Here is a 144,179-nt window from a genome sequence, read left to right on the forward strand (position 1 = left end):
GGCGCCTTTGGCTAACCTGAGACCTTTTGTCAGTCAATCAGGCGTCTTTGGCTGTCCTGAGACCTTTCGTAAAGTTTGTCATTCGATTAGGAGACCTTGGATAACCCGAGACCCTTGGCCTATCGAGCTCTCCTACTGCCTGTTTCCGCTCAAATATACTTCGGATGACGAAACACTCCTCGGTTGGGTGTCCCAATCTTTGGTGATAATGACAGTAGTTAGTTGAACCCTTGTCCATTTTGTTGATGTCTACCGTGGCTGGGGGTAATTGAATTTCATCCTCAGCGATCCATTGATTTAAGAGCTTGATTATTTGGTCTTTACTGCATGGAAGGGGAGGTGGCTCATCATCTCGCCTTCCTCTTCCTTGATTTCTGTCATATCCTTGTGGTCGATTCCAACTTTCCTCCTTAGCACTGTATTTCCCATAGGATGAAGTTCTTGACACGACACTTATCCTAGTACGCCAGTTGGACTCCACGAGCACATCTTCTATGCAGTCAGCGATCCTATCAGCTGCTTCTTCTAGTTCTACAAAGGTCTGGAACTTGAAGTTGATCAAATTTCCCTTGAAATCCGGATTCATCCCTCGTACGCAAATTTCTACAAAATCCCTTCATTGATGTCTTCATGGCAATCCAGGGTTAAGCGTCTAAATCGCGAGATGTATTTTCCTATGTCTTCTCCGATTTGCTGCCCGCTCTTACTTAAATTTATTGCAGTAATTTTCCTTTTAGCCGAATGAAATTTTCCGAGGAAGAGTGTAGACATGGTCTTCCAGGAGTCAACGCTTTATTCCTTCAGGTTATCATACCAAGAGAATGTCGTTCCCGTAAGTGACTTCGGGAATTCTTTTAAACACAATTTTTCATCATTGGACCTATCATTCATAGCTGACAAGAATCGGCTGAGATGTTCCCGCGCATTTCCTTGCCCTTCATTTGTTTTTAATTTTGGGGAAATGTAGTTTTCTGGATACGAGTAAGCCTGGATGTGTGCGGGGTATAGGATACTCACGCGACAAAGGCCATCTTGCTTTACCACGTGGTAGTTCTGCTCCAAATACTCGGCAATCCTATCTTCCGACATTGCTGCTGTTCTGTTGGCCTGGTGTTCCTCTCTTCTCGCCTCTTCTGGGGTGCTTTTTCCTGCTTCGACCGCCTGGGCTATCCAATTTTCCAATTCTTGTCTCCTCCGGGAGCGCTGCTTCAGTTCTGCTTGCATGTACTGAAATTCAGGTGATGTTGGCTCCTTTGGTTGAGCCGCGCGCTTCACCGGTTGCTTGACGACACTTAGGATCGGTGTTTCCTCCTTGCTGTCGTCATCCTCTAAAGTTACTTGGTCAAGGTTAATGGGTCGGTTGACCATTTGCTCTCCTATAGCGCTTGGATTGACGCTTCCCACGTTCTTCATTTATGAGCTAAGCACGAACCTCCGGGTGTGGTCTCCAAATGTTAATACCCAAATTTCAGTTTAGGTCCTACCCGTCCTAGTTGCCTCACATGACTTCATTATACCAATTTTGGTAAGAGAGAGTCCCTTTCCATTGTACCCTGTCCTTTCTTTTATAGGATTTCCCAAAAGCCCTTCATTTTGTGACATCATGCCATGTGTCCTAATACTTCTTAATTACTTTTAATGTCACTCCTTAAGCTAAACCCTTTCTTCTTTGTTAATTCCTTCTTAGTCCCTCAATCCTTCTGGGCCTTTTCCATCTAGACTTGGGCTTAGTCCCCAAGTCTCCATGCCTTGACCCTAGTTTGTTACCACTCTTAAGGGTACCCTTAACCAGTTAAGGGGAGTATTTGTCATGTATCAACATTAGTCCCCTGACTATTGGATTATTTATCAAATAATCTAATAGTCAAATCTTCTCTCGCTCCTCTTGATGCCATGCATCATCGTAGGTAGGGAGGTTGTCGAAGCATTTATGATTGCTTCCCTTTATATAGTAATACCGCGCTGCGCATTCAGTCATTTTTCAGCTCAGTCTTCTTCCTTTATAGTTATATCGTTTGTGCTCATGGCTCACTCTCTTCATGGATACGCGCTGACTTTGGCGCCGGTCCCCGCATTAGTCTCGATGTTTAAGAAGTTGGAACTAACACGCTTGTTGTCAGTTAAGGCAGAGATAGAGGCGCTATGTGAACACAAGACGACCATTAGATCTACAACGCGCTCTCAGTTCATGGAATGCTTTGAAGCTCGACAGTTCGCCGATGCGACTGGTCGATTGACATCTGCAATTGAGAATATAAGTGAGGACAGAGTCGATTGTGGTTATGACTGCATTTGTGTAACTGAAATAGTAATGGTTTGTATTTGTGTTTGTTGTTGGTATTTGTTCCTGCATTCAAGTAGGTGAAAGCTGGTGGTGGTGGATGGGAGTTACGGATGGAGGATAATGGTATGCGTGGGAATTATTGAAACATGAAAGAAGATGATGATGTGGTTATGTTTGCAGAACATGTTATGCAGTCGTGAAAATGGATGCATAACCTGTTATGCATCTACAAAATTTGTTGCATAACTTGTTATGCAGTCCAGAAAACGGTTGCATAACACATTATGCAATAACTTTTTTGTTACTATTGAAATCAACAAAAACAAAGACTGCATAACTTGTCATGCACCTACAGTAATATCTGCATAACATGTTATGCAGTCATGAAAATGGATGCATAACATGTTATGCAGTCATGAAAATGGATGCATAACATGTTATGCAGTCATGAAAATGGATGCATAACCTGTTATGCGTCTGAAAATTTGGCTACATAATGCATTATGCATCGAGAAAATAGATGCATAACCTGATATGCATCCGTAAATATGGATGCATACTGCATTATGCATCAATTTTTTTTATGTACGCACTAAAATCAACCAAAACAATGGTTACATAACTTTTTTATAGATGCATAACTTTGTTATCCAAATGCATAATTTGTTATGCAGTGGAGAAAATGGTTGCATAATTTGTTATGCGTCTGCAGAATGTGTTATGCATCTTTTTTGGTGGCTGCATAATGGTTATGTATCAAGTTTTTGAAAATTTTGCCTAAAATGATGATCACCTCCGACTTTTTCGTGAAAAACAAAAATTTGATATTCTTGTTTGTACTCGTTGCGCAGCTCTCTTAAAAAGATTTCCAACGATATAAAATTTGTAACATTCCAAGGCGCGGATTTTTAGATATGTTATATCCAAGTTGCGTTGCCAATTATACCCTTGATGCATAACCTGTCATGCGGATGCATAATACATCATGCATACATTTTTAAGAATTTCATATAATTATGGGTGTCACGGAAATAATTATGGGTGTCACGGTACCCAAAATTAATTGTGGGCTTGACAATGAGAATATTATTTTTTTTTGGGTCTCCCCCTAATTTCCCCTTTACTGTTTAGTCCAGAAAACCCGATCCAGGCTACTGGCTAGTCCAGCGCCAAAAAATATTTACTCCATAGTCCAAAAAAGTTTTGAAAAGAATAAATTTACTCTACTAACCCTAATATATAACATTACATATAATAATACATATGTAGTATACTTGTATACTAGTAGTAATTAGTAGTAACTAGTATGTAGTATGTAGTAATAACATATGTAGTATGTAATATACTAGTAGTAACTAGTACGTAGTAATAATATATGTAGTAACTAGTATACTAGTAGTAACTAGTATACTAGTAGTAATATGTTATGTATTGATACTACACATTGATATGTAGTATGTTATGTATTGATACTACATATTGATATGTAGTATGTATGATATGTAGTATGTTATATATTGATACTACATATTGATATGTAGTATGTTATATATTGATATGTAGTATAGTATACTAGTAGTATATATACTAGTAGTATACTAGTAGTAATTAATAGTAACTAATATGTAGTATGTAGTAATAACATATGTAGTATGTAATATACTAGTAGTAACTAGTATGTAATATGTAGTAATAACATATGTAGTATGTAGTATACTAGTAGTAATATGTTATGTAGTGATACTACATATTGACATGTAGTATGTTATATATTGATATGTAATATGTTTGATATGTAGTATGTTATATATTGATACTACATATTGATATGTAGTATGTTATGTATTGATACTACATATCAAAAAAAAATTTGTTATGTATTGATATTACATATTTTACTACTAGTACTAGTTACTACTAGTTTACTAGTATACTATACTATAGTAGTATACTAGTATACTAGTTTAGTATAGTAAAGTAGTTACATAATTTACTAGTAACAATAAGATATTTTTGTTACTACTAGTACAGTACATATTAATATGTAGTATCACCTATTGATATTACTAGTATGTAACATACTACTAGTAACATTTACATGTGTTGATACTAATTAGACCTGGAAGGGTGTTTTAAGAATTTAAAAATACACTTTATAGTCTCCACGAAGTTTTTGGACTAGAGAGTAAATCTTTTCCACGGGTGGACTAGCCTAACTGGGTCTGCTAGAACTGGACTAGCCAGTAATTCCTACATAAATCAATGTGATATTAGCCCAAATAATTCTTAGCTCATGATTTGTCAAAAAAGTTTAAAAAACCTCTTGATCTATCAACTTATTTTTCCATTTGTCACCGATAAACCATACATTTTTTTCTTCAATCGCGTCTTGCCAATTTATCTAGGATGTTATAAGGAAAACCAAGTTCACCACAAATTATGTAGTTTATTCAAACGAATTTGTCCCGGCCTAGCCTTACCCTCGGAAGATTTCTGGATCCGTCCCGTCTTTTAGAAAAGATTCGAATAGACATCGTGCACGTAATTATTGATCCATCTTTAAAAATATCTTCAAATCGGTATTTTTAATTTTCTCCAATAACTCAACCAACGCCAACTCCTTGCCAATTTTGTTTTTTTTCTATTCCCATTCTAACCAACTATGTTCTCTTAAGAAAAAGATCTCGAAAATTCTGTTCCATCATTTCTGGAAAAAAGTTAGTATCAATTTTCAATTTAGCTTATGTTTTAAGTTAAAATGGAAAATGATAGCAACTCATTTATAAAGCTGAGGTGGTATAAATAGTTAGAGAGAGCTCAGTTCATTTGTAATAAATGATAGTGATTGTAAATACTTTGTTAGATCATATATGCCGCATCTGTGTCACTTGGCATAAAAAAAATGAACATACAGCAAATTGTGCCACTTTCACATATAGTGTATTGTATTCTGCAAAAATCATATATATACCAAAATAAGAAAGAAAATCGGCTTAATAGAAATGCTTAGCACATGCAGGTTCAACTTTTGTTGACAAATTTAAGATTTTTGCAAAGTACACTGTCACCTGACCCATGACACCACTTATCATATACAAGGCCACACAAGTTACGTCCACTCTGAGATCCCAAGTTTATCTATAACACAGTGTTACTGAGAGTTTTATTCGGTCGGAAACACCTCCTTAACACCCGACTGTCAGCATCTTGAGAATATGAATCAACAAAAATGAAAAGGGTGTTAATGGCACCGTAAGAACACCATAATAGACTACTCTCGTTTCAAAATAATATGTTGGTTTTATGTGTAAATTGTACATGAAACCAACCTATTATTTTCAAACGGAAGAATAATAATTATTGAGAATATGAACCGTCCGCCACCTTTGTTTATTTTGTTGAATAATGTTATCTCCCAGAGTGTAGGATCTAGACTTGGAAGCTAAATTAGTTGACCAACTTACCTACATGATAATTGTGAGTGTTAGACGTGTGAACCTACATTTCTACTGATACGATTTAATCAATGAATTGACATAAAGAAAGATAGATTGAGTGCAGGACAATGCTGAGTATATATACTCATTCTCTATTCTCTCGACACCAATCTCACACGTGCTCGGCACACACACTGCACATTAATAAATGACACACTCACACACACTGCTATTAACCTCCCTCAATCTCAAGTGGTCTGTAAAAGACAACATGAGATTGCACTGATAAATGACACACTCACGCACAAAAACCATCACACATTCTCTATTTATAATAGACAGGGGAACGGCAGGGAGAAGTATGAATTACAGTTGGTGTAGAATGTTCAGTTGGAGGAGGCAGTATTGATGGAGAAACACACAAACCAGCACACACATTCTCTAGCTATTAGTGAGATGTATTACCTGGTTTGGAGAAACCCGGTTAAAAATCTTGACCCTTTAGTATAATTGTTTGATCTCCCGTTAGAGATCTACCTGAAGATATTGTACCCTCACCAATTGTTTCATTGCACATGACAAAACCAAAAAGGAAGACACAAAGAGATAAAAATCCATGAATCGTTTGTTGTATCCGTTCCATCTTTTCACACACAATAATCAGCAGGCAAAGCCAGAATAATCAGCAGGATCTAGTTAGCAATTCGGCGAATAATTCGCGAATTATTACGTGTTGATCGTTCCCGTCTAATTCGGCCGTCCAATTGCAATCCCGACTCCTGTACGCGCATTTTATCAGGTTACCGAGTTAATCGCGATTTTCACGTTCCGAACGTGGGGTCGGCGTATTAAATCGGCCCACTATGCTACCGTGAAACGCTGCTATTGGGCTTTTTAATAGCATGTTGGAGGATCGAACAGGGGATCGAAACAGTTGACATCTTGCTCCCACACTCGCACTTACATACACTGAACCAGCGATCCTTTGACGCTAAATTTATATATGTTTTAGATATCTACATTTTTATACACAAATCTCATTTTCTCCGCCATATTTAATCTTTTCTTCGTGTTAGTACATGCGGAGTTTTGTGTACCGAACTCATATCTCTATAACGAATTATACATGTACGTATGCCGTTCTGTATTAGTGTCATATCACGTACTGTTGACCAGATTCTTGACCGAATTTAACTTTTGAAAATCCGTATAATACCCGTACGTATCTCGTTCCGAACGTCTCCCGTATCCCGAATTGCTAACTAGGAGCATGACAAAACCAAAGTACTTTTTTTGAACCCACAATTGGGGGATATGAAAATTAATTGGGGGATATGAATTACTTTTCCCAACCATTACTTTTCCCAACCAATAGTGTCTGCTAAGGGGTGTATTCGGGGGTAAAAATACTAAAATACCTTTTCCTCAAAATAAAAATCAAAAAACTTAAAATCAAAAGAGAAAATCATATCCCTTATTTCCATCTCCACTTCTTATTGATCTCTTTTAGGGTTAAAGCTTTGAAACTCAAATGTTCTCATTTCCTTTCAAATTCTAAATTTTCCCCACTCCCTTTCAAATTCTCTTCTCCTTCTCTGCCGGCTCCTCACTTTAAAAACGATTTATTTTTTTGCACATTCGGAAGTGATCAAGACCACGCCGGAAGTGATGAAGACCATGTCGGAAATGATGAAGGCCATGCCGGAAGTGATGAAGATCACGCCAGAAGTGATGAAGACCATGTCGGAAATGATGAAGGCCATGCCGGAAGTGATGAAGACCACGTCGTAAGTGATGAAGTACATGTCGGAAATGATGAAGGCCATGCCGGAAGTGATGAAGACCATGCCGTAAATATATTTTCTTACATCGCCGAAAGTGATGAAGATCATGCCGGAATTGATGAATTCAATGCCGGAACTAAATGTCGGCATATGCTCGATATATATCTATCAATATCGGTAGTCAAGTGAAAAAAAAATCCATTTTCTGGATACTTTTCATCATGTGCCGGTATAAAAATTTAAGCAACATACTATCCCGACATGTTCGAGAATTAACTGATTGTGCCGGAAGTGGACTGATTAAAAAAAAAGGTTTTGAAGATCAAACCAGAAAAACCTTCGTATATTAGGAAGAGGGATTAAAGGTACACCTTCGTATATTAGTCTCTCCCACTTCATCTAGCAGCTATATTAAAGCATCTCCAAGAGAAGATGTAAAAAATTATATGTGGATTTGAACTCTTAGAATTATCGGGTCTAAACATAGAGTAAATATATGACCTCAAATCTAAAAAAACTATTTCCAACGGTGAGAATTTGAACTCTTAGAATTAAAAGAAAATTAGTTAAAAACATGACGTGGAGGTGCAACCGGAGGTGTAGATAACACTTTCTTGAACACCTTCATATTTAGTAATTGGTCCCTGCTAACTTGTAGGACCCTACTGTTGGAGATGGATTTATATCAAGCGGGGGTCTAAAATCCTATGTGTCACTTAAAATAAATAAATCTACCCTCTGTTGGAGGCTCTTAAGGGATGTCAAATTTTAGACGGAGTTTCAATAGCGAATAGGGATTCTAGACTCAGTCAAAAATTGCAGACTAGTATGGAATTTCTTAAATTGAAGTTTTATTTAAAATGGGCTTTGGAGGCATTTGGCGTGCTTGAATACAAAATTGCTTATCCTATTCAAAATTTTCGGTTCTTATGAATAATACTACTCATGTTTTTTATTTTTATTTTTTGTAGTGAGAAAAGTATATGACAAGGTGATCCTCTTTCTCCTTTTCTCCTTCTCATTGTTGGAGAGTTTTTGAGTCGTATGTTGTGTAAAGTACAAGAAGTTGGTAAAAATATCGGGTTTCTCGGTTAAAGAAGGAGGGAACTGAAGTTATTTTATTCTCTTATATGGCGATAATACCATTGATTTTTTTGATACGAAACGTGATCAAGTAGATTCTCTTTGGTATTTGTTTCTTTATTTTGAGCTAATTTAGTGCCTTCAATTCAACTTTGTCAAAAGTTGCTTGACTAGAGTAGCCCTCGTTGAAGACTTTGATGAATTTTATGTTGGGGGCGTAAAGGTCAAATTTCCCAAGTATTTATCTCGGTTTTCCTTTGGGTGATAAAGTTAGTGGCTCATAAAAATAGGAGAAGATAATTGAGTCATGTTCTTCGAGACTCTCATCTTGGAATGGGAGAACGATATCAAGAAGAGGTAAGTTGACTCTTGCCAAAAGTGTTTTGACTATTTTTCCCATTTATTATTTATAAATCTTTCTTGCACCGTGCTCCATCAAAATTAAGATTGATAAAATAGTAAAAAAAATTCTTTAGGACGCGGATTCTTACAAAAAAAATCATAATATCAGGCGATCTACAGTAGTAAAATCTAAAGAAGGGGGCGGTCCTGGACTCCGAGAATATAAGTTCATGAATTCCGCCGTTCTCAAAAAGTGATGGTGGAGATTTGGAAGAGAAATAAAATGCTTTTTAGAGAATATTAATTATGGAAAAATTTGGAGAATCAACATCTGGTTGGGAAACTCTTCAAGGGAAAGGCCAAAAGGGTATAATTTGTGGCACAATATCTATATTGAGCCAGAGGATTTTAACAAAGATGTGAAATGAAATTGGATTCTGAGAAGATCTTTGGATTAGATTAGGTGTGGGAAATGAAATTAGATTCTGGGAAGATCTTTGGACGGTGGATAGAAACAAAACTCTAAATTATGGATGGTGGATAGAAACAAAACAGTTGATGCTTATACGGTTAAGTGTGAGTTTCATTCTCTTTGTGACCAAGGCGATATTAGCATCCCAAGTGAGATTATTTGGAGTCGATATTCCGTACAAAGTAAATTTTGATAATGTAACTGTCACAATCTATGTTGATTGTCTAACAGAAAGACATTATATTGATCCCTATTTGAATCGGTTCAATCAATATAAACAACATTTTCCTATAAATGTTTTGTTACCAATTTCAAAATTTTCTTCGTTTCATGAATAGTCTTCTTCGTGCGTTTCTCATTTACGCAACGAAAAAAGAAGAAGATTACTTTGAGTTTTTTTTCTTTCATGGATAGACTTTTACCTACATTTCTAATTCTAATGAAAAAAAGATTTCTTTGAATTTCTTTTAGTGGATGATGTTTTGCCTACATTTTATATTTACATGAGAAAAAATGTTACTTTGAATTAACCCTATCAATGTGCATGATATAGGTCGATGTCATTGTCGTACAGTGGCAAAGTCATTAATTATCCCAAAATCAGTCATTATTTTATTTTCATTCTCTAGTTTTAAACCAATTTTCCAACATCGAGAGCAAACGTAAAAATTTGCTTTTATCCCAAAATCGGTGGATATGGACCTCCGCATGAACCACTTATGTGCCGAGGTTGAAAAACACCAGACACGGTCGACCATCATGTATCCCATATTTACGGTTCGTGATTCATCCACTCTTTAGTTTACATCTTTAAATCCATACTCATTCTCAGGCCGAGTATGGATTCACATTCATTAATTCATACATGATTCAAGAATGAGTATGATTTCACATTCATTCTCAATTCAAGCATACATCATGCTGTTCTCATTCTCTGGTCCAGTATGTCATAAGAATGTCAATGGTGGGTCAATGTTTATATCGACGTTTGTAGCATAAAAAATCAACAAAAAAAATGATTATATGCTCAAAACCACAATGGGTCTATATGAATCTTCGCATCCGTTGATTTTGAGTTGGTAATCTTCAACCATGAAGAACTTCAAGAATAATCGGTCGTTCATGTCGACATTTCCTGATTGTTCTTGAACCCGAAAAGTTTAAAAAATTGTCCTAAAAGTGTTTGATTCGAATTGAAAATTAGTTTGATAATACGAGAAGGATTTCTAATTTTGAGAGAAATGAAAATACACTAAAAGTGTTAGAGTTAGGATTAGGTATTGATAGAGGGTAATTTGTAGTTTCATCCTTTTTTTAGTCACCCCATATCCCCTTCTTTAGGTTGGGGAAAAAATGATGGACCTCAAATAAAACAAGTTGTCCTCAAACTAGCCAGGTTCATTTGTAATCAATAACTAGATTTTGTGTCCGTGCTACGCACCGGGCATCTTTCTTTTAACCATATAGTATGGGCGTGTGATGTGGCTTCGCCTCATCCCATCGTGTATTTTTGATTTTGTGTTAAATTTGTGATTGGGTATGGCTCGGCTACGCCTAGCCCCGTCCCTTAGTATTTTTGATTTGGTTTGGCTCGGCTTCGCCTCGCCCCGTCGTTTATTTTTGAGTTGGACAACATTAGCCTGCTGATAATGGTGGAGCTGAAAGACAGGGTTTACATACATAGTTACAACATGTAGGCAAATTAGTGAATATGACAACATTTGCTCGAGCAGCCTCATCTTCTCTACTTAAGTTGATCCTTCGTGCATTGCATGCTTTGTCTTCCTGGATGTATCATGATTTTAACTCTATTGCTGTTATATACAATAAAACATATAGGCAAATTAGTGATGATTAACTAATTATTAGCTAAGACATTTCAACCATACAAAAACATAAAATTGCTACCCTTAATTTCTTGGCCAAGACTCGTTATGTAATTCTGAATAATAGAACGCTCGATACACTAGTGACTGCCGGATCATTAAGTGACCAAAAATGATATATATGACGCCGGAATCATGGAATATTTTAGCCTACTCAAATAAGAATACCATCTGTGGGAGTCGAACCGCACATCTACATGGTTGAAAACCACGTGCTCTTCCATTTGAGCTAAGATAGCAAGTAATCAATATAGAAGAAAAAGAATTTAAATAAAAGATTGTTACCTGAGCTAGTATTTGATATGTGATGTTCAAAATGGAAAGCTACGACAGTTATAGACAAACACCTAAGCAATTCCTAAGCAAGTGCATACCAACTCAAAATTGTACCTCAAGAATAGACTTCCCATTCTCACGTAGTTACAAAATAGATGAACGGAAATACTAAACTCTACGTCTGCCTCAACATCCACGTCGTATGAGGCCATGATGATTTCCAAATTCATGTATCATGGTTTCCCATTATTCTTGAGTCAGATGATGCACTAGAAAGTGATTGAATTCCTAAAATTCATTTACTTCCTCCCTATAACAGATGTAATCTTTCTGCCCTCTCAAAACAGCAAGAGGAGGCCTTGTAACCATTTCCAAATGATTTTGGCTTAACAAATGGAGAACTTAGCTGCACATGAAGAAACAAATACGATGGATTGAAACTCGTTCCATTGAAGGCAAAGAAAACACGGAAATGCAAGTTAGAATAAATGGTATAACCATCTAATAGAAGACATCCAGCCATGGATACTTACGCCACACGGACGATGAGAAATGTACATTTCTTTGGATCATCATGTGCATTTCAGATGCAATCCATCCACGTATACTTGCGCCACGCGGAAATGCAAGTTAGATCAGATGCTACCTTCACTAAGCAACTTTCAAAACAGAATGGACCCAAATTTTTCCCCAGGTTAGAGAAAAAAATTGACGGTTATATCTTTGACACAGAATTAGGTATAGTTTAGCCAAATAAACGCACATGTTGAGGATTAAAAGTTAAATGAAGATTGAGTAACATCAAGATCGCTCAACCATTACGACAAATTTGCTAAGTCATTAAGAAGACATTGACAATACCATATGGAAAAAATCAAGTGCTAATTCAACACTAACTAATTCTATTTTGTCACGAAACTTCAAAATCATAAAAGGTACATCTAAGCCATTTTTCAAAAACTTAAGAAATATAGAATAACGCACAATTAAGTACCGATCAATCTTACCTTCATCTCTTCCTATAAAGATCTGAATCCATCGCTGATAGGGTATCGCTAATCGCTTCAATTTCCTAGTTGTAGCTACTGAGGCATTAACGATTCTTGTCTACAACACAAACATTAAGAAGACATTGAAAATACCATATGGAAAAATGAAATGCTAATTCAACACTAACTAATTCTATTTTGTCAAGAAACTTCAGAGTCATAAAAGGTACATCTAAGCCATTTTTCAAAAACTTAAGAAATATAGAATAACGCACAATTAAGTACCGATCAATCTTACCTTCATCTCCTCCTATAAAGATCTGAATCCATCGTTGATAGGGTAAAGCTATTCGCTTCAATTTCCTAGTTGTAGCTACTGAGGCATTAACGATTCTTGTCTACAACACAAACACAAATTAACTCAATACAACAAACAATCAATCTTTAATCTTAGGATATAGTTTCAAACAGTAAAACGGGAAAGTTAAACATATATTACAACCTAAAATGGATATTACTAAGAAAATCATAAACTATATCTCTGTGGATTTCTATGAAACATAGGCATACATCTGGATGCAACTTACACATCCCAATCGATAGAAAAATAATCAACCCCAATTTTTTTAGCCTTAAAGAAATGAGAATACTGGTTGCAGGTTCTATATTATCTATGTAGTGGCAATTCTTGCCTCCAATATCTACAGCATAAAACAATTACTTCTCGTGCCTAATCATCATATATTTCTTATAATTAGTGAAATTAAACTTTGTGTTGATTAATTATTGAAGATGTCACTGATATCTTGTCAGTCAACAAAAAACTAATGGAAATTTTAATTGCAAGAAAGTGGTCGATCAACGATAAAGGTCCTGGTATGGAACAAAAATGTTGAACAATACTCAAGTTTGAAATGATATTGAACACCAATGATTAAGAGCAATTAATTCATAATCATTTACTCAATGGTCAGGTTGTCATTATACTGTTGTAGGATACACAATGAATCAGTATGTGTGTGTCTTCTTCTCCACATGTAACAGTAGTATCCTGCAACATAGTCTTCTGGGAGTGCCTCTCCCAGATCAAATGGCTAAACTTTGCAAGGCTGAACAAAGTATTTCTATGGAAACACTAATTCTCTGTGAACTGAAAAATCCCAAATAACTATCTTCTCACCAAAAAAAAACCTAAACAACATAAAAAAAAATCAAAATCATTAACAACAAAAACAATAAAGATAAATTTAAGCAAGCGGAGTACAATGAAAATACAATTAACAGAAAGCTTAAACTCCCAAAGAAAAAAAAATCACTAACTTACTTGCAAGTACAAATCAAAAACACAATATACAGTATACATTGAGTTTGTACAATCTATAATCAATCTGATAAATAATTTTTTTTTAAAGAAAAATCCAAATGTTGAAGAAAACCCAATACTGGATTAGTGTAGCAGAATTAGATTTGAATTTTTCCATTGGCAAAAGAAACCCATGAGAAACGGAATCATCACACATAATTTTGAAAGTTAAAAATATGGATTTATGATATATCAGTAATTAGAATAAGTAAGATGCATATAAAAATCACCAAAATTGTGAGATCTTTTCTTGAATGGCTATTAGGGTTTCTCCGAAACTTATTTTGGACAAAATAGTACTTGTAAAATTAAAAAAGAAGGGTAAGGGTTTATTGATTCAGAGAAACAAAGACACAAAAAACAAAGGAGTGAGAGATTTCCGATAGCAAAAATCATTCATGGAAAATAATTTACCTGGTCTTGTATACCACTCGAAATGGTTGTCAAACTTAATACGCCGCATCTCTTCATATTAGGTCGAGTCGGTCTATTGAACTGCTTCCGCAAACCGCAATAATTAACCAACTCCATTTACAAAGCTTCCAACACAAAACTAAACATCAAAACTCTAACTGATTTCTTTTGAAATAAAATAGATCTAACAACTGATTTGGACTTGTGATCTTTGTCGACCTAAAAGTTGGAAGGATAATTGATCACAGATAAAAAAACCCTAGTTGATCAAAATAATCAAATCCATCACATAGATAGATATGATACATGATGGTAAATCAACGAACAAAAGAGGAGAGGTGAATATATCAGGATGATACATATGTGTAGATGGTGGCAAATAAGGTGGATAGAAGGTGGAGGCGGAAGCCTTGTTTTAGGTTTAGTCGAGGTTTATTCCATTTCAGTTACTCTTCTCGTTCAGGGAAAAATCGGGAGGAGAATAAAGAGAGCGAATTTCTGTATCATCGTTAATGATGATTTTTTTCGTAGGGAAGAAAACCTAGGTTTGTTCTTAGGGTTTCTTCTAAGAATATTTTTTTTTGTTTTCGTTTTTATTTTTTGTGTATGATAAATATAAAAATTTCTTTATTTTGTGAAGAAAAACCTTGTTTTTCTTTTCTTTGAGGATTCTGTGAGTGGGCGACGGTCACCGTCCAACGTGGAGCCTTATGAGTTTAGGATTTTAAAGGAGTTAGATACGATGATTGTGAATATTTTATTAGAAGAAATATGATGCATCTATGTGACTTAGCATGAATAAAATGAACACGTAGCCGTATTTCTCTTCTGCAAAAATCACAAATCTACTAGACCATACGAAACTCATTAAGAACAATCTTGTTAAGAACTATCGGTTGTTGTTCATGTCCGTTTGGGAAAGTTTAGCTGCCGGTTTATTTGGAGAACCCTAGGGCCTAGGCTCTGTAATTATTTGGTAAAAATTAAACCATATACCAGAGACCACGCAAGTTATGGGGCAATCAATAGATTCGAATTTAGCTATAACACAGTGTTATGGTGAGTAAGACCCGTCACAGACACCTCGGTAATACTCATATGGTCATATCTTGACAATGGAATTAGTGCAAAAAATCAAGACGGTGTTAAAGGTGCTGCAAAGACTACCTACCAATACCATAGTAGTAATTGAGAATGTGAACCATCCGTCACATTTGCTTAACATAGTAGAAATATAATGCGGGTTTTGCATTTAGTTTTCTGTTGGTTGGCAGTTGTTTCCCAAGTCGTGTCTTTTTACTCTTGTGATCCCCCCTGCAATTGTTTGATGGCACATGACAAAACCAAAAAGTAGAACACACGGAAAAAACCCATGAATTGGCTTGGCGGCGCCGTGTTCAGCTGGCTTTGCTCTACAAATTTAGGACAGCCACTACACGACAGGACCTCGTGAGAAGTCCCTTTCAACCAGTCTGACAACACTGGCAGTTCTGTAGCATTGATTATCCCCGTTCTGTTTAGATTTTTTCTATGAAACAGTAAAAAAGGTAAAAGTGGCAAAACCTACCTAAAAGAAGAAAAGGAAATCCAAACCGTCCGTTTCCGAACTGAAATCGACGGTTGCTAATCCGTTGAGGGACTTAGGTTCTGTACGGCTGCCTGGGGAACTCCAAAAAGGCATTATCAGTTCCTCTGAGGAGACAGAGAAAGAGAGAAGAAGAAGAAGATCGTAAGATCTTCAATAAAATCTATGTTTGGAGTCTCCAGAAAAGAAAAGAAAAAGTGTAGTTGTAATCGGATATCATGTCATCGTCATCATCGGTTGACAATGGATTACCCAACGGAGGAAACACAGGTGAGAGAATTATTTTTTTAATGAAGGAAAGTTAATTACAGTTTGATTTGGGTTTTTTTTTTTTTGTTCGATCTGCAATAGTGATTTAATCAAAGATTAGATCTTTGAGTTCCTATAATCTCATGGGTCATCAAATTTTTTTTTAATTTTTTATCTTAAGTTTTCAATAATTTTAAAACAGAGCATAGGGATATCAATTATCAGATTTTTTTTTGATAATGATTTTCATAATATTGTATAACAGAGCTTTTCTTAGTTGAATTGGGTGTTATAACTTCGAAATTAAGTTAGCTCGGTTTTAGCTGAGAATGATGTTTTACAATTTCTTTAATTTTGTGCTACAAATTCATAATTCTTTGTTTGTTTTGCATTAAGTTATGCTGAAATGATCACTGAATTTCAATTTTGTGTCCCGATTCTGCACTATAATTTAGTTAAGGTGTAAATTTGTATCTTCCTGGTAGCTTAGAGATAACTAATTTGATACTCTTTTTACATTCCTTGAACCTTTCTGATCAATTTGTTTGATGATTAAAAACAGAGAGTCTTCAGGAATGACAGAGATTCATTCAATTTTGTGTAACAATTTAGGAAACCTTGAAACTTAATGTATCGCATGTTACATTCCATGAAGGTTTCTGACGATTGAATAGTACTTTCCTAGTCCCAGAGGCTCTCTGATTAGGAATAAATTAGTTTTTAGAAGAGGAGAAGAAAAACAAGTTCTTGTCTTTAGAAGCAGGGAGCAATATATAAGTACCCCTTAAGCCTTTACAAAAATAACACCCAGAGTTATTTTCAACCACTTTCTCTGTTGCATCGTGTTCGTATGTGTTTTTTTTTTTTGTGCGTTACAACAGACGGCTCAATCGCTTGACAGTGTTCATCTATTGTTTTTTGTGTGTTACAAGGAGTAATTGCCATGGAGTGTCTTCCCTCAGATGTCGTATTAGACATACTTTCTAGACTACCACCTGAATCTGTTTTAGATTGCAAATTAGTTTGCAAAAGGTTACTAAATATCCTCAGTGAATGGCGTAATCAGTTTGCTAAGATGCACCATCAACATCAACTACTACAATTTGCTAGTATCGGTGATGCTTCTTCTTCTTCAACGGGTCTTCTTTTTACATTTAAAAAGGATGAAAAAGATACAACAATAGGATCACGACTGTACTACGGTGACATGTATAATGATGAGATGAATATCCATGAGAGTTTCTCTTACAAGACACTTCATAAAGCCAGCGTCAGCTTTCCTCGCATGCTCGGGTCGGATGTCATAGTTGGTTCTTATAATGGACTGATTTGTCTCCTCAGATATCACCATGGAATTCCTGATCCTATCCACATATGCAATCCAAACACCGGAGAATATGTCAATCTTCCTGAATACGCTATACGTGAAGAGGAGGAATATGCAGCCGCCTATGGATTTGGATGCATCCAATCAATGACTAATAATCAGTACAAGATTGTTAGGATCTACTACCCCGCTTCAGAGAAATACAAAAACGGAAGGGTCGAGGTGTACACACTCGGCAGTGGTGGGTGGAGAACTATAGGTAGAACATCTTACCAGTTGTTTACCCAACAACCTCTGGGAACCTATGTAAACGGATCTCTTTACTGGATTGATAAGAAGAAGATCATGGCTTTTAACCTGGTAGATGAAGAATTTCGACAAATCCATCCACCACCTTGCTATGATGATCCTTCACACAACTGTAATTACTGTTTTGATATGGTGCTAGCATTGAAAGGGAATTTGTACTTCTGTCATCAAAACAATGAAGAACATCTTCTAGATATATGGTCTCTGAAGAAAAACACAACAGAGGTGAGTTGGTGCAGGGACTTTAGTATAGCATACAACTCGGCTTGCGAAACGGATGATGAATATCCGGTTCACCCATTGTTGATTACAAAGAAGAATGAAGTCATCTTTGTGCACCAAGGTTCAACGCTTTATTGTTATGACCCAAAAACAAATATGGTGATAAAACTTTGGGATGATGGTTCGAAGTCGGAGTTAATATGGCTTACTGCATTTCCTCACATGAACAGCTTTGTTTCATTAAGAGCTCTAGGAGAGATGGCCGAAAGTAAAAAGAAATGAGACAGAGAAGCCTTGAAGACACTGAATATTGATCAGTTATTTTTTTTTGTTTTCTTTTGGTGCTAAAATATTGATCAGTTTGATGGAGTAGTTTTATACAACTTTTTTTTCAATCCTGTTAAAGGGGCGGCATGTTCCATTGGAGGGGCGGCAAGGATGATAGCAATGTCCCTCTTATTGATTAGGAGATGTCCTATAGGGGGTGTAAATTGACCAGATTATCCTACTCCTATTTTTAACCTAATGGAATCAGAAAAATCAAAACAGTTTTTTTGATTTTTTTTATCTTCTCTTCTTCTCCTCCATTAAAATTGAAATTTTCATCGTCCTCGATTAATCAGCGATTTGAAAAATTGATAATCGTTGATTAAAAATTATATTTCCAAAAGACCCAGTTAGGGTTTTGTTTATTGTGTTTTATTTAAGTTAGTTTTGTATCAAAAATTAGGGTTTTGGATCAAAATTGAAATTGAAATTTCTGTGTTGCATGTGAGTTACGGTTGATAATAACTCCAATTGGAACCGTAACTATAGATTTGGTTGATGTTACGGTTCATTTAACTCAAATACCAACCGTAAGTTCTTGATTTTGAGATTAAATATTCAATTACGAATTTTTTTTCCAACCGTAAATTACTTACGGTTGGTCTCGTTACTTAAGTTACGAACCGTAAGTTGTCCTGGATGTTTTATTTTCTTTTTACGTACGGTTTGTAATAGCATCACTGTTACCAACCGTATTCGAGTTACGACTTGTAACTCAAATAACCTTACCAACTGTAGGTTAATTACGGTTGATCTCGATTCATTAGTTACCAACCGTAATTTTTTACGGTTGCTATATGTTGTCATTCTACCAACCGTAACTGGTATTACGATTGGGTTTTCTCCAAATTGAACCAGTTACGGTTGGTATTCGAAACTTTTGGAACCGTAACTGAGAGTTACGGTTGGTAACGAGCTAAATTCCAACCGTAAGTTCTTCTGAAATTTTAAAAGTTTCGATTTTTTTACGTACTTTAGATAATTTTGAGAGACAAAAAGCTAATGGGAACTAATTTAGAGATTTACCCATCTCAAATTTGTCACTGGAATCACTCATTTTGGTTGAGTGAATCAAAATCTAGGGTTTCACAAAAATGTCTTTTTTCTTCTCCTCACAACTTTTTTTTTAAACTCTAAAAATCTGATTTTAGAGTCATTATAAGTGAAAATTAATTATCAACACTAATCTTGATTATCAACACTAATTTTGATTATCATCACTAATTTTGATTATTAATAATAAGGATTAATTGGTCATTTCCATATTTTTTTTGATAAGGGGTGGCATGAATTACCATGTAATGACCCTTTTTGTCTTATTAGGTTGTCGCTCCTCTAATGGATCATGCCGCCCCTTTAAATTGTTTTTTTTTTTTGTTTTTTGAAAGGTGTTTTACACAATTGACTAACTTGGGCTTTATTTGAGGGGTTTTCTAAGAACATAATTATTTATTGTATCCTTTTTTATTTATTTTTATTTATTTTTCTTTGATTCTGTTTGAGTAGAATAATAAGGAAAAGGAAGAGGCACAAAAAAGGTTTCTATTCGTCGGAGAAGAATGTGTTACATAAATATATTCTTCTATATACAAATAGGAAAAATACCATAGATACAATATTAGGCCGCACATACATGGGATACAAGCCCTACAACACTCCCCATTGTGCAGTCCAGTAGAACTTCATATGCAGTGCTTCAAATACAGTTCTTCAAATGTCGTCCTCTCCTTAGACATCATCTGTAACATTTGATGGTAGTCTATGCGAGACCAATGGGTATAAGGTTCTTTACATTGATCCTATTAAACATGCAATATTCATCAAATCCTTTTGATGTACACTCGCGAGCATTTACAATGGGTGGTGAGCCCTTACATGTATTACAAGTGCTAATAGTTTTCCATACGCAAAATTTCTTGGGAACTATAACTAATTCAAAATTTAAAAACATTCACCAGCCCCATAAGTCACTTTAATGGTCCGCATTCTGCATGAATATTTTTCTAAATTTCACCTCGTTTTCATTGTAATATAGGTTGTTTACCATTTGCATCTTCGGACGGTCTCAATCCTTTTTACAGTAGACTTTGTAAAAATGAGTGATGCGCTTCCTTACTTAAAAGCATAATGGGAAGGGGGTTTGTGCATCTAGTTCTTTAGAGAGCACTTATTGAGAGATACGCCGTCATTTCACATTCTGTCAATCTTTTTCCCGTTTTCGTTCATTCAAATAAAGTGATGTTTGTATGAGTTATTTCAAAACAATCATCATGAAAAAACCAAAGTTGCTTTATGGTTATTCCCAAAGCATGTATGAGTCTATTTCCAACATTTCATCATCGGAGTGAATATGGATTCAATAATCCAAATACTATAGTGATTTACATTTCACTAGGTTGACTCATTAGTTTCTCTAAAATATATTTCCTTCCAAATATATTAGAGACTATAAAAGATGCAATCAATTACATTCTCATCATTGCGAGGTTCCACATGATATCCAAGGTGTGATTATCTCTCGGTACATGTAGAGATTTTATGACTTTTAATCTTTGTTCCATCTTGGAAACAAAGTTTTGAGCAATGTTTCGCTCAATGATCTAATCATCGTAGTCAAATTATAAAGAATTAGTTCAAAAAACTAGTGTATATTCCTTAAATTAGTGGGAGAAAAACCACAATCAGTTAGACATTGAGTCTTAAGTGATTTAATAAGTGGTGTGGCCTTATTACGTAACAAAAGTCGTATTCACCTCAATTACTTTAGAGTGAATATATGTTACGTTTCATCCAGAGATATCTCAAGTGCATTAGAGAATATATGTCTCATGGAAATGATGTACTTTGCATTCCATAAGCGCAGACATATGATCTAGTTCAATTGAATAAGATAGTTAATTGGCCAGGCAAAGTTCTTGTTTCCATTAACGTTGGTGTGAAAACTGGTTGCTACTATGATACACATTACATTGTATAAATCAACACCTATGACCAGGTGCATTTCCAACTATTTCATTTATGATGGGAGCTAGAATTATATCTTAGCTTCATCCCATATTCAACTGATACGGGTATTTTGGTGTCATTAGTATTGAGAAAATTCCGTCTCATGATATATGTCCCTTTTCACATGCTTTACATGAGTCATTACGTCTAACCCTTATCACTTTGGGTTTCTTTCCATTTTCAATTTTGCTACATTTAGCTTAATTTGAGAAATTTCTTCATCTCACTAGGCCAAGAGAATCCCACTACACATGTCAACCACTTACTTTAGGTTGAATATATTATTAAAAATAGTTAATTCTCTTGTTTTCATACTTCAACATATACCGGTTCATTAGTATTATGTATAAAGTAGAGAAATGAATTTTTTTGACTCATATCATCTTTTGTGAGTTCTTCCACAAAAATTGGAATACATGTGATTTTATTTGAACATATGTGTTGAAACAACTGACATATTAATAGTCGAGCAAATGGATTGCATCCCACGGAACATTTCAAATTTAGAAAGAAAATATCAAGTGCACAATAATGGTGCTCAAGTACTTCAAACTCCAAATAAATACATTGGAATTGAGTTGGTACAACCAATTAAACAGAAGATATCATTCAACTATAACCAATATCATATTCAATAGAATAAAATAACACTAAAGCCAAAACTATTAATGATCAACAATCATAATTAAATTGACTATTTATATGATATGGACTTATCTTAAGACACAAATAAACAAAACTAGGTATGTTCTAGAAAAAAAAGAACAAATAAATAAGCCCAAAAGGTATTGAATGTACAAACCCATACTAGTTACATATCTTAAACTTTGGTTCCCATTGCATATACACAAACCCGGAACAAACTTGGTCGCGCACGGCCCAAAACCTGGATGGAGTCAGAACAGGACACAGTCACACCTGCTGGAACCGGTCCGAGTTGGATCAGCGAGCCGGAACGAGACCGAGTTCGAGTTGGATGGAACACGAACAGATTGTTTCGCAAAGAACTCGTTCCTTCTCCTCAGATTCTTGAAGGGACTCAAGGCGGCGGATTAAAATCAAACGCTCCAATGGCAACCCAAACAACATACACAGACGGGAATTCAAATAAATTATTATTATTATAAAATATAATCATTTGATGAATGAATTTGAATAGACATGCATATAAAAAAAATTTACATTAGAATCAGATAAACTCAATTCACGATTATGAATTCAAATTAATTACTATAAAATGTAATCATTTCATGGAAGGATTTGCACAGACATATGCATATATAAAAAAAAATTGTATTAGATAAAACTTAGATGATGCAGAGAGTCACCATTATATTGCTATTATGCCGAAATCAAAATAGGGAAAAGAAAAAAAAAATTAGGGGAAAGTAGATCCAACTTAGCTGATTTCATTCCAAGAATTTCCACATTAGCTTGACGTTAATCCGTGTGGAAAAAAAATCAATCAATTTGGTATAGCACCGTGGTATAGCATCATGCATGATAACATTTTACAGTAGAATTATAGGGAGAGAAAGAGATAGAGGCATAGAAGAGATTTCTATTGATAATGGACCAACATTATTACGTAGCTATAGTATCCTTTAAATACATGGAAAGGTAAACCCTAACTACAGTAGAAACTCTTTAAATTAATAGCCTTTAGACCAGAGAAATTCATTAATTTAGAGAAATTATTAACTTAGCGAGTTAAATTTAGCTTTGTAAGCCTAGTTGGGATCGTCAAATTTTATTATTTTAAAGGGATAATTAATTTAACGAGTATTAATTTAAAGAGTTTCTACTGTATATAGATGGGCCGCACATCTATGGGCTGCAGGTCCTACAACAGATTCTTTATTTTAGTGGTTTCTAAAAACTGAATTTTATGTCTTTTTCGATTCTTCTCGAGTAAATAGGAGACCTAACCCTCCTATAACTAAGGGTGCACACGGTACGGTTCGGCTCGGTTCTTGCCGAGGCCGAGTACCTGTACCTCCTAGAGATCGGTTCCCAGATTTTGGACCGGTACCGGTACCGTGTACCTCGGTTCCGGTGTCATTCGGTACATGTACGGTTTCGGTACGGGACCGGTACCGGTCGGTACTTTTCCATCTCATCTTCTTAACTGTGAGCAACACTTTCATTACCGCACGTTGTAAAGGTAATAGCAATGGTCACGTCAGAGACATTGAGGCGAAAGAACGAGTACATGGAGCTAGTGAAGTACATGAGGGAAGTGATTGCCAATTAGAGTTGTGCAATAAAGGATTTTAATGGGAGAACGCTGTCGACCAATGAATTTTGGTGGTATACTTCAATAGATGAATCATTTTGTTGTGTCTGTCACTGTCAGGTAAACCATTCAGCATCGTGCACCACGGCCTACGCGATAATCGCCTCTGTTAACAAATTCATGTTTTCTCCACTCTTTTTCACCAGGGTGACAATGAATAAGAACGGCAAGCTTTTCATAAACATCCCCACCTCCATCAAAAAGTATATAAACCATTGAATCATCAGTACTACCAGTAGTACCTGTACTGCTGCATTTACCAACCCCATCACCAGTACCATTACCGCTGCTGCTCTGAGGAGGTGAAGACAAAATACAGTCTAGGTCATTACTGTATTTTCGATCACATCACGAAACCCAATTACCAGTCTGTCGAGCTACTTAAAAATAGTCTTAATTGCTGCCAAACAAACCCATGTACTCAGCCACTGAACCACCGAAAACAGCCACGACTTCTGTAAGTGCACTGGTCGTTCAAGCCTTTAAACAAACACTTGATGTGCATCTTTGAGCTGTTGATGGAGATTTGAATTTGCTGTTGATTTTAAGCTCATAATATCTCCATCTCTACATTGCATTTCACATTTAGAACAAACCCATTCTGATAAACCTTCTCAAACACACATCATCAATCAATGGCATCAATCACTTCACAGGTAGTGGTATTCTCTTTCTTCCCCTGTTTCTTTGGTAAAGGTTAACCCTTAGTTTATATACCCCCTTTAATCTAACGCCTAATACTGATCCTTATCTCCCAAATCTAACGGTTTATATAATTCGGGACTTTCGATCCGGTACGGCACGGTACTTGTATTGGACCGTGTACATGTACCTCCCAAACCTCGGTTCCTATTTTTGCGACCGGTACCTGTACCTTGTACCTCGGTTCGGTCCAAAACCAGGTACGGTTCCACCGGTTCCGGTTCGATCCTTCGGTCCGTCTCGGTTCCTGTGCACCCTTACCTATAATGGGAGTCGATCTTCTACCTCTTGCTCGCAATGTAGGCGGAAAAGAAATGGGTGTGCCATTGTTCACGGGGGAACTTTTTTTTTTTTTTTTTTCCAGCGGTCTGATGTCGAATATTTTTTTTATTGACATGTGGACTACTAGACTAGAGGGAACATGATACTGATTGTACTTAGCGGGAGTGCAGATTAATACGTGCAACATCAAACAAAAGAAATTGTTACCGAGATATTAGGCTTTTTTTTGTGCATCAGAAAAGGTGAATGCAAGTAAGACTTGGCTGACGCAGGGTTTTCATCGATTGTAAAGTTAAGCGATTTAGACTTCCTTTTTAATGCTCAGGTAGCATTTTATGAAGTCACGTTTGGGTAGGTCATGTGTTGTGTGCAGGACTAAATCAACAACAAAAAGTTTATAATTAAACCTCAGAAAAGCCCATGAAATCCCTGGACTTGTAGAGATTATATTAAGGAAACTAAAAGAGTCAAGGAGGTAGCCAAAATGCAACTACCACATCACCTTCCGTGGCCACTCTCTAAAAATCCACACCATATCCTCTATGCTTATGTATGCTATTAAGGAAAAAGTACTATATAACAACAGTTCAGCTGACTAGGTATGACTGTTTCTTTCGCGTTAAGTAAATTTCACAACTCCAGCATTGTCTCGATCTTCTCTTAACCGATCAACCTTCTACCCTGCAATTGAGCAACAAAAAAAACAACTGAGTGCAATCAAACAGGAGACCCTATTGACAAATTAGGAGTATATCTCTAGCTACTCTGAATATAAGGAAACCTTCAGCAGAGCCGAGGTCTCGCCTTTTTTTTATAGACCGAAAGACAGGTGCAGCTAGCTTCAACCCAAACAGTAGAAGCGGTAAGGTGTTTCCGAGAGCTAAGAAAACATGGTTCCTTTTCCTTTCATATTCATAGTTCTCTCTTACGTTGCTTCACGGCATTGGAACATAAAGTTAGTGACAAATGCTAATTATATTTGATTATAGCGAAGCATTTCGAAGGACAAATTATATGAACGTGAACCATCATCAGTAGTTTAGAATGGAAGGGAAAAAGGTAAAGGTTTCAAGAACTAGAAAAACAGGGGTTCTTTTTCTTTTCATAGTTCTCTCTTACCATCAATTCACAACATTGGAACATAGAAGTAAAAACAACTAGCTGGTACAGTGACAAAGGCTAATTATACTTGATTCTAGCAAATCATATCAAAGGACGAAGTACATGAACATGAAGCATCATTAATTGTTCAAAATTGAAGTGCCAAAGGTAAAGGTTTCATACTAAAACCTAGTACTATTATGATGTAAAATATGCATACCAAACAGTGAAAAGCCGCCTGGAGAATGGATAAAATAGTTATGACCATCAATTACAAGTTTCTATAAGCTTCAACAATCAACATATTGCCCAATACTCGTTAGGTGGAGATGCGAGAAATTAATAACAGCAAAATTGCGGTTCTGATTCATCTAAGAGATTGGTTGTAACCTAAAGGTGAGCAGAGCAATTGCAATTCTTAAAAATTTTAAACTCTAGCCAATACAAGATAAAACCAGGTAAGGGAACAACTTTTAAGAATATGAATTGTCTCCACAATGGATGTTCCAATCATGAAAAGGAAAAGGCCAAGAAAACCTAACTCCCGCAATTCTTCAAAATGGATTATGCAGGGAAAGGTAATTCAAACGGTTAATGTAATATGGCATGGCCACATGGGCCATATTTCCACATCTAAAATTCACAGCATCATTATGCGGAGCACCATTAATTTCTACTAGACACGAAACAGGAAACCTGGCAACAACACGGACACGGTATTGGTGTCCTTGTCCAATACGCTACTTCGACACGACAACTTAAAAATTAGAATACTGGGACACAGTATGCATAGTTATGATAAAGTAGTTTACCATAAATATATAAGGCAGTGAACTTAATACTCTAGTCAAAGTTTGCTAATTCAAAAACTAACATTCTGTTCCAAAAGTTTCCTAGTAATACGCATATCCGTGTCGACGAGTATTGACATGGCAATTTTTTATTTTCGTGACGTTGTAAGACAGGTTTATCACCGTCAATAACAAGTTTCCATAAGCCTCAAAAACTAACATACCACACGTTACCTAGTACTCATTAGGTGGAGATATCGTGAAATTTGAGTTACTTACTAGGGAACTTAACAACTGAAAGACATTCAGTTCGGATTCCCCTACCAGATTGGCTCGAACCTAAAAGTGAACAGAGTACTTGCAATTCTAAGATGTTTTAAACTCTAGCCAATACAAGATAAAACCAAGTACGGGAACAAGCTTTTAAGAAATATGAACTGTGACCACAATGGATGTTCCATACTATCAGAAACTATTTATGCTAGTAGTTACACGGTTCTCAATGGCCAATTGCAGGGACATGCTAGTAGTTAAACTATTTTCAAAAAATAAATTCTCAGTGGCCAATTGCAGGGACATGTCAATAGGTTACATACCCTGGCTATCCAACAGATCCTTCAGCTGTTGTTGCTCCTCTCTGAAGATCTAAAAAAGAGAAGGCAGACACAAAATCACAATCAAAATCACAATCATAAAAGGGGAAAACCCAATTTGTTCATGAAAACATCTTTGGACAATACACACAACACTTACCTTACTGATTCTTGCCTGATAGTCCTTAGTGTTGTCAACACTACCAGAATCCTTCATCGCATCAGTTTTGATAGTTGTTAGGGTATTGGACGCTTTCAAACCATATCTATTGAGAGTGTTTATCAAATTGGAGACGAAGTTCTGAACCGATGGTATATATGGAACCCCTGTCTTCCACTGGTCTCTAAGCAAAGTCATCAGATCCACATGCTGAAATAGGAAAAACAAATAAAAATAAAAATCAGAAAACCTAGATATAGAAATATAATACTAACCAAGATGAGAAATCAAATATAATAACAGAAATCATAAACCCTAAATCTAGAAATATAATACAAATAGAGAAATCAAAGAGTGCTGGATCTAGAAATGTGTTTACAAACCTAGATGTAATTATCTTAATGGATTCCTTAAGCGACGCCATCTCATTTTGATTCATTTTGTCAAGTTCTTGCTAATTCAATGGATTTCTCTTCAAGCTTCTTTCTCCTGCGTTTTCTCTCTCTCTCTCTCTCTCTCTCTTTCCTTCTTTCTTTACAACTTCTTCTCTCTTCTTCTGAAGTTTACACATTCATTCTTATCCTCGCCACTCGTTGTTTGGTAAAAAGAAAAAAAAAATTTCTTACCGTCCTTCATTTTCAGTTTTACCTCCTCTCACTTCATTTTTTACCGTCAAAAAAACAACATAAGCAACACATCTAATAGCTTGTTTGGATGGAGATGGAGAAGTTACTTTTTTGCTTTTTTAAGTTAAAAAGCCAAAAGTACGTTTGGTAACATCATTTCAAAACGACTTATGTAAGTAGAAAAGTTGCCTTTTCTTGGAGCCAATATTTTTGGTTTCCGACTTGTGGCAGAAGTTGCTTCTGCCGCTTCTTCTCGGGAATATCTTTTCTTCCCTAGTAAAATTTTCATCTAGAGGTGTAAAACGTGCCGGCCCGGCACATCTCGGTACACGAAGTCGCATGCTTCACGTGCCATGTGCCGTGCTGGGCTGTGCCATGTGCCGTGCTGGGCTGTGCCAACGATTTAAACGTGTTGTGCCTTGCTGTGCTTTACTAGTCAAAAGCTAGGCACATCACAACCCACATGCACACGTGCTATAAACAATTTGAGATCACTTAATGGTATAAATTAAGACGGACATTATCACGATATCTAAATAGACAACATTTGAATTAATGTTCTAGTCAAGTATATATAGGTAATGACATTATAACAACGATATTTCCAAATATTTAGGTATTATATATGTTGTTATAAAAATAAGTCGGTATAAAAGGTCAAAAACTAGATAAAATAGTAACTCTTTTGTAAAATATACACAAAATGTGATGTATTATACCTTGTTATATTATGTATTTGTGCATGCAATGACATGCTTTCTTAACGTGCTGTGCTAGGCTGGACCACGTGCTAATCCGTGCCGCGTGCTGTGCTGGGCTACTGTGCCCATTAGTCAAACCCAGCACGTCCCATTTAACTAACGTGTTGTGCCGTGCTGGGATGAGCTGAGCTCAATTTTTAGCGTGTTGGGCTGGACTGTGCTCGTGCTGGCACAACCCAATTTACACCTCTACTTTCATCTTTCATCTTTTCTTTTCCATTTCCAGAAACTCAAGAATAGCTTGTGCGAAGAAATTAAAAAACTTGAGAGAAGAAGATGAACAGAAGTTTGAAGATATAAACAGTACTATTAAAAGGTTAGTTGATCATTAAAAAAACTGATGAAATTATAAATTGTGAACATTTTTTCTAGGTTTTTTCTCCTAATTAGTTATGATAGAAGTACTGAAATCTTATATAACTTGTTGCTTTTTAATTTCTTATTTACTCTTTATGATATCAAGTCAATGGAAATTAAATTGGGTCTGATTGATATCTACGCATATTGAAATCTTGGGATTTAATCTTTCTCCCTTTGACAGGGGAGAGTCGTCTTACACTAGATTGTGTTTGACGATATTTCTGTGATTCATATGTAGTTGGTTGTTTTACTCTCCTTATAGCATTTGTTACGATGCCACTATCTTTTATCATAAACTGCAGGTTCATATACAGTATTTGGGTAATGGCTTACTAACATTTTACGATTCCACTATCGGCACCCGTTTTTCTGCTGAAATTTTTCGTCTCCAAACACTACCATTTAGACTAGTAATTTGGGTAATGGCTTACCACCATTTGTCCTAGTAATTTGAGTAATGACTTGAAATATCTTAGCCAATGCAAGCTACATTTCTGTCCAACTTTCCATTTTGGTTTTTATTAGATTGAAACTTGCTGATAAGTAACCGATTGTAATAAGCATTATGGTCACTATCACAACGTCATACTGAAACCGTAGGATTGATACAAATGTAAGCTTTTGGTAGATGAGTTGTTGTTTGTTTACGTCACTAGTTTGTGTATTAACGGTTAGTTGGTACTCATTGTTGTGGATCTCAACACGCAGTCTTTTCGTTAGGAATTTCGGTTCATGGAAGTTTGTTTTTAGTTTGCTGATTAATTCTTTTTACAACAGCTACGTCTGGGTGTTGCCGATCGAAAAAAAAAGCTACGTCTGGGTGTTGTATTGTTTACAAGCTATCATTTGCAAACCATTGTGTTAATGTTTATCATGAATTGGTTTGGTACTTTGGTTATAGGGCTCTAGTAGATTGTAATATACATTGAAGAAATTCAAGAACAAATTCACAAATGTAAAGATCATAAAAAACTTAAGGAAGATAACACCAGACTACGATGGAATCCTGTTTTATCTATGTAGATGCCTCAGAAGAATGACGGGATGAGCAGAGTGATGGTGGTGTTTTTCCACTTCTGGTGTCACAGGTGATGGGATGGAAGAAAATATGGATAACAAATTGTTTCATCGCTCACGTACGCAAGGTGGTATCCGAGTTATCCTTTTGAAGCTACAGATTATACCAATTTCTATGCAAGTGAATATAAAAAAAGACATCGCGAAATGGATTCTTATCGGGAGGTAACGGCACCGGAATGTCCTTGCATCACCGTCTACCTATGTTCAAGAATTTGTATGTTTCTCTAACTCCAATGATCAAAGATTTCGCAGGCATTAGTTTGGTATCTATATATATTGTTCATTTATTTCACAATTACTTGCAAGTTTTTATCAATACCATTGTTAACACGGTATCAATACTAAAAATAAAACATCAACAATGACATTTTGACTTCTCTGACTTGTAAATTTGCCAAACTTGCTTATTTGCTTTTCAACTTATAAGTTACGTAGTTGCCAAATTAACGTTTTAACTTTTCAACTTCTCGGAAGTAACTTCTAAAAGTTCGGAAGAAGAAGCACTTATGCTTCTGGTATCCAAACACCCTATAAATCTTAGTAATAAAGTTTACTAGTCTTACGTCCGTGCGTTGCACGGGTCCAGGTTAATTGTCCCATTTCCTACCAAACTTATGCACGTCCTCATAAGTGTGCTATCGGGCTTATTAATGTATATTATTCAACGTAGATATGCTCACTAAATCCGAGCTATTGTGCATGCCAACCTTGCAGCTAGTACATATAGCTGCAGTAAAAAAAGAAAATATGGGTTAGCTACAAAATTGCTGCGTGAAGTACTTGGAAAATTCTAGTGTGTACCTGTGCGGTAACGGCATGGACATTTTCACTTTCGGTAGTTCATATAGTGAACATACCTCATTTTTTAAATTTCATTTCCAGTAATACCTATGGATTGCTTTGATTTATTCACTCTATGGACGTGTTGGCTTGCGTCTTCCACACTAACCAATTTAGTGTACTGAATATCTTCGCACATCGTTGTTTCTCCCTTTGAGCTTCTTAAGCTTTCGAAGTCTTTTTCTTCATTTGATAATATGGATTGAATTATACCTTTTTTGATGTTGATGAAGCATTTTTAAAGTTGGCGGTGAATCCTGAATTCCAACCCAGAACATGAAGGAGACTTGAGGTGGCGGTGTCCTTGGACCAAAGATGGTAAAGATGAGGTTTGTAAAAAGCTCCTCCATTTCATACAGTGTGTTTTTAGATTGGTGTTAGTTTGTTCAAATCTTATTTTTAAAATATTCGAATCCTTTTTATTTTTCTTTTTCTGTCAGGTGTTTGATTCACTCTTACTTTAAATTTGATGTTGCTGCAGGAGTTGCTTGCCCGTAAGGTTACTCCAAAATTCATGTCCTCAATAATCTCACCAATGATAATGCCCGTGACTTGGTCCACATCTTGCATTTCTACAAACAAATGGAGGGAATAGTATCTCATCCTTATAGGTCATTGTGCAAATTAGTCTATAGTTGCCAAAGCTTCGAACCAAATAAAGAAAATGCTTCCAACTCGAGTAATCCCCTCTTTCTTTTGTTAAGTAATGTTTGTAGGTATCTCTGTGTTCGTGAACTCAGTCTTCCTTACCCACATATCCAGACTCTAGGTGTTAATGCGATTTGATATCATAGGAATACTATTGATCGGCATGCCATCTTGCTGGGAGATTTGATTCAGCCGAAGGCATTTTTATATGGAGTCAAGGCATAAAAATTCAAAAGGGACGTTAAAATTAGATTTCATAAAGTAAAACACAATTATTAAAGTATTTCTTAGGGCAACGTTTTTTTGTTACTTCTCCTTCCTACATCTTGCTTATCTTCATGTTTTTCAAGTATTGAGTACGTTCACCAAAACAACGGTTGTTTGCAAATGCAGAATGTCGCAAATGGCGCTGAAGATCAATGAAGGCGATATATGCTTTTACCTAAAATCAACCTTGGTGAACTTACAGGGTCGTTCCTGATCCAAACATTGTGCGAATGTGGGGCAGGCGATTCAAATATTAGAAGTGACGTTAGTGACTGGTTGTGAACACCCTTCTAAAGTAGAATTCAGATTGTTTAGAATGAGATAAGGTGTTGCAGTAAGGTCTGAAAAAATCATAGGCACTAATTCAAATAAGTATAAAAATAAATAAGAGTGATAAATTTGTGGCATGAACTCCCCACATAAATTTTTTATTTCGAATCTTTCGGTTGTTGTAGCAGAAAAGAAATTGTTACTTTTATCGTGTCTTTTATTATTCTCTGTTATATGTATACATAGCCCCGTCAAACTTAACTCTTTTAGCAGGTTACTTAGACATAATGATACGATCATAGATTGAGGTCCATTTTGAATCATTGAATAAGGAGATACCTCTCAGTTTGTGCGCATAGGTGGTAAGCTCTTCAAGTTATTACAATGAGCTGCATATATGCTTGTCCCATCAATCCCTGCATTCTTGAGATGCATGTCTAGTTGTCTCATCAATCCAAACATAGTAGCCTGCAATCTTCTGCATGAAATATTTGTATTTATAAGAAGATCAAGACTATAAATTGTAAGTCCTGCAACTATAGAAATTAGACTCACAACTGTGAATTTGTTCCCTGACTTGCTTATATCTAATTCATACATGAACAATTTTCAAATCAAAGTCCAGTAATGAAAAGAAAATAAATATATGTACCTTTTTCAAGGAAAGACATGAAAATTTCACAATCTTCTTTACGTGGAAACACCAAAAGAACTTTGCAGCACATGTTATAAAGGCACCGCCGAGTTTGTCAAAAAAGAAAAAATTGCTGGAGGCGCAGTGAGACTCTTAAAAATTCTACTTCAACCCTCTTGGCTGAAGTAGTGTTATCACAACGAAGTTAGTCCAGAAAATACACAAATAAAAAATAGCACACAATAAATCAGCCCAAAATATTTTTAGAATGGCTTCTTCATACCTTGAAGAAATTCTCCTGTCACCATTCCAAAAACAAAAGATATGAGGTTGCCACTGCTACAGAGTTGCCAATCCAGATTGTGTGAGTTAAGCACCACATGACTTGCGCAACTACCTAAAGAAAAAATTCAAACGTATTAGATTGTTTTCTGCACCTTAAACTGAAATGTTAACTTGTACCGGTAACGGTTTTTAAAACTAAGTTCTGTATTTCAAAACATGTTACAACCCGTGAAATACAACAGAAGCATATGTGAAAACCTGCAAAAAGTTCAGACTTTTTATTGCTACCAAACTAAAAAGATGAACATTCAAAATTCTCCCATAAAAAACAGTTGGCAGTAGATGAAATTACCTAAGAAGGTCAAAAAAGAATGTAAAATCAAAATGGTCAAAACAGATTCTTATAGAAACTTCAAAAAAAAAAGATTCTTATAGATTTTGCCCAGTCTAAAGCATCTCACGTGTAAAACTTGGACTAAATTCTTATAGTAATAGTTATCAAAAGGAACGCAAGTTGTACCTTATTGCTCAAGGCATAGAACCACTCCAAGAACATCAAATTGATTCATGAAAGCTCTTTATATCCGCATTGTAGATGATATATCAGGATTGCATGGATCCCCAAGAATGCCCCATAACCAAGTGCATCCATAGTCTAGCTTTCCATTGCCACAAATAACCTGACACACGACATAATGATCATAGATTTAAAATGTAATTACTTACTTAGCTAACACATTTACCATAAACTTTGCAATCAATTACGAAATAACTCATTCTAATCTTTCCAACAAATTTGAAGGAACTTACCAAATAGACATGGGGCAAGATCATGCCTCAATCTGAAAGAAAGCTCGAGTGAAGACAGACAAAACCATTGAAGGTGTATCGTATCTGGCTCATTATTATTGTTAAGCTACTAAATTAAAATTCAAAAGAAAAGGAACGAAAGAAGATGGACTCCGTGTAAGCGTGTTTGCTTAGCTATTAGGGTCTGTTGGAACAGAGAAGAATATTTGGTGGTTTCACTTCTATATATATGGTTGGTTTATACAGTAAGAAAATATACGACAATATATTCTCTCTAGATATGCTGTAATCTATACAAGATATGTGTAATCTATATAAGCCCTGTAAAACTCCATTGACAAGATATAAGAAACCCCAAGTCTTTCTTCTCCCGTGGATGTAGGCTGCAGCCGAACCACGTAAATCTTGTGTTAAGTCTATCATCTTTTAGTAACAACATGGTATCAGGGGATCGTTAACGATCCTGGCCATTATTCTACAGTTAAACAATTTGTTTTTCCTTTTTTTTCTTCCTTTGTGTCTATGATGGCACAATCAGATCATAATACTAGTTTACGGTTAACCTCTGTTCTGTTGAATGATGTCAATTATGTCAGTTGGTCAAGGGATGCTGCTCTTGCTCTTGGGGGTAAGAGGAAATCTGGATATATTAGTGAAAACAGTACACGTCCAGATGCTAAAGATTCAAAATATGATGATTGGATTGCTGATGATCAACTGGTTCGCACATGGCTTCTCCAGTCGATGGAACCACATATTTCAGAAAAATTTTCGTTCTCAGATTCGGCAAAAGATTTGTGGATTTCTGTTGCCAGTCTGTATGGCTTAAAAAATAATGTTGCTCGAGTATTTGAACTGAAACGTGAGATTGCTGAGGCTGAACAAGGTACGAAAAGTTTTACTGAGCACTATGGGTATTTAAAGAAGAAGTGGGATGAACTTGATACATATCGTCCTCATACAACTGACGCCAAAACTCTCTTGAAAAGGGTTGAGGAAGATAAAATATTTGATGTGCTCAGCAGCCTCAAACCAGAGTACGGATCTCTTAGAAGCACTATTCTCATGAGTGCTGAACTACCAAGTTTGTCAAGTGTTTGTGCAACTGTGCAGCGCGAAGAAACACGAAAGAAAGTCATGAATCCTGTTTCTAAAGGCACAACAGACCTGGATGCAGCTGAATCCAGCGCTCTTCTGAGCCAGAAAGAGGATAAACAAAGAGCTTTGCCAGTAGAAAAGGATAAAATTTCCGTGCTAAGGGTAAGCGAGATGTTTTTCATTATGATCATTGTAATAAAACTGGTCACAGCAAGGACCGTTGTTGGGATATTTATCCTCATCTTAAAGCTAATTTTGAAAAAAATAAGATTGCTCGAGCCGCAGTAGCTGATAATACTTCATTCACCATGGATCAATTGAAGAATTTTTTTCAACAGTTGGGTAACAAAACGGAGCACAAGTCAACACATGCTTCAGGTAACTTACTAGCTTTTCTTACCTCGACTGTTTCAAAATGTCACACTTGGATTATTGACTCAGGAGCTACGGATCACTTGGCGAATGATCCTTCATCGGTTCATCAATTTATTCCCAGTTCTCATAAAGATGTTTCTGTTGCTAATGGTATTACTGTCCCTGTGCTGGGCAGTGGGAAAATCAATTTTTTTCCAGATTGCCCGTCATCTGATGCACTTGTTGTTCCATCGTTTCCTACTCAGCTATTATCTGTAGGTCAAATCACTAATTCTCTGAATTGTGATGTTACATTTACCCCTATTTCGGTCATCTTTCAAGATCGAAAAACGAAGAAGACGATTGGTAAAGGCATATTTTCTCATGGATTGTACCTGTTACGCTCCAGTGACATGGCGTGTCTCACTGAAAGCTCTAATCAGCATTCTCTTTATCATAAAAGGCTTGGACATCCTTCTGGTCGTATTTTGTCTAGGATTTTTCCCACAATTCCTGTCCAGTCTCAAGTCTGTGATGTTTGTCAATTTTCTTAACAATCTCGTTTCTCATTTCCTAATTTCGTGACTCGATCTACTATGGCCTTTGAATTAATTCATTCCGATTTATGGGGTCCTGCTCCAATTGATTCTTATGATGGGTATAAATATTTTGTTATATTTATAGATGATTGGTCACGTGCTACATGGATATACTTACTCAAATCCAAAAATGAAGTTTCATATGTGTTTGAGGAATTTTATCTTATGATACGTAACCAATTTGATGCACAAGTAAAAATTTTCAGATCAGATAATGGCACTGAGTTTGTCAAAGGACTTCTCCCAAGTTATCTTCGCAGCCATGGCATTATTCATCAAACTAGATGTGTTGGTACTTCACAGCAAAATGGTGTTGCTGAACGGAAGTTACGGCACATTTTGGAAACAACTCGTGCTCTTATGATTCAAATGAATGTTCCAAAAAAATACTGGTCACATGGTTCTTTGACAGCCACTTATTTGATCAATCGTCTTCCTAGTCGTGTGCTTGATTTTATATCTCCATTGGAGGTATTAAAGAATCATCCACCTAGCGTTTATCATCTAAGAATATTTGGTTGTGTATGTTATGTGCATTTACAGGCCAAGCATCGTGATAAACTGGACTCACGGGCAACCAAATGTGTGTTTTTTTGGATACTCTTCTACAAAAAAGGGGTACATTTGTTATAACCCACCTACTAGAAAACTTTAGATTTCGCGTGATGTTGTTTTCGATGAAACAGTGGCTTATTTTCAGTGTGAATCTAGCAGTCGGTCTCAGGGAATGTTGGAATGATTTGGCACCACTTCTAGTTATTAGCAGTGAGTTACCTACTGCAACTGATTCCCACAGAGACAATGGTGTTATGGTAGAATTGGTGGATCCGCCTAATGTATTGTTGGAACCGCATAATGAAGCAGTTCATGACATAGCTCCAGACAATTATGTTACTGATGATAATATAGTGCTGCAAAATGTGTCGCAACAATTTTCAGTTACAGAAAATGATGTTACTAACGACAATATGGTTCCACAAAATCAACAACTTGTGGTACCAACTGTCATAACTTCAAGTCGAGAGAAGAAAGCTCCACATAAATACAAAGATTTCTTTACCTATCATTCCGCTGCGTATCCTATACAGGCACATTTTACCTATGATCATATAGGTTCTTCACATTCTGCATTTCTAAGCGCTATATCCAGTCATCAAGAACCTAAAAGTTACAATGAAGCAAAGTCTGATCCGAAATGGAAGGCACCAATGGATAATGAGTTACGGGCCTTAGATGCAAATAATACCTACAGTATTGTCAAGTTGCCTCCTGGGAAGAAGACTGTTGGATGTCCGTGGGTGTACAAAATTAAATACAAAAGTGATGGAATAGTGAAGCGCTATAAGGCGAGATTAGTGGCTAGAGGATTCACTCAAAGATACGGGGAAGACTACACAGAAACATTTGCACCAGTTGCAAAGATGAATACTTTTCGTGTTCTTATGTCTCTTTCAGTTAATGAAGATTGGAAGTTGTTTCAAATGGATGTGAAGAATGCATTCTTACATGGTGATCTAGAAGAAGAGGTATATATGAGTATACCACCTGGACATCCTCAAGAATGTGAGAGCAATATGGTTTGCAAGCTAAAAAAGGAAATATATGGTTTAATGCACTCACCGCGTGCGTGGTATGCAAAGTTAAGCTCAGTACTCATCCAGAATAAGTTCAGAAGGAGATCTGCCGATTCTTCCTTGTTTATTAAAAGAGGTAATCTTGGTACAACTTTAGTTTTGGTGTATGTTGATGACCTTGTGATTACAAGAGATAATCAACAAGAGATTAAAAATCTTAAAGCAATGCTTCATTCTAGATTCGATATCAAGGATTTAGGGATACTGAAGTATTTTCTAGGATTAGAAATTGCTTACTCAAAGAAGGGTATTTTTCCGAATCAAAGAAAATACGTGTTGGACCTGTTGAAGGCTACAGGAAAATTGGGAGTAAAACCTTGTGATACTCCTACAGAAAGTGGCAACAAACTTGATAATGATGGTGATGTGATAAAGGATATTGGGTCATATCAAAGGTTAGTTGGCAAGCTAATTTACCTTACTGTTACCAGACCTGACATGGCATATGCAGTAAGCCTAGTTAGTCGCTATATGCATGCACCCCGTGTTAAACACTTGAATGCAGTAACTAGGATTTTACAATACTTAAAAGGGTCACCAGGAAGAGGAGTTATGATGACAAAAAATGAAGCTTATTCAATTTCTAGTTACTGTATAACAGCATACTCGGATGCTGATTATGCTGGATGTCCAGTTGATCGTAAATCAACAACAGGGTATTGCATCTTCTTTGGTGGTAACTTAGTTACATGGAAAAGTAAGAAACAAAATGTTGTTTCTCGATCGAGTGTTGAAGCAGAGTATAGAGCCATGGATTCAACTACATGTGAGATTGTTTGGCTTCGAGCATTATTGAAAGAATTGGGGTGTCTTTCATCTCATCCAGCTAAGATGTTCTGTGATAATCAAGCTGCGATACAAATTGCTTCAAATCCCATCTTTCATGAGAGCACAAAGCACATAGAAGTGGACTGTCACTTTGTTAGAGAGAAGGTATTGGACAAAGTAATCTGCACTCCCTTTGTTCGTAGCCATCAACAACTGGCAGATGTTTTTACTAAGGATTTACCCGTCAAGTAATTCAATGGAATATTATCCAAGTTGGGCTCCATTGATATCTTCGCACCAACTTGAGGGGGAGTGTTGGAACAGAGAAGAATATTTGGTGGTTTCTCTTCTATATATATGGTTGGTTTGTACAGTAAGAAAATATGCGGCAATATATTCTCTCTAGATATGTTGTAATATATACAAGATATGTGTAATCTATATAAGACCTGTAAAACTCCATTGACAAGATATAAGAAACCCTAAGTCTTTCTTCTCCCGTGGATGTAGGCTGCAGCCGAACCACGTAAATCTTGTGTTAAGTCTATCATCTTTTAGTAACAACAGTTTTCTTTGTGCACTTTAGTTAGGTTTTTATTGATATCTTTGTATATACCTGCAAGATAAAATAAACCAATAATCAAAAAACAACTAATAATCATAACTAATATTGTGAGAGAAAATGAAAAAGCTGCATGAGAAAGAATCAGAGAAGAAGAAGAGATTTGTTAAGAGAAAAGGGGAGAAAATAGGCACAGTGGAGACGGTAAAAAGAGAGGAGAAGATAATTAGGATTCTATCATTGTATGGCGTGCTCCTTTTGTATAGTGGAACAAAGTGTAATCATCACCTTAAGTGATTGGTGTGCACGAAAAATTACAAAATAAATTGAAAACCCTGAATTCCTATTGATCGGGGGCCAGGAGCTTTAGAATTCAAGTTTTTGGCCTAACTTTCAATGTGAGGCCAGTATTTCGGTCTTAAATTATATATACAATTTTCTGTGAAGCAAATTATCTTTGCTTCTAAGTTTTACGACCGTGTTTCTTCTATTCGCATCCTCACGCGCTCTATGAACACAACTACTCAAGGCGAAACAGTTTCTTAAAAGCCTATCCTTTTTGAAATATAAATTATTAAAACCCCATAATCAAAACTTTACTTGCCAGAAGGAGTTGCAAATATGTTGCGGAGAAAAATGCTCTCTAGAGAGAATATTCATTCAACAAAAGACAAAGTCTTATGTAAATGAGTTGCATCCCAAAGAATTAGTGCAGACTCAAGAAAGTGTATATTGAAAAAATATTATTAAAAAGGTTGTTTCAGTCACAAGAGAGATTACAGCTGGTCTTAGGGAGGGAAGCAGAGATGAATATAGATATCAAAGAACAAGTAATTGCACTGAGAGTTTATGAGAAGGTTGTGTGTCAGCTTGGAGAAATAAAGAACAACTGAATTATTTGATCTCAGGTCGGTGAAAATAAGGATTTCTTGCCATGTGGAACACTTTTCCGGTCTTTTCAGGAATAACTTGTGATAAATTAGGCTGAATTTATCCTTTTATTCCACCACTTTTACTCTCTTTTACAAATGGGTTGGGAATTTGTCTCATGTGCCTTTCGCCGCCAGATCAAAACCCTAAATTGATATCCCATCACTGAGTTAGCCTTTTTGATGATATGTTGAGAGAGAAATATATTCTTTGCAGCCGATGTTGGCCATAATAGGTCAATATTCTCTGATTTGTGAGTACGACTAGGATGAGTCGTTTGAAAGGAAAGGAATGCCTTTGAAATCATCTGTAGAATTTGAGAGGAGCTGAAATATGGCTTTATCTCTTCATGAATGTTAACACAAGTCATGTGGAGTCCGAATATTGCGTCCCTGACAAGTTATTTAACTATACAAGATGAGTTGGCAAAAGCTCAACCATATTTCTGACCGTTCTTGATGTAGTGAGGGCACATGTCTGAAAAACAATACTTCTGGTGATTTCATGCAATTGAACTAGGTGATAACCTGTGAGAATCACTGTTTTAATGTGCGGTGGTCAAGATAGTCGCTGGATTTTTCTACAGTTGATGTTTTTATGATGGGGATATTGATCTGGAAGAGACATTGGTAGCTGATGAGACGTGGATGAAAGGATAAAGGCCTTAGGATAGAAAAGAGAGGTGTCCTTTAAGAAGTAGGTAGATTCCTCTACTGCTAGATGATTGCCTTTAACTTTGGTAGCTATTGAGAGTCTTTATCAAATTGGAGATGAAATTTTGAACCGATGAGATATACCCCTGTCTTCCACCAGTCTCTAAGCAAAGTCATCAGATCAACATGCTGAAATAGGAAAATAAAATAAAAATAGAAATCAGAAAACCTAGATCTAGATATATAATACTAACCAAGATGAGAAATCAAATATAATAACAGAAATCATAAAACCCTAAATCTAGAAATATAATAACAAATAGAGAAATCAAAGAATCCTAAATCTAGAAATGTGTTTACAACCTCAGATGTGATTATCTTAATGGATTCCTTAAGTGACGCCATCTCATTTGATTCATTTTGTCAAGTTCTTGCTAATTCAATGGATTTCTATTCAAGCTTCTTTCTCCTGCGTTTTCTTTTCTCTCTCTCTCTCTCCCTCCTTCTTTATTTCTACAACTTCTTCTACAGTTTACCCTTTCATTCTTATCCTCTTGACTCGTCGTTTGGTAAAAAGAAAAAAAATTCTTACCATCCTTCATTCTTATTTTTATCTCCTCTCACTTCATTTGTTACCGTCTAAAAACAAAAATAAGCAACATATCTAAATCTTAGTAATAAAGTTCATGAGAAGGTTGAGGATTGTAGATAATTACCAAAAATTGGTGAGAGGATAAAATGGGGATTCAAGGGTTTCGAAAGTGAGTTTCGGGAGGTTGAGCACGAAAAATCTTCTCTTAAACCACACATAGTGGGCGTTCAAAGGTTGTTTCAGTCATATGAGAGATTACAGCTGGTCTTAAGGAGGGAAGAAGAGATGAATATAGATATCAGAGAACAAGTAATTGCTCTGAGAGTTTATGAGATGGTTGTGTGTCAGCTTGGAGATATAAAGAACAACTGAATTGTTTGATCTTAGGTCGGTGAAAATAAGGATTTCTTGCCATGCAGAACACTTTTCCGGTCTTTTCAGGAATAGCTTGAGATAAACTAGGATGAATTTATCCCTTTATTCCACCATTTCTCTCTCTCTCTCTTTCCTTTTTTCTTTCTACAACTTCTTCTACAGTTTACACTTTCATTCGTATCCTCGTGACTCGTCGTTTGGTAAAAAGAAGAAAAATTCTTACCGTCCATCATTTTTATTTTTATCTCCTCTCCCTTCATTTGTTATCGTCTAAAAACAAAAAAAGAAACATATCTAAATCTTAGTAATAAAGTTTATTTTTTTTTGAAGCAAATTATATTTGCTTCTGAGTTTTACAACCGTGTTTCTTCTGTTCGCATCCTCACGCTCTATGAGCACAACTACTCAAGGCGTAATAGTTTCTCAAAAAACCACCCTTTTCGAAACACAAATTATTAAAACCTCGTAGTCAATACTTTGCTTGACGGATGGAGTTGCAAATATGTTGCGGAGAAAAATGCTCCCTAGAGAGAATATTCATTCAACAAAAGACAAAGTCTTATGTAAATGAGTTGCATCCGAAGGAATTAGCGCAGACTCAAGAAAGAGTATATTGAAAAAATATTATTAAAAAAAAATTTGGTGGAGCTTAAGAAGTAAAAATGGGTAATGGGCTTCCTCTAAAATCCAGGTACGATAAATGAAAAACATAACTCCCATTCATTTATAATTTTCCGGAGATTTCAAAATTACCAAAAACATATTTGCTAAAGTGGAAGAAATAATTTACCACGATCAACGGAAAATTCAGTCGGAAAAAAGTTCCAATTGAGGAGTATAGATAATTACCAAAAATCGGTGAGAAGCTAAAATGGGGATTCAAGGGTTTAGAAAGTGAGTTTCGGGAGGTTGAGCACAAAAAATCTTCTCCTAAACCACGCATAGTGGCCCTTCAAAGGTTGTTTCAGTCACATGAGACATTACAGCTGGTCTTAGGGAGGGAAGAAGAGATGAATATAAATATCAGAGAACAAGTAATTACTCTGAGAGTTTATGAGAAGGTTGTGTGTTAGCTTGGAGAAATAAAGGATAGCTGAATTTTTTGATCTCAGGTCGGTGAAAATAAGGATTGCGTTCCATGGTGAACACTCATCTGGCCTTTTCAGGAATAGCTTGAGATAACTAGGCTGAGTTTATCCTTTTATTCCCTCAATTTTACTCTCTTTTGGGGTAATAAATAGGCCGATAATTTCTCTCATGTGTATTTCACCACATGATCAAAACCCTAAATTGATATTCCATCATTGAGTCAGCCTTTTTGATGATATGTTGACATAGAATAATATTCTTTGTAGCTGACATCGGCCATAATAGATCAATACTCTCTGATTTGTGAGTACGACTACGATGAGTCGTGTGAAACGCAAGGAATGCCTTGAAATCATGTGTAGAATTTGAGAGGAGCTGAAATAGGGCTTTATATCTTCATGAATGTTCACATATGTCATGTGGAGGCCGAATTTGGTGTCCCTTACAAGTTCGTTGAACTGTAAAAGATGACTTGGCAAAGGCTCTACCATGGAAGGGATCACTTATGATATTTATACCCATAGATGATATGCTGACCGTTCTTTATGCAGTAAGAGCCATGTCCGAACAACAATACTTCTGATGATTTCATGCACCAGAACTTGGTGATAACCTATGAGAATCGTCGTCTTAATGTGCGCTGGTCAAGATAGTCGCTGGATTTTTCTGGAGTTGATGTTTTTATGAAGGGGACATTGATCTAGAAGAGACACTGATAGCTGATGGGACGTGGATGCAAGGATAGAGGCTTTAGGATAGAAGAGGGAGTTGTCCTTTAAGAAGTAGGTAGAGTCCTCTGCTGCTAGATGATTTCCTTTAACGTTAGTATTTGTTTTATTTGGACCTTGATCGTACGCATAATGAAGTAAAGTCACCCTTATGAACCCAAAATTGATGTAAACCCTAGATTACTCAATTGAGTATGCGAGTTTGCTAAAACCCTAAGCTAGGAGTTTCTCCAATGGTTTATGTGTGTGTTTCATATGTGGCACCATAGTTAAGACATTCTCTAGAAATAAAATTTCTATATAAGGTTATCATTTCCTAAATATGATAATACAAAATAAACATCTCCAACCCATAAATGATAAATCTTTTCCACTGAGTATGTGTCGTTTAATGATTGATTAAAATCATTTCTGTACTTATTGTCGCATTGCTTTTATGGGAAAATGAGGAGTTGGATGGGAAGACATTGTGTAAGTGAATGTCTAGTTTCAGACATTGGTTTTGACATACTTTACCCAAAACTATGTCACCTCATCTACATATTGGTTTAAGAAGTTAGGGTTGGAGAAGTTTTAAAAAAAATAAGAATGTCTATCCTACATGGATTTAGACATTTTTTTTTACATACATTCCATTGGAGAAGATCTAAATTCGTATTAGGAATTCCTCCTTGCACGGCCTTTACTCTGGAGGTTTTAGAAACTTCGTTTGACGCACGATTTCAGTAGTTGACCCGACCTATCTAACTGAAAAGACCTAAGTTTCATATGTTAGTGGAAAACCCAGATTTCAAGCTTATCTCGTTAGTGGGAGGTACAAGTGAAATCGAACATGAAAATATATAAATTGTCAGCAACAACGCATTATAGTGTTTCGACTTGGGTAAGTTATCCGCCCCTTAAAATATACCCTTATTCAACTTAAAAAATAGGACTCACAGGAAGAAACTAGCACAAGTTTCTTCCAAAAGTGAAAGCAACTTTCTCAAGTTGACTCCTAAAAAACTTAGTTTTCTAACCTTTGGGGTACTTATAACATTCCCACTTTGATTATATATTTTAGATTGTATTTGAAATGTCGGGCCCTCTTACCACGTGGTAGAAGGGACATAGATGGGTATTTTTTCCCGTTAATGGTGTATCGTCTAATTCTCTACCCACATTTTCAAGTTCGACGACTTAGGTAACTGAAGTGTGAGCTGAGTAAAAACCATAAACTCTTCTTCAACCTAGTTGCAAGCCATAATTTGTTTCATGTACATGCGTCTAAAGTTGACGGATGTTTTGAATATTTCTTCCACTTGATATTTGTCCCGGTGAACGCGTAGAGAAACCTAATATTTTTCCTAGTGAATGCTTGCAGAACCCCTAAAACATTTTGTACATAGCGACGAAAATACTCATAATTGAATCTTTATATATCTTTAGTCAGGATCCAGGACAAGTTGCAATTGTTGAACGCAGAAATATGCTAACGACGAAAAATACGACAAGACTGAAGATAAACGATACTTTGTCTCGACCCTCGAGTCACGAATATGTTTCACTCACCACTTTAAAGCCAGAACTCTAGTCTCCAAATATGTTACTAGTACTAGTACTATATTAGTAACAAATGTAGTAACATACGTAGTATTATATGTTAGGGTTAGTAGAGTAATTTTACTCTTTTTAAAACTTTTCTGGACTTACGAGTAAATATGTTTTTCGGCTGGACTAGCCATTAACCGGGGTCGGATTTAGTGGACTAAACAACAAAGTTCCCATAAAAAAACAAGGTAGGAGATCGATTTCCTGGGAGGTGCCCAGCTATGAAAAAAATAGATGAAAACCAATGCCCAATTCAGTCAATTGTGCAAGGCTCCAGTACCAAAAGTGATAAATATTCAATGTCTTCAAGGTTTCTATCTATCACTTTCTTCTTAATTTCACACCTCTCTCTCCCAGAGCTTTCAACGAAACAAAGCTGTTCATGTGGGGGACAGCAGTAATCCCCATTAACTCCCACTCCCTAACATCCCAAAGTTTCATCACCGTAGCTGATTTTGGGTCATAACAGTATAGCGCTGAACCTATTAAGTCCACAAAGAGGACTTCATTCTTCTTCGTAGTTAACATCGGAACAACCGGATATCTACCATGGATTTACTGAAGTCCCTGCTCCAACTCTCCTCCGTTGCGTTTTTCTCGAAGACCATATATCTAATAGATGTTTTTCGACGGTCGACTACAAAAGCACAAATTCCCTCTCAATGCTTGCAGGCTATTAACACAATAGTGCAAACGATTATAGCAAGGTTGGGATCGAATTATCCGAAATTCTTCATCTGCCAAGTTGAAAGCCACAATTTTCATGTTTATGCCATCAATCCAGTGAAGAACTCCATTTACAAAGACTCCAAGAGGACGAGGTGTATACAACTGGTAGGATGATGTACTTATGGTTTTCCACCCACTGCCACTGCCACTGCCTATTGTGTATACCTGAACCTCTCCATCTTCGTATTCTTCCGAATCAGGGTAGTAGATCCTGACAACTTTGTATTGATCATTAGTCACTGAATGGACGTATCCGAACCCATAGGCGGCTGCATAATCTTCTTCATTTAAGGTGTATTCAGGAAGATCGACATATTCCCCAGTATTTGGATTGCATATGTGGATAGGATCACAAATTCCACGGTGATATCTGTTGAGACCAATCAGTCCATTACATGAACCAACTATGGCATTCCATCCGAATAGATGATATTGGTTTTTTGAAGCCTATTGTAAGAGTAATTCTCACGGATATTCATCTCATTATTATACTTGTCTCCGTAGTACAGTCGTTGTCCTATTGTTCTTACACTCCAAAACCCGTTTTATCCATATGTATCACCGATACAAACTCTAAGAAAAAAACGATAAAACGTGTTTGGTAAAACGGGTTCTCGGGAACAGAAAAGTGAAAGCTTCAAAAACCCGTTTTTCGTTTTTTTTTTTTTTTTTACTTTTCTCTCGAATCTGAGAAGTGGTTCTTTCTCTACAGCAAAAAGGTATGTTTTCTCTCCCAACTCCTCCTGCTGTCGATTTGATTCAAATTTATGATCAGAGTGATTCTTATCTATGATTGATTAGTGATTATCTTGTTGAAGTTATTGATTATGAATTTAGGTCGAATATTTAGATGCCTTTATTCTGTTTGGCAAAATCTCTGTTAGAAATTGAATGAGAATTTTGAGAAAAACTAGACAATGATCATGAGTTATTTATAGGGTTTGCATTCGATTTACACATTTAATATGCAGTACTAATTGTGATAGTGATATTATTAGAGAACCTTTGCCTCACTGCAGGGGGTCTTTAGGAAATTTTCCCCCTTTTTGGGCAAAGGGTGAAATGCACCAAAAGGTTGCAATTTGTTTGTTATGTGTGTGAAATTGATTGCTTATGGGAAGTTTCTGGATAGTTAGGGAGACATGAATCATATGTTGGCAATGTAGTATTAAGTCAGATTTGGTTGATAAGTAAGATTAGAAGAAAACAAGTCACCTCACAAAATTGTAACATACAGTGCTTTATAGCTGTGTTTGCTACTGGTTTCTGTAGTTAAAACATATAAGTTGTCTTTTGGGATTGCTCTTAAAATTATACTGCATTTCGTAGATTTATAGGTATTTTGGCTTCTTAGTTACTAATAGAAATGTTGTTGTTATTCAAAATGAAGATATAGTACTGTGTGTGATACTAGTTATTCATTGAAACATCGATAGAAACTCTTTCAGAAGTCACGAACGAATCATGTCATAATTTCAGTAATCACAAAAGGAGGAAAGATTACAAATAAAACTGTCCAGAGGACAAATGAACCAAAAGAAAAAGAAAAAAAGTAGGAAAGACCTAAAGCTCAAATAAACCTGTTATATGCCTGATCGGGATATTCAATACTACTCAGGTAATTAGGCCTGTTTACATATTCACATCTTTGCCCACTTCCCCTTTTTGCAAGCTTATCAGCAGCGAAATTGATTTCCCTGAACCCGTATCTGAACTGAACAGCAGTGGCACTTCTGCTGGACCAAAATATCCAAGGCAGGCTTCCCCTAGTAAATACCTGAATAGTAGAAAGAGAGTCAGATTGAATAATAGCATTCAACCAATTATTCTGCACAGCCCACTCCAAAGTCTGATGACAGCAACCATCTCAACTATGAATCAGAAGCTATTCCAATGCCACTCTCAGTACTAACAAATTGACCAGTGTGGTTTCTGCCAATTAATTCATAACCTGCAGAACTTGGATTACCCCTTGAAGCACTGTGTTTGTTGAAGTAGCTGATAGTCCATGTAAGACTATGCTGCTTCAATCCCATGACCGCGATCAATTTTCGATAAACTATTGTTTGGCTGATAGCCCATATAGGGCTATTAGTTTTGAGCATCCAATTCCAGCCGATTGGCAAGCACTGTGAAAGCATAGCAGTATAGTGTGTATTTCAGGTAGAACAAAAAAACATTCAGTTGCTTGAAAATGTCTAACTTTCCTGCAAGGGGTATCAACATAAGCAAGTCATAAGCACACTTCCACATATCACCTTGAAGTCTAATCCCACATTCATGAGTCATATGGATGATTCTTCTTCTTGTAAATTTCCATCTAGTGGAAATATCTTCAAAACAAGCTCTATTTCTTGTTTTTCAAATCTCCACCATTGTATTGAAAGCTGCTAGATACCACAATTACTGAACAATTGGACTTTTGTGCTGTGTGCATTTCAAAGTATCATCAAAAGGTACTGGAATTTTTGGATTACCAGGTAAAGCAAGCTTGTTTTTACTTCTGGATAGATTAATGTTCCTGTTTGCCAATTTCTTATACAGACGAACCTGTCTATGCTTGATGTGTTTGCATCGAATGTTTGACACACAATAATTTGTTATATTGATTTTTGTAATATCTTGTGGGGTTCAAACATATAAGTTAGCGTCTTGGCAGGCCTTTCAAGTTATAGTTTTCTCCTTCATTGACTTGCCCATTCCATCCCCTAGAAATCTCACTGTACACTTCTGGGTGACTAAAATTACAGATCTCTAGTTGATGTCTTTCTCCCATTCATCTTCTATCGTTGCCCTCTTTCATAATGCCTTTATTTGGTGCTTTTAAAGATTTGTTTTATCAATATATTGGGTTTCTAGATGGCGTCTTAAGTTTCTGCTGATCAAACAGGTCTAGGAGGAAAGCTGAAAGATGGAGGAGCAGCATCAACAAAAGGAAACAAATAGATATAGCATAATCATCCCCACTTACAACGAACGCCTCAATGTTGCTCTGATCATCTATCTCGTCTTCAAGCATCTCAAGTACAAACCTTCGCTACCCTTAAGCATAACTGTTTTTGTTATATGATTTTGATTCGTTCGACCATTTGACTCACGCAACTTACCATCTGAAATAATTGGTTTTTGCATAACTTGGTTGATTGTTTATTTGAATAAATAGTATCAAGAGATTGGAACTTTGAACGAATTGTTGAATGATTTTTCCTAAAAGGATGCCCTATCTATTTCCTGGCATATATGTGAAACTGATGTTGCAATGGTGACCAATGTTTTTGATGTCTTCAGGGATATTGATTTTGAGATAATTGTTGTGGATGATGGAAGTCCTGATGGGACTCAAGATATTGTCAAACAGTTGCAAAAAGTGTATGGAGAAGACCGCATTGTATGTATACTGAAAAATGATCTAGAATCATATTCTAGCTCTTTTGTGTGTAAAGTCTTTTTAGGCTTTGTTATGCTTCAGATAGCTTACTGATACTTGTCTTTTCGTAGTTCAGCTATTAAGAGCTAGACCGAAGAAGCTTGGTTTAGGTACGTATTACTTCTTTTCTTTGTGATGTACAAAATTTTGGCATAGATTGTGATCCAAGTATAAATTCAGGTACTGCTTACATTCATGGGTTGAAACATGCATCTGGTAATTTTGTTGTGATCATGGATGCTGATCTATCTCATCATGTAAGTCTTTATTGTGATTTTAACTAATTGTTCATTGCTTGTGTCCATGTGTATTCTAATTTACTTTGGCTCTTACTTTGCAGCCGAAGTATTTGCCAAATTTCATCAGGTAAAAACTCCCCATTGATCTGCTTTCCTCCTGCATTAGTTATGAATTTAGTGTTGGCTAAACTATGAAAAGAATGGTAAAATAGAAAGAGTACCAACCCAAATTACAGGGAAAAATGAAGAAAAAGTGACTTGTGTTAGCGACTTTCTTGGAAATTAAATGCATTTTAATGTATCACATGCTTTAGGAAACAAGCGGAGACTGGTGCGAGCATTGTTACTGGGACTCGATATGTTAATGGTGGTGGTGTACATGGATGGAACCTCATGCGTAAACTGACAAGCAGGGGAGCCAATGTACTTGCTCAAACATTTCTATGGCCTGGAGTATCAGATTTAACTGGGTCTTTCAGGTACACATCTTGTTGCTTGCATAACCTTCATTCAATCTTACTTTAGGATTTGAAGTGTTAACATTTCTTTTGTGTCTTCAAGGCTCTACAAGAGATCTGTCCTGGAGGATGTTATTAATTCCTGTGTCAGCAAGGGATATGTCTTTCAGATGGAAATGATTGTTCGAGCTTCCAGAAAAGGCTACCATATTGAAGAGGTATGTCTCTAGTAATGAATTCTAGAATCTAGCATGGGCACATCAGACTCGGGAAATCAACTTAACTTTAAAAACCATGATTTGCAGATAACGTTGACCGTTAACTTGAGAAGTTTTAGGAAAAACTGTAACATTGTGGGACACTTCAAAATGACAAGGGAACTGTTTGTTTTTTGGTTCATAGGTCGCCTAATTGATAGTGCAGAATCCTGTAGACATGTACAAATTATTCTGCTTGGACTAATTATTATCCTTTGACTTGGTGTCCGTGTAAATAACCAGTCAGCATGACCGAAAACAGATAGAATTTGCATTGGTGTTACCAAGATTCCACGAAGATAGAAATAAGACTTACTTTTGGGTGTTTAAATCATGTCTAAAACTAGTCCCCGTCTTGTAGATGTGTCTATTATTCTCATGCTAGGTTTCATTGTTTTTTTGGTATTTTATTCTGACAGTTTGCGGTATCTTTTTTATCTGTCTACAGGTACCCATCACCTTTGTCGATAGAGTATATGGGAGTTCAAAGCTGGGAGGATCAGAAATAGTTGAATACCTGAAAGGTCTTGTTTATTTATTAGTCACAACATAAAAGCAGAGACTGTCCAACCTCTCCCGTTTACTTGTATCATTGTTTAGTTACTTTTCTTGTAGAGAAAAATTTACTCAATTTGTGAGTTGCACCCGGCTTTTTCTTGCTTTTTCATATAATCTTTCCATAGTATAAATGCGTTTATTGTACTGACAGTTTTGTAGAGAACATGGTATCAAACTCTGTAATTAATTCTTCTTACTATTACACATGAACCCTGATTTTGGGCATACCTAAATCTTTCTATCCATACCTAATAAAGACAAAAAAAAGATGTGAAATAATAAAATCAGTAGCCCCCTTAACCAATTTTTTTAATGGCAAATCTGCCCTTCTAGGATTAGTGTTAATACTAATGATTAGTTAAAATAATTCTGATTAGTGATTAATGATTAGTGATTAGTGATTAATGATTAGTTTTTAGATTATTTAGTTATAAATTTGTGTAGATGAAAATTTTTGAGTAAGAAAAAAAAAGTTAGATTTTTTTGGAGAAGGAGAAGGGGAAAATGAGAAAAAAGCTTGTATTTGATTCAATGGATGAGGAGGGTACACTTCCATCCTATGTTTAATCTCACTTTTGTAGTTTAAAATCATAAAAAAGTTTGTGTTTTTTCACTAAGGTTCGGCGAGTCTGGAATATGCTCGGCTTAATATATCAGCCGAACCCACCTGGATATTGACAACTAATGAACAGTTCGGCAAGCTGAAAGTGTTATTATTATGAGCCGACCCTACTTTGTAGCCCCTAATTCGGCTTGTTTAAAAATGTCATAATGAGCCGAACCTAAGCCTGTGTGATCTGGAAGAAAAATTATCTGAGGTTCGGCTTATATTGAGAAAATCGTAAGCGCCGAACCTTTTGGTAGTACATGGTTCGGCTGTTTACATAAGTATTATATAAGCCGAACCTGATCACTTATATTCCTATAATTGTTGGGGTAAGAATTTTGTATTGGTTCGGCACATAATGTGAATATCGTAATAGCCGAACCTCGTAAATGTGCTAGGTTCGGCACATATTATGATTATCGAATACGCCGAACCCCTATGTATCTCTATCCGTGATTAGGTTCGGCTTGGAATTTCATGAAATTTCATATCGAACTGTTCATATACACTTACAGGAAGCTTTTGTGAAGAACAGTTCGGCTAAAAACGCAACTCAGTTTTGAGCCGAACCCAACACCGTAACCGTCATTTTATCGATGAAAAACAACAAATAGGAGATTGGGTTTGTAAAACTTACTTTCTTATCCTCATTTTCAGAGTTGGAGATGCAATTGGTTCAATTGGTGGTTGATTTTCAGTTTATACACCTTCATCTTCAATCGGTTCTTCTTCTTCAATTGATGGATTAGAAGACAATTTGGTTCGCCTAGTCCCTGCTTTTCTTTGTACGAGTCATTATGTGGTTGAGTTTAATCTACGATCAAATTTTTACGAATCAACAACTAATCACGGTGATGGATTTTTTTTTTCCGCGGGAGGGGAAGAGTTCGGCTAGAGGAGGAAGAAGAAGAGATGTTAACGGAAACTGATTTTGATTTTTTAGAAAACTGATTTTAGATTTTTGTATTATGGGTATATATGTAATTAAACTACTTAGAGCAAGTCTTATGGTGGAATCCATCCATCTTCTATCTTCCACGCCACCTCAGCACTTGGAACTGTGGATGGAAGCACAAGTGTAACGGAGGAATCCAGAGAAACGCTATTAAGAATAGCGTTCAATGCAAATATGAATAGCACTACAGAAACGCTATTATCATTAGCGTTTGACCACGTCAACGGTCAGAACGCGATTCTCAATAGCGTCGGACGCTATTCTCAATAGCGCGGACGCTATTCCTATTAGCGCTTTAGAATTCTCTTATCCAGACAACACTCGACCATTCTTCTTCTCTTCTGCTTCTTCTTCTCCTCAACGGACAACAAACCAAAAAAACCCTAATAATCACCCCGTTTGATTTCTCAAACCATGATTGAAATCCTTGAAATTGATTCAAAGGGTTTGTTCATTGCGACATAAGGAATCGAAGCACACTTCAATTTCTCAATTTGATTGAGAATCCAAAGAGAGATTAGTTGATTTATATTTTGAGTTTATGTTTATGGTTTGATAAACAATTATATGAAATTATTATTTTGTTTCTATTGAATCTGTGTTGCGTTGGAATAAATGAATTGTAGATAATTTAGATTTATTTCTTTCATCACATATATAGGAATTAGAAGAAGTAGGGATTTCATTATGATTGTTCTTCGTTATGATATGAATCGAGTTAATAATTGAAGGTAAAGCAATACAGAATTGCTTAGTTATTAGATTTCATTATGATTGTTCACGAACAACGCCATGAGCTTGAAATAATGTGTTTGATTTATAGTTGATTTATATTTTGATTTATATTAAATTACCACTTTACATTATAAACAATTACATTGTTTGATGAATGATAATCCTCCTTGAGTTCATTGTGTGACTATGTTGCTTTTATCTGATGATTTTGTATAGATTTTGGATATGGATTTGTATATGGATTTGAGTGGAAAGGATTGGGGTGAGAAACATATTGCTCTAAGTATAAACCCAAATGCTCAAAGTCATGATATTCAGTTTAGAAGTAATTTCGAGGACCTTGAGGATTTATATGATCGTGTGATGGTTCATGAAAGAGCTAGGAAGTTATTCGGAATTCCGGGCTTGCTAGATTGCTTGAAATTAGAATTAAGAGAGGTGATCAACAACTATCTTATGCAATCATAGAGAGGTGGTGTTATACCACCAATTCATTTCATTTTCCAAATTTTGAAATTGGTTTCACTCTTTTAGATTTTGTTCACTTATCCGGAATTCCTATTGGAAATGATCCTGAAAGATTGAAACACGCATCTACAGTTAGATGGAATCGTAGCGAAAATAAAGACGTAGAGGATACCTACTTTGTACCTTTGCATGGGATTTAAAACTATAGCAAGAAGACGGGTAAATTTCCTATTAGTTGCCTCGCAAAATATATTAAGGACAATGCAATTACTAATGAAAATTGGGAGATTGTGACTCGATACTTCTTTTTATGGGTGATTTCAAAATTTATAATGGCACGTTCCACTACAAGAGCAAACAAAGGTTGGATCACTTCCTTGCGTGATTTGGATGCACTTGGTAAATATGATTGGGGTTCGGCTTGTTTTAGTCACTTGGATAGTAGCATGAATTCGGTTGTTAGAGGTGGAAAAAACATGTGTGGAATGTGGATGCTTGTAGAATATTGGTTTTACATATATTTTCGTACTTTGACGCCTTTTCTCAAAGAAGATGCACCTCTTGATGTATGGCCCGCACCAATGATATTTAAGAAGGATAGTCTAGTGAAGTATCAAAGGGATAGTGCTAAACACTCCCTTACTACAGCTCGACAACAAATTGAGTTGAGGACAATTGTTGGAACGGTATGGAAACCATGGTATAATAGTGTGTTTAGAGATCATGCTGATATAATGCATGCTCGTGAACTCTCCATGAAAAGAGTGGCTTTTTATAATCCGGAAAGAGATACTAGTATCTTGTATCTTGGTGAACGGTTTTTAAGGCAAACTAGGGGATTTATAACAATTCCAAGAAGTCCACGTGAAATATTGGAAGACATTACTAACCCCTTGGATTCTATTGATGTGGTTGAAGGACGAGACTATATACATGTTGAAGAGGCCAAGTATGTGTGGTGGTGGACGCAACAATCTATTGGATTTTTGCTTCCATAAATCCAGCGTCAAGATAACAGAGATTAAGTTGGAGCTGCAAGTACTCAAGATCCAACATTTCTTTTGAATCAGGCCCCCCCAGTACATCCATCACGGTATGCATATGACAACGTCTCACAAGCTTCACCTGAATTTCCAACAATGGCCTGGTATACGGAACGTTCAGACAGTCATGGCAACCGTGTTCGAGTACCTTTGCAACCACCCGAACCTCCTCCATTTACGTATGATGTTAGTTGGGGAACAAGGGTTAGTAAGTTTTTGTTTTAACTCCTTCAACTATGTTGTTTGCCATATTTTTATGATTTTCTTTACATAATAAAAGTTCTTTAAAATGTTTGCTATGTTGGTGTTTCTTTTCAGGAGAAATGGAAAGATCTAGCTTACAAGATGGCTATGTTAAATGTCACAAAGGACAAGTTTTTGTTTGAACTAGATCGTGCACATGCTCTTGGGGAATTAAACTACGGAGGGGAAGGATCAACATCAACAAGTCATGATTTTGGAGAAAGTAGTCAATATTTAAGCCGTAAAAGACCATCCACAATTCATGATGCCGCAGTTGATGATACACAAAATGATTATGTTCCACAGTCACAAGATGAAGTAGTTCCACAGCCACAATTAACCAAAATGATAAATAATGGTGGGGTTGGTTTTAATGTATATGAAATGGCTAGGATTTTGGGATTAGAACATAGTGATTCGGGAACATAGATTCAATTCATGCAAATATGCCCGGAGGAGTTGTAAGTATTTCAATGGAACCTCTTATTTTCAATTATCTACATATTTTAAGTCATTCATTTTCTAAATGAGAGATTATGTTTATTTATTTTGTAGGAGGCACATGCTAGAACTCTATATTTCAACAAAACAACAAATATTTTGCATTTGATCATGTGTACCAAATTCTTAAGAACCATCCCGTTTTCGGAAATTAAATATCGTGATCTTACCAATGATGAAGTGAACTTTGAGAAACGATGAAGCTTGACAATGAAAATCAGATCATGTTAAATTCTAAATATTAGTTATTTCAATCCATATAATGTCGCTTTTAGTTTTTTTAATCCATGTAACTTAATCTATGAAATGAAAATTAGCTAATTTGAATCATGTTTCAATTTCAAATTTATAAATTTTGTTTATTTTCAATTTATAGGTAAAGAAACAGGAGTGATGTGAGAAGAGTGTAAGAAAATAAATAACACGAAACACTATTGTTAACAGCACGAAACGCAATTGTGAATAGCGCTAAACGCTATTGTTAATGGCGCTGCTGAAACGCTGTTGTTAATAGCGCTGAACGCCATTCTTAATAGCGCTTGACTTGCGCTATTTTGATTAGTGTTCAGCGCCATTCATATTGGCGTTTTTTGTCCTCTACTGCGTCAATCTTATTGGCGTTCAACGCTATTCTTAGTGGCGTTTGGATGGATTCCGCGGACCCTTCCACCAAACCATGGAACCTTGCTTGGATTTTCTGTGGAAAACCCCTACTTGGAAGCCACTAGACTTGACATTCCATGAATTTTCCACACTTGGAATAGGATGAAATCCACCATAAAACTTGCTCTCATAGGATACCACTTATAAGGTAATCCAAGATGGGACAGTTGTTTTGTATGCCTAGAAATATTTCACTATGCCCAAAATCAGGGTTCTTACACATTCATTAGAAACCCTTACTCACAAGTTTGTGACTTGCTGCTGTGTGTATATGGCCCAATACTGTAGATGTGGGCAAATTTTGTAGGATTTCCTTTTTGTATGTAAATTGCTGGGCTATCTGTGTGATTAGAATCATCAGATCTGTCATCTGACTGCTCACGGTAAGTTAGTCGGTATTAGTATTACCGGTACCACGGTAACCACAATTGGTTTTAGTCCGACTCCTCACCGTAACTATCGGTGAATACCAATGAAATTTGGCAAACCATGTCAATGGAATTTGTTGAACTCCACCAACCGACAGGAGAATAAGATAACTTATAAAGAAAGCACGAACATGAAAGAATGATAAAGCCATCACTTATTGTTATCATTACATGATGAATCATGCTAACCAAAGATATGAGTACCACTGCCGAAAGCAAGACCCTTGTCTGGTGTTTTGCATGACTCAGACGCTCTTGAATCATTAATCTTTGAATTTCTACGGCATATACACTACCAACCACCGCACTCCAATATCTCACTCACTAGCACAATCTCCATCCACCACAGACACATTACCCCTTTTCCACAGGCTATATAAAGAGACGAGATTGAGCTTGTCAACAAACTACTCCTTCAACTAGAAACCCTCTGAAACATGTCCACTCATTACTCAGGCAGATTCTTTGCTTCCATAGCCATCTTTCTCTTATTGTCAACTCATATCAATGTTAAAGAAGTACATGCTGCGGGTGAATGCGGGAAGACGCCTATAAGCAATGCAGCGTTGAGCTTAAGCGCATGTCTCGGAGCAGTTCAAAATGTCAGAGCTAAGGTTTCTCCAGCTTGTTGCTCTCGAGTTTCGGTTCTACTAAGGAATTCCCCCAAGTGTTTATGTGCTGTTTTCTTGTCACCATTAGTGAAGCAAGCTGGGATTAATCCAGCCATAGCAATCACTATTCCAAAACGTTGCAACATCAGAAACAGACCAGCTGGGAAGAAATGTGGAAGTAAACATTTTTCCCATATATTTCATTTTTATTTTCCTCATTATCTTCCATAACCAAAACTTTTGTTGTTCTTTGACAGAGTATACTCTTCCATGAGGAACAAGCTAGGATCTCCTGCCGGCAAAGAGGATGCTATTTATGTATGTGTGTGCATGAATGCCACAAAAAATTCTAAATTCTAAATTCTAAATATAAAAGTTGTCATAGGCAGCATGCGCGCCTCTAGTGTTGTACTACTGAAAGTATTTTAATTAGAAAACCATAAATTTTTAAGTGTTAGTATAAATTGGTTGTAATATGTATCTCCTTGGGATGCAATGAAAGGTTTGTCACTTTCTTCCCCTAGCAGTGGCTGCGCCGCTGCAGTAAAGATGAGCAAATTCCGTAGAAACAAAAACAGTTCAAGTTTAAAGTTCCCCCATGTAGCACTGTGCCATTTGCGCCTCCATTGAGATCACAGGATCCTATATGTTTACTGGAGAGCTCTTGTACAGTTAGCAATTGTCATCGTGATAATTTGTTAGCATTCTGCACTCTGTAGTAGTGTAATGTTCACAGATGCAGAAAAATGAGATTGCAGGTGTTTTGCTATGATTGTAGAAGTTTTGTCCAAAATATAAAAAATCAAATAAATAAAAGAACAGTTTCATTTCTCAATTTTATTCAGAACAAGAAAGAACAAATACATTTAACTTAAATTACGCTCATATATGAAGCCACCAAGTTTTTAATTTACAGCAAGAAAGAAGAAAATGGGCAGAAGGCAGACCGAAGTGCGATATCACAAGACACTTTCAGGTTATACAATTATAAACATTCGGGTATTCTGTCTTATCAGGATTCTTAAACTCCGGGATACTGAGAATGAGAAGCTGCAAGAAGAGCAGCTCCAATTCCAGAGCCATCATTTGCATGCTCAATAACAACGGTGTTGCAACTTCATCTCCGAGTAACTCATTGAGGGTGCTCTGCAAACAGGTTCTGAATTTGGTGTAGTGCTCAAATAATCCTCCATCCACGGCAACAACAGTTCTCTGTTTCTCTCCCTCGTTCACCGTGTCTTTTCCCATCTTCTTCAAAATACCCAAGATCCCTGCGGCCGAAAGACGGGCAGCACGGGTTGCAACAATGTTGCAGAGATCTACAACCATTATTCTTGTTTCAAGGGAAGTATCAGATATCCCAAAGATGTCCTTCAATTTTCTTTCAACCACTCTCAAATCTGCAGATGTGTCATGATGCATGGCACACATTTCAGGAGTCCTCAAAACGAATCGAGTTCTAAGTTTTGGTGGAACAATATCACCAAAAAATCCAGCCTCTTCAGCCATTTTGCAGAGAACTCTACGTACAATATCTCCCAAATACATCCCAGAAATAGTCTTTTCAAAAATCTGCTCACCAACGTTAAGACTGTCCTGATCCAAAGCCTTATCATATTCAGTCACAGGAAGGTGTGGTGACCAGAAGTTACCCCACTCCGTGTTGATTACAATTTCTCCAGACTTAGGAATGGCGTGTGCACCCTCTATATATGCTGCGTTTGTTCCAGTACCCAAAATAACTGCAGCTGCAACATCATTATTGAAATATTTGCCTCCAGCTAATCTACCAATTGTGTCATTCACTAAAGCCGCAACACGCATATCTATTCCCTGTCTGTCTAAGGCTTTAGTTAGTTCTACCACCACATCTTTACCAACCGCATCGTTAATGGAGAAACCCTTTGTCTACCTGATAAGAGTACCAGATGAGATCGATAACTGCTTCACAGGGAATGAAAAGGTGAAGCCCAATTCCCTCTGACAACCAGGAGGGAGGAAGAAACCGTGTCCTTCTGTCGCTATAAATCTTGCCAGTTCTTTAGCGATGAAATCAAATAGTTCACCTGAAGTGGCAGTCATCAGTTCAGCAGGAATTGAGACTTCCGCAAATTCTTGTTTAGCAACACGCCCATCTCTTCCACCCAATTGCACACGCAACACACGGAAGTTTGTGCCGCCGAGATCCAAAGCATAAAATAGGCCGTGTTCATCTCCAGTAGGGAGATTATCAACATAACTGTTAAGCATCTTAAGCTTCCTACCACCTTCAGAAGCAAGACCAGCATGCATCTCAGCAGTCATAGCATCAGCAACGTTTCGGAGTTTCTCAATTGGTGTAGCGCACTGTTCTCTAAATTCTTCTAATATAGTCATGGCTTTTGTTTCTGAGCTTTTCATCCTATGTGTTTCAATTGATGTAGCTGCAACACAGGCTTCTGCTGCAAGAATACGTTTATGATTATCACAAACACGCTTCATCAGCTTACTCAAGGTAGTGTTAGGTTGAAGAGTTCCCAGGAAAATTGGCTTGAACCGGGCATTAGCAAAGAGGACACTCGACTGCAAAATCTTCTGATCTTTTTCTTTGAAGAACTTAAGAAAAGTCTTTCTGACTTTATTATTAGCTGACCAATCTGGATCTGTTCTTCCTCCTGACATCTTTTGGTTTCCTCTACAAATAAAAAGTTGTTCACAAGACGGACAACACAAGAAACAAGACTTTTACTCTTAAGAAAGAATGTAATTGTAATGTGAAAGATGTGGTTAATCCTTTGGGTATTTATAATATTTTCATGAAAAACTTTCATCTTCCTCTCGGATTCGCAATTCGACTGTTTCATCTTCCTATAGGATTCGCAATTCGGCTCTAAAACGGAAAAGCTCTTCCCAAGTCTAAGCAACATTGGCACAATGCTAATATGGGACCTAATTTCTTGTGGGGGTATACAAATCCAATGCTTGGGATGTTTTTCTTGCAAGGATTTTGGCATACCCCGAATCAAATTGGTATCCCCTAATAGATGTTGAGAGATGGTTGTTGGTGGATTAGGCAAGTGTTAAGTGTTCCTCCCCTATATTCTCTCGTGCACATGAGCCTGTATTTGTTGGGGGATTGTGGGAGGGAAGAACGCGTGTACATGGTATTAGTGATGACTTATCATATTCCTGCAAAAATCTAAAGACACTGCATTGGTGTTTTTCCTGTATTAGAAGGGCATATGAACTCATTGTTTACTGGAGCCCCACTTGCCCAAGAGCAAGAGTCCGGTGTCTACTATTGGTGGAACTCTCACAATTGCTTCCCCTTCTATATCATAAACATGAGGTAGTTGCATATGAGGATCCTTTCTACATCTTAAGCAAAATTAAAGCTTCTGCCTGCTTTACCTCCCAAGTCCTTGCTGAGTTTCCAAATTTGCTAATCATTATCCTGCACAATAATGTAAAATTTGATCCATGCCTGCAACATTCACACTTCGTTGAAAGTATGAAACATCAACAATAAGTTTGAACCAGTTATGTAGAGGTGGAATCTATATATATGAAAGAGAATTTCTACTCTTACATCACAGAAAGGAATTTAACAGGAAACATTTTATGATAGCGGTTTAAGATGCAAAGTTTTTTGCCACATTCTATACTCTTCTTAAGAAATTTAGCAGAAGAACTCCACCAACCTATACAAAAAGCATAAACACGAAAAATGATAAAGCTAAAAATTCTAAATTCTAAAAATAAAACTTGTCATAGGCGGCATGCGCGCCTCTAGTGTTGTACTACTGAAAGTATTTTAATTAGTAAACTATAAATTTTGAAGTGTTAGTATAAATTGGTTGTAATATATGTATCTAGTGCTTGGGCTGCAATGAAGGGTTTGTGACTTTCTTCCCCTGGCAGTGGCTGCGTCGCTGCAGTAAAGATGAGAATTGCCTCCATGGAACTGGCAAAACTCCCTAGAAAAAACAAATAAATTCAAGTTTAACTAATAACCCTTCTATTGCAGTAAAAGTATTTGAAAACATTCATCATATATAAGATGTCACCTTTGACAGTGAAAATCAAATACATCAAATCAAAATAATAAACTCCTCAAAATGGTTTGAATAACTAAAAAAAAGAAAAGAAAAACTCCTCAAAATGGATCATCCCGAACTCTCTCAAAACAAACTTACTGATTCAGAAATTAAATTACCAAAAATGAGGAGTATATGTTAACGTAGAATTAACATATTCCTTTGGTCTTATTAGACGAAGTCACCATGTTTTTCCACTTGTTAGTAACATCTATCTGAGTTTCCATTTCGGCTTTCATCAGCAACTTCTTTTCATTTTCTTGAACTTTTTTCTCATAATCATCGGATATCTGCTTGTTAATCTTCACAGTAAGCTTTGCGGACGCGCTATCGAGTTCATGCAAAACTTTTGAAATATCCATAACAAGCCTTTCTGCTAGGGTGCGCGAAAAATCTTCTCTAATGACAACACGTAAAACGGTAATGTGTTGCGCATCCGCTGGCATTGTATAAGCAGGAACGATCCATCCAAAACGGCGTAACATATCCGATATGTCAAACTCAGTGTAATGTGTATGGTCTTTCAGAGAGAATGCTACCAATGGAACTCCTTTGTCCTTCGACACAATGTTGAATCGATCAATCTTTTCGATCCCTGTCTTAAGTACTATTGCATTTTCTGCACAGGCCTCCATGATGTTACGGTAACCCTGTTAGGAAAACATATGCGTATAAGTTTTTGGTCTCTAATCCAAGAACCAATTTCACTAAAACAGAAGCAGTTCCAGTTGATATACCAATAACCAATATTGATATATCAATATTACCAATATTGGTATATCAATATAATTTGACTATACCGAATATATCACACATTATCAATTTTTCTTATCCAGAAACATAATTTGAATGACTTAGCCTTACCTCAACACCCAAGCGAATAAGCTGATAGTACTGAGCGATAACTTGACTGGAACCCTTGGAGAAGTTGAGGGTAAAGGTGGGTTGATCAGTACCCAAGTAGTTGATATGAAAAATGAGTTCCTCTGGCAAGTCTTCTTTTGTCCTCCAGATCGCCCAACCAATCCCAGCATATACAAGGCCATATTTGTGACCACTGACGTTTATGCTTTTCACCAAAGGCAAACGGAAATCCCATTCTATTTCTGGATATATGAATGGTGCAATAAACCCGCCACTCGCTGCATCAACATGTATCGGGGTATCCCATCTGCAAATACACCGAAAAATTTATAAGGGATGCGATGGGAAGTGGTCTAGACAAGACAAAAGAAACTATCAATTCCATTGCTGTTTTTATAAAGAAAAGTAAAAAATACCCAGTTTGCTTGTTCTTCTCAAGCAAGAGATCATTCAAGAGCTTAACGTCTTCGAATTCTCCATTTAAGGTTGAACCGAGGATTGCAGCTACACAGATGGTATTCTCATCCACCATTTCAACAGCTTTTGCTGGATCCATGACATAATAACCCTCACTAAGTTTTACTTCTTTAAGCTCCACCTCAAAGTACCTAGCGAATTTCTCCCAGCAGACCTGAACATTGGCACCAGTGACAATGTTGGGTTTGTCGCATGATTTACCCTGAGCTTTCATCTTATTTTGCCATCTCCTCTTGAATGCTAGACCAGCTAGCATTATTGCCTCTGAAGATCCAACGGTCCCAACTCCTACTGCAGCTTCATCTTCTCCAAGTGGTGCATTGAAGAGATGCGCAATCATATTCACACAGCGGTTCTATGCAAAAACACCAAACTTAGACCAAGGAGCAGGAGCAGACATAAACATCCGAGACAAAAAACAATCGCAGACATGTACATATAAAATATATCTGGCACTTTATATAATTACCTGAAGTTCAGTAGTAACAGGGTATTCATCCATGTCGACATAGTTCTTATTAACAGAATCCATAATAAGCTTATTACATTCAGGTTCCATCCAAGTTGTGACAAACGAAGCAAGATTCAACCTAGGATTTCCATCCAACATCAGCTCATCGTTAATGATCTGATATGCAGCTTCCTTCGGGATTGAGTCTTCCGACATCTTAAACCTGATCACAAAAACATTAATTAGCCAAGCCCATGCATAAAAAACTATTGGAAAACTGCGCCAAAATAAAGACAAAACTTAGTTTATTTTTCACGTATACAGAGATTGGGAACTAAACTAACCTTGGAAGAGATGTTCGAACATATCGAGAAGCAAAAGTCGAGTGAACTGAAACATCAGTATCCGAAGCTGTTTTTGATAAAACCATTTTTAGTTTTCAATTCCAAACCAAACAGAATGTTTAGTAGGGATGAAGAAAGAGAGATCGCAAAGAAGAAAGAGAGATCGCAAAGAGGATGAACAACAAAGAGAGGGATGAAGTGGTTTGTTCTGCAGTGCTAACTATTTATAGTAATCAATGTCTTGATGAAGAAGGTGAGAACTTGACAGGGTACGACTGGTTTCTGCATATAGCGTTCTTTCCTTGAATCGATTCTTTCCCTTTTTTATTTTTATTCTTAACTAAGTTACATTCCATTTATTTTCGTCCGTAGAACCTTCTTCTCTTGTTTCGTAAGTCGAAATCTGCTACTAATAAAACAAGAGTAAAAGAAGAAATATTTCATTAATAGGAAAAAGTGGTAGAAAGCAACGCGGACCCAATATAGGCCGTAGTTATTTGAGTTCAAAGTCATGTTTTAACAACTAAGTCTTGGGTTGAAATCAAACCATCATAAATAAAGAATATTTTTTTGGTTGAATATGAATGGCCATCCTTTTCCTAGGATTAGCTGAGGTTCTGACTTCTGGGGGCTTCCTTGGGGATGACCACCTTTTTCTTTGGGGATGAACCGATCGGTCAAACTAAAGACTTTTTGGTCAAATTTGGTTTACTTTATACAACGAATACGTACGTCGTACGCACAATAGCACGACTCTTCATCTTGTGTTCTATACACAACGAATACATACGAACCTTTAAACTGTAATGGATGGGGGTAATCTTGACAATTTAGAAGTGCGTTATTATGTAATCGAGTGCACAGTAGCATAATTGTTCATCTTTTCTTTGAATTTCATGTTTTGACTGCACTTCGTTTTTTTCTGTTAGTAAATTTGAATGACAAACAAAAAAATGATTACAAAGGACAAAGACTCTTATGTTCCTAAACTAAAAGTCACTAATCTATTCTTTATTTTTTTGAAGATTTTGTCGACGCTCTTATACTGATTTTGGTAACGTGAATTTCGTTGAACCTATAAAATTCACGTGAGAATCAACTAGAAACTACTGTAGTTGTTTTCTGGAGAATGATAGTTTGTTGAGCGACACATTTTCATAAAGTATCATTTGTTTGGGGTTCCAGCATTCTCAACCGATTGTTGGAGACTTGAAGCAAATTTCTAACTTCATTGGTAAATTCGATCACTTTTAAGTGGTAACCTCCGATAAGCATTTCTAACTTTTTCTAATGCACGTGGACGGCGAACACCTGAAGCACTCAGTATTGTTCTGCGACCAGCCCAACAACTTCTTAGCTCTCATGCAGCTGCGGCTGCTGTTTTGGTAAATTCCTTGCGCATTTTGTCTTTTGCGAATATGTTTATGACTTCATGTAAAGATGAGTCATCTGTATATTTGGCTGCGTATCCGTTTAAACTTTTGATGATGGTATAGCTTGTGGGCGATTTATTCCCTATTGTCCTCCTTTAAAATTTTACTGAGAGGATATTCGTATAATTTTGTATATCTATAAATAGAGGAGATGATTGCATTGTATGAACATTGTGATTAACTAAAATATACCCCAACTGATAATTGGGTTTATATTATAAATTTACAACTAACTTAACGGTAGTGTTGCATGAATCGTCATTGTAACACCACTGCCAGAAAAACGAGTCATAAGAATCATTTTGTCTGTACTATTAAAATCTCTTTCACAAAGATAAGAATAGAAACCAAGGAGGTTGGTGGGACATTTTGGAAGAGAGAGTTTTCCTTTTAAATTTATCGCCTCTCAGATAATAATTTTTTATCAAGAAGCTTGGTTTAAACTTTAAAGGGATGTTTTTATAACGTCGTATGGAAGATGTATTCTAGCAAAACGAACACTACTGACCTTGACGAAATCTGCAGTCTTCCTACGTGATGTGAATCTTATTTTGTGTTTCCGTTGAATCCTAGTTGCTAACAAAAAAATTGTATAATGTTCTTCACTGTTGAATCCTGTGGAATTTTATGTCATGCACGAGACTTGTAATCCTCAAGAACAAGATATTGAAGCTCCTGAAGTAATACAGGTGAAGACTCTAATGAAGAGTCTGAATACGAGACAGACAATGATATCGTGGATGTCGCAAAGGTAAAATCGGTTGAAGAGGTATCTCGGTGGAAACCAAAGACTAAAGAACAAAACATGGAGAAACTTAAGACGTTTAGTTCATCACTTGGTCTTACTCGTGGAGGTAACGAAGTCGCGGTTAAAAAAATCCTTGGAGGCATTGTAGATACCTTCCCTTCCTCGAAACCAATCAAGGATTTTGGTCCTAACAATGATGATTTGGGTAGAGGGAAAATGTGAAAGTAAAATAGTCCCACATCGCTATAATCCGCTTAATTAACTGAAAATATAATAGGAAATAGACGCTCCACTCATTGTCAATTGGTTTTGAGTTGGATGCCCGCAGACTTCAACATAAAAGAATCCTCATACCCAAGAAGAAAGTATAGGGTTCAGTCAGTCTGCAGTTGTTGTGTTCGAGTTTCGGAGTATCGTCTTGGAGTAGTTCGCGCAGTGGCGGATGAGAGAGATTCTATACATCCTACTCCGTCTATACTAAAAGGGGTAAATTTATGTAGGAAATACCAATTGGTCCTACAAATAATATATTAGAGAGAGTCTAGTCCAGTTAACCTAATCAATTGTCTGTTTGGTCCTATTTGGTAATATAAATTATAGTTTGGTCCTAGAAATTATGGTTTGGTCATACGATGACGTCATGGATGATGTAACTGTCATCTTGTAGTGGCAGAAATACTCTTTTAGATAAGGACCATATATATAGTCAAAAAGTAAGGGAGAAGAAATCATTCTTAGATTTACTTTCTCTCTCCTATATTTTCAGATGGAATTTCTCTTTTTTTTTTTTCTTTTTTTTTTCTTCCTGCTAGTGATGAAGAAGATGAAGATGATGATGAACGATTCTCTCTTCTCTCTATTTTTTCTCTGCTAGTCATGAAGAAGATGAACGATGATGATGAATAGATGAAGTTTTGCGTTTTTTTTTTTTTTTGATGATGAAGACGGTGACGATGAAGATTCTGCTTCTATTTATGATGATGATGAACCTTTATCATCTTCACATGGTTGAGTAAGTTTCGGATCTACAAAAGAAGATGAAGACGACGGAGTTCATTTCTGGAATGAACTCTGGTTTGTGATGAAGATTTTGATGTTTTTTCGTCTGTTGTTGCTGCTGATGATGGAGAGGATGAAGATGATGAAGATGATGAAGATGAGTTGCTGCTGCCAAGGTAGTTAATACCGCGTATCGGTACCGTATCGGTCGGGTCCTCTACACCTATACAATTGATAATCTGTTTTTACATGCGATACACCATTTAATATAGAATTTCAAATCATTATAAAACCATAGTAAAAATTAATAGGAATCGTACACATATCTTGAATTTCCAAAATACAAGGTGGTAATGTTGAGATTGTTTTCCCGTTATGCCAGTAAATCTTGTTTTTATCCTTCATATTTATCTTTTATATTTTTCTGCCTTGTAATCGAAATATGGTTTCCATCTTATATCCTACCATATAGTCATTGATTTTATATTATAAATATATTAGGAATTTTTACCTTCTCAAATTGACACTATACTTGTCTATAAAGACTAGATGCATGTTTATGAAAAATTTAATCACGAAAACAATATTATCGGTGTACAAGTAAAACCAATATATCCGTCCGTACCGACCTGTACAACCGATAATATCATTTCGTCTTTGTATCGCCGATATTTTCGACATCGTATAAGTATTTTACGATATCCGATAAAAACCTGTAATATCGGCCTGTACAACCGATATTGACTACCTTGGTTGCTGCTGATGAAGAAGATGAATATGACGGAGTTCACTTCAGGAATGAACTCTGGTTTATGTTGAAGATTTTGATGTGTTTTCTTGATGGAACGAACTCATCTTCTACTACCGTTGTTGTTGTCAAAGATATATCTGCTGCTGTTGAAGATTTAATTAAGTTTTTGTTTTTCTTGATGTTTGTTTTGATTGGTGATGAAGATGAAGACGAACTCAAGATAGATTTAATTAGTTTTTTTGGTTTTCTTGATATTGCTGCGATTGGAGATGATGATGAAGATGAACTCGTCAAACCCGAAAAATCTGCTGCTGCCATTGAAGATGAAGATTTATGCGTTTTGTTGTTGCTGCTGCTGCTTAAGATGAACTTCATTCCTGGAATGAACTTCATTACTGAAATCAACTTCATTTTTGGAATGAACTCTGCTGTTGATGAACATAATCATTTATATATGTTTTTATCAGGAGTTCATTCCAGAAATGAACTCTGATTTATATAGGTTTTTATCAGGAGTTCATTCCAGAAATGAACTCTGGTTTATATAGGTTTTTATCAGGAGTTCATTCCAGAAATGAACTCTGGTTTATATAGGTTTTATCAGGAGTTCATTCCATAAATGAACTCTGGTTTATATAGGTTTTATGAGGAGTTCATTCCAGAAATGATCTTTGGTTTGTTCTTAATAATGAAATTTTTGTAGAATTTTAATGAAATTATGAAGTTCGTTCATATGTGATTTAATTTGGTTTTTATTAGGTTTTCATTTGTAAGAATGAACTTTCATGGTTCATCAGACAAAATGAACTGCTACAAAAAAATAAGTAAAAATTAACACGGAAGGGTATTTTTCTCTGTTTTATATTTTTAAATAATTATGGACCAAACAGTAAAGGCGTTTTGCAAAAGGACCAAACAGACATGGGCCCACCTAAAAAAGGACCAAATGATATTTTTCCCTAAATTTATTACCCTGTTGCAGGTCCCATACAGTAAGTCCAAATCCTTAAAAGAAAGAAAACAAAGTAGACGGTATGCTTCCGATCTTTTGCACGTTTTGAACAATCAAAGATATTGTTGATGGTGGTTTTTAGACAAGGGGTAAAATCGTAAAACCTTACGCATACCATGACGTCACCGGTGACGCTAAACACATTTATTAGAATATTTAATGCACTTATGTAAAAAATTACCAGGGTATCTTTTTCAAATGCTAAACTGGGGTTTCGACACACAAAACCCTAAGTCGCACAATCGCTGCGCATCATGGAAACTATGCCAAAACCAAAGCCGCACACTCGTTGCGCATCATGGCAACTATGCCAAAACAAAGCCGCACAATAGCTGCGCATCACAACAACTATGCCAAAACTAAGCCGCACCATCGCTGCGTATCACGACAACTATGCCAAAACAAAGCCGCACACTCGCTGCGCATCACGGAAACTATGCCAAAACTAAGCCGCACACTCGTTGCGCATCATGGTAACTATGCCAAAACAAATCCGCATCATCATTGCGCATCACAACATCTATGCCAAAACATAGCCGCACAATCGCTGCGCATCATAGAAACCGTGCCAAATTCGAGCCGCGCAATCACTGCGCCACACGCGCCATTGGCACATGCCAAGCGCCGCTTGCAACATAACATGCCAAGCCGTGCAAACCTAGGGCCAAGCCGCCACACGCGCCAATGGCACATGCAAAGTGCCGCTTGCAACCTAGCATGCCAAACCAAGCAAACCTAGGGCCAAGCTGCCACACGCGCCGTTGGCACATGCCAAGCGCCGCTTGCAATCTAGCATGCTAAGCCGTGCAAACCTAGGGTCAAGTCGCCACACGCGCCATTGGCACATGCCAAGCGCCGCTTGCAACCTAGCATGTCAAACCGTGCAAACCTAGGGAAAGCCGCCACACACGCCATTGGCACATGCCAAGCGCCGCTTGCAACCTAGCATGCCAAACCGTGCAAACCTAGGGCCAAGCCTCCACACGCGCCATTGGCACATGCGAACCGACGCTTGCAACCTAGCATGCCAAGCCGTGCAAACGTAGGGCCAAGCCGCCACACGCGCCATTGGCACATGTCAAGCGACGCTTGCGACCTAGCATGCCAAGCTGTGCAAACCTAGGGCCAAAGCCGCTATGCGCGCCATTGGAACATGTCATGCAACACTTGCATTTTGGCATTGCGACTTGCACCCGATGCGCAATCTACGGTCAAGGCATTCCACACAAGCCATTGTCACATGCCATGCAATCCTTGCACTTTGGCATGCCGCGCCTACATCAAAGGCCACGATTCCTCTCGAGATGAAAAATCTCGACCGTCGAAGGTCGCCACTGAGCCGGCACATCTCTCAAGCTCAACTTATCAAACACCAGCGACATGCTACACGTTTTCCACGAAAACACTCGAGACATCAATACATGTCACAAACTGGGGGATTCTCTTTAGGGTTTTGGTTTGGCGGTTTACAGCGTGCGGCATACACGCGCCATTGGAACATGCTAGGTTCAGAAAGGCAACTTTGCTAGCTTCCTCAAAAGATTTCTCCTTCTGATACAAGTCAATCACTACTCTTCCAGAACTGTTCTGGTCTCAACCCTCTCTTCGCTTCCTTCTCTAAACCAGCCCTTCTCCTCCTCTTTGTGACCAAAGCAAATCCGGAACGGCCATTTCTTGGTTTAGGCCGGAGTTGTGCAGATTGATCTCTCGAATCTAAAGTACTCCCGTGCAGTACATTTATTTAGGGTTTAGATTTGTTTCTCACTCACCTACCGAAATTACCAAAATCGGTAGAAACGATTTTCACCCATAAACAGATATATAAACTAATTCGAAACCAAAAACAACGTTAAGGTTGTACAAGACAATCTAGACTAATGCAGTAAACAAAATTAAGTGTGGTGATTAATAAGTTAGATACTCTAAGTGTCTAGATTTTTTTATGCAATGTCATTCTTCAGAAGTTTCAGAAAATATTGAGCCACTGGCATGGGATTTACCTTTGGAAATGCGGTAGGCAAATCAAATGATATTTTCTAGATTTCTAAGCAGAAATTATTTATTATATTTGTGCAATTAACTATTCGGATCAAAATTATTTCAAAATATTTAGCATATATTGAAAATCATATTACAATGTAAATCAATACCGGAAATTAAAATAATATACTACGTCTCAAAATGGATCATCATGAACTCTCTCCAACTTTTACTGTTCAAAACAGTATACTACTGAGTCCTGACTGACAAACAATTATGATCAATCCTCAAAATAAACTTACTGAACTAGAAAATAAAGCGTAAATATTCATCGGTTAATCTCGAATCAACATATTCCCTTAGTCTTAGTAGACAACACCATCTTTTTCAATTTATTAATAACCTCTGTCTGAGTTTCCACTTCTGTTTTCTTCACCAAAGTTTTCCAATTTTCTTGAACTTGCTTCTCATGATTATCAGAAATCTGCTTATTTATCTTCACAGTAAGTTTTGCTGACGTGTTATCCAGTTCGTGCAAAACTTTTGTTATGTCCAAAACAAGGCGTTCTGCTAGAGTACGTGAAAAATCTTCTCTTATAACAACACGTAAGACTGTAATGTGTTGCGCATCAGGTGGCATGGTATAAGCAGGAACAATCCACCCAAAACGTCGTAGCATATCCGATATATCAAACTCAGTGTAATTGGTATGGTCTTTTAGAGAGAATGCTACTAATGGCACACCAACGTCCTTCGATACAATGTTGAATCGATCAATCTTCTCGAGCCCTGTCTTAAGTACTATAGCATTTTCTGCACAGGCCTCCATGATGTTTCGATAACCCTGTAAAGCAAAAAAAAAAAATGCATATTGCGATTAAGAACTTGGCTATAAAAACTATGTCATATGTGATGATTTTTTCTAATCCAAATACAAAATTTCAGTAATATGTAGCCTTACCTCGACACCCAAGCGGATAAGTTGATAGTACTGAGCGATAACTTGACTGGAACCTTTGGAGAAGTTGAGGGTGAAGGTGGGTTGATCAGCACCCAAGTAGTTGATATGAAAAATGAGTTCTTCTGGCAAGTCCTCTTTTGTCCTCCAGATCGCCCACCCAATCCCAGCATATACAAGGCCATATTTGTGACCACTAACGTTTATGCTTTTCACCAAAGGCAAGCGGAAATCCCATTCCAATTCTGGGTAAATAAATGGAGCAATAAATCCACCACTAGCAGCGTCAACGTGAATTGGGGTATCCCATCTGCAAATGTACCAAAATATTTAACTATGATGGGTCTAGACCCTGGAAAAACAGTAATGATAAAAAACAAAGAAAACGTACCCAGTGAACTTGTTTTTCTCAAGCAGGAGATCATTCAAGAGCTTAACGTCTTCGAATTCTCCATTCAAGGTTGAACCAAGGATAGCAGCTACACAGATGGTATTCTCATCCACCATTTCAACAGCCTTTGCTGGATCCATCACATAATAACCCTCACTCAGTTTTACTTCTATAAGCTCCACCTCGAAGTACCTTGCGAACTTTTCCCAACAGACCTGAACGTTGGCACCAGTGATAATGTTGGGTTTTTCGCAGGATTTACCCTGAGCTTTCATCTTGTTTTGCCATCTCCTCTTGAATGCTAGTCCAGCTAGCATTATCGCCTCTGAAGATCCAACTGTACCAACTCCTACTGCAGCTTCGGAGTCTCCCAGTGGTGCATTGAAGAGACGGGCAATCATATTCACACAGCGGTTCTAGATAGAAATACAAAAGTCGACCAATTAGCGGTTCTGTTTCCTTGATATCTACGTTGCAAAAGGCGCCCTGGGTGCTCTAGGTGCGCGACGCCTAGGAAAAAGGCGCCAAAGTGTGGCCATAATTGTGGCTTTTTAAATTTCCTCGGGCGCTAGGCGATGGGCTTGGCGCCTTGCCTAGTGCCTAATACAACATAGACTGACATTGACATCCGAAATTGAAAATAGACTAAGATTACTGCAGGTAAATATAAAATTAAGACTATATAATTACCTGAAGCTCAGTTGTAACAGGGTATTCATCCATGTCCACATAATTCTTATTAACAGAATCCATAATAAGTTTATTACATTCAGGTTCCATCCAAGTTGTCACAAAGGAAGCAAGATTCAGTCTAGGATTTCCATCTAACATCAACTCATCGTTAATGATCTGATATGCAGCTTCCTTTGGGATTGAGTCCTCTGACATCTTAAACCTGATCAACATTTACACAAACTTAGCTAAGCCCATGCGTAAACAAACTGTTGAAGCACTGGCAGCCTAAGCTGTCGGCGTAACAACTATCTCAAAAACTTATTATTTTCTAAACCAGTTTAAGAAATTGAAAACAAATATACACAAAAACATATATATTACACTGAAAGAGAATGGAACTAAATTAACCTGGGAAGAGAAGTTCGAACATATCGAGAAGCGAAAGTCGAGTGGATTGAAACATCAGAATCCGAAGCAGTCTTTGACAAAACCATTTTTAATTCTAAAAACGAAGGATATAGTAGTGATGAAGAGGAAAGAGATCGCAAAGATGATGAACAAGCAGAAGAGGAATGAATTGGTTTTTGGTAGCAAGCTAACTATTTATATAGATTATCTTGACTGAGAAGTAGGCAGAGTGGACTGGTTTACGCATACTTCCTCCGTCAACTTTTATAAGCGGAATTTTCATATATTTTAGGTTAAAAAAATAGCTTAGGTTGCATAAATTTCCATTACATTCTCAATTTACCCTTAACCTTTTCTATTTTATTCATAACTCCTGTTTTTCGTAGTTTGATTGGATACATTTATTTTCGCTCGTAGAACCTTCTCTTGTTTAGTTTTTTTTTTTTTTCTGCATGTTGGGTTTTCCAAATTAATTCTGATTAAGTTCTTACCTGGTTTTTATGTTCAGAATCCAAGTGTTTCATCCATCTTTTATAGTTCTTTATAATCATCTCTGTCTCGCAAGAACAACATTGGTGGTTGTTTTCACTCCAGAATTGTAGCGTGCCTCAGTTTCTTTGAAATCAAAAATGGAAAAGAAAAAAGAATTGTTCATAAAGGTACAGAATCACAGATAGACATGAAAGGAATCGAGAGAGATTAAGAGATAAAGATACAAAGATTAAGAGGTTGAAGTAGAAATTATTACCCGATAGAGTAGAGATCTCAACATTGTTCTCCATTTCGACAACTCTGCTTAAGATTTGGTAGGGATGACAACTCTGCTTGAGATTTTTTAGGGATTTGCTTTTGTGAGAGCGAAAGAGAATATCTGGATCTGATTTTTTTTGTTGTGACTGAATTGGGGATTTAAAAAAATAATTAATAATAAGTTAATGAGATATAAATTCATCAATACCTTGGTTAATCGTTCCTCCCTCTCCTGTGTACCCTTGCTCGAGCTTGTTGTTGCTGACGCCTTAAATCCTATATTTAAAAAATAATTAATAATAATAATAATAATTTTTTTTTTGCATTTAGGGTTTTCCAAATTAATTCTGATTAAAGTCTTACCTGGTTTTTATGTTCAGAATCCATGTGTTTCATCCATCTTTTATAGTTCTTTATAATCATCTCCGTCTCGCAAAAACAACATTGGTAGTTGTTTTCACTCCAGCATGCCTCAGTTTCTTTGAAATCAAAAATGGAAAAGAAAAAAGAATTGTTCATACAGATACAAAATCATAGATAGAGATGAAAGAAATCGAGAGAGATTAAGAGATAAAATAGAGAGATTAAGAGGTTGAAGTAGAAATTATTACCCGATAGATTAGAGATCTCAGCATTGTTCTCCATTTCGACTGGTCTGCTTGAGATTTTTTAGGGATTTGCTTTTGTGAGAGCGAAAGAGAATATCTGGATCTGATTTTTTTTGTTGTGACTGAATTGGGGATTTAAAAAAATAATTAATAATAAGTTAATGAGATATAAATTCCTCAATACCTTGATTAATCGTTCCTCCCTCTTCTGTGTACCCTTGATCGAGCTTGTTCTTGATGATGCCTCAAATCCTATATTTAAAAAAATAATTAATAATATATATATATATATATATATATTTTGCATTTAGGGTTTTCCAAATTAATTCTGATTAAGTTCATACCTGGTTTTTATGTTCAGAATCCAAGTGTTCCATCCATGTTTTATAGTTCTTTATAATCATCTCCGTCTCGCAAAAACAATGTTGGTGGTTGTTTTCACTCCAGAATTTGTAGCATGCCTCAGTTTCTTTGAAATCAAAAATGGAAAAAGAAAAAAGAGTTGTTCATACAGATACATAATCACATATAGAGATGAAAGAAATCGAGAGAGATTAAGAGATAAAGATAGAGAGATTAAGAGGTTTAAGTAGAAATTATTACCCGATAGAGTAGAGATCTCAGCATTGTTCTCCATTTCGACAACTCTGCTTAAGATTTGGTAGGGATGATAGCTCTGCTTGATATTTTTTAGGGATTTGATTCTGTGAGAGCGAAAGAGAATATCTGGATCTGACTTTTTTGTTGTGGCTGAATTGGAGATTTAAAAAAATAATTAATAATAAGTTAATGAGATATAAATTCATCACCTTGATTAATCGTTCCTCCCTCTCCTGTGTACCCTTGCTCGAGCTTGTTCTTGCTGACGCCTTAAATCCTATATTTAAAAAAATAATTAATAATAATATATATTTTTTTCTTACATTTAGGGTTTTCCAAATTAATTCTGATTAAGTTTTTACCTGGTTTTCATGTTCAGAATTCAATTGTTTCATCCATCTTTTATAGTTCTTTATAATCATCTCCGTCTCGCAAGAACAACATTGGTGGTTGTTTTCACTCCAGAATTTGTAGCGTGCCTCAGTTTCTTTGAAATCAAAAATGGAAAAGAAAAAAGAATTGTTCATACAGATACAGAATCACAGATAGAGATGAAAGAAATCGAGAGAGATTAAGAGATAAAGATAGAGAGATTAAGAGGTTGAAGTAGAAATTATTACCCGATAGAGTAGAGATCTCAACATTGTTCTCCATTTGGACAGCTCTGCTTAAGATTTGGTAGGGATGACAACTCTGGTTGAGATTTTTTAGGAATTTGCTTCTGTGAGAGCGAAAGAATATCTGGATCTGATTTTTTTTGTTGTGACTGAATTGGGGATTTAAAAAAATAATTAATAATAAGTTAATGAGATATAAATTCATAAATACCTTGGTTAATCGTTCCTCCCTCTCCTGTGTACCCTCCCTTGCTCGAGCTTGTTCTTGTTGACGCCTTAAACCCTATATTTAAAAAAATAATTAATATAAATAATTTTTTTTTTTTTTTTTTTTTTGCATTTAGGGTTTTCTAAATTAATTCTGATTAAGTTTTTACCTGGTTTTTATGTTCAGAATCCAAGTATTTCATCCATCTTTTATAGTTCTTTATAATCATCTCCGTCTCGCAAAAGCAACGTTGGTGGTTGTTTTCACTCCAGAATTTTTAGCGTGCATCAGTTTCTTTGAAATCAAAAATGAAAAAGAAAAAAGAATTGTTCATAAGATACAAAATCACAGATAGAGATGAAAGAAATCAAGAGAGAATAAGATATAAAATAGAGAGATTAAGAGGTTGAAGTAGAAATTATTACCCGATAGAGTAGAGATCTCAGCATTGTTCTCCATTTCGACAGCTCTGCTTAAGATTTGGTAGGGATGACAGCTCTGCTTGAGATTTTTTAGGAATTTGCTTCTGTGAGAGCGAAAGAGAATGCCTGGATCTGATTTTGATTTTTTTTGTTGTGACTGAATTGGTAATAGAATCAATAGAATCAAGTTGTAGAAATCAACGCGCACCCATAGTTTCAAATTTGGGGGATCAATAACAGTCACCGACCAACTTTTCCCTACTCATAAAAGAAAGATCAACTGTAGTTATTTGAATTCGAAAGTCTTATAACTCTTGTTTTGTGTCAAAAACAAAAGAGAAAAAATAGCGAAGTCGTAGGTTGAAATCAAACGTACATAAAGAAAGACTATTTTGAGTTGAATATGGATGTCCATGCTTTTCGTGAGATTAGCATTGTTTATTTGTTTTGCAAGCAAGGGTTCTGACTTTTCAAAGCTTTCTTTGTTTAGGAGGACCACTTTTTTGCGTCGGGCCACCAACTATGTCATACCAATGACTTTTTATTGGTCAAACTTGGTTCACAAAGAACTAAAGTGTCATTTTATTCTCGGAAATCAATATTTTCAAGAATCCTGCATACCGTAAGATTCAATAAAAACCGAAAATGAGTCGGTTGTTCAAAAAAATTTAAAACATGGTTCAAATGGACGACTAAAAATTAGTATTGGTGAAATGGACAAAAAAAAAATAGCAAGGATAAAACTGGATTCATCACGGCTTAAACTTAAAAAATAGCAAGGATGAAACTGGATGCATCCTAATATAAATTACAAATAAGAAAAAATATTTGAAAATGGGTAGGATGAAACTAGTTACATCCTGGCTATTTTTATACTTTTGTCCATTTGAACAGTATTTTTTTAATTTTTGTCCATTTAAACAGTATCAAAATATACCAGTCTTTTTCACCCAAATTTTTTTGATTTTGATCTTTTTGACCAGTTTTGTGCAATAAAAATTGAGAATCATATTCTAGTCTGGTAGTTTGACACCCAGAAGCATAGCATGGTCCAGATGATGTTTGCATGAATCTGTACGTTACTATCAACAGCAAGGGAAATTCATCTTTCCTTCGGATTTCATGTTTTGGTTACACTTTAATTTTTCAGAGTAGTGTGAAGTGTTAACCAACAATAACCATTTTTACCATTCTAAAAAAACAATAACTTGTTGCTTGATATATATTTCATGTATGAATTACAGTAAAACAAAAAAAAAGACACACACTATAGTCGCAGGAAATCCTACACTACACCCCTCATATGATTTTATTGTTTATCAACTCATTTTTAGGTTTACACTCTTAATTTTATTGATTAATCTTCGAATGTTCTTACAAGAAAAGATAAAGAAATTAAGAATGATCTCTGATTTGAATTTTCTCTCTCCTATTTACTTGTTTCTTACTCAAAAAAGATCTCTCCCTCTCTTTACAATTCGAACGACTATTTATAAGGAAATACATAGTGGATGACAGCTAATCTGTCCCTTATTTTCGGGTATGGCTTGCGACATACAGATGTTAATTTCGCAAACTCTCTAATTTTCGCAGGGTTATCATATCTTTCTCGTGATCTTAGTTGACGTCATTTATTTTATCATTTCCGAAATTGTTCTGCGACGCTGTTGTAATGTGTCACTGAAAATTTCGCTGAAACATTGTCATTGCGAGCACTCTACTCAAAACATTATCATGAAAATCTTCAATTGTCTTATATGAATGTACAATAGAGTGACAGAATAGATTTTTTGCTTTTGCACCAACTTCTATGAAGATTGTTTCTTTCTTTTTCATCATATTCACTTTGTGATGTTCTGGTGGCGGTGGTAATGGTTGAGATTGCGGATGCCCTACCAGAAAGTCGGTTAGTTTTCTTTGATCTATCATTCTCAAAATAATTCTTTTTACATTTCTGCAATCATTTGTGGTATGTCCATGAAAATGATGATAAGAACAAAATTCATGACTCTGAAATTTGGACATACAATAGGTTTGTTGCAAACATAGCATTGATAAATGATAATATGAGATATCTCTCATCTACACGGCCAGCCATTTCGCTACACATAGTTCTCCATCTTTTAGTCAAGTGTTTCAAACTTTCGCCAATCCTTTGTTTTAATCCAAACACATCTTCTATACCAGGTCGTGAGGAATTATTACTTATATATGTCCCCAAGAATGTAGTCTGCAAATGATTGAAGGAGGTTATTGTATTCTTTGGTAAACCTTCAAACCATTTAAACGCTTCTCCTGTTAAGCTGGATGCGAAATATTTGCACAATACCGCATCATGATTTTTCCATTGTAACATGCACCTCACATAGGCTTTAATGTGCTGAATTGCACAAGTTGTTCCATCAAAAATGCTGGTTAATGCGGGAAAATTGCATTTCGGTGGTATTCCTCCTAATTGTACTTCCCTTGTAAATGGAGTTTTCGCAGCTTCTTCTATTGCTTCATCTAATTGTCTTCTACCTACTTCTCCTCTGTTATTTAGCATTCCTCTCATTTCTTCTAATTCTTTCAAGATTTTTTTATTTACACCTGAATCTTGATCTATTGGTATCTTTAATTTTGCTTCTCTTCTTTTGCGTTCACGTCTATCTTCTCTTGCGAAATTTTGCATCTCTTCTTCATTATCCTCATCTCGTCTTCTTCTGTGATTCTCTTCCTCATCTCTATCTTGAATTCGCAAATGATGATGTCTTTCATTTTCCCCTCCATAATTTTGTTCATTTCTTATCAATTCAATTCGCTGTTTTTCAGCCATTCTTTTTACTCTATCATACTCCTCATTGAGATTATCGTTATTCCGGTTTTGTGTACGTCTTCTTTCTCGATTGTCATGATTGTTCTGGTGAATTTTCTCCTGAAGCTCTTGTTCTTCCATTTCCGCTCTCAATCTTTCACGTTCGCAGATTAAACATGCTTGTTCAGCATAATGTCTTTCAATTTCTTCTTCAATTGTCTGTTGATTTCTTTGATTTTCTCTCACATGTAAAATTCTTCTTCCTTCCTCTTGATTTCCTTCGCCATCTTGGTTATTTTGTCCCTGATTTTGCCCGTTCTCTTGATTTCCTCCAATTTGCCCATCATCAAAAGTTTCATTTTGTGGAACGTAACGATCATCAATTCTTTCTCTATTTTCGTGATATTCTTCATTAGGATCTGATATTTCTTCTTGAATATTATTTCCAGCATTGATTGTGGGTGAATTTCGCCTCATTTCTCTTCTAGTCGATCTTGAATATGATTTTGTAATACTTCTCGATCTTCTATTCTGTAGTCTTATATTCTCGATCCTTAATTCGTGATTTTTCCTTGTTAAATTTGCACGCTCTTCTGCTTCAGCTCTTCTTTTTTCATGTATTCTTCGTCTCAATGTTTCTAACGCTCCAATTTCCTCACCTCCATGAATTATTCCTTCATATGCTTCTTGATTTCTCTCTTCATGTCTATAATTTCTGTTTTGTGGATTTTCTTCTATTTCTTCTGCTGAATTTGATCGCCAAGTGTGTATGCTCACCCTGTCATAATCTGTATTCCTCTCTTGAACTAGTGTTTGTTGACTTGGCGGTTAAATTTGATTTTCTCTATTATTTCTCATTCTAGTAGATTCTCCCATTTCACTCCTTTCTCTTCCGGAAATTCTTTTGCTTCTTCTAATAGTAGTCGGTTGTAAGGATGTATTTCCAATGCTAACAGTATTGCAAGAAATTATGAAAAATTCTTAATCAATCACTTTAAATTTTCACAAATCTCAATATCAATCTTTAGCTTTTTCTAGAATAATCTTCAACTCGTCCCTGTTTCTAGCGCCATTATGTAGTTGCAGGAAATCCTACACTACACCCCTCATATGATTTCATTGTTCATCAACTCATTTTTAGGTTTGCACTCTTAATTTTATTGATTAATCTTCGAATGTTCTTACAAGAAAAGATAAAGAAATTAAGAATGATCTCTGATTTGAACTTTCTCTCTCCTATTTACTTGTTTCTTACTCAAAAAAGATCTCTCCCTCTCTTTACAATTCGAACGGCTATTTATAAGGAAATACATAGTGGATGACAGCTAATCTGTCCCTTATTTTCGGGTATGGCTTGCGACATTCTCGCAACCTTACAGATGTTAATTTCGCAAACTCTCTAATTTTCGCAGGGTTATCATATCTTTCTCGTGATCTTAGCTGACGTCATTTATTTTATCTTTTCCGAAATTGTTCTGCGACGCTGTTGTACCGTGTCACTGATAATTTCGCTGAAACATTGTCATTGCGAGATTATGATCCTACACACACACATATATATATACTAAGTATCAACCCGGCTTACGTCCGGGGCTCAACCTTTTAGAGTTTTGTTTATTGTTTGGTCGGTCGGTCAGTGTCTTCCCATATTTTAGTCCATCTATAATAGTCGGGAGTATATTTAGTTAGTCTGGTCAATACTACAACGGTCCTAATATTTAGTTTATCGTGTCATATTATACCGTGTTAGTTATTCGGGTCACAATAGCGTGTTCAATTAGGCGGGTCATAGTAGCCGGATGGGCCCGGGGACTACGGCCCCGGCCGTGGATTAGAAAATTTAAAGGCAAATATGATATCCGCATTAAAATTAGCCGTGATTAGGTAAAATCTATAGAGTCTTCAAATTAATATTTGTTTTTTTTTTTGGTAAAATCAGAAAGGATATTTATAGTTGGTGCATGAAAACTTTCAAGGAAACCGACACGCATTAGGAAATGTTGATTCGAGTCACATAAGCAAATGTTGAGTCTCGTTTTGCACCGGGCCGGGGGATAATCCCTGCCGTCTAAAACAAAATATTAAAAGAAGATCATCTCACGGACCTACGGACGTAAATATATCTCAAAATTATATGTCTAAAACGGACGGATGGATAGAAATCTCGCCAACTATCTTTATCAGCTGTCGGATTGCCGAAATCAAGGGTCGTCTATTACCCAAGACAGACATCACTTCTTTTTATAACAACCTTATTATTACTTCAAAGTCATATATTCTTATATCGTGGCATCAATCCGGAACGTCCAAAATAATAAAATCCACGTCATATATACAACGGACGGATGTACATTTCGCGAACTAACGGTCCAAGCGGTAGAATGGCCAAAGTCAATGTTTGGATCTGTCCCAAGGATAATTTGTAATATGCGTGAGTCTAATATCTCTATACATGGTTCTAAAATTGTACATACAATATTAGTAAACTACACCGAGTTTGTTTGCCCATTTTGTTGTACAACTTTGTCTCCATTCAGCAATCTGTACATTTGCATCCTCAAAGGTCTGATTGATCGAGTCAAACTTTTGGCTGTTCATTTTTTATGTTTTTGGGCAAGGTTTTATGCTTGCTCCTCGTGCGTTCTTGAAATTGAAAATTAAGTTATGTCATTGGGTATTTAATTTGCAAGAGATGATTTCATGGGGTGATATTCGTGTTTTTGAGTTCGTGTCTATTTGGTAACATTTTCTTTTTACTTTGTCTTAATTTGCTGCGAAAGGAAGAGAATGAAGCACCAGGTTGCACCCGGGTGAAGCTTCCTGCCCAACAAATTTCTCCAATTCCTTACTTTACCTTACCATAACTTAGTTAGTTTAACTTGATACCTAGTAGATATATAGATACTGTGATATTGTGCTAATGTCCTACGGCTGTCTACATTTTTTTTGAAAAAAAAAATTGCGATTTTTTTTGCATTGGTTTCCTTTTTTGTTTTTTGTTTTCCCTTGTAAATGAAACGTAAGTATCTCTCAAAACGTAGTCAGATAAGGAAATTTGAATATATTTCTCTCCCATATTTTTATTAGGAAACGTAGTTAACGTGGTATTTTTTTCCCGATATATAATGGTCAAGACATCTTATAATGGAAGCATAGTCAAATCAGGAAACCCAAGAATCCGACGGACGTCTATATAGAACATATAACGAATCGATCCACGTCGTGGGATGACGAAATCGATGGTTGGATTTATCAGGCTACACACACAACACTTCTTTTTATAATATAGATACTAGGTATCACCCCGTCCTACGGCCAGGGCTCAACCTTTTTCGTTTTCGTTTTGTTGTTTGATCGGCTGGTCCGTATTCTACCAAAATCTTTTTTAGTCATTCGCAAAACTAATTAGATTATAACGGTCAAACATCGAGCTTATAAATTAGTTCGGACTTGCGTCCCTAGTATGTGGTTGTGTCAAATTAGTCGGGGCTTACAGCCCCGGCCATGGTCCCTTGAGGATACCATAGTATTTTGTTGATGGGGTCAAATTAGCCGGGGCCGTGGTCCCTTGAGAATACTATAGTATTTTGTTGGTCAGGTCAAATTATCCGGGGCTTACAGCCCCGACCTTGGCCCTTAAACATTCCCTAATGTTTTGTTGCTCGGAGTTGTGACACTTAAATCACGCACATAAATCTTTACCATGTTTTTTATTTTATTTGTTTTTTAAAAATAGCTTTTAGATTAGTTGAGGCTAACTTAAATTTTCTTGAGAAAGTTATGGTACAAATCATTATGCTTATTGGATGATTGAACGTTCAAATGACTTATTCGATGGACCAGAGTATATCTGGTGTATACGAATAATCTTCATGGAGGGTCATCCACCAAACATAATCCAAACAGACCCTTAGCCATATGTTTACCATGAAGATGTATTAGTAAGGAGATATTTGGTTGCATTAAACATAAACCTCTTGCCCAGTTCACTCCTCTTCCTCTATTAGGTTTTCTTTCTTCTCCTTTCCTCTTTAGACCATTTTTTTTTTAAATCATCAGCTTTGTTTTCTTTTATTTCACCGTATCCATCCTTTAAATCATCCATTATAATAACTTAGTATTAATAACTCATTATTATTATGATATAGATAAACAAAGTTAAGAATTAGAAGTCGTTAATGGAGGGGAAGAACTATAGATAGAAGACCATCTGTTGGTGAAACCGTTAAAAAATGATGCTCTTCTGTTCTATAAATACATCTACTTAGTGTTAGCCTATATTAATGGAAACTTAGTCAAATTAGGAAATCCGACGCTGCAGTCAAATTAAAAAATCCAAGAATCCGACGCTTTTTATTAGGAAGCCAAGGGATCGGACGGACGTCTATATAGGACATATAACCGATCAATCACCATCGTGGGATGACGAAATCGATGGTCGGATTTGTAATGATACACACCACTTCTTTTTATAATATATATATACTTCTTCTATGTCATCAAATTAACTTAGTCCTATATCCTGTATATGTATCGGCGCTTCATCATTACCCCCTGTCTCTTTCCGTAAAATCAACTCTTAGAGCATCCACAGTGGTGCGAGTATAACCAAAGACTAAAAAAAAGATCAAATTTGGGTTTAGTCCGTCGTGTGGCGTAGTGGTTGCAGATTAAATTTGGTCGCGCGTTGATAAAGATTACGCCTGGGATCAGGCGTTGGTAAAGATAACGCCTGAATGGGGCGTTGGTAAAGATAACGCCTGACGTGGGGCGTTGGTATAGTATACGCTTCAAAAAACAAAAAAAAAATAAAAATAATAATGGGGCGGAGGTATAAAGCCCGCCCCATGCAAGTTTCAAAAGTTTAAAACTTAAAGTGGAGTGGGGCGTTAAGTATATGAACGCCCCATTTCGTGTGTTAAGTTTATGAACGTCCCATCGGGCGTTATCTTTACCAACGCCCCATTCAGGCGAAGTTTATATGCACGCCTGTTCGTTGGACGTTAACTATACCAACGCGCGATGAATGACGGAGATTATATCAACGCCCGATATATAGCGGAGATTATATTAACGCCCGACTATATTTGGATTTGGTCTTGATCACCGACCAAATTTGGTCTGGATTTTACTCTTTGATCAAATTTTGATCGATGGTCCGTCCCACTACGCCATCCCACTCGAATAAAAATTTGGGTTTACTCGTCCATTGCAGTTGTTCTTAGTGACTGAAAAAACGCAAGGCATTTAAGGTCATAGGGTATAGACTCCTTTAATTTGTCGCACTTCCATATTTCTATTGTCTTGAGAGAAGTCCATGATCGTAAATCTGTTAGAGACGTTAACAGAGGGCAATGATGAAATAACAAATGGCAGAGGCTAGAGAGTAGAGATAGATTTTCTAGAAATGGTTGAAGAAGAGAAAAAACTTGAAAATTCATATTACTTATATCGAGTATCGTGATAGTACTCATCTGGAATTTCAAGAAAAATTGCGATAACGTGAGCCGATCCTTACCATAAAAGATTTTTTCTCGCATAGTCTCATGATCAAAAAGGATCCCTAGATATAAGTGTATAATCATATGCAATTTAAAGATGATGTTATTGTGTTCTTGCATACTACAAATCTGACAAACATTCTCATTGCGTTGAAGATGGTCTCGAGTTGTCCCCGACAATACGATTGGGTTTTACGTGCGGATTCGGTCGGTTTTAGCATCAAACTATAAATCGATCCATCCATATCGGATTTTTACATTCACAACCATATACTCATTATGGACGGGTTCGGTTTAAAACCCACGGTTTCATTGGGTGAAGACCGATTCGGTTTGTTGGACGATTCTTGTGCAGCTCTAGGTGGAATGTCATGCGATTAAGTCTCCAAACGGCTATCTAATTGGATATCCGAGAAGTAGTTCAAACAGTACTCGTCGTGGGATGAATCCGAGTAGTGGTCTAAAGTAGTACCATCCTGCTCGAGATCATAGTTGTCCCATCCACCGTTCTTTATGAAATTCCCCGGATTATTTATAATATCTTGAATGACCACCTTCCAATCTTTACGGAGATTGTTCATATAGAACTTGACGCCTGCTGCGTCAAGCTCATGTTTTATGACAGCAAGTGAATCCACAGAAATTGAGTTGATTTGAAGTATATCAGACTTGAATTACGTGCTAGCACTCTACTCCATCATTATCTCTTGCGAGCACTCTACTGCCATTCCTCTAGTGGCACTCTCCATCATCATTTTTCCCGTGTTTCACGCTTTCTACTATCGCACAACATTCACAATTCCATAACTCTCCTGGGGTACTCATGACAGTTATGTTCATAACCAAAACATTATTATTCCAAAACAATTCATTCGAAATGATGATTCAAAATCCTCAGGGTAACATTTGTCTACCAACCCAAAAATCCTGGCAATCAAAACCATAAACTAGGCGTTTCATTTTCCTTTCAAGAAAAAAAAACCTAAAATAAGAAGTTCAGAAGACAGAAATACGTTCAAGGAAAGTTTTTCAACAGTGGCTTGCTCTTCTTGGTGAAAGCCTCCTTCGTGCTTTCGAGAGCCTCCCTCTTCAACTTTAGCTTCCTGGACAACTTCTCGACTTCCGCTTCCTGCTTCTTCACCATATCCGCTGAAGTACTTTCGACTGTTTCGGCCAGCAACTTTTCAACCTCAGATAGACCTTCGACGAATCAAGGAACATTGAACTCGAAGTTTACGCACACGTCACGATGGAACCTCCAGCTCGAGACTACATCCTCAGAAACAGTATGACCAGTCACGTTGCACATGTCGTCAATCGAAGACAAAGCTTCCTCTACACGCTTAACCAACGCAAATCGACTAGTGATTTTCTGGGACGTGGAGATATGTCCATATATTTCCCATATCTTAGTGTATAGCGCCGCATGTTTGGCTGGCACGCTAAATCCCCCGATCAACACATGATCCGGATGAGGAACTAGGTATGGAGGATTGAAAGTGGCTCCCGCGACTGCACCAACGACCGTCAAGGGATTCCTAACGACAATTACACCGGCGACCACTGGAGTACTCTCCATTGTCTGAGCCACATCGAAGTTTTCATCTCGATCAACATCCATTTCAAGGTCACCCGGTGTGGCTGCCACAGTTGGAGACAAAGATGTATCTCCGCCAGCCTCCATCTCAGGGCCATCTTCAGAAACCGCTTCCCCCTATGATATCACGGATTAGATATTTTTCCAAAAAAAAAAAACATGTGGAAGACTCACTGATTCGCTTTCAGAACGACTAGAGGAAGATTCAGCATTGCTGTCGGAAGAACTACTCTCGCCGTCACTGGACTCTGAACTTTCATCCTTCTCGGGTTCCCCATCACCATGGATAATCTCAGCGCCGCCACCCTCCGTCTCGAGAAACGATGTTTTCTGACTACTTGCAAGTTTGGTAACGGCGTTCACGCTGCTGAGACCCTGGGCAAGATACACAGATGAGTACTCCGAAAAGAAACAAGGATATACGCGATCCAAATAAAATCAAGAGGAAAATCATACGTACCTGCATATTAGACGAACCGAAAGTCGGTACGGCCGTCGAAACTGACTGGGAACCATCTGCACGGCTTTTAGATCTTCGCTCCTTCACTTGGAGACTATCTGCATTCGGGCTAACGGATTTTCGCTTGGGCGAAGGCTTACCGCGACGGTTTTCTACCACATCATTCACGAATCCATGGAAAACGAGAAACTCATCCTGCCAAAATAGGTTGTATTTGGAGGTTGTTGATGGATTTCGTTCCGCAAGAAGGAAAGGGAGATTTTTACCCAACACAAGAACAGTAGCATCGAGAATAGTTGGCAATGAGACTTCTGGAACAACCGGCTGACGAACAAGTGGGACCCCTTGGTCAAAACCCTCAGCAGTGGATGCTCCGCTAAAACCGTAGGAGAAGGCTTACCGCGACGGTTTTCTACCACATCATTCACGAATCCATGGAAAATGAGAAACTCATCCTGCCAAAATAGGTTATATTTGGAGGTTGTTGATGGATTTCGTTCCGCAAGAAGGAAAGGGAGATTTTTACCCGACACAAGAATAGTAGCATCGAGAATAGTTGGCAATGAGACTTCTGGAACAACCGGCTGACGAACAAGTGGGACCCCTTGGTCAAAACCCATATGCCGAGCCTCCTTATCGATGTAAGAGACTGCTTTGCAAGATCCTAGAAAGAAAGATGACACATGGACGGGCGTGCAGCTTCGCATGAACACCATCTCTCCAACACTCATATCCTCTTTATCAGAAAACAAAGACATGCTCGGAGCAGGAACAAAGGTACTGATCCGAGTTATGGACGCATGCACCGGATCCCATGGACGAAAATTGACCGTGTGCGAGTTGTCAAGGAATCCAACTAGGTTCAAACCAATCTTTGGGCGCCTATTCGACCAGCACAATATCCTAGAGCCACCCAAAGACTCGGGAAGTACGGCCAACGGTTTTGGAGCAAACCTTTCGAAGTGATCCCACAGCTACGCTTGGAGAAAGGCGACATGAATATACGAATCCACTTTCATGTAACCATTTGAAGCGCACATATCCGCGACCAGCTGATCCAAGTGTGTGTATAGAGAGCCAAGAAACAAGCCGCAAATAGGGAGAACGAAACCTTTTGCCAATTTTATGGCAAACTTGATAAGTTCCTGTCTTATCTCCTTCTTACCCGATCCGTCATTGAAAACATCTCTGGATAACCAAAGATCCAAGAACACTGCAACATGAAGTGTACTATTCTTCTGATTCGGCTCCAACTCATCGGGAAACCACTGAGACACCCACCAGCCATAGAAGCACCTCGTCTCGTTTTCTTTCCGAACGAAGCCTTTTGATTTCGCAACCAGAGCGGCGCGCATTTCTTCTTCATCTGCAGACAATTTGACATCGAGGATTCCTATAACGAGAAGGTTCAGCAACAGGCCACGCTCTCTAAGGAGATAGTCATTTCAACCCACCTGCATATGGCCGTGTGAGTGTCTGGACACCATCTGGAAATAAAAGTGATGAGTGCTAAAAAGTGCATATTTCTATATATTTTTCTTGGCATTTAACTCATCTTTTGTGCATTAATTCTACATTTTATCCCATATTCTGTATATTCATTGTTTTCAAGAATAAATATTTTTCTTACTTAATTTTGCATTTTTAGGTAATAAATAAAGTCTGGATGACTTGCGGAGCAGAAAAGAGCTGAAGAGTGATGAAAAGCCGGAAGAAATTACGCAAGGAAGCCGCGAAGAACGTTGTGCACAAAACCAAGAGGCTAGGAATGGTCTTGAAGAAGAAGAATTGTCCTTAAAGAAGATATGGGCTTGGCATACCCAAGGCCCAAAACCCTTACTCAAACACATTTCCACTATCCAAGCCCGTCTCGGATTTCAGCCGTCAGATCGAAGCATTTCAGCATCCTACGGTCGCTCCATCATCGCACATCAAACTCCGAAGCCCACGCTTTACATCGCAACGCCCATCTCCATCTTGGGTCGTCCGTTTTGCTACACCCCTTCATCCGACGGTCGCTCCACGCTTACCTCCGTATCGTCGTTGGATCCACCTACCATCTTCACATCCGACGGATCTCCTCGCTGCGCATCAACTTTAGATGATTCCTCTCAACACCTTAGCCATCAAACCCATCGACCCAAAACAAACACCCACCTTCTTCTTCCCCAAAACTCACTTCCCCCAAATTTCTCCTCTTCCCCCGACCATGGCAGACACTGCCATGTCTGCTCCGCCGTCTCCATCTCCACCACGACCACAAGGACACCACCACCATCACCTACCTCTTCCCTAGTCGTGTCTGTCTTGTTCTTAGCATTAATTTTTGATGCTACCAAGAAGACAAACATAGCTAGGGTTTCACAGTGGAGAGAAGAAGGAAATTGGAGCAGCGTTCGAGTAGAGGATTAGCAGAGGAGGAAAAGTACAAGCATGGGTCGAGTTTATTTGCATCAGAGGGTGAGTTAATTTTATCGAAACCCTAATCCTGCTGATTTGGGGATTTTCAATTTAGGGTTTGTAGAAATTTAAGGTTTTGTAAACTATAAATTGATGTTATGGGTGTTGTAGAAATCATCTCTGGGCTAGCCAGTGAACAATATTTTCAATCAATTTTCATTTTCCAATTTTCATTTTAGCAACAGTTGATTGTGTGTAACCTGTGTGCATGTTGTATCTTAATTTAGCTTGTTTGATGAATGCTGTTGTTATACTCATGTCTAGCATGAGCTAATTCACTGCAACTAAGGCTCTGATGAAGCCTAGTGCACTGTTAGATGATGCATTGTTAGGATAGTTTTCTTGATGCCTTTTTTGCTTGAGCAATGAGAAGTAATCAGTGCTCTGGCATGCCTGTGATTGATTGTGCTGTCAAAAGACAGTCAATGCTAGGGGCATATCAGTGAGCAAGCTGATTTTCCTCCCATTCTAGATGTATGCATAGGATTTTCAACTCAACCTAGATTGCATTGCTTGATTAGGGCACAAGGTGGATTCAATTGCCTTAGTAACTTCACACAGTTCTGCATCTTTTTCCTTTTCTGTCACTGTTGCTCAATACCTTTGCCTTAGGCTGCTGCCTTTGTTTCACTACCACTGCTACCTTGCCTTGCTCACTGCCTTTGTATGCTCCCACTCCCTGTGGACTAACCCCTACTCATCCCTATACTATAAAACTTGGCCTTGTATACTTGCAAGTTTTGTGTGCAACCCCATTTTCACACCAAGTTTTTGGCGCCGCTGCCAGGGAGATGGCTGCCATATTTTTGAAGTTTTCATTGCTGTTCTGTGGCCTTGGATGTGCTGTTTTGAAGCTGCTGTTGCTGTTAGCTTTGTGGAGCCAAAGTTGCTGCCAAGCTGCTGTTGCTGTTGGAACTGCAGTGAAGCTGAAGTTTCTGTTGCTGGAGCTGTGCTGAGTTGCTGCTGCTGCTGCTGTTGCTGGAGATGGTGAACCAAGCCTGCTGCTGCCAAGCCAAAGCAACTGGGCTGCCAACTGAAGCTGCTGGGCTCTGCCTTCTACTGGTGGGCTTGTACTTCTCTGAACTGGGCTTCACCAACTTCAACTGAACTGGGCTTGCCAAGTGATGCTGGGCTCTGCCTTCTTTTGTTGCTGGGCTCGTGGTCTTCTGTGAGCTGGGATTCGTTGCTGCTGCTGCTGGGCTCTGTTCCACCTGTTGTTGCTGGGCTTGAGCGAAGCTGCTAAGGACGATCCTAAAGCCCAACTGGGTTGTGCAACTAAAAGCGGACCAAAAGCCTATTTTTGGGCTTCCCTCCAAAAATCAAGTAAGCCTAACCCATGAGTTAACCCACTTGGGCCTCATTTAAATTCAAATTCGGGCTTGTAATAATTAATTTAATTATTTAGTTGGGATTGTAATAATTTTTATTTTTCCTTTATTTTCTTTTTCTTTTTCTTTTTCTTTGGGACTGTAATTATTATTTTTTTGTCTTTATTTTTCTTTTATTTTTTCTTTTTCTTTTTCATTTTCTTTTATGGGCTTGTCTTAATTTATTATTATTGTTTTTATTTTCTTTTATGGGTTGTGCTAATTTATGCTAGGTTTAGTTCAAATTTTTTTTCCAAAACCCAATTTTAAACCAAAAACCAAAATCCCTTGTTAGTCCAACACCCATTCAAAACCAAATCTTCGTAACCCTTGTGGGCCAAATTGTTTCCGATTGCTCTGTCTGACCAACATGTTAGTTGAGGTACCTACAAGGACATGATTGTGACCTATAGAGACCAAACAAACAGACTTGTTAGAATTAATCAAGACGAACCTATCGAAATTCTGAGTTCTGAGGTAGACAGCCCAGATCAAACCGAAACAATGGGAGAACCCCGTACCCTCAAGGATTATATGTACCCAACTAGAGCCAGTCAACCTTCTTGTATTGTGCTAATCGAGGCTAATGGCCATTATGAGCTGAAATCAAGCACAATACAGATGCTTCCTATTTTTAGAGGTGTTGAGAATGAAAACCCGTACCACCACGTGAGAGAATTCGAGGAAATTTGTGGAACTCTGCGTTTCACTCAAATGTCCGACGAAACCCTAAAGTTAAGGCTCTTTCCTTTCTCCCTGAAAGATAAGGCAAAGGCCTGGCTTTATGCTTTACAGCCTCAATCCATCATGACATGGGATGACCTCATAAAGGAGTTTTTCAAAAAGTTTTTCCCGAATCACAAGACTGCGACAATTCGTCAAAGTCTGAATAGCTTTGTGCAATTAGAGGGTGAGACCTTAGCTAGATACCTGGAGAGATTCAATGAATTATTGCTCCAATGTCCCCATCATGGTTTTGAAAAATGGAGACTTGTGCAAATTTTGTATGAGGGTCTAGATGTGTCCACCCGAACAACGGTTGAGTCGATGTGCAATGGTCTATTCGTAGACAAAACTGCTGATGCGTCTTGGGACTTCTTGATTGAAGTAGCTGAAAAGACGCAACAGTGGGAATCCATCCGTGAACCCAGAAAGACTACATCCGAAGTGAAGGCTTTTAGGATTGAAGCAGATTTCGAGGGAAAACCAAACATGGCATCAATAGTTAGGAGATTAGAAGAGTTAGAACTACATAAAAATTCAAAACCTTCCACCACTACTCTCCGAGAACATGTCGCTTCGTCTGTATGTGCCGCTTGTAACGATCCCAACCATCAATTCCAAAATTGCCCCGATTTGCTTGCAGTCCAGGAATCTAGGATTGAACAGGCACATGCCATGTTTCAAAAACAAGAGCATAACCCCTATTCACAGACCTACAATCCAGGATGGAGAAACCACCCTAACTTTTCATGGTCCAAAGGACCCACTCAGGGAGGACCATCTCAACCCAATCAGAGCTATCAAAACAATCAGGGATCTCAAAACAATCAAGGTTATCAATATCCTAGGAACCCTCAACAACAATCGAACTCTCAACAATCATATCCTCAACACAATACCGACAAGAGATTATCCGCCCTAGAGGAGATGTTCCAGAGTCTAGTGCAAAGTCAGAAAAGTCTTGATCAAAAGATGGGTCAAATCTGTGATTCCATAAGTGAGAGAGAAAAGGGTAAACTTCCTAGCCAACCCCAACAAAATCCAAAGAGAATATTTCAAACAGGCACAACATCCTGCACTGAAACCTCACCCGATCAAGTCCATGCCATTACCACCCTCCGAAGTGGTAAAGTCATCGAGAACAACGTGGGCGAACCTAATGAATCTGATACAAATTCCACACTGTCTCCAAAGAATCTGAGCAAGTTGGAAAGCCTGACAATTCTACTGCTGTGAATGTCCCTTTGCCAACTCATTCTCCTGTTGCCCCATTTCCTCAAAGATTGATCTATCAACAGAAAAGTACCCATTATAATGAGATGTTAGATCTGTTCAAGAGAGTCAACATCAACATTCCTTTTCTTGAAGCAATTAGGCAAATCCCGGCATATGCTAAATTCCTCAAAGACTTGTGTACTCAAAAGCGCAAGCTTAATGTGCACAAACGTGCTTTCTTAGCTGAACAGGTAAGTTCCATCATTCTGAACAAAACTCCACCCAAGTTTAGGGATCCAGGATGTCCAACAATTTCTTGCACTATAGGAGAACACACGGTCAATACAGCGTTATTAGACCTGGGTGCAAGTGTTAACCTTCTGCCATATTCTGTTTATGAGCAGTTAGGTCTTGGGGAGTTGAAGCCAACATCTATCACTCTACAACTGGCAGACCGATATGTCAAGATTCCTCGTGGAGTGGTCGAAGATGTTTTGATCAAGGTTGACAAATTCTATTTTCCCGTAGACTTCATTGTCTTAGACACTCAACCTGTACAAAACCCAGACTGTCACATTCCTGTCATCTTAGGACGTCCTTTCTTGGCTACGTCCAACGCAATCATTAATTGTCGTAATGGAGTGTTGAAACTGTCTTTTGGCAACATGACGGTAGAATTGAATGTGTTCGATATTAGTCAACAACCTGTGAATCTTGATGATGATGATGTGCATGAAGTTAATATGATTGAAGGATTAATACAAGATTCGTTGACTAACATTCTATCCGTCGACCCCTTTCAAGCATGTATGGAGAACTTTAACTCAGATTCCTATGATGATGCATACTGTAGTGACGTCCTATCTCTGCTCGAATCTGTACCTCAAATGGACGTCACTAAAAGGAAATATGAAGTGGAACCACCCTTACTCTCTGATTCCAAGCTCATTCCATCCATTGTTGAGCCACCCAACCTTGAATTGAAAACATTGCCTAGTACGTTGAAGTACGCATTGCTAGGTTCTTCTGATACTTTACCTGTCATTATTTCATCATGTTTAGACACGGAACAGGAAAGTAAGCTTTTAGAAGTACTTAAGGAACACAAAGAGGCCTTAGGATGGACCATCTCAGACCTAAAAGGAATAAGCCCCACCATTTGCATGCACCACATTAATCTCGAAGAGAATGCAAAACCATCTAGGGAAATGCAAAGGAGACTTAATCCTAACATGAGAGATGTAGTCAAAGGAGAAATCCTGAAACTACTTGATGCGGGTATCATATACCCAATACCAGATAGTAAATGGGTTAGTCCCATTCAAGTTGTGCCTAAGAAGTCAGGCATTACTGTAGTTCAGAACGACAAGAATGAATTAGTCCCTACTCGTACAACCACAGGATGGCGAGTATGCATCTACAGGAAGTTGAACACAGTAACAGGAAGGATCACTTCCCGCTCCCTTTCATTGACCAAATGCTAGAACGTGTGTCTGGACACAGTCACTACTGTTTTCTAGATGGCTTTTCCGGTTATAACCAAATTCACATTGCTCCACAGAAGATCAGGAAAAACTACATTCACGTGTCCATTTGGGACGTTTGCTTATAGACGTATGCCCTTCGGGTTGTGTAATGCACCTGCTACTTTTCAGCGTTGCATGATGAGCATTTTTTCTGACATGATAGATAGTTTTCTCGAGATCTTCATGGATGATTTCTCTGTTCGGTTCTTCGTTTGATAAATGTTTAAGACATCTTACCCTGTGTCCAGATGTAAGAAAAGAACCTTGTTCTAAATTGGGAAAAGTGCCATTTTATGGTGAATTCAGGAATAGTTCTAGGACACATCATCTCGGAAAAAGGCATTGAAGTAGATAAAGCTAAAGTAGACCTCATCCGACATTTACCAAAACCCCGCTCTGTGAGGGAAATTCGATCATTTTAGGTCATGCTGGTTTTTACCGGCGATTCATCAAAGACTTTAGCAAAATCTCAAGACCTCTGTGTAGTCTACTCGCCAAAGATGTTACCTTCAATTTCGATGATGCTTGTGTGAAAGCTTGGGAGGAATTAAAAACTCTTCTCACCGCCGCTCCTATAGTCCGACCACCCAACTGGGAACTACCGTTTGAACTCATGTGTGATGCCTCTGATTATGCTGTTGGTGCTGTTTTAGGACAGCGTGTTGATAGACTACCATACGTGATATACTACGCTAGCAAAACCCTTAATGATACTCAACTCAATTACACAACTACCGAGAAGGAATTGCTTGCTGTCGTTTTCGCATTAGACAAGTTTAGATCTTATCTCATAGGATCTAAGATCATCATATACACTGACCATGCGGCTTTGAAGTATCTTCTTTCCAAGAAGGATGCTAAAGCTCGCCTTATTCGATGGATACTCTTATTACAGGAATTCGATCTCGAAATCCGTGATAAGAAAGGTTGTGAGAATGTGGTTGCTGATCATTTGTCTAGATTAACCATTGAGTCTATTGATGAGTCCATGCTAATCAGAGAATCATTTCCTGATGAGCAATTGATGTCTGTATCAACCTCCTTGGTTTGCCGACATCGTTAACTACCTTGCTGCAGGTAGGATGCCCTCACATTGGTCGAGACAAGACCGCTATAAGTTCTTGGCTGAAGTTAAACATTTCCTTTGGGATGACCCATATTTGTTTAAGTACTGCCCGGACCAAATCATTAGGAGATGTGTCCCCAACACTGAACAGAAAGATGTGATATCTTTCTGTCATGACCAAGCATGTGGAGGCCATTTCAGTGCCAAGAAAACCGCTGCAAAGATCTTGCAGTGTGGATTCTATTGGCCATCATTGTTCAAGGATTGCCATGATTATTGTGTTGCTTGTGAACGCTGTCAAAAGCTAGGAAGCATTTCGAGGAGAAACATGATGCCATTGAACCCCATTTTGATTGTGGAGATTTTTGATGTTTGGGGGATCGACTTCATGGGTCCATTCCCTATTTCTGACGGTAGATTGTACATCCTAGTCGCAGTTGATTACGTTTCTAAGTGGGTAGAAGCCATAGCAACCAGAACAAATGACCACAAGGTGGTACTTTCATTTCTAAAGGAAAACATATTTGCACGTTTTGGTACCCCTAGAGCTATCATCAGTGACGGCGGTTCACATTTTCGTAACAAGTACTTTGAGTCTTTAGTACGCAAGTATGGCATAACTCACAAGGTTGCTACTCCGTACCACCCTCAGACGAGTGGACAAGTAGAAGTTTCTAATAGGGAAATTAAGCACATTCTCGAGAAGACAGTTAACCCGTCTAGGAAAGATTGGTCATTAAGATTGAATGATGCTTTGTGGGCCTATAGAACAGCTTATAAGACACCAATTGGCATGTCCCCCTATCGTCTAGTGTATGGAAAGCCGTGCCATCTACCTGTGGAATTAGAACATCGTGCCTACTGGGCAATCAAAGAGCTGAACTTCTCTCTGGACGAAGCTGGAATTCAAAGGAAACTTCAACTCAACGAGTTGGAAGAATTGAGAAATGAGGCTTATGATAGTGCCAAGTTATATAAGCAGAAGATGAAGATGTTTCATGATAAGCGTATTCTGCGCAAATCCTTCACTCCTGGTCAGAAAGTTTTGCTGTATGACTCCCGGTTACATCTTTTTCCGGGAAAACTGCGTTCCAGATGGAAGGGTCCGTTCCTAGTACGCACAGTTTACCCTCATGGAGCTGTGGAGCTAGAAGATGTCTCCAACAAGAACATTTTCAAAGTCAACGGGCAGAGATTGAAGCCATTCCTTGAACCATTCCCACCCGACATTGAAACAACCAACCTGGAGGACCCGGTCTATGTGGACTAAACTGGTCCACTCTTTCCCTAAATAACCAAAAAGTTTTCCAAATGTTTCCCTAAAAAAAAATTTTTCTTTTTCCCATCAAAACCAAATGTTTTTCTCCCATAAAACCAAAGTTTTCCAAATGTTTCCCTAAAAACCAAAATTTTTCTTTTTCCCATCAAAACCAAATGTCTCCCGACAAAACCAAATTTTTCCCAAAAAGTCCAATCCCATTAAAAACCAAATTTTCTTGTAGATAATGTGTTAGTTAAATTTCCTTTTGTATATATTTTGTGCTCATCCATTGTGACTCCTAATATGATGGATTTTGCCTTGGATAACGGAGTTTTAATCGAGCTTTCGCCGTACAATCGGGTATTCTCTCTCCTTTTACTCTACTCAGCATGTTCCTCTTCATATATTGTTTTATAATTCTTTCCATATTTTGAAACATTGAGGACAATGTTTAGTTTAGGTTTGGGGGTATAGAGTAGATACCACGATAATATGCCATAATTGAAAACAAAACTCCATCTTTTTGAAAAAAATTGAAAAATCAAAATAAAAATTAAAAAATTAAAAAATCATAAAAATGGAGCTCATTTACCTTGAAATGTTGACTCTTGTGCAAATATGTAATTATTAGGAGTCTTAGTCTAGATATTTAGGCACCCTGATTCTAGCACAATTCACATAGTGATAAGAAATTTGCACGCGCACGATCTACCAATACATGTATGCCTCGATCTTCAAGGTGTTTGATAGGAAGTCACGATTGCCAATCACTTTAGAATACTGAACGAAACTTGACTAGCTTGTTCTTTGGTTGGTTGGGATAGAAGGTGGAGGTTACATTAAGAAAGACAACCATCGAATTTAACTGGGTGCATCAAAAAGGGCTACCTCTTGCAAAGTGTCATGTAATTTTTTGTTTCTTTTTGTGTATCAAAAGAGCTACCATATGTAAAAATCAATTTCAAGTTCTTGTCCAAAAAAAAAAAAACGATGTATATATTCAGAAAAAAAAAAAAAAAATCAGAAAAATACAAAAAATCAAGTATTTATCAATTCCATCCTCTCTTGTTCCAAAAATAAAAGAGAGTAGTCAATGTAAATAAGAGTCATGTAAAGAGTCATTTTGTTGTTTCATTGTAATAAGCAAGGAGGGTGTATGCCATTGATGTACAACGCGAGTAATTGTGAAATACCTCCAACTCATTCACAATTCTCGTAAAGTCCGGACAGCTAGCTAGATTTCGACCTTGGTTCTTAGCCTGAGAAACTATCTCTTGGTGATTAGTAGTCATAACATCCGATCTTTCTTTACACATGTGTAGATACACTTTACACTCTTATCACATGTCTTTATTTGTTATCAGTGCTAGGATTGTGCCTTCGATAGCTAGATTGACATCTCCATTTTGCTGTGAGCTTAAACTGACTTGCACATGTCACATTTGATGGAATCTGAGCTTATATTTTGACCTAGAACTTTGTAGGTACGTTCTAAGCAAACCTTCACGAGACTTCAACTCGTCCACTAGGGACACTTAGTGGTTTAAAAGGCTTAGTGCATACGCTAAATGCATTCGAGAGACCAGCGACAGTGGTATAGGTAGGATTTCCTTAGTTTTGTTTTACTTGAGGACAAGTAAAATTCAGGTTTGGGGGTATTTGATGAGTGCTAAAAAGTGCATATTTCTATATATTTTTCTTGGCATTTAACTCATCTTTTGTGCATTAATTCTACATTTTATCCCATATTCTGTATTTTCATTGTTTTCAAGAATAAATATTTTTCTTACTTAATTTTGCATTTTTAGGTAATAAATAAAGTCTGGATGACTTGCGGAGCGGAAAAGAGCTGAAGAGTTGGTGAAAAGCCGGAAGAAATTACGCAAGGAAGCCGCGAAGAACGTTGTGCACAAAACCAAGAGGCTAGGAATGGTCTTGAAGAAGAGAATTGTCCTTAAAGAAGATATGGGCTTGGCATACCCAAGGCCCCAAACCCTTACTCAAACACATTTCCACTATCCAAGCCCGTCTCGGATTTCAGCCGTCAGATCGAAGCATTTCAGCATCCTACGGTCGCTCCATCATCGCACATCAAACTCCGAAGCCCCCGCTTTACATCGCAACGCCATCTCCATCTGGGTCGTCCGTTTTGCTACATCCCCTTCATCCGACGGTCGCTCCACGCTTACCTCCGTATCGCCGTTGGATCCACCTACCACTCTCACATCATCCGACGGATCCCTCGCTGCGCATCAACTTCAGATGATTCCGCTCAACACACCTTAGCCATCAAACCCATCGACCCAAAACAAACACCCACTTCTTCTTCCCCAAAACTCACTTCCCCAAATTTCTCCTCTTCCTCCGACCATGGCAGACACTGCCATGTCTGCTCCGCCGTCTCCATCTCCACCACGACCACAAGGACACCACCACCATCACCTACCTCTTCCCTAGTCGTGTCTGTCTTGTTCTTAGCATTAATTTTTGATGCTACCAAGAAGACAAACATAGCTAGGGTTTCACAGTGGAGAGAAGAAGGAAATTGGAGCAGCGTTCGAGTAGAGGATTAGCAGAGGAGGAGAAGTACAAGCATGGGTCGAGTCTATTTGCATCAGGGTGAGTTAATTTTATCGAAACCCTAATCCTGCTGATTTGGGGATTTTCAATTTAGGGTTTGTAGAAATTTAGGGTTCTGTAAACTATAAATTGATGTTATGGGTGTTGTAGAATCATCTCTGGGTTAGCCAGTGAACTATTTTCAATCTTTCATTTTCCTTTCCATTTTTAGCAGCAGTTGATTTTGTGTAACCTGTGTGCATGTTGTATCTTAATTTAGCTTGTTTGATGAATGCTGTTGTTATACTCATGTCTAGCATGAGCTAATTCACTGCAACTAAGGCTCTGATGAAGCCTAGTGCACTGTTAGATGATGCATTGTTAGGATAGTTTTCTTGATGCCTGTTTTGCTTGAGCAATGGGAAGTAATCAGTGCTCTGGCATGCCTGTGATTGATTGTGCTGTCAAAAGACAATCAATGCTAGGGGCATATCAGTGAGCAAGCTGATTTTCCTCCCATTCTAGATGTATGCATAGGATTTTCAACTCAACCTAGATTGCATTGCTTGATTAGGGCACAAGGTGGATTCAATTGCCTTAGTAACTTCACACAGTTCTGCATCTTTTTCCTTTTCTGTCACTGTTGCTCAATACCTTTGCCTTAGGCTGCTTCCTTTGTTTCACTACCACTGCTACCTTGCCTTGCTCACTGCCATAGTGCTTTGCACCCATTGATAGCTTAGGATAATTTCTTGTATGCTCCCACTCCCTGTGGACTAACCCCTACTGATCCCTATACTATAAAACTTGGCCTTGTATACTTGCAAGTTTTGTGTGCAACCCCATTTTCACACCAAAAAGCAACCAAGCATGGAATATCTTTCCTAATTTGAAACACTGCGGAAGCCGCGACAGCATCAATGATCTGCGCCTTGGTCAAACTGGCCTTTACACATCCTGGCTCATCGTGAATCGCATCCATTTATCAAAGGGACACAACTGACTCACAGATATTTTAAAGTCAATAGGAAAAGCATGATACTCTTTCCTCTGAAGACAAAACCTTATCACACCTCCTGGCCGAACCGACCGGGCCTCTCCTTCACTTTCCGTACCAGTCAGAAGAATCGACACATACTTGGGATGATTTTTCCTAATCGTGGCGGATGTCGTAAAGAACTCATCATCTGTGTTTGGCTTGGAATTACCAACATCTTTCGGTACGACAGAACTTTTCTCAAATGAAATCCTAACTTCAATGGAACAATACGAAGGAAAATTAGTACAGAAAGTGCATGGAAATTATTTTATCAGACACAGGAGATCCAACCTGGATGCAATCCAATTTTTTTCAAAGTCATAATGCACATAGCCAAAGAAATGGGGACTGACAGACCCTGCATCACCACCTCATGCCAAGGCCGTAGCCTGAAGCGGGAAATTTGTGCCTGGCCGAGGAGGCGCGCCCCACCACGGGAACCATACACACGGCCACACCAGGAAAAAAGGAGTAAACCCTAGAAGCTAGGTTTTCACGGAAAGGGAATGACAATTACCATCTCATGCATGCATACTTTGCACGGTAATTGAGGAGGCCAACATCACTATGGTACCTAAATGTTACTACATGTTCGTGGAAAGGATATCTACGACTATGATTCATACCAACACAGAAGGACAATATTTCCACAAGTTCATGAAAAGGTACGCCTACAGCTAGGGTTTGCATCAACACAAAAAGAAAAAAAGAAAAACAATAAAAGCAAGTTAAAGCGGAAGTGTTGGAAGACATACCTGGGATTCGCTCGTCCGCTTTACTGTTACCACACGGCCAGAATAAGAAAAATATAGGTGTGAAATAAAAGGAGAGGCCGGCCCTACTTTTATAGGCGTGATGCTTGGGAGTTTGAATAAGGAAAGGACTTCCTATTTGAGTCAAGTAAGGAAAATAGGCAACCAGTCCCGTGAAGACAAATCACCATGCCAAGACCGTCCGCGCCATTGCCTTGGCCCCACTACATGCTAAGCCGTCCACCATGCTTGTCTCTCCAGGACTGCGCCATTGCCTTGGCCCCACCATGCCAAGCCGTCCGCGCATGATTTTCCTCACCAAACCGTGTCATGCCTTGCACCACCGTGTCGCACCATGACTTGCCGCGCCAACACCAGCAACTCACCAAGCCAGCGTCATGATGTTCCCTAACCCATCCAAGGTGATGCATAGCCAGACTAAGATGGAGATCTTCATCTCACCACTTCACGGTCTACACCACGAATAGAATCTACGCAAGGCCGCCTAACACGAGGATCATGGACTCTCCTTACCTCTCGAAAAAGGTTAGTCGGACCTTCCTGACCATCTTTGCACGACTTGTCGTTTCGATTTTTGTCCTTTCCCGTCACCAGCTTATGCTTACCTCGCAACAATGCTCTTGTTCCGAGCTAAGCAGGAGACTTAATATTGACGGTGGTTTTTAGCTTAGGGTTAAAATCGTAAAACTGTACATCCGACATGACGTCACTATGACCATTAGCACATTCATTGAGTCAATCAGCATTCCTACGTAAGAATTACCGGGGTACCTTTTTTTTACATGGGTCATGTTCCACGGCAAAACCCTTAACATTGACTAACATCATCCATGTCAAACCCTAATTCTCATGCTACCGCGCCAAGGAATGCCAACCATGCCAGCCGCACCACTGTGCCAATGGCAAACCATGCAAGCCACATCTTCGCGCCAAGGCATGCCAACCATGCCAGTTGCACCACTGTGCCAATGGGAAACCATGCAAGCCACATCTTCGCGCCAAGGCATGCCAACCATGACAGCCGCACCACTATGCCAATGGAAAACCATGCCAGCCACATCACCGCGCCAACGCATGCCAACCATGCCAGCCGCACCACTGTGCCAATGGCAAACCATGCCAACCACATCACCGCGCCAAGGCATGCCAGTCGCACCACTGTGCCAATGACAAACCATGACAGCCACATCACCGTGCCAAGGAATGCCAACCATGCCATCCACACCACTGTGCCTATGGCAAACCATCCCATCCACGTTTACCGCGCCAAGGCATGCCAGCCATGCTGGCCGCACCATGCGCAATGGCATGCCAAACCCTTGGCTCCACCATGTCAAGCCAACCGCACCTTGCCTTGGCCCTACCATGCCAAGCCGTCCAAACCCTTGGCCCCACCATGCCCAACCAACCTCACCTTGCCTTGGCCCTAGCCATGCTGTCCGCACCATGCGCCAATGGCATGCCAAACCCTTGGTTCTAGCCATGCTGGCCGCACCATGCGCCAATGGCATGCCAAACCCTTGGCCCTAGCCATGCTGGCCGCACCATGCTCCAATGGCATGCCAAACCCTTGGCCCCACCATGCCAAGCCAACCGCATCTTGCCTTGGCCCTAACATGCCAAGCCGTCCAAACCCTTGGCCCCACTATGCCAAGCCATCCGCACCATTCTTCCTTGGCCCCACTATGCCAAGCCGTCCGCACTATTCTGCCTAGGCCCCACTATGCCAAGCCGCCCGCACCATTCTGCCTTGGCCCCACTATTCCAAGCCGTTCGCACCATTCTTTCTTGGCCCCACCATGCCAAGCCGTCCAAACCCTTGGCCCCACTATTCCAAGCCGTCTGCGCCATATTCCTTGGCCCTACCATGGCGTCCTTCCTTATGCGGCTACCAAAACGAAGGCGTGCGACGATCAATTCCCACCCTTCAATCCTAGATGCAAATCCTAGTTGTCAAAGGTCGCCAGACAACGCATGGTAACCTTCGGCCCAAAACCCTAGTTTTGGCCACGCCAAATCGAGCCAAGGCATTCCATGCCACATGTGCCAATGGCATGCCAACCACCTTTCCGCGCCATACCATGTCGGCCTTCCCTATGCGGCTACCAAAACGAAGGCATGCAACTATCAACAACCACCCTTATATCCTAGATGCAAATCCTAGCCTTCTAAGGTCGCCATACAACGCATGGTAACCTTTTTCCCAAAACCCTAGTTTTGGCCACGCTAAACCGCGCCAAGGCATGCCATGCCACATGTGCCAATGGCATGCAAACCACCTTTCCGCGCCATACCATGCCAGCCTTCCCTATGCGGCTACCAAAACGAAGGCGTGCGACGATCAATGTCCACCCTTCAATCCTAGATGCAAATCCTAGCCGTCCAAGGTTTCCAAACAACGCACGGTAACCTTTGGCCCCAAACCCTCGTTTTGGACACGCCAAACCGTGCCAATGGCATGCCAACCACCTTGCCGCGCCGCGCCATACCGACATTCCCTATGCGGATGCCAAAACGAAGGCTTGCAACGATCAACGACCACCTTTTCATCTAAGATGAAGATCTTAGCCGTCCAAGGTTACAATATAATGCATGGAAACTTTTATCCCTAGTTTGGTCGCGCCTAAACAAAGCCAAAACCCTAAATTTTGGCCGCGCCTAAACCAGGCCATATTAAATACATACCGAGCATGCTTTCATGCCGCTGGCTACCAAACGAAGGGTTGCAGTAATCAACGGCTACCTTTCCTCTTAAGATCCAAAATCTCGACCGTCGAAGCTCACCGAGTCGGAAAGTCTCCCAAGCTCGATTTGCCAGACGACAACATCATGCTACATGTTTTCCATGAAAACACTTGAGACATCAACTCATGTCACAAACTGGGGGATGCTCATTGGGTATTGGTTTGGCGGTTTACAACGTGCGGCGTACACTACGCCCGTTATAAGAAAGTATCATAAGGATGAGGTGGTTAGTAAATACAGGGAGCAATGGTGAAACGCTTTCTTTTATAGAACATCAATTCCAGGCGTTACCGGTTACTACCTCCTCCCATTTACTCACCCGTTTTCCATTTCTTAATGAGACCAGAGTACGTTTCACTTCTACTTGTATAAATAGGCATTACCTATTTCCACTGAACAACAAGTTCAGGTCAGGAGCATACAACACTCAGAAAACATTTGCTAGCTTTCCATCTGTTAACTTCCCACTTTCTGATACAAGTCGTAGAAAACAACTACTCTTCCAGAATCAACTATTCTGGTCTCAACACTTTCTTCGCTTCCCTCCCCAAAACCAACCCTTCTCCTTCACTGTGTGACCGAAGCAAGTCTGGGACGACCATTTCTTGGTTTAGGCCGGATTTGTACAGATTGATCTCTCGAATATAAAGTACTCCCTTACAGTACATTGTTTAGGGTTTAAATTCGTTTCTCACCCACACACCCGAAATTACCAAAATCAACAGAAACCGTTTTCATCCTCAAACACTTTCGTTAGAATCATATATAACTTACCGTAGAATAGCAGGTACACTTAGCTATCCCCAAGACTCCTTATATCACCGGATAATATGTACGCTTAGTTACCGGATTTATCCAACTGGACCACCTTGATGTACGCTTACATGTAATTAAATCGAACACATTAGGCTTTCTGAGTTTAGGTTGGTCCCATTAGTTAAAATCAGTACGTTCGGTTCACTTGCTGATATTATTTTCGCATGTGATTGCTCCACAGAATCCCTATACAAGGTCTCACGTTTTCTACTTGTGTAGGAGATGCGCTTGACAATTACGGATTGCTTAAATCTCTAATAAAATTAGATTTATCAATCAATCCAATACCCCTTTTTAGTTTTTTGGTTTATTTTAGTTTGGTAATCCAAATAACATATCAATTACACAGCCCTCTGTGGGAATGATCCTTACTACTGCTACAATACTACTCAATTAGTGAAAAATATCTTAATTAATTTGTTGTGCCTACGACAACCCATCATTACATCTATCACGACTTGACTTTAGTAAATGGAAACAAAACTAACAACCATCACCAAAACTAACAATTTGGTGTCTTCAATTTCAGAAAATGAAGAAGCACCAATTAGCACGTTATAACCCAGGATAAGTACACTAAAACCATAAATTAAAGAACAATAATAAAATGAAGTGAGCAACTCTACGCATATATTGATGCTTGCACAAGTGCTACCGCAGTTTTGAGGTAATTACCTCGGAACTTGGAAGTAACCTAAATTTGTTTTTGTTTATGGGATGTACTGCACAAAAGTATCAGAAAAAAAATATGGAAAATGGGTCATTTGCCCAAATATTTGAAAAATATGATTTTAATGGACGAGTAAAAATTAGTAGGGTGAAATGGACACAAAAAAAAATAGCAAGAATGAAACTGGATTCATTCAGACTTAAACTTAATAAAGAGCGAGGATGAAACTGGATGCATCCTGATGTAAATTAAAAATAAGAAAAAGTATTTGGAAATGGGCAGGATGAAACTGTTTACATCCTGGTTATTTTTACAATCTCGTCCATTTAAACAGTGTCAATTTTACATGTCTTTTTCATCCATGAATTATCGTTATTGGGTTAATTGACAAATTCTGTAAAAAAAGAATAAAGTTGTCGGCCGATATTACCATTCAAAATGCGGTAGACAAATCAAATGACAATTTTTTTAGATCCAGCAGTAGAAAATACTTAATGAAAAATTATTTGTGCAAGTGTAAAAATTATTTTAAAACATTAACCATAATACCATATATTGGATATCACTTATTACAACGAAAATCAATAATAAAAGAAATTTAAAAAACATACTACTCAAAATGGATCATCTTGAACTCTCTCCATCTCTTTACCGTCGATCAAACCAATATACTAAATAATAAACAATATTCTCAAAATAAACTTATGGAATCAGAAAAATAAATCACAAAAAGTCAAGTCTCCGGTGAATAATCTCGAATTAACATATTACATTAGTCTTAGCGGGCAACACCATCTGTTTCAGTTTATTATTTACCTCAATCTGAGTTTTCCCATTTTCTTGAACTTGCTTCTCATAATTATCAGAAATCTGCTTGTTTATCTTCATAGTAAGTTTTGCGGACGTGCTATCAAGTTCTTGCAGAACTTTTGATATGTCCAAAACAAGCCGTTCTGCTAGAGTACGCGAAAAATCTTCTCTTATTACAACACGTAACACCGTAATATGTTGTGCATCAGCTGGCATTGTATAAGCAGGAACAATCCATCCAAAACGTCGTAGCATATCTGATATGTCAAATTCAGTGTAATGGGTATGGTCTTTCAGAGAGAATGCTACCAATGGAACTCCTTTGTCCTTCGATACAATGTTGAATCGATCAATCTTTTCGATCCCTGTCTTAAGTACTATTGCATTTTCGCTACAATTCTCCATGATGTTACGGTAACCCTGTTAGGCCAAAAATATGCTTATAAGTTGTTGGTCTCTAATCCAAGAACCAATTTAGCAGTTCCAGTCGCGATTAGAATTTGACTATAACGGATACATCATACATTATCAATTTTTCTTATCCAGAAACATAATTCAAATAACTTGTAACCTTACCTCAATTCCTAAACGGATAAGTTGATAATACTGAGCGATAACTTGACTGGAACCCTTGGAGAAGTTGAGGGTAAAGGTGGGTTGATCAGTTCCCAAGTAGTTGATATGAAAAATAAGTTCTTCCGGCAAGTCCTCTTTTGTCCTCCAGATCGCCCAACCAATCCCAGCATATACAAGTCCATATTTGTGACCACTGACGTTTATACTTTTCACCAAAGGCAAACGGAAATCCCATTCTAGTTCTGGGTATATGAATGGTGCAATGAAACCCCCACTCGCTGCATCAACGTGAATTGGGGTATCCCACCTGCAAATGTACCAAAAGGTTACAGTATAAGAAAATCTACCTATTGTCACATCTTCAATATATATGTTGCAAAAGAAAAAGTTTAGTCGCAACAGTTTTCAAGTGCAGCTAAAAGCTATAATCTACTGTTGCAAATGAAATTGTTGCCATAAAAATGTAGCATATATGAAAAAAAGTGTGGCAAAATAGTATAATCTCTTGCTACAGTAGAGAGTGGGTGCAGCAATAGACTTCTTGCTACATAGATTATCGTGGCACTAGTAGGGGTTTATACCATAACTATTGGATGCTAGAATAGGTTAAGTTTCTTGTAGTGTTAATTATGTGATATCGATGGGAAGTGGTCTAGACCCTGGAAACAGTTAAAAGATAAACAAGCAAAATAGAACGTACCCAGTAATCTTGTTCTTGTCAACCAAGAGATCATTCAAGAGCTTAACGTCTTCGAATTCTCCATTTAAGGTTGAGCCGAGGATCGCAGCTACACAGATGGTATTCTCATCCACCATTTCAACAGCCTTTGTTGGATCCATCACATAGTAACCCTCACTAAGTTTCACTTCTTTAAGATCCACCTCGAAGTACCTTGCAAACTTCTCCCAGCAGACTTGAACATTGGCACCAGTGACAATATTGGGTTTGTCGCAGGATTTACCCTGAGCTTTCATCTTATTTTGCCATTTCCTCTTGAATGCTAATCCAGCTAGCATTATTGCCTCTGATGATCCAACTGTCCCGACTCCTACTGCAGCTTCAGAGTCTCCAAGTGGTGCGTTGAATAGATGGGCTATCATATTCACACAACGGTTCTATACAAAAAATACAAAAGTCGACGAATTAGCTAACATTAAATTGTCGTTTTTCCACTTCACCACCATAAACATCTGAAACAAAACAAATTGCATATATATGATTACCTGAAGCTCAGTTGTAACAGGGTATTCATCCATGTCAACATAGTTCTTGTTAACAGAATCCATGATAAGCTTATTACATTCAGGTTCCATCCAAGTTGTCACAAACGAAGCAAGATTCAATCTAGGATTTCCATCCAACATCAGCTCATCGTTAATGATCTGATATGCAGCTTCCTTTGGGATTGAGTCTTCCGACATCTTAAACCTGATCCAAGTAATTAACACAAAATTAGCTAAGGCGCGCTTGCATAAGTTGGAAACTGCCAGACTAAGCCGCTGGCCTAGTCAACTATCTTTGACTGGGGCAGCCGCCCCGATCAAATGTTTGACCATTTTGTTTTTTAAAATTTCTTCTCGTTCAGACAAAAAACCAATTTATACTCCAAACCATTTGGGGGAAAAAATAAGAAATAAAAACAAATAATCCAACACCAACTTCCTCAAGAAAAGTATATTACTGATTACCTGGGAAGAGAAGTTCGAACATATCGCGAAGCGAAGGTCGAATGAATTGAAACATCAGAATTCGAAGCAGTCTTTGACAAAACCATTTTTGATTTTCAATTCCAAACTAAACAGAATGTAGCACTGATGAAGAAATATAGATTGCAAAGATGATGAACAAGAAGAAGAGGAAGAATGAAGTGGTTTGTTGTAGAATGCTGAATCCTCTATTTATATAGTTTAATGTCTTGATGGAGAAGGTGAGAACCAGACAGAGTACGACTGGTTTACATATATAGATTCTTACCTTCAAATGATTCTTTCTTTCCTAGCGGTTTCTTTTTTTCTTTTCTTTTCATTTCTTGTTTTTCAAGTACAAAGACCGCTAATAATAAAAGAAATATACATTAACGGGGACAAGTGGTAAAAGCACGCGCACCCATAGTTTCATATTTGGGAAAATCATAACCACCGACCAGCCTTGTTTTAGTATAAAGAAAGAATTATTCGAACAACCATGCTATGGTCCACGATCTTGGTCCATTATGCTTCGTGCATGCATGCACGATCTGAATATCCTAATCTCTGTTGAATGTATTGATTTATTCCGGTATAATATTGATTTATTCCCCCTAATAAATGAGTTTCACACCAAAGATATTTTCAAAAGAACTCATTGAAAGCCAACGAATAACAGCGAACAAGTCTTATGAATCCGAACACTTTTTTTAATCGAATTTAAAGTCTGAACACCGAAGCAAAGTCTTGTGAATAATTTAAAACAAAAACAAAGTCTTGGGTTGAAATTCAAACGTACATAAACAATGAATATTATTGTGTCTGGATGCGAAATGGATGGCCATGCTTTCCCGGGGTTTAGCTGTTTCACAAAGGCTCTGAAGGCCTTCTTGTGGACGACCAGATTTTGCTGTGGGGTTGAACCACTTGGTCATTTCTTTTGACAATGAAAATACCCATTTGGTCATTACAGAGGCTGACTTTTTGGTCAAATTTGGTTTGCGAAATAGTTTTTTCCTACTATTCCACCGGGGTGCAAAATAATCAGACTTCTATATTCTCCAAAATCAAACTTTCAAAATGACACCTAAAGTGAAACACAAAAGATTTTATTCTTGTTATCGAGGAATTTCTCAACAGTTCATTAGATTTGATAATCTTATTTCATTATCACTGGCTAGGATTCTCAACAACACTTCCGGCACAATAGTTAGCGTATGAAGGTAAAAGTATTCCGCAAAAAAGTCCATTTTGGTTAGAATAAAGTTAGCTAGAAGCCTAGAACTAGGTGTTTAGGTTCGGCATACAGTGCGTCAGGTGTGCGTGGAGCCTGGTTCCGTAAATAAAATCACCAAACCTAAAGAGATTTTAAGACAGTCGAAAACCAATTCCTCCTGAAAGGTGGGCTGCTCTTGTCTAAAAGACTGCCATACCTTTACGAATTTGTATGAACTTGTCATTTTTCTTGCATGATTTACTACACATATATTCTAGATGAACTCCAGCATTATTTTAATGGAAGTGTCATCAAGAAATCATTTCACCAATCTGTCGATTTATGTATAAATTGGACTCCACTTCTCATTGGTCTTGATTTGATTATACCCCACATGGGTTTTAATCTTTTTTACGCGGCTTGCCAAAACAAATTGAAGTGTCGGTGGAAACTTTATTATATATCTTTTAGACAAAAAAAACTGTATCATGAAGATTACTCTGTAGTTTGATGTGTTTCACTAGAACAATCCCCATCTGTTGGGTTGTAAATAGTACATGATGGAGCTCGAGTAGAAAGTAAAGATCGATCCAAAATCTGATTAAAATCCAATATAGCACCTATGAGTATACAAGAAATGTATCGAATTGATTCTTTTATGAAAATTAAAAGGATCAAATCAGAAATGATACTCTGAATCATGGAATTATAATGAAATATGATCAACCAGCATTTACCTCTCTCAGACATCCGTATATTTATCTATACATCCGTATGTAATAGCATACTAGTTGCAGTCAGGTCCAGAGCTGTGGGTTAAGGTCAAGTTGTAAGTGTGTGCAGTGTACGTGAGAAGTGTAACTGAGATTTGAGGTGTGAGAGAGAGAGAGCAATATAAACTCAGCCTATCATGTAAACATAATTATGTTTGTTATTCAATTTGAACCTCCCTTAGCTTCTTGTGAGGCTTTTTGGGCTTTGGGGTTTCATTTGTTTCTCCTTTTCTTTCTTCCCATTTGTCTGATGGGGTAGCTTTTCTATTGTGTTTGTAATTAGCCTATTTCTTGATGTATTTTCTATTTACTGAGCAAAAAAGGGAAAGAAAATCAATTTGTCCTTCACAGTTCACAGATAAGAAATTTGTGTTTGCTCCAAGCTCCAATAAAAAATGGATGATAGTTTGATTATTGTTTTCACTAATTAACAGAAATTCCGACACGCTAGGAGTTGGATGTCTTTCAACCCAAATGACAGGATTCATGCTTTGATTAAGGGTATTTAGCTTTTTCCTTTAAAATTTCTTCCCAAAATGTCTTATTTTCACTCAAAGAAATTATGAACCAGAGCTCATAGCATTTCTTAACTATTTCCCTAATTTGGTCTAAAGATATTCCAAATCGACACCCAGATCATTTTCTCAGCATCCTCTATCCTATTGTAGAGGTCTTCACTATTTTAACCGTTTACCATTGAAATTGTACCCAGAAATATTTCCAGGCACTAAACACGATGATATTGGTGATGATGACGAAAACAGGGTTAAAACACATGAAACAAGCATAAAGAAGAGAAACGAATTTTACGTGGTTCGGCAAGTTTTGCCTACATCCACGGAAGAATCCTCATAGGAAGAGATATTTCATTGATATGATTACAATTGGTTTTTGATCCCTTTTAGGATTTTCTGCTCTATTTTTTCCCCCATCCACCCCCACCCCCCGGGTTATAATTTCCCTTATCTATAAAGTTGTGAATTCGGATCTTCCCCTAATTATGAGGTGGCATAAACTGAATTAAGTTTCCCTGCATGCCTCCTGGCCATAAACTGCATTTACTTGCCTTGCATTCCTGCTGGACATGCCCTGCATGCCTCCTATCCATAAACTGCATTAACTTGCCTTGCATGCCTCCTGGAATATTCCTTGTAGGAATTGGTCATGAAACCTTCCAGACTCTTCCAGAATCTGCTTCCAGGGTTCTTGAACCAGATCGACGGGAAGAGGCTTAATTGACATGGGCAGACTACCTTGACTGGAGATTGGATGGAGGTTGGCAGGCAACACAATTGACAGTATGGATAGAGGTTGGCTGGCAGTGCGGTAGAACTGGTTAGTGATAAGTGCATAATTCATATGATTTTAGTATCCATTCCATACTTGTTTTAGCTATTATTCTTGCATCTATTCGTATTATTACTCTTGTTTTCTCTTATTTGTCTCTATTAGGTGAATCATCCAAAAAGGAGATACAAAATACTGAAAAGAGATAGTAAGATAAGTATTCCAAGTATCCAAGCACTCAAGTCCAAGAGAAGTGGAAGAAAAGCGACGAAAAGGAGCAAAACGCTCAAAATCAAGAGAAGGTCCAAATACCGATCTTAACCCCTTCAAATTAAGTATTTCTCATCATCATATTGAAGAGAATTTAAAGATAAAAAGAATGCAAAAATAATGAGATCATTCCGAGTTCATATGAAGAAGTTGTGGCCAAAACAGTTTTTATCAAATATCGAAGACAGTGAAGTCCGCGAACTAGGTTCGCAGATTTAATTCCGAAAATTTCTGCTGGAATTTGAAGTTTGCGGACTGGTTTCTCAAACTTAGGTAGTAGGAAACGTGTATTTACACTTTGGAAGGCCTAAGGGTACTTTTGGAGTCGCTAGGTCATAATTTTGGGTCGGGTTCCTAAACCAAACTAAATACGTGAAGGCCAAGCAATGTAAACGTATAAAAAGGTGTTAGGCTATGTAAAATGATATCAATCATTAGGTCACGAAATTGTTAGGGTTTGGAGAGAAGAAACATCACACGAAACGATTATCAGTCGTAACGTTATCTCTTTACTTTCTCATATGTATATCATGGATGTTTCTACATCCATGAGTAGCTAAACACCCATTGATTGAGGATGAATTCTAAGTTGTAAACAAGATTTGAGTTATTATATTAATCTACTTTGAAGTTCTTCATATGATTATTGTTTGTTTTTACTACATGAATATTTATGATTGATTCATAGATTGTTTAGGTGGCCAACTAAATTGATTTGTTGATTCAATCTATTGCTAGTATTGAGTTAGGAGATAAGTAATCGTCGAATAACTTGTACACAAGTAGAGAACACAAAACCTTGCAGAGGGATTCTGTGGAGGGATTGTGTGTATAAACAACACTAAAAAGTGGACCTTGATCCAAGAGTCTAACTAGTATGATCAAACTATAAATTCACAAAAGATAAAGCATTCGATTGGATTACACCTTGAGTGATTTACTACTTGGTGGTTCGTTGAATAGAATCTAATAAGCGAGAACTTCTGTATCCAGTGATATAAGGAATTTAGGGGATAACAACTGATCTAGCTGTTATTCTACGGTTGGTGATAATCTATGATTAACGACGAGTAGGCAATTATAATAACTCATTGACGGTTTATATACGAAGAAGTATTCCTCTATCATATCTCTCTCTATTGATTACAATACAATTTTATTTGCTTCGATTATTTACTTTGCTCACAATCTAAAACAAACCCCCCCTCTTTGTGACACTTTGACAACTAAAAGTCACTGCTTTTCGTGGGAACGATTCTTACTTCCATTATATTACCAGTTAATTGTGTGAAAATAAGAATATTAATTCGATTGCACTTACGACATCCATCAGCTAGAGGTGCGACTTGCAACTTGACTTCGATAGTTGATCGGGCGTTGACTTCATAGACCACTGGATTAGCTAGTAGCTACTTCAGTCGGTAGGCTGGTGACAGGCTTGGATGAGGGCCAAAAGGTGATTTAAGTAGCAATTTGGCCCATTATGTGACATTTTTACTCATGGTACAAACAATCATATTCATAAAAATAGGGGAAAAAACACTACTAAAATTGTTTTCAGTTCAAACTTGTTTCGACAGAGTTTCCACCAATATTTCAGATGCTTTGATATTCAGGTACCTTGTGTTTGCTTACTTTCATAACCACTTCCACATAGAATCGCATTATGAAATGAAATTAGAAGAACCTATATATTTATTTCCCTGAATGAGCCATGTCATGGAAATTACATGCCAAACAACAACAAGAAAACAGAGTGCCTAATCAACATGACCTTATTGTGATCTTTGAAAATAAAATTATAAATTCATGAATTTTAACGGTTATTATGTGTTCCTCCACGGTTAAGATGGCTAATTTAATTTCATTACCTTTTCAAAAGATTTAAAATATTAGAAACCCTCAGTCGTCAACTATTTATCCGTTTCCCGGTTAGATGACTTAGTAAGCAAATTCAAAATTATTTTTTAGGAGACCAATTGTTCAAAACTCATGATCCAAAAACCTGACTTTCGGATTCACTATACCATAGATTTCCTTCTTTCCAAAAATGAGTTGGGTTCAAGGATTTCTTCTTCGAAAATTTGTATTTATCACCTCCAATCATAGATTACTATGAACTTCCTTACGCTGCAGAGCAATTTAAGTTGTGAAGTTTTTAATGGCAGTTGTAATCATGGTTTTTAACACTCTTAATTAACCCGTCGACTCAGTAAAATTGACATGGCATCATCCCGAGCGACATACGTGCAAGTATGCTACTTAACAAAGTATGTTCGTTAACAAGTGTTGTTGGAGCATCATTAACATTCACACTCGTTGTTAATTCTTAAACAATCATATATAGCTTCGGAAAGCTGTGAGCATCATTAGGGGTTCTGTTGAGTGCAATAATCAAAACAAATAAAAATCAAATAAGCAAAAGTCATTGATACTTATCTCCTTTGTAATGGAAGTGATGATTTGACGAAACGAACGAGCTTCACATATCTCCACAACAACAACAAGGCAAAACTTTGAAAAAACAGAGTGAGTCACATGTTCAACACGTTCCCTTAAGACATTAGCGCCCGGCTACACTCAAGAGTGATGCTATAGCCCTCACAGGACGGATATCTCCAGGATAAAACACCCTACTACACCTACTACTAGCATATGTAGTAGATGCTCAACTTGAACTTGGAAACTCCGAAAAACCAAAAAGGAAAAATTGCGAACGCTTGAGAAAACAATATAGAATATTTTTTCCCTTGTGGATCCCTCTAAATATAGAGCAATCCCTTTCCCATAGATTTTACAAAAGTAGTGAATTTGTTTATATAATGGAATAATACAACTTAAAAAGATAAACTCCCCGATGTGGGACTAAAAGCTTATATAGTCTCTTAAAACAACTAAAAAGTGGAAACTCCACGGTGTGGGACTAAAAAGTTTTTCATTAAAAAAATAAAATAATAAAATATTATTTTTATTAAAACCATTAAAAATCAATTTTATTAATCATTTTCCAACAATCCCCCACATGAATGAAAACTCAATAAACTACATAAGAAGTCTCAAGTCTAATTGTTTTTGTTCTCTTAGGCTCAACATCAACTTCATCTTTATTTAAAATAAGTTCTGACTATTTGAAAATAAATCTAGGGGATCAACAACAAATCTCTAATGAGGTACAGGTTTAGAATAAACATGTTCAAAGAACTCAGCATCACTAGATTCCGTAATAATATTCACAACAAAGTCAGAAAAAATCAGAACACGCAACCAAAAATATATATGTAGAAGTATATGGCATACCCTATATGAAGACACAATCAACAATTTTGGTTTCAATCTAGTTCTTTTAGGAAGAGGAATTACAATCTTAGTCAAACACCCCCACACTTTGACGCATTCGTAAGAAGGTCATCTGCCTTTCCATAAATCATATGGAGTTTCATCTGATCCTTAAAAGGGTACTCTATTCAGGATATACTAATTAAGAGGACTGCCTCCCCCACAAGGTCGCAGGTAAACCTGAACTAAACAACATGGAAATTATCATCTCCTTAAGGATACAGTGGTTATGTTCAAGGCTTATAATTTGTTTCCAACTTCAAGTTTATACATCTTAAAGATTCTAAGGAATCATCCTTATCCCTAAGCAAGAATACAAGATAGTACCTCGTACAATCATCTACGGAAGTTATAAACCATCGTTTACCACAGTATTTTTGAGTTGAACTCATGTCAACTAGGCCTAACTGAATTAATTCTAAAGGCTTAGAATTACTCTGAAGATTTTTTCTAAGGGTTTTATAGCATATTTTGATTCTTCACAGATTTCACTTTTGTGTTCAAAATCCAAACTAAATTTGGGTACGAAGCGTATGCTATCCAGTTAAGCATTGACTTATAAGTTTACGGTTCCAAGTCAACTATGTTCACATCATCAGTTTTTCCGTTAAGCTTATATAGACCCAAAGTCCTATAACTCTTGCTTAAAAAATCTCTGCCTAGTTACAACAAGATTTCCAGATTCAATTAAGATCTTAGATCTTTTTTCATCTAAAACAGAACAAGATACAAGATTCTCGCATATGCTCGGAACATGAAAACTTCATTCAATGTGAGAATATCAAAGATATGAGCTTCTGCTCGACCTTTTCCTTTTATGCAACCTCTATTGCAGATGACTTACTCAAAAATAGTTTCTCGACATCCCCTATCCTCTAATAGGAGGTGAACAGGTCTTTGTGTCAACAAACATTCTTGGTGGCTCCAGAGTCTACCTACTGGTCTCTCACATTGGTTATTAAAATAACTTCCAACATCATGCCACTGAACTCGTTCTAGTTTGTTTCAACTAAATTAGCATTAAATTTCTACTTATTAAGGTTTTTATGTTGTCTACAATTTACTGCCGCGTGGCCAGGAATTTTACAAACATAACAATCACCCTTAATTAAAGTAATGTCGGATTCAGTTTTATGAAACATATCTTTCTTCTGAATACTACGATTATAGTTGTTTGATGTTCTCGCCTTTGTCAACTTTGGAAGAATTGTGTTCATCCACATGCTCCTGGTATCCATGTCCCTTTCCAATTTCATGTCATAATCTTCGTTTATACTTTGACCACGGACACGGTAATTTCCCAATCACTTAACACACCATATCTCACAAACCTTAGTTCCGAATCGGGAAATAAAATATGAGTTTTGAAGATAACATCTAGATCTACAAACTTCGTTTGAATAACCACATCAAAAAACTCATGGTTATCCCATAAAAACTATCATAGTTAACAACAAATTTCTGCTCGTCAGAAATTTTCAGAAACGTTTCTCTGTTTTGTAGAATATCAAAAAAATACTTTTACAACTCCAAAAATTCTGAAATTTTATGTGGGTAACTACCAAGATGTCTACTACATTAGGTTAAGAGATAAATTCGAAACTCTACATCTGACCGAAAATTCGTTTTTTGTTTTTCACTTCATAATTAACATCCATGATTATTACAAATTCTAATGTCTTAAGATTGTTGGGTGCAATAATCAAAACAAAAAAAAATCAAATAAGCAAAAGTTATTGATACTTATCTCCTTTGTAATGGAAGTGATGGATTTGACGAAACGAGCGAGCTTCACATATCTCCACAACAACAACAAGGCAAAACTTTGAAAAAACAGAGTGAGTCACGTGTTCAACACATTGCCCTTAAGACATTAGCGCACGGCTACACTCAAGAGTGATGCTATAGCCCTCACAGGACGGATATCTCCAGGATAAAACACCCTACTACACCTACTACTAGCATATATAGTAGATGCTCAACTTGAACTTGACAACTCCGAAAAACCATAAAGGAAAAATCGCAAACGCTTGAGAAAACAATATAAAATATTTTTCCCCTTGGGGGTCCCTCTAAATATAAATCAATCCATTTCTCATAGATTTTACAAAAGTAGTGAATTTTTTTATATAATGGAATAATACAACTTAAAAAGATGAACTCCCCGATGTGGGACTAAAAAGGTTTTCATTCACAAAAGAAAACAATAAATTATTATTTTTATTAAAACCATTAAAAATCAATTTTATTAATCGTTTTCCAACAATCCCCCACATGAATGAAAACTCAATAAAATACGAAAACACATATAGATGTTGGTAAATCAACAACCCTATCTCACGACCCGAACTGAGTGAACAGACAGATAGATCGTGCATGTTGAAGTCATACTATCCATTCCAACGTCATCTCCCATACACAACAGTGTGTTGACCCCAGGGTCATACTATGGATTGCAAAAATCATATAGTATAGAGATCTTTCATCTTTAGTTCCTCACAAGTGAGACTAAAGGTTCCTTTCACCAAAGTGAAAAAGCATGAACTAGTGAACCCTTAGTGACCCTTATGTCCTAAGTTCCATTAATATCAAAAACCATCAAAACGAATCACATAAAAAGCGCAGGAAATACCATTTTAGGCAGAGGTGTCCATGAGGTCTTGAACCTTCGCTTAGTGAGATATTACCGGAATTACTTGCTAGAGACAGTGAACTATGTCTTGAACTGCTAGCATTTTATGTAATTCGCGATAACAACCACGGATGATATCTCCAAGGGTGTTCCCAAGCTCGTGCCGTTTTGTCCAATTTGGCCCTGGACATATCCTGTTTCTCAGAATGCTCTAGAGAATCAAAGCTCATATTCTCATAGGAAGCGGACCCACTTCCTTATTCAGATAAGTGAGTTTCCATAAAGAGTGTTAATGCTACACCCCACTTCAATCTTAAATTGAAACTATAGAACTCATTAAGACTTCTTAAAAGTCATCCTTCACATGCAGTCACACTATCACGTCTACACCATAGGGAAGGGACAGAGAATGAAATTCTCTGATAGTGTTTACCTTTACCCACCACAAATTAGTTATCTCATTCGAAACCTTGATCTTGGGATCTCCAGTCACCAAGGTTGAGTATTCTTCATGGCAAGTTTAATTTATGAGCTTAATCCCCATCCCCCTCGATGTGTATCAAACAATCTCTTTGGATGAACCTTTCGTCAAAGGTTGTGCGATATTCTCTTTGGAATTTATCCAATCAATCGAAATAACGTCAATTGATATTAGTTATTTTTAGCTATAGCTATTATTGCTTGGCTAACACAATATATAGATATAGCTGGCACATGCCTTTGACAAAGAGGAATGTCTTCTAGAAAGCATCTTAGGCACTCGACCCCCTCTCGTGCTTTATCTATCGCAATACTCTCAGATTCCATAATGAATTGAGAAATATATGTATGTTTGGAAATCTTCCAAAAACAAACCTTCCTACTAGAGTGAAAACATATCCACTCGTAGACTTAGACTCCTCTGAGTCAACTATCCAGTTTGCATCACAAAGTCCCTCAAGGACAGGAAGATACCTTTCATAAGCCAAACAAAAGGTAACATAGTATTTTAGGTACCGTAATACTCTACTAAATGCATCCCAATGGTCTTGCTCTGGACACAACTATATCTACTTAACTTACTCACAATATAGGAAATGCATGGACTCTTACAGTTCATTAAATTCATCAGACATCCTATAACTCTTGAGTATCCAAGTTAAGATACTCAATTACCCTTATTTTTCTCGAGTCTACAAGAAGAATCATATGGAGTACACGCAGGATTTCAATCAGACTGATTGTATCTCATAAGCACAAATTCAACATAATTGAGAATGACTAAGAATATAAATGTTTGATTATCTTCTAATCCTCATCCCTAAGATTACATCAAAAGGGCCTAAGTCTTTCTAGTCAACGTTCTCATTCAGTGCATGTTTTTAGTGGAATTAATCACATCTATATCTGTATCAAGTATAAGCATATCATCAACATACAAGCATACAATCACACAGGCATCCTTAAAAAGTTACTTGTAAATACACTTGTAAGATTCATTAACTTAAATCCACTACATATTATCACATGATCATTATTTACTTGCTTATTTTAAAACCATACAAAGATTCAATCAATTTACAAACTTTGTCTTCATAACCTTTCACTAAAAAGTCCTCAGGTTGGTCTATGTAAATTTCTTTATCTAATTCACGGTCTTAGAAAAGTTGTCTTAACAACCATATGATGTATCTCCAAGTTGTTTATGGCAGCAATATCAATTAGCATCTCAACAAAAGTAATTCTCGTCATAAGTGAATAAGAATCAAGGAAACCTACACCTTCTTTTAGTTTATAGCCTTTAGATACCAACTTATCTTAATATTTATCCACAGTTCCATCTACCTATCGTTTCCTCTTAAGGACTCATTTACATCCCATGGTCTTACTCCCTGGGGGTAAACTAGCAAGCTCCCAAGTCTGGTTCCGACGGACTGAGTCCATTTAACTAAATGAAGCTTCTTACCAGAATGGGTTTTAGTAGATATCAAGGCTTCTTTACAAGTCTGGGGCTTAGACTAAGCTAGGCATGTTATGAAGTCTGTTTCATAAGAAGTCTCAAGTCTAATTGTTTTACTTCTCTTAGGCTCAACATCAACTTCATCTTTCTTTAAAATAAGTTATGACTATTTGAAAATAAATCTAGGGGATCAATAACACATCTGTAATGAGGTACAAGTTTAGAATAAACATGTTCAAAGAACTCAGGATCCCTAGATTCCGTAATAATATTCACACCAAAGTCAGAAAAAAATCAGAACACACAACCAAAAATCTATATGTATAAGTATATGGCATACCCTATATGAAGACACAATCAACATTTTTGGTTTCAATCTAGTTCTTTTAGGAAGAGGAATTACAATCTTAGTCAAACACCCCCATACTGTGACACATTCGTAAGAAGGTCATCTACCTTTCCATAAATCATATGGAGTTTCATCTGATCCTTAAAAGGGTACTCTATTCAGGATATACTAGTTAAGAGGACTGCCTCCCCCCACAAGGTCGTAGGTAAACCTGAACTAATCAACATGGAAATTATCATCTTCTTAAGGATACAGTTGTTATGTTCGAGGCTTCTAATTTGTTTCCAACTTCAAGTTTATACATCTTAAAGCTTCCAAGGCATCATCCTTATCCCTAAGCAAGTATACAAGATAGTACCTCGTACAATCATCGACGGAAGTTATAAACCATCTTTTACCACAGTGGTTTTGGGTTGAACTCATGTCAACTAGGTCTAACTGAATTAATTCTAAAGGTTTAGAATTACTGTGTACATTTTTTCTAAAGGTTTTATAGCATATTTTGATTCTTCACATATTTCACTTTTGTGTTCAAAATCCAAACTAAATTTGTGTACGGAGCGTATGCTATCCAGTTAAGCATTGACTTATAATTTTACGGTTACAAGTCTACCACGCAAAACAAACAATCACACGAAGAAAGCACAAGAATCAACTATGTTCACATCATCAGTTTTTCCGTTAAGCTTATATAGACCCAAAGTCCTATAACTCTTGCTTAAAAAATCTCTGCCTAGTTACAATAATATTTCCAGATTCAATTAAGATCTTAAATATTTTTCCATCTAAAACAGAACCATATACAAGATTCTCGCATATGCTCGGAACATAAAAACTTCATTCAATGTGAGAATATCACAGATATGAGCTTCTGCTCGACCTTTTCCTTTTATGCAACCTCTATTGCAGATGACTTACTCAAAAATAGTTTCTCGACATCCCCTATCCTCTAATAGGAGGTGAACAGGTCTTTGTGTCAACAAACATTCTTGGTGGCTCCAGAGTCTACCTACTGGTCTCTCACATTGGTTATTAAAATAACTTCCAACATCATGCCACTGAACTCGTTCTAGTTTGTTTCAACTAAATTAGCATTAAATTTCTACTTATTAAGGTTTTTATGTTGTCTACAATTTACTGCCGCGTGGCCAGGAATTTTACAAACATAACAATCACCCTTAATTAAAGTAATGTCGGATTCAGTTTTACGAAACATACCTTTCTTCTGAAAACTACGCTTATAGTTGTTTGATGTTCTTGCCTTTGTCAGCTTTGGAAGAATTGTGTTCATCCACATGCTCCTGGTATCCATGTCTCTTTCCAATTTCATGTCATAATCTTCGTTTATATTTTGACCACGGACACGGTAATTTCCCAATCACTTAACACACCACATCTCACAAACCTTAGTTCCGAATCGGAGAAAATAAAATATGAGTTTTGAAGATAACATCTAGATCTACAAACTTCGTTTGAATAACCACATCAAAAAACTCATGGTTATCCCATAAAAACTACCTTAGTTAACAACAAATTTCTGCTCGTCAGAAATTTTCAGAAACGTTTCTCTGTTTTGTAAAATATCAAAAAAATACTTTTACAACTCCAAAAATTCCGAAATTTTATGTGGGTAACTACCAAGATGTCTACTACATTAGGTCAAAAGGGTTCATCGAAATTCCTTCTAGGTTTAAGAGATAAATTCTAAACTCTACATCTGACCGAAAATTCGTTTTTTGTTTTTCACTTCACAATTAACATCCATGATTATTACAAATTCTAATGTCTTATGATTGTTGGGTGCAACAATCAAAACAAAGAAAAATAAAATAAGTAAAAGTTATTGATACTTATCTCCTTTGTAATGGAAGTGATGGATTTGACGAAACGAGCGAGCTTCACATATCTCCACAACGGCAACAAGGCAAAACTTTGAAAAAACAGAGTGAGTCACGTGTTCAACACGTTTCCCTTAAGACATTAGCTCCCGACTACACTCAACAGTGATGCTATAGCCCTCACGGGACAGATATCTTCAGGATAAAACACCCTACTACACCTACTACTAGCATATGTAGTAGATGCTCAACTTGAACTTGGCAATTCCGAAAAACCATAAAGGAAAAATCACGAACGTTTGAGAAAACAATATAAAATATTTTTTCCCTTGGGGGCCCCTCTAAATATAAAGCAATCCCTTTCCCATTGATTTTACAAAAGTAGTGAATTAGTTTATATAATGGAATAATACAACTTAAAAAGATGAACTCCCCGATGTGGGACTAAAAGCTTATATAGTCTCTTAAAACAACTAAAAAGTGGAAACTCCACGATGTGGAACTAGTTTTCCTTTTATTCAAAAAAGAAAACAATAAATTATTATTTTTATTAAAACCATTAAAAATCAATTTTATTAATCGTTTTCCAACATGTTCAACTTTAAAAAAAGAAAATAAAATGCGAATGGTTCGTTGAATGGGTAGTATATTTCAATTTCCATGTATTTCTTGTCTAGAAGAAATATTTGGCATACGTTTGAAAACAATGCATCTACACCATAAACCATATACTGTAGCACTAAAAATAAAAATGGGAACATCGACCGCACACAAAATAACCGGACAAATATGATTCTGCCGGAATAGCACTATATAGATAGTTTTTTCAACCTTACAAATCAAGATAACATAATTTCAGAGCTTCATCGTTATTTTAGGTAAACTATATCATGCATACAGTTTTTATTTGAGAAGCTCCAATAATTAGCGGAACCTTAACGTGGGCAAAACACAACCCTATAGTTTGTACCACCAGGGCAAGTAAAAGTACTAGTCGCATCATCTTTCGGGTAACTATAAGCATCGGGGCACCTTTCCTTGAAAAATCTTGAGAAATCAGTGGGTCCACAATTGCCTGAATTGCAACAATACTGGTCAGTCTTGAAAACTGTGCATGGGTTATTACAGCCACCCGGTGCTCGTAGTTGACCTGGACACTGCCCATTGATATCCGCTGTGCATTTGATACCCCGACAACCACTAGTAGGGCTAAAGTCCATGGGTATGTTAAATCCATCAACAAGAGAAATATCAAAGAAATCTAGGTTATTGAATTGGTTTAGTGCATATTCAGCTAGAGTATTTGGTGGTTGACCGAAGCTGGTACATTCGAGAAGGCCATTACAATCACCAGTTTCGCATCTGCCACGGCCACTACCATCAAAGTTACAATTTGTTCGTCCCCAAATGCGGGCTTGGGTCGTTCCAGCAGGTGCATCAATTGTCCACCGTTCGTTGGGTCCTAGTCGTCGGCCACCACCAACTGGTACAGCCGCTGCCCAGACTGGGAAATCACACTGGTTCAATATCTCGAAGGTGGCTGCTTGAGTGATTGAGGTGAAAGAAAGCAATGAAAACAGAAGGATTGGAAAGAAGACGAGGGAGTGTAGAGTTTTCATGTTGGTTTATGAGCTTGAAATTGTCTGTAGGAATTGAATATCTCAAACGCACATTTATAGGCGATTTTTGGCTTAGGTGAAGGGTCTATTCAAATCAGAAGAAATTGGGCGTTACCGTATGAGTCACTCTATGCGGGACCTGCCTTTGGAAAATTGTGAACGTTATCTAAGATGCCTTATGTCTTTGTTTTATCCTCTATATGGATCCTATAGTTCAATCAAATCCTTATCAGGGCTGTACTACAAAATCTATCAAGTCTTGCACGAGGGTGGCGAGTACTAATTTCTTAGTTAATTACGTGTTCTAATTGAATACCAAGTCTACAAAATCTTAGTGACTTGGTCTGATTGAATCAAATCTACAAAAGAGTGCCCTACAAAAAAATATTAAGTTGTAGCTAGGTCTTTTATGTATCCTTATTTGAAAATACAAGAATTAATTAAACAAGATCAATGGAAAATGCATGAGTTAGTCTCGATCTTCTCTTGCTGAAAATGCTAAAAGAGAGAAGAAGATATTGTGACCATTCGGATGATTTTAGACATTTCTTAAACAATTTGGAACTTTTTTTAAGGAGGGGCAGAGATCATTTAGCAAGGAAGCAAAAAAATATGGTAACAAGAAAAAAAAAATTGCTTTCACTTTTGGGGGGCAAAGATCATTGAGGGAACAAAAAGATACTAGTAAAACAAATTGTTTTCATTGAGAGTTGAACTCAAGACCTCCCGCTTACTAAGCGGGTGCTCTAACCATCTGAGCTATGAAAGCTTGTTGCTCCAAGATAGTTTTCGGGATATCCAATTTAAATTGAAAATTTATGGTACAAAACACAAGATCAATTGAACGAGTAGTTCCTCTTGAATGGTACTAATCAATCATTATATCGGTAAGTCTTGTATTGGTACTAATCAATCACTGTATCGAAAACGTTTAATGCTGCAAAAATTATGCTCTTGTAACAAAGAATATGACATATATTTTGAGATTGAATTCTAAGTTCTGTTTTCTAAGAAGCAATTTGATATTTTATTGGAAAACTACCATTGGCACAACTCAATTTCAATTATGTTGTATTCTTAAAATATTTTAATATTTTTACAAGTACTATGATTATCTTTTACACCATAGTCAACTTGTGTCTCCATATGCTTTGCAATACCAGACAATTGAAGAAATGAATTTATCCAAATCTTGCAAGCACAAAAGTGCATCTACTCTAGTGGCGGATGCACACTGGGTCAAGTGGGATCATCAGATCTCATTCGATTTTGTTGTTCATGTACTAATTAATTAGATTTTTTAGTGTTTGACCCCTCTCAAGTTTAAATATTGGTGTTTGACCCCTCACCAAAAAAATCTTAGGCCCACCACTGATCTACTCAACCAACCAACTAATAAATAAATAAATATCATATTGGTCCATTAGATTGAAACTGGATATTTCACCACTAAATTAAACATATATTTTTCCAAATAAAAATAAATCATGGTAATATGTGATGAAATTTTCTCCTCGTGATTAAAGTAGGAGAACCTCAAAGGTAATCAACCTTACTAGCGCCAACTTCTGGTGACCGATTGTCGTGCCCATTGCCGGTGGCATTATCATCTCATTCTTGGAAATGTCATCAACCTTTGAGGATAAATATGCTTTATAAACGACACCATGAGCCTTTTGCAAGAATATCTGTAATTCAACATCATGCATGATCACGATGCTTTTGTTAATGATGGCTTTATAACCAAAAATTCTAAAGAGACAAACAACAAAAATTTACATTATTCTACGACAAAAACTTCAGGTTCTGTATATGATATCCATGAACACTTTGTATCATCTACTCATTTTGGTAGAACTTTGGTGTCCATGTCGGCCATGCCTAAGCATAAATAGTCCAAGACCATTAAACTTCTGATTAATCCCAACATGAGAATCGATCGTTCGAGTTCTCTATGGCACGCCACATAAAATAGAGCCTTAAGCTTCTTTACAACGTGCTTCTGGCACAAAATAAATATAGTAATAAATACTCCATAAAATGCTCAGTGGTAGTTACACGGAATAAATATTTTTCGAACCCGAAATGATATGTTAACATTTCCCAAAACCCCTATAAGTAGAGCTGTCAATTAGTAACTCGGCCCGCGGGTTGACCCTAGCCCGGCTTGTTTCAACCCGGCTTGGCTGGGCTTGTTTCCTAAACGGGCCGGGCTAGGTCTGTTATATCTGACCCTAATAGAAAACAAGCCGGTCTAGGTCTAACCCGCGGGTTACCAGCCAACCCGTTAAATTATGATAATAACCTGTTATCGGAGGTATCAGTAGTATTTCACATGCTACCCAGGTAGCCGGGTACTTCTCATTCTTATCTAAGTTTTCTAAAGAAAGAGAAATCAGAAAACTTCTCTTCAAGTTTTAGATCTGGACTGGAGGCAGAGCCGCAGATGTATTCCGCATTCGTGTTCATCTCTTTTTCTAACTTAAAAATAAATAGGGTTGTTTTTTCTATTCTGAGTTCTAGATTAGAATCATTAGATTTTGATCTTTAAGTTTACTGTTTAACTATAATGATCTTTTTTTTTTAATTTTCTAACTATATGTTATTGTGTTTGATTTTCAGGGGTTAGGGTTAGGGCTTTACTCGTAATCAACTAACCAAGTTTTATCTTTTAGGTTGTTTTTTCACTTCTAAGTTATAGATTAGATTTTGATCTTTAAGTTTAACTTTAATGATCTTTTTTTTTTTAATTTTCTAACTATCTGTTTGATTTTCAGGGGTTAGGGCTTTCTTTAGACTACCGTTGAAGAAGAATAGGAAAAATTGGCCGATGATTTTACTTCTACTTTCCTAATCTAGGTGAGTAGTTCTAAGTTTTTAATGCATAACTTGTTTTAAGTACTGTTAGGTGTTTGTGGAAATGATTCTTAGAAACCCAATCCCCTTTTCACGAATTTGTGACATTTATTGTTAACTCATGTCTCTTAATGTCAATCTATCTCTTAATGTCAATCTATAATAAATTAATAATGCATAGCTTGCTTACGTTATGCTTGTGAATATTTATTTGAATTACAAAGGTTTACTGATTCTGAAAATGGAAATGAACTCCATATGCAGCATGTCAGAATCAGAAAGCACATGTTTTATTTTGGCTTACATGAAAGTGTAAAAAAGCATACTTTTGTTGGCTTTGCCTTTGCCAGTTTGGGATGTGTACTTGTTGGTATTTTAATTATTGACAGCTCTAGTCCCCTGTGATGTAGCTCAAGGCTTACTAATTTTGATTTTTGAATTCTTTATGTAGCTTCCTAAAATGTCAGTTGAAGAAGACCATGACGATGTCATGAGTGAAGAGGATATCACAGTAGTAGAGTCGATGACAATTCAAGAGCATGCTTCAAAGAAAAGGAAATTTACATCAAAAGTATGGAATGATTTTGATTGGTCACGAGACAAAGATGGTAAAGAAAAGGCTACGTGCAAGCATTGTAGGAAGGAATATGCTTATGACAGTCAGAAAGGAGGAACATCAACTATGTCAAGGCATTTAAAGAAGTGCCCTAGACTGAAGATGCAAGATGTGGGGCAACTTTTGTTATCTACAAATAATGGAGAACTGGATACTCGTGCACGCAAAATAGATCGATCAAAGTTTCGGGATTTAGTTGCAAGACTAATTATTGGTAAAAATCTCCCCTTTAATTGTGTAGAATGGACTGAATTTAGGGAGTTATGTAGTTATCTGAATGTCGATGTTGAAACCATATCAAGGAATTCTACAAGGTCTGATATTCTTAAAATGCATAAGTTCCAAAAAGAAGTTATTCGCAAGAAATTACAATGTGCTCCAGGTAAAATATGTCTAACATCAGACATGTAGACCTCCGTCAACACCACTGGATACATAAGTTTAACAGTACACTTTGTTGATCAAGATTAGGTATTGCAGAAGTTTCTTTTAAATTTTTCTCCACTGCCACCACCCCATACTGGTCAAGCACTTTCAGATAAGTTATTTCTGATGTTAAATGATTGGGGAATTGAAGGAAAAGTAATCAGCATCACTTTGGATAACGCTGCATCAAATACTTCATGTGTTAAGATAATGAAGAGTCGATTCATTGCAAGGAATGTTATGTCGGATACTGGGAAAAGAAACTTTCATATAAGCTGTTGTGCTCACATAATAAATCTTATTGTAAGAGATGGACTGACAGAGATTGATCCAGCAGTAATCAAGATAAGGTTAGCAGTGAAGTACCTTAAAGGTTCACAAAGAAGAAAACAAAATTTCTTGGATACTGTCAGCGATTTAGGAATGTCAGTAAAGATGGGTGTTCGACAAGATGTTAAGACAAGATGGAATTCTACTTATCTTATGTTGCAAAGTTGTATTTCGCATGAAAAAGTCTTCACTCATTTGAGGTTGGTGGACCCTGACTATGCAGAGTCTCCTAATGGGGAAGAATGGGAGCAAATCAAAGTGGTCACGAAATTTCTCAAGGTCTTTTATGACCTCACGACTCTATTCTCTGGAAACAAGTATCCTACTTCTAATTTTTATTTTGATGGGGTTTGTCAGATTAAAGTATTATTAGATCAAGAGACAACTAATGACATTGAGTTCATCAGAAACATGGCGAAGAAAATGAAAGAAAAATTTGCCAAGTATTGGAAAAAATTGAGTCCAATATTGGCAATGGCAGTCGTTTTAGACCCTCGATTGAAGTTTGAATTTGTAGAGTTTACTTTAGAAAAGGTGTATCTTGTTGAGCGTGAAATGAAGAAGGAAGTTGATATTATTAGAAAAAGGATGGCGGCACTCTATAAAGAGTATCATACGGCGTCAACTTTAAGAGGTTCGACAACCAATGAAACTCAGAATTCGGGTACTGTAAATGGTGGGAATTCTGGACGCAATGGAAGTGCTTTTATGCAGGTGATATTTCTTTAAGTTTTAACTGCTTGAACATTTCTATAACTGTCCATATAGAATGGGTAGTTAATTGTTGAATTTTTTTGATGCAGGAATTTTCCGCGGCAAAAAAAAATGGTGGTCAACAATCTGACAAGTTAGAACTAGAACAATATCTAAGTGAGTCATCAGGATCAATGTCAACTGATTTTGACATCTTGAAGTATTGGAGAAGCCAAGAACTACGATACCCTAATCTTACAAGAATGGCAACCGATATTTTATCAATTCCTATTTCAATTGTTGCTTCATAATCTGCATTTAGCCTTGGGGGAAGGGTACTTGACAGATATCGCAGCTCATTATCACCCGAAAGTGCCGAGGCATTGATAACAACTCGTGATTGGATATATGGAATCGGTAAGAGGCTAAGTGTCTTGAGTAATATTTAAAATTAGTTGTAAGTCTATTTAACAATATATATGAGATTGATAATTACTTATTTTCAATTATATGTAGGAGCTGCATCAACTGATGTTGAGGAAGTTAAAGATAATGATATCAGTGAGGATGTATTGGCATTTGAGCCAGCAAACAACAATGAGGCAGTAAGTTCTTATGCGTCTAATTAATATCTGTACTTCAGCGATATAAAGCGGGTAATTATGAAAATTCTATTTATTTACATTAACACATCCTTTTGTTTGATATACTTTTTGCTGGAAATTACAGGTTCATACTGGAGCATCTTGAAGTGATACACTTCTAGACACAAAATTACAAAGATACATGGAAAAAGAACATTTTTTGGGCACTGATTTAGGAAATATTTTGGACTTCCATATGGTATCACTGTCTCCTATTTTTTGTATAAATATGAAGGGAGACACTAACGATATATATTGTATATGTGACTGCATATGAGGGTTTAGGTTGTGATTCAAGATTTCAAAGTCAGTTCAGTAGACTGTAGCTTCGGTTCAGTACTTCAGTTTGTCCACTTTTGTATATAAAAGGACAAACATAGATAATAGTTACTGTCACTTTGAGGATTCTTATATGAATCACAATCCTGGACCTATATCCTTAATTCCTTATTAATGAATATGATACTTTTTGTGCAGGAATTGGTTGTTATTATGGTCTCCTCTTCACTAGTGTAGTGATGAAGTGTTTTAGACTTTTAGTAGGTGATACTGTGGTAAACTGGTAGGCAGTAAAAGTGGAAGTTTGTATTTTTTTTTTTGGTTTTATATATGTATGTAACTATGTCTATATGTATTCCACTCCACAACTTTGGTTTGGTTCATTTCAATCATGTTTTAGTTGTATTGTGGAATATGTAATCTGTTTTCAGTATGCACTTTTTAGTATTTAGACTTGTGGTTGTTTACCATATTCATATTTTTAGCACAAAAATAATAAAGTCAAATTTACCAGCCAACCCGCAACCCGTCAGAGCCAACCCGTCTAGGGCTAGGGTTGGGGTTTTGGGCTTGTACATGAACAGTACTAGGGCTAGGGTTGACCCTAACCCGTCCATGGCTTGTCAAGCTAGGGCCGGGTTGACCCTATCTTGCCCGTTTGACAGCTCTATCTATAAGGTTATAAGATGGTTCGAAAAAATTTATGTTTTTTTTTCCGTTGTTTTTGAGACGGATATCTCTATCATATAATCAGTACTGGATAGATTGCTTCTAAAACTATATCCTTTAATACAGATAGACGAGAGAAAATAATAAATCCATTAACAAAAACATTTAGTCAATATGGGCTACTTCTGAACCATAACTTAGGGATATTCCTAAAATCCAAAAATTTCCATAGACCGCTTCTAGAGTATATATTTATGGATTACTGCTGGAACCCACAACAATTTGGATTGCTATAAAAAAATTATAATGTACATGTTAGACTATTACTGGAGTCAATAAAATCTCACGGATTGCTTTTGGAATCCATTAATTTCAAGACTAGTTATTAAAAAAAACATATAAATATAGTATAATAAATTTCCAATTTCTTCGTCTTCAGGATTGACGAAATATTAATATACATGTGTGTTCATGGACACATTATTACAATAAAAGCTTACTCAGTATCAGTATCAGTATCAAGTTACTTCGGGAACCGTTGATAGAGACCAATTAACGCTTTTTACCGTCACTTCAAGGACCAATCACGGAAAATTTATTCTACACCTCATAAGGAATGGTGGAGATCTAATATTAGAAGAGATTTAATGATTCAAAAGAAATCCATCCTCCACATTGCATGTGGAGAAATTAATTTTTTTGGTCATTAGTTGATAAGATCTTATGACCAAATTAATGTAAAGCACATACTCCCAATTTAAGTGAATTTTATTCATACAAAAATAAATGGATGCTTCACCAATATGCATTTTTTTTTGTGGAACTTCATATAGTTGGTCATGAAATTTTTTGGGAAATCCAATTTACGTTATCGGAAAACAGATCTTTATAACAAGACTTCGTTACTAATAACTTATATCCTTTATTTCCGATCAAACGATTTTATCGTTTGCGACCATTAAAAGTCAATATAATCATAATTGACATCCCAAATACACATAAATCCCAATTTATGCGAGTGTCATACCATTACCAAATGGTTTTCAAAAATGATCAAATAAAAATCCTTGTTTTTTCATTAAAAAAAAATAATAATAAAGTAAAATGATTAACTTCACGGAAATTAGATAGTAATAATACTTACTAGAAAAAAAATGATCATCATGAATATTATCATTTTCTTTCTGATTGATCATATTAGGAGATGTATCTAGTTTATATAAATTATAAACCAAAAATCACATCTAACTTCTAATCTTCATAGCTCACTTCCGTAGAATCTACGTGTTAATACCGTGTTATAAACTAAATCAAAAGATGAACTATTGCACAAAAGAAATATAGAGAGAAGAAGAGAGAATCTCTCATTGTTAGATATTGGTATCCATTACAAAGGAATGAGCCTCAATTTATAGACTAATAGAAGAGAGGATAATAAAGATAGTATTAACATTAGGAAGTAATGGAATGCAATCCCATAACTAAGATATTAAAACTAAGTTATTACACTAAATGTGGGATTTTTCAAGAAGTGAATGATGTGAAGAGGTGGAAGGGGGATAAAGAGGTGGTGGTGTAAGAGAGGTGTAAGAGTGATGGAAATCCACCAAATAATTAATTTACAACAAGCATTTTATTGTTGCCACTTTGAAAATAATTTTGCCAACTAATATTAATTTGCCAACATGCTTTCGCGATTTCGCCGTTTCTGTTGTGTGAACTGAATGTCTGAATTTCATGCTAAATCGTAGCCAGTACGTATGACATAGTTAGCATGCATGTTAGCATGCATGTAATTGTTGACGAAAGAGTCATCAACAATTTTTTCTTTTTTTTTTACCGGCTAAGAGGTAGATTCATTGAAATTGAGGTACTTGATTAGAGGGTACTTGAACCAAATGTAAAAGAAACAACACGCTTGTAATGGTACATGATTGAAAATTCCGACAAGAAAAAGAGAAGGAATTCCAAATATTCGCCTAATACAAGAATGCAAGAACCAATTAAATCGGAGAGAAGATGGCACCATAATATTTAAGGACCATTTGACTAAATCGTCTTCCTGATGAAGTAATGCTCCAATGGTATAAGAGTAATCTGCAAATTTGTTGACCGGAGAATCGAGAGTAACTTGAATTCCGCGATGGACTTGAATAAACACATAACCAAAGATCAAGTAACCATTAGAATAAAAGAGAATCACCATGAAGATAAAGACAAAAATCACCATGAAGGTGAAGAAAAGAAACCTAATAGGAAAAAATCCTTTTATTCTAAAACTAATACACAAAAAAAAAAGAAAAACTAACATCCTTGCTCAATCTAGAAGATAAAATTGGGTTTTTTATTTTTTTTTTCTCAGACAGGTGGAGGGAGTGGGAGATGAAAAGTGTTTTCACTACTTGTTGGTCTATGTATAACATACCCATTCCAGTCCGTTACTTATTTTGTATCATTTATATATGAATCTTCGGCTATGTGGATACGAAAACACAAGGATATCTTTCACATAGCCGTAATAAACAACATTAAGTCTGGCATAGTGATACCGGTAGGTTTTAAATTGGAGATTTTTGCTCTCTTAACTGGATGAGATATTTGTTCTGAAAGGCATATATTGGTTACTTAAAAACACGAGTTTCAAGATTTTTGATTCGTCAAATGAAATGGCTCTTTCAGAAAGATTTGTTGTGGTAGGAGATTTTTTCTTTCTTTTGATATGTAAATAGAAACTCATTAGAAATCTTATAGAACAAGAAAATTATTTTGGGACATGAAACTCATTCTAAATATACTGGCAATTTTTTTTTATCCTACTATATTTATTAAAGCTATCTTGTAGTAAAATTTTACAATGAAACATTTATGATTATTCGTTTGCTTACTGACTAATTCTTTGGTTTTTGAAAATCAGTATTATTATGTATGGTTGAAAGTAAGACGAAATCATTGGAAAAAAAATGACACCGTCTCTCTTCCATTCTCCAAAACCCTAGTTTCTTCATCCCTGTTAGTGATTAGGTCCCTAGTTCCATTCCCTTAGTTCCCTTAGTTCCAATCCATTACATCTTTCTCTTATGGCTTCTGAACAACGTTTTATAACGATTTATCGGAAGTTTTTTAGATTTACCTGTAGTAAAACCATCCCATCTTCATCTATAACTCTTACAGAGTTTCATTCTCATGGTAGAATCTACGGATCCTTCACATGTAGTCTGGCTAATGATCTACAAAGATTACTTCATGAAGCTGCTATTAATGGGGATCTAGGAAAACAGGTTTGGAAACATGTAGACAATCAAAACTGGTTTACTGCTACCAAACAATGCAATGTCAACGGATACTATTTGCATATTCATCTCTCTAATCCAAATCCGAAAGCAAACTCTGTATCTTTTTTCATTCCATCTGGTCCGCGTTATGAGGGATGGTTTGCATTGTCTTATGCTTTGGAATCAATTTTAGCTTTCTCCACTTCCATCTCAAAACCTAAACCATCACCACAAGACCCTAAACCTTCACGGAACACAACCTTCATAAATCCAAATATAACTTATGCCCAATCTCTTTTTACTCAAAACAGAACCAAATCCTTTAATCATCCCAGTTTGTCTCCATCACCATTTGTCTGTGACAGATTTGCTGCACCTTGTTCTGTCAACATAAAAAATTCCAAATATGGGCAATTCATTCATCTTAATCATGATAAGAGACACTTAGGCAGATGGGGTGATGCTTTTATTATATCATCGCCATGCAAGGTTGTCTCTTGGGCCAATATCGGAAAACTACTAGGTGATGAGTTACAAATTATGTCTGCGTATGATTTGTTTCCCATTAACTCAACACAGGCAATCTTTCACGTGGATGAGGCATTCTCACGGGATAATTTGGAATTTAAGTTTACAGCAAACAACATCACATATTCGGTTTTCAGATGGCACAATCAGATTTGGGGTTCCCCGGCAAAGCATTATTACGATTTATATATTGAAGTTATTGGCATTCCATTTCAATTCTGGTCCTTGGATATCTTTCATGCAGTAGGGAAAATATGTGGTGAGTTGCTTTACATTGATGTTGTGACTCTTCGGCTTCAAGATCTGAGAGCCATAAGATTGAAAGTTAGAAACAATAATGGCATTAATTCCATTCCCAGAGTGATCAAAATCTTTGCTGGAAAGCAGATGTTCCATGCTCATGTTCAAGTTACAGGAAAGTCTCCTCCTGTTGACGGTCACATGCTTATTGATCCTCCAAGAATATCGGATACTACATTGTATACGGTATCAAATATTACGGATATCTTGGAGGTGACTAGAGCTAAAAAGAGAAAGATTCTTAGTAGTTCATGCACCGTGGCAGATACGTGCAAGATTTCACCTCAGTCAGTGAACAACTCAGCTGCTTTTTCGCAGAAGACTTCTTCTGTGAACAACTTAACCTCCGGTCATCATGGCATACAGAAAAAGAAAAAGAAGAAGAAGTCTAAGAAGAATAAAAGATCGAAATCCAGGCCGGTTAAACAGATTTGGAAACAAATACGAAAGCTTGACTTGGATCCGTATAATTCTGGCAAACGTGATATGACTGGGAAGTTTGATGAACCAAAAACAAATAGTTCCGATGATGGGAGATCTGACATGGACGTTGATGAGGTAAGCCTGACATCTCATCCTATTACATCAGCAGATTTTAAGATTACGATTGATGCTGACAACCCAGAGAATAGCCTTCAGCTTCTATTGCCATTCACCAAACCTACTTCTACAACCCTTCCAACTACACCTATATACCAGAAAGTTGATAGACCTTTAACTAATCACCTGCAAGCCATCATTGAAAACTTGTACCAACACCCATACCCCTCCTTCACTCCTACGGTTCCTAGTTCACCCTGCAACATCACCCTACAACATAACCCTGTAACATCATTCAAACCTATTCAGCATCCACAATTTAATCGTAACCCCATGCCTGTTAGTATGCCTCTTCCCTCGAAAACTAGGCTGCTGCCACATCAGTACTATGTCCCATCTTGGATTGTTAAAGAAGTAAACCGACTGTTTGAATTTGGTGTACAACTTGGTATTAGTTTTCCTAGTCTTCCCAATCACTCAAGGAAATTTTTATTCTCAAAAGTTTCAGCCTCAGGACCCATACTCAAACCCATCCCTATTCTACCAATCAAAACACAAATTCATAAGGACTTTGCGGTACAGACTACAATATTGGTTGATGGAATTGTTGCTGTTTCTGTGCATGAAGAAAGACAAGCTGCGTTGCCAATTATGGGATTACAAGACTCTTTCATGGGAATCATTAATGATGATGATACCTGCTGCTTTACAGATGCAAATTCTCCACTTTATCCACCGGGATACGAACCAAATACCGAAAGCATTACAGATGAAGCTCGTTCATGTGTTAGCATGGATCCACAATCTGTCATACCCGCCAAACTGAAGAATGAACTCAAAAGATTGGGAGTTTCTGTGGAAGTAGTATCTTCACCTTCTGCCAGAACAAAAAGAGTATCTACTATCAAGGGAAAGTTTGGTTTATTATGAGTCTTAAAATTCTTACATGGAATGTAAGGGGCTTAAACTCTTGCAATAGAAAAAGTGTGGTGTATAAAATGATTCAGCTGATCAGAGCTCCAATTATAATATTACAAGAAACAAAGATGATGCATTGCTCATCATGGGATATCAAACAGATCTGTGGTTACAATAATATTGGGTGGAAAATACAACAATCGGTAGGAAAATCCGGTGGCATGTTGATAGACACATTTATGTGTCTATTTTCATCTCTTTTGTGTATTTTGTTAGTACCCATTTGTTCTTATTACGGTGTTTTTATGTTTGTTTAGATGTTTTTGGAGAAAATACCCTTCTGTGGAAAGAGTTGCTCAAAAAGTGATGATTTACACCCCGGAGAAAAGTACTAAAGGAACCCCAGAAATGCATCGGAAACGTCCCGGAGGAACCCAGAAAAATTACTATTTCCACCCAAAAATTACTATTTCACCCCAAATTGCTAAAGGGACACCCGTACAGGATTAGGGGGAGGACATTTTGTTCTCAAAAATTCAAATTTTAAGAAATGGCGGGAAACCAAGAACAGGTTCTGGCAGATTTTTGTTTCGATTTTTGAACGATCTACAAAGAGATTCAATGGATGAAACTTGGTGGGATTGTTCCTGGGACATGTATAAATCTATTGGTTGCGCTATGGTCGATCAAATTTGGCTAGGATTAGCTAGGGAAGTCACGGGCAGAAAACAGAGCTGCACGTGCAGGAAAGGGATAATCGTGAGTTCTGGGAGGATCAATGTGTGTTCTGATGATGTGTGAGGGTTCGAGCAACATCTTGGGTGATGACTAGATGATTTGGAACGTGCTGGGGGATATCTAACGCGTGAAGAATCTAATTCAGGAAACTTTTGCTCAAGAAAATATTCGGAAGATATTTTCTTTAAACACCGAGTAATGAAGATTATATGGAGTAATTGAGGGAGATTCAACGAGCTGTAGGTGTATAAATATGTTACCTCGGAGTACTAGAGAGGTTGTCGAGAGTTTGGGGAGGTTTGGAGGCGAGCAGAGAGGCGCAGGAGGAGTTGCAGAGAAGTTACCTGCTGCTGCTGCTGCCATTAACACGCCTGAAGAACACGAAGAACACACTTACCAGAACCGTCGTTTTCCAGCAGTCTTAAAACAGCAGAGACAGCGACAGTGGAAGCTAAGTATCGTTGTTTCTGTTACAGCAGTGGTAAAGTATCGTTGTTTTTTGGACGCCTTCTGTGGGTCGCAGATTCACTGTTTTAGTTCTTCTTTATCTTTTAATCAACTTTTTGAGCTATAAAAATGTATTTTGAGAACATGATTAATATGAGGAGATAAACCCCAATACTGGGGTGATGGAGTAAGCCTTATTTCACACTTGGGTAATTATATTTAATTCTTCTCATGACTTTTGCACTAATTTTAATTGAAATTATGATTTGAAAAAATTAGTTGTCATTTGATTTGATGCGGCATGCTTAGCTTAGATGATTTGATGCCTCATGCATAACATTTACATCTAATATTTGGAGAATTTATCTTGGCAAAATAAGAGTCAATATATTTTATATATTTACTGAGCTATAATTGTTAAAAGAATCATTATTTGAACCTTAAGAAATGAATTCGGTGGAATCCTAAACCCCAGTACCTCTTGCACCATTGTTAATATTTTTGTGTATATAATTTTTATAAATCTAAAAATCCTTCACCTTCACAAGTCCGAGTTTGAACGATACCCCTTACCACTACAACTACAACCCACATTAAATCTATAATCACATGTTAATACTCTGGGATAGAGATTTTGTTGAAGTTGGTGATTCCCTGGTGGGTGATTATACCTTATCTATTCACTGCTCAAATAAATTCGACAACTTTCAATGGGTGCTCACTAATGTCTACGGTCCTAATAATCCGATCGAGAGGTCTGACTTCTGGATAGAGCTTGATAACGTTTGTCATTATTGGAATAATATTCCTTGGTGTATTGGTGGTGATTTCAATACAATAACCAAGTGCGATGAGAAAAAACATTGCAGTAGGATTACAAGAAGTATGCTGAATTTCAACAAGTTTATTGTTGAACATGATCTCATTGACTTACCCCTAAATGGGGCTAGATTCACATGGTCGAATGGTCAATCGAACCCAGTTATGTGTCGATTAGACAGGTTTCTTATTTCGCCTTCCTTCGAACAACACTTCCCGTTTGTCTCTCAATTAGCCAAAGCCAGACCTACCTCTGATCATATTCCTTTACTCCTAGATATCTCAGATCCTTCCTGGGGACCTAGTCCTTTTAGGTTTGAAGCTATGTGGTTTTTGGAGAATGGTTTCTTACAACTTTTGGAAGTTTGGTGGCTTTCCTTTTGTTTTGCAGGTACTCCTAGCACTGTGTTATGGTTGAAGCTACAAGCACTAAAGGAGAAATTAAAAGTATGGAACAAGGAAGTTTTTGGCCACACCAATACAAAGTTGAATGCTATCCTCTCTGAAATTCAAACCCTGGACGGTCTTGCTGAGAACAATATCCTTTCTGATGATGAATTGAGTGCACAGTTGCAACATAAATCCGACTTTGAGAAGATTTCTAAGATGGAAGAAGTCTCTTGGAAAATCAAATCAAAGACTAAATGGCTTCAGGAAGGTGATAGGAACACTAGATTTTTCATCAGCAATGCTTCAGCTAGAAGAAGATACAACAGAATCAGGCAACTCTATATTGGTAATGATTTGGTGTCTGATAGAGGTCGGCTACAAACTCATATAGTGGACTTTTATAAAACTCTCTTTACTGAAGAAGAAGTCATAAGACCTAATTTGGAAGGCATCGAGTTTGACAGTATTACTCCTATGGAGTCGGAAATTTTAGATGTTGATTTTTCTGAAGAAGAGGTTACACAGGCAATTCGTGATTTAGGCAGTGACAAGGCTCCGGGTCCTGATGGTTTCCCTGTTCTTTTTTTTGAGAGGTGTTGGTTCTTTCTCAAGGATGATGTCATGGGAACTGTTAACGAATTTTGCACCAAAGGTAACATTAATTCTAAGCATAATTCTACATTCATTACTCTTGTTCCAAAAAAGGATCATATTGAGACTATAAAAGATTGCAGACCTATTTGTCTTTTGACTAGTGTCTATAAGATTATTGCCAAGGTTTTGGCTAATAGGTTAAAACTTGTTATGGATAAGCTCATATCTCCAGTCCAGTGTGCTTATATAGAAGGTAGACAAATTGTTGATGGTACTTTGATTGCTACTGAATTAGTAGATTCTAGACTCAGGTCTGGGAACGCTGGAATTATGTGCAAAATTGATCTAGAGAAAGCTTTTGACAGGGTTAATTGGTCCTACTTGGAATTTTTTCTAAACCAAATGGGTTTTAGCAGAAGATGGCGCAATTGGTTGAGGTTTTGTTATTCCACTTCTTCTTTCTCTGTACTTATTAATGGGTCCTCCTTCGGTTATTTCACTAGTACAAGAGGTGTTAGACAAGGTTGTCCGATTTCTCCTCTTTTGTTTAATATAGCAATGGAAGGTTTCTCGAGATACATGGATAGGGCTGCTAATCAAAGTTTATTCAGTGGTTTTTCAGTTTCTCCAAACAGTATTACTGTTAATCATCTTCATTATGCTGATGATACTATTTTCTTTATAGATAATAGTAAGGAGGAGTTACATAATTTGTTTTCAGCACTACAATGTTTCGAGTTTATTGCTGGTTTGAAGGTCAATACTTCTAAAACCAGACTCGTAGTTGTTGGTGATGTACCAGATTTAACTGTCTGGGCTACTGAATTTGGTTGCTCAACAGATTCTCTACCCTTGATATACTTAGGGTTGCCGCTTGGTGCAAAGCCTGGTTCTAAGAGTATTTGGGATCCGATTCTTGAGAAGTTTGATTCTCGTCTATCTACTTGGAGAAGAATAAATTTATCCAAGGGAGGTAAGTTGGTACTTCTGAAAAGTATTTTATCTTCATTACCTATGCATTATTTCTCTCTGTTTAAAGCGCCAATTTCTATCATTAAAGCGCTTGAGAACAAGATGCGTAATTTTTTGTGGGAATATAAAGAGGGTGCAAAAACATCACATTTAGTTAACTGGGACTTGGTTCAAGCTACAAAAGAAAGAGGCGGGTTGGGATTATGTAATATGTGTTTAATGAATCTAGCCATGTTAGCTAAATGGGGGTGGAGATTTGGTGTTGAGAAAAATAAACTTTGGTACAAGATAATAAAAGATATGTATGGTGCTGATTTCTCTTTTTGGTTACCGGGGAAAGTTTCACAATCTTACGGGGTTTCTTGTTGGCGTGTGATTGCTGACGCTGCGAGGTTAGTAGGACAAAATTCTACCTTACTTTTGCATTCAGGGAGACAAATTTGTTTTTGGAATGATGTCTGGTGTGGGCTGCTTCCATTAGCCACTGTCTCCCCTAATCTTTACAAGCTTTGTCGAAATAGAAATGCAAAAGTTGCTCAAATGATATATGGTGACGGTAGCTGGCAGTTCGACTTCAAACGTGTACTTTCTGGTGTTGAGGTTGATGAATACGCCTTACCACTTACGGTCGTTGGTGATTCCCCACCTATCCTTGATGGATTAACGGACACCAGGAGGTGGACCTTGCATTCTTCGGGTGTCTTTTCTATTAAAACCCTATACTTGAAACTGGTTGAGTCTGCGGGTGTCGAAAATTTCCCACTTTTGTTCGTTTGGAAAACATCGATCCCTCCTAAGGTAAATATCTTCGTCTGGAGTTTGGTTCATGGGAAACTAAACACGAAGGATATGCTCTTACGCAAAGGAATGGCAGTAGATAACTTCTGTGCGCTTTGTGGTTGTAATGATGAGACACAAGATCACCTTTTTCTTCAATGCAGGGTTGCCTTCAGGGTTTGGTCACTACTACTCCCAAGTTCGTGTTGCACTTGGGTCACGCCAAGGAATATTAAGTCGCTGGCTAATTGTTGGTATCACCCGAATTTCACATCCAATGGAAATTACATCTGGAGCTTAATCCCAGCAGTTATATTCTGGTGTTTATGGACTGAACGAAACAACCGCATCTTCAATGTCAATCACGTCTACAAGACAGATGATGACCTAGGTACTGAGGCTAAAACCTTAATTCTCCTTTGGTCTTCTGCAACAGGGAAAAGAGTGCATGTGAACTTCTCAAGTTCAGTGACGACAGATTGGGAAAATTTATTCTTGTAAGTAGTCTTGTTTTTTTTTTTTGTGTTTCGCCTAGTCTGTTACTCCTTTTCTTTTAGTCTACTTGGGTAGACTTTTGTACATTCTTCATTTCTAATATATTTTCTCTTTTCCGATCAAAAAAAAGTAAGACGAAATCATTATAAAAACAAAATGGAATTTGGCCTTAAAAGCATCTTCTAAGTGTTAATCAAATTATCAAATTAAAAGAAAAATAGACATGTAAATCTAACTCCCATTTCTTTTTTTTATTAATCTTAATATTTTCCTTTTTTTTTACTTCTTTTATATTATTGGATAACGAATATAACATGAAACTAGTTGGAAGCCCAACAAGGTAGGCTCCAACTACGTACTACTACATTAATTGAACAGGTTGCATAACGAGTCTCATGGGTAGCCAAGGGAGCCGAAGAAAATGGGGAGGCAAGCTGACTCTACCTTCCATGTTAATTATTGCAATATTACGTCATTGGGAGTTCGAATCTGGAACCTTCTGAAACGCATGAAACTTTGGGAAACGGGAATGACTAGTTGAGCTGGGTACCCGTTATTTGTCGGGGTCTCTTAGATGAATGAGTCTACATTGGAGTTGCACTGCGATCACAGACTCTGAGATTGGTTTTAAATTTTTGCTTCACTAAAGTCTTTGATGAGGTTGGCATGTTCTGATTAATTTCTGCCCGTAAATATTCGTCACTCATGAGGGCATTTGAATTCTGATACTTTTTTTATAGGTCTTTGTCAACCTTAATTTGTAATTGGGATGTTGTTGTTCATGCATCCCCATAATTATGTTTTCTTTGGATCACTGTTCTAGTGACCTAGTTTCCAATAAAAATTTTGCCCCATTGATGTCTGGAAAAAATAGTAACAAAAGTTCTAATCTAGCGCCTTAGTCTTTGCCTCAAGTATACAAGACAGTTATCTACAAAGTATATTAACTTGTAGTTAGCTCTTTTAAGTACCCTTATCCTAAGATGCATGAATTAACAGCGCAAGATGGATGGAAATATGCATGAATAATTATCTAGATGAATAATCTTCTCATTGACGATGACGATGTACCAGGGTCGGAGCCAGAAACCTCACTAAGGGAATCACAATCCTTTTATGGCGCAAAAGAAAAGAAAAATGGACTTGGAAGACCAAATCTTAAAAACAAATAAGGTGTGAGAGCTGGTTGGGTTGTGTGTGCAATTGCACACCCCTACTTTCAACTAGCTCGGCGCTACGGCGATGTACTGATGTACATGTGTAAAATAAAGTATATCGATTACCGACTTTGATTTTCTATTTTTGTTGAAACATTACCAACTCAGGTTGTTTTAGCGATTGAAAATTCAGTTTTAAAGATGAAATCAAGTAAAATATGTATTGGCAAAATAATCTCTCGGTCATGCTGATCTTTTATTGACATGTCATAACATCCATAAAAGATAAAAAAAATACCGCGGCCATAGCAACGAATGTTTCTTAATACAAAACAAATTACTAGTATACTCAATTTTTATTTAAACAAGGTTTTATAGCATTTTACAATCTTTAATTTAACCGAACTTTTTTGTATGACTCCGGCTTGACTATTCTACATGTTTAAAATAATCCAATGAAATGGGAAAATAACACTACCCCAACTGGTTTCCATCCCAACTCTTGATCCACCATAGTTTCTGTTAAGGCTAACAGCTCAGCAGCTAAAGACTCTCAACAGAGTCAGTTAATCCATTGATAATATTTCTACAAGACCGAGTTTATTGGGATGGTCTTTGTGTTATCTTTAAGTTTTCATTTGTTAGCGTTAGAATAGTAATCTGTTAGATATTTAATAGATAGTAAGTTGTAACAACTGAGATGTATTATTCTTGATATAAATACCATCTCGACTCCACAAGTAAGACTGTGGAAGTCATTCCCACAAAATCACTTTCTAACTTGGTATCATCCTCGATCCACGCTATGCTTCCAAAACCCTACAACACCAAAAACCAAAAAAAAAAAAAAAACCCTACATAAAATCATATCATGGCAACAACAAATCAGCTCAGAAATGTCCAGATCCACCATCTGGTAACTCTCAAATTAACAAAAAAAAATTACCTGTTGTGGAAGACACAGTTCAAACCCATTCTAAAGGGACATGGCTTAACTGGCTTCATTGATGGAACAAAACCCAAACCAGCTGCAACATTACCAAATTCTGAAGCTGTGAATCCTGATTTCACAGCATATGAAGAACAAGATTCACTGCTGGTTGGCTGGCTGAATTCAACCCTCACCCCTGAAGTTTTAGTTAAAGTTAGAGGTTTAGACACGGCAAAGGAAGTATGGGATACATTGGAGGCAGAGTTTGCTCCAAAAACGAAAGCACATCAAATGCACCTAAAGAAGCAGCTACATTCCCCGAGCAAAGGTAATAAGTCTCTCAGAGCCTATTTTAATGATGCTAAATCATTATTTGATCAGCTTGCAGCAACCGACTATACTTTTACTGCTGATTAGATGAAACAGTCCATCAGTAATGGTTTGAGTCAAACATATGATCGAATATTTACTGCACTGAGCACTGTGGAAGACATGGATCTGCAAACATTTTATGCACATATTATGGCGTTTGATATGAGGATCGAGCAGAATCTCTCTGCTATTCAACAACCTATAGAAAAGGTAGTTGTTGCTAACTACGGCACCGAGGCATTACAATAATGCAAATCATGGTCCATCTCGGCCCAGCAACACCAACAACAACAATCCAGCAAATTGTCGCTCACAACTAGCTCAAAGAAAAACTCCCAAGTTTGACATACCTTGTCAGATATGCAAGAAGGATAATCATCAGGCAGATCACTGTTGGTTTCGATACAAACCTAGTAATAATCAACCTCGTCAGCCTGCTGCATATATTTATCTTCCCAGTGGTGCAAGTGGAAATGAATGGGTTACTGACACTGGTGCAACACACCATCTTACGTCAGATATGGAAAACTTGACCATACCCCATGAATACGATGGCACAAAAATGGTTCATGTTGGCAATGGTAATACCCTTAACATTGCCAATGTTGGTATGCGTCATTCACTCACAACTCAAGATCTTTTCAGTTAAATAACATATATCATGTACCTCAAATAAAAACTAATTTTTTTGTATGTGTGTCAATTCTGTAAAGATAACGATGTGTATTTTGAGTTTCACAATTCTCATTTTCTTGTGAAGGACAAGCATACAGGGACCATTCTGCTCCGAGGGCTGAATAGGAATGAGTTGTGCATTTTTGAAGGAGTAGACATGCTGGACAATCCTGTCAAGCCGCAAGCACATGTATCATTTTCCTTACCGTTATGGAACCAAAGATTAGGACATCCTATGTTAAGAACTGTGTCTACTATTTGTATGCAAAATTTTTCTTTCTGTTTCCAATAAGAAGTTTGATTACTGTCACTCTTGCCATCTTAGTAAGAGCAAGAAGTTGCATTTTTCTTTAAGTAGTACTGTTTATGACAAACCTTTGAGTTTGGTTGTGTCAGATATTTGGGTTTCACCTAAACTATCTAGGTCTGGTTTTCGTTAATATGTTCTCATAATGGATGTCTTTTCTCATTTCACTTAGGTATTTCCTCTTGTCCAACGATCTAACGCCATGAAAACCTTTATCCATTTTCACAAACAAGTTAAAAATCTAACAAACCATAAAATAAAGGTTTTTCAGTCAGACAATGCATTAGAATACAAGAAACTGACAACTTATCTCAATGCATCAGGTATTCAACACCGTTTTTCATGTCCACATACCTCTCCTGAAAATGGGATAGCATAAAGACGTATTATGAATGTAAAGGAATCAGGTCTTGCTCTGTTGTATCATGCTCATATGCCCAAAAAAATTTGGGTAGATGGTTTCACTACTGCGTGTTATCTGATAAATAGATTACCCAAATCTGCTTCAGAAAGTACCCCTCCTTCAGAGATTCTTTTTGGCTTGAAACCCAATTATAAATTTCTCCGTGTCTTTGGAAGCTTAGCTTATCCATGGCTTCGACATTACAATAATGCCACAAAACTAGAACCCAGGTATGTTCCTTGTGTTTTCATAGGGTATGGCAATGCGCATATAGGGTATATGTATCTTCATCGTGAAACAGGTAGAGTCTATATAACGCGCCATGTTCGTTTTGAAGAAAATATATTCCCATTTCAGTCTCTCAAGCAGAAAGATCCTCAGCTTTGTCAAGGTAAAATTCCAACTAGTACCAGTGTTTTGTTATCACCGCCGTTTGTTTGTATTCTTGTTCCAGATGCCTTGAGAACTACTTCAGAACTACTTCTGAGCAATCACCTGAGCATAGTCAAGATTATACACAAGCTTCACCAACTGTATCTGAATCACAGAACAGCTCGCAGATGCAGCAGTTTACTCAAGAAACACAAGTTTTATCAGCTGA

General features: G+C 37.2%; 8 protein-coding genes, 1 non-coding gene and 1 pseudogene across 21 annotated transcripts; 4 read left to right on the top strand and 6 right to left on the bottom strand.

Annotated features, from left to right (window-relative positions):
* The first annotated feature begins 15,981 nt into the window (after positions 1–15,981).
* LOC113319729 (F-box protein At3g07870-like) lies at positions 15,982–18,571 on the top strand. Its single transcript, XM_026567974.1, has 2 exons — positions 15,982–16,185; positions 17,097–18,571. The coding sequence occupies exons 1-2, from the start codon at positions 16,134–16,136 to the stop codon at positions 18,302–18,304; spliced, it is 1,260 nt and encodes a 419-aa protein (XP_026423759.1). The 5' UTR covers positions 15,982–16,133; the 3' UTR covers positions 18,305–18,571.
* Positions 18,572–46,243: 27,672 nt separating this feature from the next.
* On the top strand, positions 46,244–50,730 carry LOC113318863 (dolichol-phosphate mannosyltransferase subunit 1). The gene is made up of 9 exons (XM_026567142.1): positions 46,244–46,281; positions 48,453–48,586; positions 48,851–48,950; positions 49,066–49,099; positions 49,170–49,246; positions 49,330–49,355; positions 49,543–49,707; positions 49,790–49,904; positions 50,392–50,730. Exons 2-9 carry the CDS (start codon positions 48,474–48,476, stop codon positions 50,494–50,496), a joined length of 735 nt encoding a protein of 244 aa, XP_026422927.1. The 5' UTR covers positions 46,244–46,281; positions 48,453–48,473; the 3' UTR covers positions 50,497–50,730.
* Positions 50,731–56,555: 5,825 nt separating this feature from the next.
* LOC113318864 (non-specific lipid-transfer protein-like protein At5g64080) lies at positions 56,556–57,278 on the top strand. Its single transcript, XM_026567143.1, has 2 exons — positions 56,556–56,933; positions 57,013–57,278. Exons 1-2 carry the CDS (start codon positions 56,582–56,584, stop codon positions 57,027–57,029), a joined length of 369 nt encoding a protein of 122 aa, XP_026422928.1. The 5' UTR covers positions 56,556–56,581; the 3' UTR covers positions 57,030–57,278.
* A 489-nt stretch (positions 57,279–57,767) lies between these two features.
* LOC113315079 lies at positions 57,768–59,155 on the bottom strand (annotated as a pseudogene).
* Positions 59,156–60,744: 1,589 nt separating this feature from the next.
* On the bottom strand, positions 60,745–63,097 carry LOC113316969 (glutamate decarboxylase 1-like). Its single transcript, XM_026565125.1, has 5 exons — positions 62,968–63,097; positions 62,642–62,846; positions 62,112–62,527; positions 61,696–62,002; positions 60,745–61,481 (listed from the first exon to the last, which is right to left on the bottom strand). Exons 1-5 carry the CDS (start codon positions 63,051–63,053, stop codon positions 60,981–60,983), a joined length of 1,515 nt encoding a protein of 504 aa, XP_026420910.1. The 5' UTR covers positions 63,054–63,097; the 3' UTR covers positions 60,745–60,980.
* Positions 63,098–70,055: 6,958 nt separating this feature from the next.
* Positions 70,056–75,807, bottom strand: LOC113319520 (glutamate decarboxylase-like). 13 transcript variants are annotated; one of them, XM_026567764.1, is made up of 17 exons: positions 75,531–75,807; positions 75,275–75,399; positions 75,109–75,180; positions 74,901–75,001; positions 74,643–74,767; positions 74,490–74,557; positions 74,284–74,384; positions 74,025–74,149; positions 73,865–73,932; positions 73,684–73,783; positions 73,436–73,551; positions 73,071–73,348; positions 72,323–72,937; positions 71,930–72,134; positions 71,240–71,655; positions 70,852–71,158; positions 70,056–70,734 (listed from the first exon to the last, which is right to left on the bottom strand). In XM_026567764.1, the coding sequence occupies exons 13-17, from the start codon at positions 72,406–72,408 to the stop codon at positions 70,237–70,239; spliced, it is 1,512 nt and encodes a 503-aa protein (XP_026423549.1). In that variant the 5' UTR covers positions 72,409–72,937; positions 73,071–73,348; positions 73,436–73,551; positions 73,684–73,783; positions 73,865–73,932; positions 74,025–74,149; positions 74,284–74,384; positions 74,490–74,557; positions 74,643–74,767; positions 74,901–75,001; positions 75,109–75,180; positions 75,275–75,399; positions 75,531–75,807; the 3' UTR covers positions 70,056–70,236. The 13 variants fall into 13 exon arrangements, with proteins under 13 accessions (XP_026423549.1, XP_026423554.1, XP_026423551.1 ...); XM_026567769.1 differs by having other exon boundaries at positions 73,071–73,143; positions 73,281–73,348; positions 73,684–73,932; XM_026567766.1 differs by having other exon boundaries at positions 73,071–73,199; positions 73,281–73,348; positions 73,684–73,932.
* Positions 75,808–104,622: 28,815 nt separating this feature from the next.
* On the bottom strand, positions 104,623–107,392 carry LOC113319270 (glutamate decarboxylase-like). Its single transcript, XM_026567540.1, has 5 exons — positions 107,175–107,392; positions 106,710–106,914; positions 106,186–106,601; positions 105,486–105,792; positions 104,623–105,329 (listed from the first exon to the last, which is right to left on the bottom strand). Exons 1-5 carry the CDS (start codon positions 107,258–107,260, stop codon positions 104,859–104,861), a joined length of 1,485 nt encoding a protein of 494 aa, XP_026423325.1. The 5' UTR covers positions 107,261–107,392; the 3' UTR covers positions 104,623–104,858.
* A 14,185-nt stretch (positions 107,393–121,577) lies between these two features.
* LOC113319365 (protein P21-like) lies at positions 121,578–122,477 on the bottom strand. The gene has a single exon (XM_026567630.1). The coding sequence runs from the start codon at positions 122,428–122,430 to the stop codon at positions 121,747–121,749; it is 684 nt and encodes a 227-aa protein (XP_026423415.1). The 5' UTR covers positions 122,431–122,477; the 3' UTR covers positions 121,578–121,746.
* Positions 122,478–123,125: 648 nt separating this feature from the next.
* On the bottom strand, positions 123,126–123,199 carry TRNAT-AGU. The gene has a single exon. It is a non-coding gene; the product is annotated as a tRNA-Thr (tRNA).
* Positions 123,200–125,746: 2,547 nt separating this feature from the next.
* LOC113316455 (zinc finger BED domain-containing protein RICESLEEPER 3-like) lies at positions 125,747–128,101 on the top strand. Its single transcript, XM_026564631.1, has 6 exons — positions 125,747–126,284; positions 126,480–127,372; positions 127,462–127,571; positions 127,674–127,768; positions 127,868–127,956; positions 128,081–128,101. Exons 1-6 carry the CDS (start codon positions 125,747–125,749, stop codon positions 128,099–128,101), a joined length of 1,746 nt encoding a protein of 581 aa, XP_026420416.1.
* Positions 128,102–144,179: the final 16,078 nt, after the last annotated feature.

Source organism: Papaver somniferum, chromosome 10 (genome assembly GCF_003573695.1).
Source record: "Papaver somniferum cultivar HN1 chromosome 10, ASM357369v1, whole genome shotgun sequence".
Taxonomy (NCBI): Eukaryota; Viridiplantae; Streptophyta; class Magnoliopsida; order Ranunculales; family Papaveraceae; genus Papaver; species Papaver somniferum.

Bases quoted from the DNA above. Each gene is read 5' to 3' on its own strand.
- LOC113319365 (XM_026567630.1), bottom strand. From the start codon at position 122,430: ATGAAAACTCTACACTCCCTCGTCTTCTTTCCAATCCTTCTGTTTTCA.
- LOC113319729 (XM_026567974.1), top strand. From the start codon at position 16,134: ATGTCATCGTCATCATCGGTTGACAATGGATTACCCAACGGAGGAAAC. The intron at 16,186-17,096 runs GTGAGAGAATTA...GTGTGTTACAAG, and splicing joins ACCCAACGGAGGAAACACAG to GAGTAATTGCCATGGAGTGT.
- LOC113319270 (XM_026567540.1), bottom strand. From the start codon at position 107,260: ATGGTTTTGTCAAAGACTGCTTCGAATTCTGATGTTTCAATTCATTCG. The intron at 106,915-107,174 runs GTAATCAGTAAT...TACTTGGATCAG, and splicing joins GTTCGAACTTCTCTTCCCAG to GTTTAAGATGTCGGAAGACT. The intron at 105,330-105,485 runs GTAAGGTTACAA...TTGGCCTAACAG, and splicing joins TTATCCGTTTAGGAATTGAG to GGTTACCGTAACATCATGGA.
- LOC113316455 (XM_026564631.1), top strand. From the start codon at position 125,747: ATGTCAGTTGAAGAAGACCATGACGATGTCATGAGTGAAGAGGATATC. The intron at 127,572-127,673 runs GTATTGGAGAAG...ATCTGCATTTAG, and splicing joins ACTGATTTTGACATCTTGAA to CCTTGGGGGAAGGGTACTTG. The intron at 127,769-127,867 runs GTAAGAGGCTAA...AATTATATGTAG, and splicing joins TGATTGGATATATGGAATCG to GAGCTGCATCAACTGATGTT.
- LOC113319520 (XM_026567770.1), bottom strand. From the start codon at position 72,408: ATGGTTTTGTCAAAGACTGCTTCGGATTCTGATGTTTCAATCCACTCG. The intron at 71,656-71,929 runs GTAATTATATAG...ATTTCTATCTAG, and splicing joins CTGTTACAACTGAGCTTCAG to AACCGCTGTGTGAATATGAT. The intron at 70,735-70,851 runs GTAAGGCTACAT...TTTGCTTTACAG, and splicing joins TTATCCGCTTGGGTGTCGAG to GGTTATCGAAACATCATGGA.
- LOC113318864 (XM_026567143.1), top strand. From the start codon at position 56,582: ATGTCCACTCATTACTCAGGCAGATTCTTTGCTTCCATAGCCATCTTT.
- LOC113318863 (XM_026567142.1), top strand. From the start codon at position 48,474: ATGGAGGAGCAGCATCAACAAAAGGAAACAAATAGATATAGCATAATC. The intron at 48,587-48,850 runs GTACAAACCTTC...TGATGTCTTCAG, and splicing joins CTCGTCTTCAAGCATCTCAA to GGATATTGATTTTGAGATAA. The intron at 49,356-49,542 runs GTAAAAACTCCC...CACATGCTTTAG, and splicing joins TATTTGCCAAATTTCATCAG to GAAACAAGCGGAGACTGGTG.
- LOC113316969 (XM_026565125.1), bottom strand. From the start codon at position 63,053: ATGGTTTTATCAAAAACAGCTTCGGATACTGATGTTTCAGTTCACTCG. The intron at 62,528-62,641 runs GTAATTATATAA...GTTTTTGCATAG, and splicing joins CTGTTACTACTGAACTTCAG to AACCGCTGTGTGAATATGAT. The intron at 61,482-61,695 runs GTAAGGCTAAGT...TTTTCCTAACAG, and splicing joins TTATTCGCTTGGGTGTTGAG to GGTTACCGTAACATCATGGA.